Raw genomic sequence first — 141,975 nt, forward strand, 5'->3', positions numbered from 1 at the left:
GAGAATAAACTCCATTAGGATGATACTTGCCATAGCCGCGTTGCGGAATTTAGAAGTTTATCAAATGGACGTTAAAACCGCTTTCCTAAATGGCGAATTAGATGGGGAAATCTATATAGCACAACCCGAAGGGGTTCGTGGTTCCGGGCCAAGAAAGAAAAGTGTGTAAGTTGGTTAAATCGCTATATGGTTTAAAACAAGCACCTAAGCAGTGGGATGAGAAGTTTGACCATGCGATGTTAACCAATGTATTGCAGGATGTCTTCTATCCAGAACATCTCGGGGTTGGCAGTTCGATCCCAACTCGGCATCGCAACCTGCTGAATTTCCTCTTCTGGTTGCTCGATGCTCGGCCGATGTAATTTTTCTTTTTGGCAGATCCGTAGGAGGTGATCTAGTATCCCTTCCAAAGCTATCTTCGACAAGATGTCGGCCTCCGTGTTCTCATTCCGCGGGATGTGCTCAATCTCATGTGCCGCGAATCCCTTTAGCAGCTCCTTAGTTTTTTCCTTTTACTGTATCAGCCGGGCGCTCTTAGCTTCCCAGGTTCCTGAAACTTGCCCGACCACGAGGCGCGAGTCTGTTGTGATGCGCAGACGATCGATTCCTAAGGCTTTGGCTAGCCGAAGGCCTGCTAACACGGCCTTGTATTCCGCCTCATTGCTGGATACTTGGAACTGAAAGCTTAGGGCGTAATATAGTTGAAAACCCTCCGGGGTGATTAGCATGATGCCACCGCCGCAATGCTGACTGCTCGCGGCTCCATCAGCGTGTAACTCCCACCATTCTCCCAAATCTTCTTCTGAGGCTTGGGTTTCGCTGACTTCTCCTGCCGTACATTCTACTATAAAGTCGGCCAGTGCTTGCCCCTTAATGGATGGGCGAGGTTGGTACTCGATTCCATATTGGGTTAATTCCACCGCCCATTTGACCGTTCGTCCTGAGGACGTGGGATTGCGTAAGACGCCGCCCAAGGGTAAGTCAGTCAAATGCGGACGGTGGCGCCTAGAAATAAGGTGTCAGCTTCTGTACGGTGACGATCAGGGCGTATACCACCTTCTCCAAGGGGGTATATCGCGTCTCGGCAGGTTTCTGAGACCTGCTGACATAATAGACTGGAAACTGGACCCGCTCTTCTTCTCGAACAAGTACAGAACTGACAGCTCTGCCGGACGTGGCAAGATATAGGTATAGTGGCTCGCCCACCTGCAGCGTGGAGAGTACGGGAGGCGTCGAGAGATACCTTTTTAGTTCCTCGAACGACTCCTGGCACTCGCCACCCCACACAAAACCTTCCTTCTTCTTCATGGCCTCAAAAAAAGGTATCGTCTTATCGGCCGACTTGCTGAGGAAACGGCTGAGCGCGGCTAGTCGACCGGTCAACCTCTGGAGGTCCTTGATGGTTTTTGGGGGTTGCATGTCCATGATGGCTCTGACCTTCTCCGAGTTTGGCTCGATACCCTTTTTGGTCACCATATACCCCAAAAACTTTCCCCCTTGTACGGCAAAAGCGCACTTATTGGGGTTAAGCCGTAAATTGAACTTTAGCATTACCTGGAAGCATTTGGCCAAGTCCCGAGCGTGGTCTGACTCTTCTTGATTTTTGACCAGCATATCATCGACGTAGGCCACCATAGATTTCCCCAACAGGTCTTGGAATAGTCGAGCAACCATCCTGGTGTACGTGGCTCCGGCATTCTTTAGGCCGAAGGGCATTACTTAGTAACAGTACACCCCGTCCGGAGTGAGGAATGTCGTCTTCTCCTCGTCGGCTTTGTACATGTAGATTTGATGATACCCACGAAAAGCGTCCATGAAACTCAGCAGGGCCGCCCCCACTGTCTCATCTACCAGCTGGTCGATCCCCGGCAAAGGGAAAGGATCCTTTGGGCAAGCTTTGTTGAGGTCGGTATAGTCGACACACATTCTCTAGGCGGGCGGTTTTGGCACCAACACTACATTGGCCAACCTGTGACACCCCGTAAATCCAAATTCTATTTGAGGATTAATTAAGTAATTAATCCCAGTTTAATTGACAATTTATTCCTAAAATCCTGAAAATTCAATAGTCGAAGGACTAGTAATTGACTAGTCAATGGGTTATACTCTAAGCTTAAAGAATTGTTCCCTTGTCTCCTTACACCTTTTCATTTTAGTAAGGGTAAAGAAGACTTTTCACCTTATGATTGTATTCCAAGCTAACCTAGAGTCATCTTTCATTCTTTTCCCTAACACCCTAAAAAGAAAAGCTCCTCCTTCTCTCTAGAAATTAGCTAGCTTCTTCTTCAAGCCAAGTTTGGGCATTCCAAGATTCTTCAAGTTGGTCTCCAAGATTCAACCTTTCTTAAGCTTGAGCATATAGGAGGGTAAGATCTTTGGTCCTTTAGTGTTTTTAGTACCTTTTAAGGTGTCTTTTTCTAAAGCTTCATCTTTGTTGCCTTTTGGTGTGTTTGTGAAGTAGAAGTTGAAGGAGAACCTTGTTAGAAGCTTGTAAAGGTGTGATAAGTGAAGGTTTAGGCTACAAGAGGTAACTCATGCTTTACAAAATCTATTTTCTTACCTATATGATGATTTCTTGACTTCTACATGTGATTTTTGCTATGCAATGTGAGTTTTGATACATTGTCTTGTGAGAATGCATATCTAGAGCTTGTTATTAGGGTTCTTGTATGTCATTGCTTGGCTATTCCTTTGATTCAAGTCAAATTGTTGTATGTTGTCAGATTTTGGGTGTTTTGGACTTGGTGTTGAAAATCCCCGAAGGGATTAATTGTGGTACAGGTTGTACCCGCGGGCGGAACGGCGGGTAGTGCACCACCCGCCGCCCCACCCGCGGGTACAATGTTGTGGGTTGTTGGGGATTTGTTCTCCGTGATTCTTTTGACTCGGTAATTGATGTTTTGACTTCCCGATGTTCTTTTGTTGGGCTATTTGAGTGTCTTCTTGATGTTTCGTATGTCTAGAACGATATGGTAGGAATTCATGTAGGATTTGGTGTCTTGAATCGTGCTAAGTGTTCAACCTTGTGATTCGTTGAACCATGGTGAGTCTTGTACGTTCTTCGGAACTATGTTTTGTTTACCCGTTTGACAAGCATGCTAGTTTGATGTTGAAATGCTAGCGTGTGTGGTTTGTTCTTTCCAATTGTAGGATGATAACTTGTGTTGATCATCGTTGATGTCGGATTGTAATCCTTCCTTGATTGAGTACGGTTTCATATCTTCTTTGTGATCCGTTGATTGATTCCTTTGATGATGTGTGTGTTGGCTGTACCTGGATTGCACGACTAATGGTATGAGACATTAATCAACAAGGTACAGATGTGGTCCTCGTGGTGGCCATGATGTGATTATGGAGTTGTAATTGGCTTCAGGCTCATGTGATTTGGGCTTCAGGCTCATGTGATTGGTGGTTTTGTGATTGAAATGAACGGTACCCTCGTGTACTATGAAATCAGTGGTTGATGATTTGGTGGTTGTAGGTGGGGAACGACAGTTCCCGGAGGCATAAGGTTGGACTCAGAAGTACAGGGGTTCTCGGAGGTAATGGTTGGAACTGTAATAAGGCCCAGGGTAGGCATAAGGTTGGAACTTGTGACATGAAGTGTCACTGTGACATGTAGTGCCAATGTGTGGATGTTTATCCTTATCTGTTGAGCATGTCGAGTGGTATTCTACTTTGTGATCAGTAGAATACACCTCGAGTTGTACTTGTTGTTGTTGTTGTCTTTTCCTTGATGTTTTCTGCTTTGTGATCAGTAGATTACATCTTGAGCAGTGTTGAGTTGTTCTATTGTTGTTCTTGTCTTGATGTTGTCTTGGGATGTGATTCCCTTGTTCTTTTGAGAGTGAAATAGAGTCTTTGCAGTTGACTTCTCTCTTTACGGTTTAAAACTGATATATACTGTATTCCGTTTCGAAAATGATTTTGTATTAAACTATCTATATATGCTATTGAACGCGTATTGATGGGTTACCAGCAATATTCGCTGACCGGGCGTCGTCCCCTTTCTTTATGTGCTTTACAGGTCCTGAGTAGATGGCGAGAGCGTTAGACGTGGATAGTTTAGATCCCCTGAACAGTTTAGTTTGTGTTTTGGCCTGTGTGCCACTGATGTTGAACATATTAGATTGATGGTTTTAGTTTTTGCCTGTGCGTTCACGTTGGGGTGAACGTGGCATAACACTTCTTGGGTTTTCTCCGTTTTATGATTAGACTTCCGCTGTGTTTACGTTTTTATGTTATATATTGGTTAGTCTGCCTTGCATATTGAAGCTTTAAATTGGCATGAAAATCGGGGGTGTTACACAACCAATCCGGATATTTTACTTCTCGAATGTGGTTGACCGCGAGCAGCGTCTCGACCTTTTTCTTTTTTTTTTTTTTCACGAATTCCCGTCGATCGTTCGCCAGATAGCGCTTCTTCTGAATTATGGGTTGATGGCTAGGATTTACCGCGAGTCGATGAGAAATGATAGAGCGATCCACTCTCGGCATGTCTTCTGGCCCCAGGCAAAAACTAGACGGTTCTCGCGGAACACACGCACAACCTCCATCTGTACTTCCTTATTGAGACCGACTCCAATTCTTACCCGTCTCTCGGGTCGCGCCGGGTCGATCTCAATCTCCTCTAACTCTACCGCTGGCTCGAGCCGAGGTGGTATTGCCTTTTTTGTAGTCCGCTCGGTGATTTCGTGCACCCGCATCTCCCTTCTTCCCATTTGCCGGCACGCCTGTAAGTAACATTCACGGGCCACCCTTTGGTCACAACGCACCGTGCCTACTCCTGTCGGCGTGCGGAACTTTAAGCACAGATGCTCGACGGAGATTAGCGCTCCCAAATCCTCTATACCCGGTCATCCAAGGATAGCGTTGTGGGAGCAAGCCAGGTCGACTACGATGAATTTCATGTCCAACTTCTGGACATTGGGGTAGCTGCCTATCTCTACTGGTAGAACCATGGAGCCTTCCGCATCTACCGAGTCTCCAGTAAAACCTGCCAACGGTGTCTTTACCGGGGCTAGCCGTTCCCGTGCTAGACCCAACTTGGTGAAGGTCTCAAGATACAAGATATTGACGCTGCTCTCGGTATCCACCAGAATCTGCCGAACGACTACTCCGTTAACATCCATTCCGATATCCAGGGCGTTGCGATGCGGCATCGGACCTGTCGGTAGGTCTCGGTCGGTGAAGGTTATAGATTCCCTGCACACTTTCTTTGGGCTGCCTTCACGTCCGTATACCGTACCTACATACAACTGCCGAGCCCATGTCTTTCGGGTATTAGAGGAATCGCCTCCTTCGGGGCCGCCGACTATCATGTTGATGACCGGCTTCTGTCTCCATTGTGTTTCATCTTCCGCGGAAACCGGCTGCTTGCTATGGTCTAAGTCGGCCGATCCGGATGGGTCGTCGTCTCCCTTAGTTTGGGATGTCGCTCTTCTTCGCCATTGATTAGGAGGCGAAGTACCTTGCTGAATGATCCCCTCTATGATCTTCTTTAAATAATAGTAATCTTCCGTGTTGTGGGTGTAAGTTTTATGATAGCGACAGTACTTGGATGGCTTACCGGGGTCCGCACCCGCAGTATGCTCGCTCGGCGGAGGCGGCGGGGGCAGCGCACTCACTTTTACCTCGTGCACCAGACGTGGGGGAGGCGGTCGGTAAGAGTGCGTATTGGCTCTGTCATAAACGCGTCGGGTCTCCTGACGGCTCGGCGGATCCCCCCGATGCTTTTCTCTTACCTCAGCTCTAGTTCGCTTTCCTCCAAAGGCCCCCCGACCTCGCGCTGTCGCTTATATTTCATAGCCTGCTCAGTGTTAGCCCACTTGTTGGCCATGTGTATGGCGACTGCATACGTGGCCAGTCGATTATCTCGTAAGTCTCGGTACAGCTGGCCGGATCGAAGCGACTCGATGAAGAACGTGAGCGCAGTATGGTCTTCGACTTCTTTAATAGATTGGATCTCCTTCTTCCACCAGGCCAAGTATGTTTTGAGCGATTCCCCCTCATATTGATGGATGTCGCCGAGGTGCGTAAGATCCTTTTGAGGTTTTATGTTGGCAGCATAGTGACTCATGAAACGGTCGGCCAATCCCTCAAAGCTGCGGATCGAGCCCGGCGGCAAGGCGACGAGCCACCTTTGAGCTGGTCATTTTAAGGTCGGCAGGAAAGCGCGGCACATGACATGGTCTTTGACCCCTAAGATCTGCATTTTCACCTGGTAGCTCAAGAGGTATTCACGTGGGTCGCCCGACCCGTCAAAGGTAGCTTGCTCCGAAAATTTGAAGTCGCCAGGTATCTTGTATGCCATGATCTCAGCTGAGAAGGGTAAGGCGGTGAGCAAAGTTTGACCAGGAGACTTGGTCTTGCCCTCCACTTGCTCCTTTAGATTACGTAATTCCTAGGCCAGATAAGCCATCTCGCCAGAATTCCTGGTTTGATTCCCGGTGGACTCGGTGCTTTCTCCGGCCTGGGACTCGGCTTGTCGATCCTCGTCCCTAGCAGGCCTTTCAGTCCGTCGCACCTGAGCTCTGGTTCTTCTGGTGTGAGTCCTTTCTCGGGTGTTCTCATGATTCTGCCGACCTGACCGCACTCGGCTGGGTGCTCCCTTACCCAATCATTCTTTTGCCGATCGCCGAGTCGTATTTGGGCCCAGCCTCCGAGCCGGAGGATCTTCCGCCCTCCGATCTTCTCGCTTGTCTCTGTCAGACCTTTGGGGCGGATGTTGGTTTTGCAGTTGTGGATTTGGTGATCGAGAGATCGATGGTTCCCTCAACTCCCGAGTTTGCGCAGCTACGGCGCGAGCGATGGCATTAATCTGCGTGGGGGTGAGAGGTATCATCGATGGAGGCCGACTTCGAGGTGTCGAATCACCTCCTTGACTTTGTGAATTTCGCTGGTTCAATTGATTCCGCAGGTCTACCTTCGGCACGCTGTTACGATCGGAGGCATGACTTCGATCCTCGGCCATCGTTTTAAGCTTCTGTCCCTGCCTACTCGGCTTTCTGCTTTATTTTCCGACTCCTTCCTCGATGCAAAGAGCGAACGTAACCTCTTGTTACGATCCCCACAGACGGCGCCAATGTTGGTTTTAGGGTTTTTGGGCCCATGGAGGTCCAACACAACCTTAGTTGGTGGATTCACCTTTCAAAAATAGAAGCAAGAAAAATGATAGCTGCAAGTATATGTGTATTCTTGGCTTGTTTTCGCCCCCCCCCCCCCCCCCCCCTGTGACACCCAAAAATCCAAATTCAATTAATGGGTTAATTGATTAATTAATCCTATTTCAATTGAGGAATTAATTCCTAAAATCCTGAAATTCAATACTTGAGGACTAGTATTTGACTAGTAAATTCCAAAGTCAAAGTTGTACCTTGAGCTTTGAAGGGAGTTCCCTTGTTCCTTACATTTCCTAATGTTAGTAAGGGCATTCTTGACCTTTCACCTAGTGTTAGTATTGTAACCTAACCTAGTAGACATCTTCATTCTATCCCTTACACTTTCTAAAAAAATTAAGCTCTACCTTCTCTCTAAAAAGGTGAGTAGCTTTTCTTCCAAGCCAAGTTGAGACCTTGCCAAGACTTCAAGAGTTGCTTCCAAGATTCAACCTTTCTTATATTTGGGCATCTAGGAGGGTAAGATCTAAGTCCATATTGTGTTTTTGGTTTCATCTTAGGTGTCTTTTCTTAAAGGCATGATCTTTATGATCTTTTTGGTTTGTGTTTGAAGTGGGTTTGGAAGGTGAGCCTTGAGAAGAGCTTGTTAAGAGGTAAAGTGAAGTCTTTTAGTCTACAAGAGGTAACCCATGCTCTACAAAACCTATTTTGCTTACCTATATGTGATTTCTTGGATTCTACTTGTGTTTTGCTATGAAATGTGAGTGTTGATGCATGATCTTGTGAAAATGCATATCTAGAGCTTGTGTTTAGGGTTCTTGTGTGCCATTGCTTGGCATTTCCTATGATTCAAGTCATTTTGTTGTATTGGGTGAGATTTGACATGTTTTGGACTTGAATTTGTGTTTGGAGATGAATTTCGCGAAGTGTGATGTTGTGGTACAGGTTGTACCCGCGGGCAGAACGGCGGGTAGGAGGCCCACCCGCCGCCCACCCGCGGGGTACACAAGGTGGGAGGCCTGTACCCGCGGGCGGAACCGCGGGTAGAGGCCTACCCATGGGTCCACTCGCGGGTACACAATGTTGGATGTTGGGGGATTTGTTCCCCGTGATTCTTTTTACTCGGTATTTGGTCTTTTGACTTCCCGTTGTTCTTTTGTGGAACTATTTGTGTGTCTTCTTGATGTTTCGTATGTCTAGAACTATGTGGTAGGTATCCATGTAGGTCTTTGGTGTCTTGAATCGTGCTAAGTGTTCAACATTGTGTTTCGTTGAACCGTGATGTGTCTTGTGTGTTCCTCGGAACTACCTTTGGTTTATCCGTTTGATAAGCATGCTAGTTTGGTGTCTAAATGCTAGCGTGTGAGTTGTTTGTACCTTCCGATGGGTTGATGATAACTTGTGTTATTCATCGTTGTTGTTGTTGGGCTGTGACCCATTCCTTGATTGAGTATGTTTCATACCTGCGTTGTGATCCGTTGATTGATTCCTGTTGAGGTGTGATGCGTGTGTGGCTTTACCTGGATTGCACGATTAGTGGTATGGGACACTAGTCACCAAGGTATTGCAGCGGTCCTCGTGGTGGCCGTGACGTGATTATGGAGTTGTGACCTGTGTGTCAGGTTAACGTATTTTCTTGGGAAGGCGTGTGTCGCGTGTGTGTGTACGGTACCTTGTGTACTATAAAATTGGTGGCTTTGTTGGTGGTTGGTTGGTGGGGGACGACGGTCCCAGGAGGGAAAAGGTTGGACTAAGAAGTACAGGGGTCCTGGAGGTAATGGTTGGAAAGAAGATACAAGGTTGGGGGTAGCCATAAGGTTGGAACCGGGCATAAGGCAGGCATATCAACTCGTGATGGGTGATGTCACGAGGGCTATTGTAGCCACTGTGGTGAGTTCTTCTCTTGTGACGTGTGTAGTCACAAAGGCATGTGTTGTCGGTTGTGTGAGTCTTATTCTTTTGCGTTGTACTTGTCGGGTTTTGATCTATTGAGTGATGATAGACCATGCCTTGACTCTTTTGTGAGTCGTGTTGTTCTTGTGGTCTTGGGATCTGTTCCCGTGTGTTGTTGTTGAGAGTGTTGAGTCTTACGTTGACTTTTACTCTTGATTTTACACTTTTGTATATATATATATATATATATATATATATATATATATATATATATATATATATATATATATATATATATATATATATATATATATATATATGTATTCCGTTTCGAAAATAGTTTTACAACTTATACCTTACTTATGTATGTTATTTCACATGTATTGGTGGGTTACCAGCTTTATTCGCTGACCAGGCGTCGTCCCATGTTTATTTGTGATCTTTCAGGTGATGTCTAGACGAGAGCGCAGTCTAGTACCCGATAGCTTAGCTCCTTCCGTTTGTTTTATGGCCTGTGTGCCTATCTAGTTGTAGACTTGTGAGATTTGGGATAGTTGTATACCATGCAAATTTGGCCGTAGCGTTCATCTTTGTTGATGGGCGTGGCATAACACCCCTTGACTTGGATTTATGTTTATCCAATTATCTTTTAATCTTCCGCTGTGCTAGTTGTTTAGTTGTGTTATCTGCATGTGTTAAGGTTCCCCCCCCCCCCCCCCCCCCCCCCCTTCTACACTCTTGAGGGGCCCCTTTTATAGTGGGTCATCCCTTGAATCATTTGAAAGCTTACATTTAATGTCATAAATTGGCTTATTAACTCTAGGGGCCGTTGGGCTGCCGTTATTGGGCCTCCCAACGGCTTGTTGACCGGGCCTTTTAATAGGTCTCTTAAATGCTAACGGCTACCTTTGGGCTGACCTCCTACTCGTGCCGACCTCTCGCTCGCGCCGACTTCTGAGTCGAGCCGACCCCTCAGTTTGGCCCATATCTATTTTGGGCCTCTCTTCCTCTAGGCTTGATCCCCTTTCTTCTTGGGCCCTGAGCCCACGGGGTTCACACCCTAATAATAATAATAATAATAATAATAATAATAATAATAATAACAACAAGTCAACAACAACAACAACAACAACAACAACAACAACAACAATAATAATAATAATAATAATAATAATAATAATAATAATACAACGCAGTGTGGTAGTGCCATGCCATATTGTAACTCACGTAGCTTTCAACGATGCAAATGGTTTTGACTCTTTGTGCTTCAGTAGGTTGACAAAGTTGTTATGAATATATACTACATTATATCAGAGTCAGTAGTACTCAAAAAAAAAAATCCAAATTATTATTGGACATAAGTTTCTAAATTATTATTTGGTTAACAAAATTTGAAATCAAAATTTTACTTGAGAAACTATACGTATTTAATTTGAAGCACAAATTGTTACTCTGTACTTTATATATACTCTCTCTCTGACTTATTTTATATGTCGGTTAACTATGCTTAACTGAAGTTATTTATAATTTAATTTTTATATAATATTAAGTTTATAATTAGTATGTAAAATTTATATATTTAAAAATTACATTAAAAATACTATTAAACACAAAAAAAATTAATCAAAAATTTTATGGTCAAACGACATAATTGTGACTCTTCAAAATGGGAGGTCACAAATTTGTACCTCATCAGTGTCTATGTATGGACAGCAGGACATTATAGAAATTGATTGATGAACAAGTAATTCAAAGCAGAAGAAATGAAGTGTTGAAAAAACAAAAATGTGGGCATGTGCAATTATTATTATACATATATAAAACTGATCTAATCTGCAGTGGGTAGAGCGAGCGCCAAGCAGTGATGTGAAAGTCGCAACTGCCTCCGCGCCCGATAATATAATGGTGATGTTTAATAAAGCAAACATAATATAACAACCTTTTCTTCTATAAATCATTTGATTTCTCATCGTCCACCAAAAAGATATATGGGGACAACCTACATTATATTATATGTGCTCCGTATATATGTTCGTAGCATCATTTGTATGATTAGTACTAATATATGGAGCATTAATTATATTAAGTATGGAGTAGTATTTTTTATTGCCTGATGACAATACAAATTTACAGTCACTATGTAAGGGTACTTGCACTACAAGAAAAATTGTGAATCGCAACATTATATTAAGTATTGAAAATAAGAAAAATGTGTTATAAGATCTATGCTACAATAAATTAATATGCACTTTTGGCACGGTGCATACCCGTGCCTATTTAGAACAAACAGAAAATTAAAGATTTTTAAGTATATATTGAGGACAATTCAAGCTGAAATCTTTTACATGGGAGAGAACGATGGAGTACAGTTAAAATAGTTAGAGAGTGATGGTGAGATTGAAACAGTTGGATTTCTCCAATCATATTTACTCAGTGGGAGCAGTGGATTGCTACATCAGTCGTAGTTCATCCAAATGACTCTTTGGAGAGGAATTAGAGTGGTGATTGAATTGCCGCAAACATGTACCCTTAAAATATTTGAATACAACTTCTGATATGTTATTATTGTGAAATTAATTTAAATTTGATTCGTATCTCAACCTTATAATTACATTTATGGTCTATTTATCAATTGTTTAAAACTCTTGAATCATAAAATATTTTTATGAGAAATCTTTTATAAATTCTCGTTACTTTTTTTATTTGATTTTACATGGCATAAATATATAATAGGACACAGTGCATACAGACATGCCCTGAAAATGATTGTTGATACCTCACTGGGTTAGAGAGTGATGCAAATGATTAATTAATTATTTATTATATTAAGTGTGAATTAGGGTCTAAGGATTAGGTTGAGGTTGGACCATGCTCTAAGTAAAAGCGTTACCAGCTGGATCCCAACGTGCACGCGCTTTTCAAATAATTCTACTCAATATCCATCCAACTGGCAATCCTCTATTTAACCCTTTCATTTTCATAAAATACAAGTTTTAGTCTTATGTAGTATTATTATTATTAGTATTAGTTTAACTAATAATTACCTCATAAAGACCAACATCGTTTAATTGGTTAATACATAATACAAGTGGGTAAATTAAGATTCACAGGTCAAATAAGTTGATAAACATGATGTGAATAAACTAAATGGTTGGTTATCTAAAAGTAATTGGTAAAAATGTTAATATAATAAATTAATTAATTAATTAAATTGAAAATTCTTAAAAATACATTTGGAGGAGCGGATCTTGGTTTCTCCGTCTAACTATATAGAGAAAATGGACAACTTCTTCGTGAATGGAGAACTCAATTCTATTTTATAATTTACTTTTTAAAAAAAATTATTTACCGATTATCACCTTAATTTTACTGGCTAATTAAGTTAACTGTATCAACTTAACATGTTATAAATTCAATTAAATCAAATTGAAGAATTATGTGTTCAATTACAATTTTAAAAATTTAAGTGATCTAATTTTTTTTTTTTAATAAAGTTCAAGGATCTATTTAACTTTTGTTCCTTTTACATTATTGCGTTAGACACTTCTATTATCAAGAATGAATAAATGTAATTATGAATTTTCAAAAGAAAAAATGTAATTATGATTTTTCTTTTCTTATGTCGATAATATTCGGTATAATTAAATATGGTATATTTAGTTATACCGATATTATTGACACCAATATTGTTAATATTCAGTATAATCAAATATATTATACTTAACTTATTTTCAATATATATATATATATATATATATATATATATATATATATATTATACTTAAGTTATACTTTTCCCAATACTTAAGTTATACTTGACATTATCAACATCATAACAAATCTTAATGAATTATTAGCTTACCCACTAAAAAAGCAAAAACTAAAAATATGAGAGCAAGTGACAAAGGAATGATATTATAAAATTAGGAACATTGTTATGTACATGCTGTTAAAAGAACATCCAAAATAGATAGATAAGGGAGAAAAGGAGGATCATCTCTTATTCATCATCTGTATCATGATACAAAGTGTGTACATCTATATCTAATACAAAGGATATAAATATACATAATGAGCCATCAAAACATCCGTTACAAATGATGTCCACTAAATATGTTTATAACACTCCCCTTGACATTATTTGTCCACAATCTTGCTTCGATAAAAATTGCTAGGAAAATCCCGTGGGAAAAATCTAGAAAAGAAATCAATACAATATATGATTTCACAAATATCATGTACTCTTTTCCCAGCCTGGAGCCTTCGGATCGCGGAAGAGGACAACATAACACCCCGACGGCTTGACTTGGAGTCGCAGGCGGTGGGCGGAGTCGCTTAGGAAGATATCCATGGTTCCGATCCATGTATTTCTTTGTTCATCCGAACACTGGCCGCCACGCGAACTGTGGAGGAAATTCAGAATTGCTATACAATCGAACGCAACAAATTGTTGAACTTGGATGAATCAAACTCATGCCATAACATTTAGGATGTAGAGCAAAGCGCTGATAACGTGTTAAAAGAATATCCAAAATAGAGAGATAAGGGAGAAAATGATGATCATCTCTTATTCATCATCTGCATCATATATGATATAAGGTGTGTACATCTATATCAAATACAAAGGATATAAATATACATAATGAGCAATCAAAGTATCAGTTACAAATGATGTCCACTAAATATATTTATAACATATGCATATTAATTAATACAAATATAAGATTGCAAGATCAGGAGTTCATAGTACAACTAAGATCCAGTCATATACACAACAAGGCAAATTCACAATTTCTTACACCATAATCTTATTGCATAACGCCCTCTATGCTACCACCAATAATTCAATTACACATGACATTACCAATAAAAAAGGATATGACAAGTACTAAAGATGAAGACAATGACAATGCTATCCAAAAGAGAATTACGAAGGCTTAGAGAAATTTAAATCAAAAGTAGTATTTATTTAGTCTTAATTTTTAAATTATGTTTCTTATATTTATAAATAGAGATTTCTATCACTCTATGCGTCATTATATCAAAATCTAAAGGTTAAAAATAAAAAAAAAAATCTCTCCCTTATATTCTTTTCTCTCTATTATTGTTTTCGTATTTCTCGTTTTGCTCTATTATATATTTAGATTGTAGTTTTACTCTATTATTATATTTATATTACATCTCGGGACAAAAAATAATGAAAATAAAATTTAAAACACTGTGGAAAGCTTCTAGAGTTCTAGTTGAAGTGGTTTGACCAAAAGCCACCATTAAACTTAAAACACTGTGGCTTTAAGCCCAAAATTATTTTTTCTAAGTAGTTGAGAGTCTTTTCAAATCATAATGCATGGTTTATATATATTTGTTGGTTAAATACAAATATCCAATATATGATCAATGAATATAAAAACTTTTACTTGAAGCTGTACATTAAAAAGGACAGTAAAAAAGCAAAATCACAAAGAAAAAAATATTTTGAAATTTTTATTTTGAACACCGACATTATATTATATTTCAGGATATTGGATATATGCTGTATGGAAAGTTGGCATTTGAATAGGGCTATTTCAAGTCAAAATACTTCGTTCGATCTGTTACGACCAAAATGACAAAATCAGATATCAAACGTCAAAAACCAACCAAAAAATATTAAATTTAATGTTTGTGGGAATATATAAACAACATTTGAAGATCAATACAAACAACATTTGGCATTATAAACGATGTAATCACAAAAATCATCTGTTAAAGATATGTTTAAAATAAGGTTTATTTTAGTCTAATAACTTATTTTTATTTTAATGTGATAACCATATTGTATGTATATATTGAAAAGAAAATGACAATCAATAATACTAATAAAAATAAGGGATCGGTTAGGGTCACAAGACAGTATTTACAATTTATACAGGGCATACTCTTAAATAGTGACTAAGTTTATCTCGTAACTCAATAATAATAAATAAATAAATAAATAATAAGGGACAGCCCTAACCAAGTTAGTGAGGTTGTTGGCTTGATAATTATAAAGTTCTAAATTTAATTTTTAGTGGGAACGATTTATTAACTTTCTTGATTTGAGCCGGTAATTAAATTAGTTTGAAGATGCATGCTCTAACTCATTCCATTTGAAAAAAATTGAATAAATAATAAGCATAGACTTTCAAAAATAAATGTGAATTTCCTTAGTGCATTAATTAGATGAATGTATATTTCCTTGATGTATTAATTAAGTTGCAGGCTGAAAAAGGCTGGAGAAAAGTAAGAGGAATCACATTGGTGTTTAGTTTGACTGGCTTCTATATAATTCCTTATTATATAATAAAGTTGCAGGCTAAATGGACTGGGGAAAAGTATGAGCAAATAATTATGACAATGTACAACTTGGTGGGGGCTGTATGTATATTAGCTTGGATAGTGCTGTAACAGTACGTGCAGCTGAATTGTTTCAAAACACGTGACCCATTGCTACTAACTCTTTTACAATATAACGTCTGTTCATAACTAATTTTTTCAATTTACTGAAGTTTTCTATTTTAAAAAATTACAGTTATATCGCTTAGTCACAAAGTCTTTGATTGTGTTAAGTAAACTTCTAATGACAAGGAAAAATTGAAATGATGCAGAGGGGAGGAAGAACTTTTCCGCAAATTATGCTGTGGAAATGTGTTCACCATATCCATGTGCATGGTGAACACAAGGGTAGATCTATAATTTCTGTGCTGTAGATTCATAATTTTGTTTTTCATTTGTTGTTAACGACGTTTCTCTCTTCGCAATCGCATTATTTCGTCTTCGCAATACCGATATTATGAATCTACAGTACAGAAATTATGAATCTACAATATAAAAATTATGAATCTAGAAATTATAAATCTACAGTATAGATGTTATGAATCTACAGTATAGAAATAATGAATCTACAGCTTAAAAATTATGCATATATCCTGTGTTCACCATGCGCATGGTGAATACGGTTCCACTGCATAGTATGCCTAGTCTCTCAAATGGGCCACCATCTCCCACAAATCCACAATAAAGGTGAGTCTTTTCCTTTTCTTTAAGCCAATAAGGGTTTTTCATCAATCTTTTATATGAATTGTCCCTACACATTAAACTTTTTACTAGATCATGTTATCTTCTTTTTATTATTGGGTCATGCGTGATGCGTTCTTCACATGTAATTCTTTCTCTTAGCACCATATCCAAACACGATCTCTACTAAGTGTTAAGGCTTTCTTATAACAGTCTGAGCCTTTGTCAATCATACCTATCCACATTGGCATGGTAAGGATCTTATTGGAATATGGTTATTTTTCTATTCTTCAATTATCCATCACATTTTATTTGTAATTGTTGTTACAAAAATAAATAACCGTAATTTATTGTTGAATATACTACTCAAATAATGCCTCCTTCACATTTAGTATTATTAATTCCACAAGTTAATTATATACTATGCAAAATTGCAAATTATACAATGAATTGACATTGAACGGTCCAAGTAGGCGAGTCGTAGACGAATAATATAATATTCACTTATATTGCATGACCTTCCTAATAACATTTCGTAATACGCTTAATCAAATAAATAGAATAACAAGAGACTCATGCTAATAAATATTATTCACCTTCTATCAACAGTTGTCGCTTTGGCCGAGTGGTTAAGGCGTGTGCCTGCTAAGTACATGGGGTTTCCCCGCGAGAGTTCGAATCTCTCAGGCGACGTTATTGATTTTTAATTTTTAATTTTTGATTTTTCTAGAATTCACGGACAAAACTCTATCCATATTAAAGGTTCAATAAATCTATTTTATTTTGGAGGATATTTACAGAATAAATTATATCATCACTTGCTTCAGTCGTCCATATGTATGCACATCAATAGGTGTATTTGAAATATATTAATTAATTGGATATATAATATTTATTTGTTTATTTTAAATTTTGTTGGGAAAGGTTATGATTTCTGGGAAAATAATTTTTGTAATGATGGTATGGAGATATGAAGAATCAGCTAGTGGTAGGTTAAAGTGTAGTGCACATTATGCATATATTTCTAAAATGGTACATAACATAATTGAATATATTGTACAGAATAATGTCTATACTAATCATCAGTGTCACTGTCATCTTCATCATACTCAGATTCCGAATCGTAGCTTCTGGGTTGCATCAGGCTGTTCATGTCAAAGGAGGAAGGACTCGATTCCATCTCTTCCATGTCGATGGAGTCATAATGCATCCGGTCCTTGAATTTCGCGTCTGAGCAGTTGAGCATCCATGCGAGAGAACACTTTAAGCCCTTTGCTGCAATCCTTCGGTGTCTGGGTTTTATGGTGGACTCGAGGCTGTATGTGAAGAACGCGGGGAAATCAACCAAGTCCTCCAATGGCCTCTCCATCGTGGTTTTGAAGTAATCAAAACTTTGTTTCATGATGTCGATATTCAAGGCGAGTAATTGGGGGCACCCGACGACCATCTTTTTCAGTTGTTCTGAGGAAAAACCGCATGCCTTCAGGAAATCGACATGCTTCCGTGTTGGGGAGTTGTTGAGGCTCACAGCCTGTGGCATCTTCTCGACAACTCTACCAAAGTCCTCGGAGCTTATATCCAGAAGTGAACTGAGAAAACTTTGTTGAGTTTGTAGCTTTTCCTCGAGATTCATTCCTAAAATTGCAGGATATTGGGCAATGACTGAAGCGAGTGATGTTTGCCTGACATTGAAGTGTAGGAGAGATTGCACATTTGGTTTCACTCTATCTTCTAGACCAAATCCAAGAATGTGTGGATCTTTCTCAATCAACCTTGCCACGGCTAATATTGGAATTCCTAAACTCTCGAGATATTCCACGAAAGGTTTGATCACCCGACCGACTCTCATCCCTAATATCTCAGGATACCTGGTCAACACTCCCCCAATTTCTCTTCTTGCCACTCCAATTCCCACAAGATAAGCAACAGAAGTACTCATCGTGCCCTCAAGCTTAAACCCCAATACTTCTGGATATTTCTCCAGAACTCGAGGAATATCGTTTGGTTTAATGTCCATACCTTGGAGATATTTAACAACTGGTGCAAGGTCCACTACGACACTGGCATGGAGGACTTGTGGGTATCTGCGCAAAAATTCTGTGAATGTAGATTTCCTAACACCCAATTTGCCAAGGTAATCAAGGACAGGAATCATATTCTTCTTCACACTGCAGCCCAAAACCAGGGGGTAATTATTGATGTCTTCAATTGTAAATCCCAGTTGGTGAAGGAAATCCACACGCTCTCGCATAACTTCAGCAGAGACAGGAAGCTCTAATCCATCAAGCTCATCAGGTATAATACCAATGCCTCTCAAGAATTCATAAACACGTGCACGGTTTGCTGCCCTTTCATTCTTCATTTCTAACAAACTAGGATGAGTATACAAGGATGCAGCACTTTTCTGTCTTTGACTACCATTAACAGTTCCAGACTTGGACGATTTAAAATCTACAGCTCGGGATGAAAGTGTTCTACCCGCAGCAGAGCAGCGTAGCCTCATTATTGAGCTGTTCTTCTCATAGTGATGTAATATACATAAATTCGAAGCTGAAATAAGTTGAGGTCTGGAGAATGCAAGGGCAGATAACTCACAATGTACAAGCAAAAAGTTTGGTTTTGTAACGGCACTGTAGCATATGACATTCATATTTCCTGAGTCTGAATTGGCAAAACCCTGCACCAGAGAAAAGAATATCATGATGAACAGGCATATACCAAGATAGAAGTTGTTGACAAAATAAATTAGATTCTTATGCAATGAACTGTGATAGGCAGCAACTCAAATTCAATTAGATTGAATTTTATTTTTCTCCTCAAGTCCTAGACAGTAACCAGTTCCCATTATCCCATTACTCAGATCTCAGCTATAGCAAAACATAAAATCAAGGATCTGAGCCTTTAATTCGTAGAACATGACAACATGGATTCAATCAACGAGCACGCCCAAAAACCTACAAATTTCTCAGATCTGCATATTTAATATTCCTACAGCAATAATTCATTGATGCAACCCAAGAAAGGCTGCACCTTGTATAAGTAGCTAACTCTATAGAGCGAATGATTCATAAACTCCATAAGCAATAGAGACTTCATGAATGCAAAAACAAAGGTCCCCTAAAAATAATCCCAGCATGAATAAGATATTATAAACTCTTGAAGCATTTGGCTTCACGCATATCTGTCATATGGTCATTACTTGCAAAGTTTCAATCTTAGTTGCTCTGTTTTGGGTGAGGTGAGGAGATACTAAATAGGAGTGCCAAAGTAAATATCTACGGCATCATAAAAGCAAAAAGGTAACACTTTGGATCTTCGGCAAATAATCTCAAATTTGCCTTTGTTTTCCCTCCAAAATAATCAAGCACTAGTACACAGCAATTATTTAACTCAAGTTCAAGAACTAAGAAGTGCCGTTTAAACCCTAAATATACCAATATAAATATGTATGCATATCTTACTCTTGAGTTTTCCTAAAAAAGTTGAACTACACAGCAATTCTACAATTCTTAGCAGTTAGCCATCCACCTAAGATATGACTATCGTCGACTAGCTGCCACTAAACTCTATAATCTTCACTGTTGGCATTATGCCATTATACATGATTTTTTTTCCAGTTCTCGATTCTCATTACTACATAAAATGTTTGCTTTCAAGTTACTTCTTAACACATTGAGCATATGTTTATGTGAAAATTCAAGCTAACAAAATTAGCAAAAAGGATACAATCAGATAGAAATAGAGTTTTTAAAATACTAAAACGAAAGCTAGATGGATAAGCACAGAACATAAGGGAAATTCCATGAGAGAAAGACGATAAAATGGGAAAACTTACAGATAATAAGTAATGAACAGTCTAGGTGACTAGCAATCTCGTTTCAAATCAACTGGAGGCCATATAAGGGGCTAACCGGGTTCTCGCCGTCGAAGTTCAGCGGCGATTAGGGAAGCAGGGGAGGTTTTTCTGGAGAATGGGATTGGAAGATGAGGTTTTTCTCTTTGATTGTTTTGCCAAAGAACGACGCCGTTTTCGATAATATCTTTGTGGTCTGTTTCGTTGATTAATAAGAATACCTGATATCGCCAATTAGTCCACAAAGGTAAAAACCAGATATTCTTGTATTGAAGTTTAGGAGTTCTATTCTTTTCAATATCTTCTTAATCAAATCTTTTGTTTAAGAATTTTTTAGTGTGTGATTTATGAGGTATTATCGAGTGTACACTCTCATATAAAGAGTTGGGGACAATGGCTTTTCTTCTTCACAAAAAAAAATATTGGATATTTTTACAGACACAACTTAACTAGTTAATTAATTTAAAATAAATTGATAGTCGTTCTAACTTCTAAAAGATGTGACCAAATTGGTAAAAATGGGTTGGGCATTTCGGTCTTTGATTCGGTTTTTTTTTTTTTCGGTTTTGAAAAAGTTAAACCATTCGATTTAACATTATAGTTCGGTTTGGTTTCGGTTTCGATTCGGATTTAATTCGGTTTGGTTTAATACTTAAGATCCCCAAATTTTAACATTTTCCAAACATACTATCAAACAATACATAAAACATAATCCGCATCTAAAATCGAAAACATTATATAATAAAATAGCAATTCAAAGTTTAAACATACTACTAAGTACTAAATACTAACATCACATACTAATAGCAATCTAATTACCACAATACCAAGCATCACATACATCTGCATTATTCAATTGGAATGTAAATTGAAATGTAACAGCTAATCCACTTAAAATGTAACCTGAAATGACATTCCAGTTCAACTGGAATTAAATTCATTTAAATTCCAGTTCACTGGAAATCTGGAATGTCATTCCAGTTCAACTGGAATTTAATTCCACTCAGACATTCCAGTTCAGTGAATACCAAGCCTAAATAAGATAAACATTCCAGTTCTAGCAATACCAAAATGGCAAAATAGATAAACTGAAATTCTAGAACACCTAAGCCTAAATAAATAAATAAAAGCCCTAATTCAGACAGTCAAGACTCAAAACTATTGAAATTGAAACAAAAAATTGAGAAAATGTATAAACTATAAAGAGTAAGGCAAATATTAGTACATTACCTCTTTGGTCAGGCGACTGGAAATCTGGAATGGCGGAGGCGTGACAGCGACTCAGCGAGGGCAGAGCCGTGGCGGAGGGCGGATGCGTGGCACAGGCCGGAGGGCGGAGGGCGAGGGCAAGTGGTGAGCCGTCGATTTGTCGAGGGGGTAGGGTTCGATGAAGTCTGATGAGTGAAGGCTGTGAAGAACTGAAGACTGTCGAAATGGGAATTACGCTAGCATTATCCCGGCAAAAGTGAGCCCGATATATTAAAATAACATTATTAATTATATTAAAATATTAAAAAATAAAAGAAAAAATAATAATAATAATAAATACAGGTTTGTAAATAGGGATGGCAATGTGCCCCGTCCCCGACGGGGATCCCCGATCCCCGCCCCGACAAGGATGGAGATGGGGAAAATTTTCGGGGAACGGGGACGGGGACGGGGAATACGTGTGATTCCCCGCCGGGAACGGGGATGGGGACGGAGATACCTCTCCCCGCCCCGCCCCGCCCCGTCCCCGAATAATTATATATATATATATATATATGTACTGTACAGTGCTGTAATGAACTATATATATGTAGTATATGTACCATTAATGCTGTAATGAGCTATATATATAATTAATGTTGCCATTATAGTATATAGTATATATAAGTGACAGTAATGCTACAGTATACTATATATATATATATATATATATATATATATATATATATATATATATATATATATATTTTGTAGACTTGGTACTTTAATTTTTAAAATTAGAACTTAAATTATTATTATTATTTTTTTAAATTACAATTGTTTAACATTTTGACTAATAGTTGATGGGGAATGGGGAATCCCCGTCCCCGCCTAATTCCCCGTGGGCACGGGGATGGGGAATATTTTCAATTCCCCGCCGGGGACGGGGACGGGGACGGGGATGGGGACAGGGTCGCGGGGACGGGGACGGGGAGTATACTCCCCGCCCCCGCCCCGCCCCATTGCCATCCCTATTTGTAAAGGGATTCTATTTGTACCATCTTAATTTTGCTATTTACACCACATCACCACCTATTTAATAAGTGTGATAACTTTATAGGTGGGGTAAATAAAAAATTGTTATTTGCACTACCTTTATTAATTTTAGTCAAACATTATTTTTGTAACAAATATTTATTACAAATGACATTTTTTTCCTTTATGTATATTCTTTTAACACTTTTTCCCTCTTAGTTATTCATGTATCCACATTTACCTCCTAGTTATATTAAAAGTGACATGTTTTCTTCCTTTTATGTTTAATAGACATTTTTACTCTTAAAACTAAATATTTTATTTATTTTTTCTTTTCCAACAAATTATTGTTTATATGTACGGATGGTCACGGTTCAGTTCAAACAAATTTTTTTTTTATTACCAGTTCAAAATTTATTTATTTATTATAAATTTTATTTCTTATTTTTTTTAAAAAATAAATTTAATAATCATTTTATTTTTTCGGTTCTGAATCGTAAACAAAGTCAATGGGAGTTTGTTTTAATTTGCAATTGCACGTGTTATATATTACTCTTCCGAACTTCATTCCAGTTAAAAATGGAGGAAAAGTATTAATTGGTTTAAATAACAAAGTGGGCCATTATTTTTTTCATTCACTTGAATTTATTGATACACGTGGCCGAAAGTTTATACTCCATGACAATACATATACATTTGCACTATGTGCAAATTTGCAAACCCATTTCAAAAGAAAAATAATAAAAATGATGTGACTAAAGCCACATCATCTTGCAAACTTAGGCTGACCTTACCCCTGCAAGTGTACCCATTTGCAATCTTATTTGGCATGCCACATGGAATTATTTTTTATTTTTATTTTTTTTTGTTATATGATGTGTAATGCAAACTTGCATATTTTGCAAGTTTGCAGCCTTCTTTGTACTTTAGTATTGCAAGGCAGCCATGCTGCCTGCAAATATGTACTTTTCTTTACTTTTTTATTCTTTTTTATTTTTATATATATATATATATATATATATATATATATATATATATATATATATATATATATATATATATATATATATATATATATATAATATATAAAATAAAGGTGGGATCCATTTTTTAGAGTAAGAGAAATTTGTAGGGATGTAGTGTGAATAGGAGATGATTTGCAAATAAGATGATGTGGAAATGGGATCCATTTTTGAGAGTGGGAGATGTTTGCAGGGATAAGGACAGCCTTACCCCTTTGCAAGGTTATTTAGTTTATTAGTTTTTTTTTTTTTGAATGCAAAAACTATAAAATACAAATAAAATATTTGTACTTATTACTATTATATTTAATATATATTTATTTTTTTAAAAAAAATTATCGATTTTCGAATTAATTGATTTGTCTAAATCGAGTACCGATCAGTACTTCGGTTTAGGACCGAACCGAACCAAAATGTCCCGTCGTAGGTAAAATACATTCTCAAACCTAAAATTACAAGCAAGATGTCTTTCTAAAAAAAGTCAAATTATGCGGTATTTGAGGGAAGTCAATGTTCCAACTTTGACAACGACAGTGAGGCTCGAACTCATACCTAAAATTACAAGCAAGATGTCTTTCTAAAAAAAGTCAAATTATGCGGTATTTGAGGGAAGTCAATGTTCCAACTTTGACAACGACAGTGAGGCTCGAACTCATACCTAAAATTACAAGCAATATGTTTTTCTAAAAAAAGTCAAATTATGCGGTATTTGAGGGAAGTCAATGTTCCAACTTTGACAACGACAGTGAGGCTCGAACTCATACCTAAAATTACAAGCAAGATGTCTTTCTAAAAAAAAGTCAATTATGCGGTATTTGAGGGAAGTCAATGTTCTAACTTTGACAAAAACAGTGAGGCTCGAACTCATAATTTACCATGCTTTACATTCTAACAAATACTCTGTCATATCAGAGTGTGAGAATTTAGAACCAATAACACCTCTACTGAGGCTCAAATTCATAATATTCCAAATAGAAGTCCAACCCGGGTACCATTAAACCACATAGTCCTGGTAACATAAGAGTTACATAATACCTTAACTTTTCATTAAAAAAATTGTTATCGAAAGATAAATGGGTTTTTTTTTTTTTTTTTTTGGATTAAAATAAGATTGAAATATAAAAGAAAATCAAAATCGAAATTGAAACAATTTCACCAAATGGATTTTTTCTAAGAAATGAGGGAAAGAAACTATTGAGTCAGTATCGAAGACGAGTATGAGATCGGCGCAATCGTCGTGCAGGGATCGGACACAGGAGTTTTACAATGTAGCCGAGAAATTGAGGAAACCGGCCTCCTCATCGGCGTCGAGCGGCGGGGCCGTCGATGGTGGAGGAGGGGCCAAGGCGGAGGCAACTCGGCCGGCTGTTGCGTTTCACTCGGAGTTCAATAAGAAAGCTTCCAAAATTGGGCTGGGGATTCACCAGACATCGCAGAAGCTCTCTAAGCTCGCTAAATGTGAGTTTCCTGATTGAAATTTATTAATAGGATTGTTTATGAGAATGTAATGAATAATTTGATTGTGGATTTGGGTGCGTAGTTGTGGTATTAAAATGTTCCTGCGAGCTTAAACCTACTGAACTGAGTGAATCATTTGAATCTTAGATCGTCAATTTGGATAATTCTATTACAAAATTCGTAATTTACCAAAATCTTCAAGTATTTCTTTTTCATTTTATTTTTAAAATTTGAAACCTGAGGATTATACTATGATAATATTATACTTCCCTAGTTACATTGAATACTGTTTTGATAAGTTCTGATATTCTAAGAATTTCATTTTTGTTTTGTTTTGTTTTTGTTTTTTGTTTTTTGTTCTTTTTTGCAATAAAAGAAAATTGCTATAAAAATTCGAGGACCACATCCAGTTCGTAAAACATTTTGTCTTTGCAATTGTTTCCATTATGGAGTTTTATGTTCAGAACTGATAGCAAATAAGCTTCTTTATATGTACACAGAAATGTTTGCTTTTCTGCATTGTGTTCAAAGCAAACTTGTAATATCATCCCTGTTCTAGCTCCGGTTTATATAATGTGACAACAAAGAGTTGGCAGCATAACATTCTGTTAACAATTTGGTTATTCCATTTCCTTTGGAGCCTTTGTTAAACTTTGATGATTATGAAAAATTAAAACTATTATGCCCGTTCACATTATTGCTCCTTGATATTTAGTCTAGTTAAAAGTTTTTCTGCACTAGACTATCTTTGATTGCTTACTATACGTAACTGTATTTTCCATTTGACGTGACTAGTAGAATCATAGGGTTATTGATTCTCATAACAAGGTTGTGTAACATCTAAAATACTGTTGGAGCAACTGGATTGTTACTGTTGATTTTTAGTTCACAGTTGGCTAGGCTTAGTTCAATTAATTACGTAGACAAATCCTTTGGCTCTTTGGATCTGAAAGGAGTCATTGCAAATTCCCAATTCCATTCACACGAATTGATACATGCTGGGGATATTGATCTAGGTGAACCAAACTTTGTATAAGATTGCTTTCCTTCTAGCAAGTTGTTTCAATTAAAATGAGATTCTACTTTGAACTTAATAAGAAGGTACATCTGAGATCCTTCAGCCTGTTATGTGGCCTTGCTTTTTTCTTTTTGTTGACATGAGTTCCCACTTCCATGTATGCTCTTATCCTGATTTTGTTTATAGTTGTAATGGTGGCATCATCAAATTGAATGAATAGTACTGAATGCTTGCTTAAGTTACCGTTTCTGAAGGAACTCTCTCCTGGCAGTTATTGCAAGACTAATTATTGGACTCTTGGACATAGATAGTTGTGGAAATATAAGATTTAGTCAATCAAATTGTGAATACCAATACAGCTGTGTTTATCATTTTTTTTTCTTCAAAATCACAGAACCAACCTGGTTCTTAAAATTCGAATTATTCCTGTGTCCTTACAGTGGCAAAAAGAACATCAGTTTTTGATGATCCAACAGTAGAGATTCAAGAGTTGACAGCTGTGATCAAGCAGGACATCACTGGACTTAATGCCGCTGTAGTAGATCTGCAGCTCCTTAGCAACTCGCAAAATGAAAGTGGAAGCATGTCTACAGACACGACCACCCATACAACCACTGTTGTTGACAACCTTAAAAATCGCTTAATGAGCACCACAAAGGAGTTCAAAGAGGTCCTCACCATTCGGACCGAGGTATATTGACCTCTCTTGCACATGACTTCAATGAGCCATTGATTTACACTGTTGTTCCTATTATTTAGAGAATTATTTATTTCTCCTCATAATTGCTGAGATTGAATTTTCATTGCAGAACTTGAAGGTTCATGAGAACAGAAGGCAGCTATTTTCTTCAAATGCATCAAAAGAGTCCACTAATCCTTTCATTCGCCAGCGTCCCTTAGCTACCAGAGCAGCTGCTAGTAGCTCTGCATCAGTATCTCCCCCTCCATGGGTTAATAAGTCTGCATCCTCATCTCAGTTACCTCTTAGGTATAGTAACACCTAAACTATACATTTATTATCCAGGTTGATGTACCTTATCTATGTGGATTTTTATCTGATTGAGGAGGAGAAGACAGAAGGATGTTATCCATCACCTTTGACATATCAGGATTGAAAATGTCCTACTTGGAATGATTATTTGCACCTAGGCTTAAACACAAATATTAAAGAACGATCTGTCTTATCTGACAACCATCTATACTAGTACATTTTAATGTAGCTTTTGATGTTTGATATCAATAGATTTTACAATGACTAAAAATAACTCTCTGAACTTACATGATTATCACTCCTTTCCAACTCCTTCCTGTTTCATATATTCTTGAAATTCTATCAATAATTTGAAGTGAAGGTATCTCTGTCAAATTGCTATGTTGATAGAGTGATAGAGAAAAGTTAACCAAGACTCAAAGAGGAAAATGAAAAAGATTCAGGTACAACTGTACAAGCAACTATACTGGCCGGTGTAGCAAAACTAGAAGAAAAATATCAACAAGACTAGATCGATAGTAATTTAGCTGACTTAAATAGAAGACAACAACTCTATACTCTAGTTGGTTTTATATGTCATTTTTTATTATTTCAATCTTGGCACATCTACAACCTCATTGTTCATTTCTTCCTCAGAAACAAGGCAGATGGAGAATCCCAGCCATTGCTACAACAGCAGCAAGGTCAACAGCAGCAACAGTTGGCTCCTTTACAAGACAGTTACACGCAAAGCAGGAATCAGGCCCTTCATAGTGTTGAATCAACTATTCATGAGTTGAGTAGCATTTTCACACAATTGGCAACCATGGTTTCTCAGCAAGGGGAACTGGCAATCAGGTTAGTTTCCTTATGTTTTCATATGAAAATATGTTCTTGGCTACTTACATATCTGTTCTCGATCCTTTATAAAGCTCAAGTGGTCAGACTTTAACTAGAGAGGTTAGGAAATCAAGACCCACCTCACATATCGCATAAAAAGTGTGGTTGTTTGAACTCCAATAGGGAGGTTAATGAGTTGTTTGACTTATTCCATAGCTTGTGGTTGTTGTCCCCACCTTGCCACTCTTGGTCCCCTATTTGCGGGTGTAAATAGATTGTAAGTGATGGTTTATGAATAAGTTACTCCAATCTCCTATTAATATACAAAATAAACGCCTGTTTGCATACTGGGAATATGTTTAACAAAAACCAAAAAAAAAAAAAAATTGTAATTAACTTGGGAAGTTTGTGGCTGTTGACAGGATCGACGAAAACATGGAAGACACGCTGGCAAATGTGGAAGGGGCACAAGGGCAACTGATGAGGTACTTCAACAGCATATCATCCAACAGGTGGCTAATGATCAAGATATTCCTGGTATTGATTGTATTCCTCATGATCTTCCTATTCTTTGTAGCCTAAATCTTTCTGTAAATTGGGATGAAAAGAAATATTTTTCCCTTTTTTTCTTTATTATCTGTAATTAAAATGTACACACCACGAAAGATGATTTGTTAAAGAAACAGTGACACCAGCTCTGATGATGCACATGGATTCTTTCCCTTCTGATGATTTGTTAAATGAAACCTCATTTCAAGTACTTACTGCACTGTCAAAAGAAAAAGACAAACGATGTAAAGCTGTAAACCTCCCATTTAAATATTGATTCTCTAATGTAATTTTTAAATAAAATTTTCCAAAATATTGCGTGTGCATTGTGTCCTAATATAAATTATGCCAATTATTAGGCATTTTTAAAATATGAGTTGCAAATATGTAGAGATATGTGATCTTCAAAGGGGATTTTTTGTTCACTTTGTAATTGTTTTTTAAATTGTTTTTATAGTGGGAAAGTGTCATTTTATTACAAAGAGTTTCAAAAAGAGAATAAAAAACTTGAAGGAGATATAAGGCATTAGTTTAGTGAATGAAATGTTTCACTTAAGGCTTGCTTTCAATGACATGGTGAGGAGTTTGATCTTTGTCCGTGTTTGAGTTTTAGATGAACTTTTTGTGCACAGAGGTGTACAATTTGGTATTGAGTTTTGAAGTTAAATTGACTTAATGTATCTTCTTATAGGTTTGAGGTGAGTTTATAAGGTCTCGGATATAGTCTGGAAAAAAAAAAAGTATGGGTTATCAAAAAAAAAAAAAAAAAAAAAAAAAAAACTTGAAGGGGGACAAACCCCTTCCTAACAAGAACATGGTGGTCAATGCCATTGGCTAACGCCCAAGTAAATGAAGCAAATATAAAATCCAAAGAGGCCTAAAGCCATTGAGGAGGAAACAACCCTATGATACCAACAATACATCAAGTTAAAATAAACATCTAAAAATATAGTCAGCATAATTTGCACAACAACTCAATAATAGTGCAATAAAAGCAGAAACATGCATCACATGAACCACATCCCTTCCCAAGCTATGTAATAAACTAAATTCTCTCAATATTCGAAATAAAACTCTAAATAAATAACAAGTTCACACAAAATTTATGAGTGAACATTAATTATTAATTAATATACAAAATACCATATATTAGCATATAAGAGCATCCTTATCACTGGTTCTTGGTGTAGTTTTTGAGGAGTCCATGCTGAAGTGAAGGAGAGAGAAGAATCCTGATCTTTGCTGAAGGATCAAGGTTTTTGTCAGCTTTGTGGGTTCCACCAAAAAAAAGACAAGGAAGTTTGCCTCGCGTGAGGCACAACTCCCGCGCCTAATCCGGCGTAATTTTTTATTTTATTTTATTTTATTTTTTTAAGATTTTAATTTTCTTTTTTCTTTTTTAGATTTTGATTTTATTTTTTTAGATTTTGATTTTTTTATGATAAATATTTAACAAACGTTGGATGTAATCCAGTCTCCTACTTTGCCGTAGCCGTTACTATGCCCTGGCGTCCCCCACCTGAACACAAATTTTCAAATATTCAAAAAATTTATTAACAAATAATAATAAAAGTAGGGGCGGGCTCCCCATTTTTGAAATCCACTAACGGCCATTTTTCACTCTCGTCGTCTTCATTTATCTCTCTCACTCCCTCCTTCACACTCATAGTACTCAGTAGTCAGTCCCCACCCCACCCCACCCCCTGACCTTACACTGTAGCAAAAATGGCTACTCTTACTCCAGGTATCCTCCTGAAGCTTCTCCAGTCGATGAACACCAACGTTAGAGTGACCGGCGACCACCGTTCGCCGCTTCTCCAGGTGGTGGGAATCGTGCCGGCGCTTTCCACTTCCGATTCGTTATGGGCCCACAACGGGTTCTATGTTCAGCTATCTGACTCGCTGAATTCCACCTACGTTTCCCTCTCCGACCGCGACACCGATTTGATTCTCACCAACCGTCTCCAACTCGGCCAGTTTCTCCACGTCGACCGCTTCGTCTTCGACTCGCCTCCCGTCCCACGCGCCGTCAACGTCCGCCCCATCGCCGGTCGCCACTCGTTTATTGGATCCCCCGAGGCCTTGATCGCCCGCGTTTCTTCGAAGAACGGGGGGTTTGTTATTCAGCCCGTGTCGGATTCGGATCCGATTGCGGCGTATTTGTCGAGGAACGGGAGGAGCGAGAACGAGCCGAAGGGGAATGGGAAGAGTGAGGAGAAAGTTGGGGCTAGGAAAGTGTTTGCAGCGAAGGAGAATGTGGATTTGGAGGAAGTTTCGAATAGGGTTTCATCGGAGAAGGCTCCTCCTCCTCCTGCTCCTCAGAGGTTTTCGTCTCCCGGATCCGTGAAACAGAGGTCAATATCTGCGGGGAAGAAAAATGTGGCGGTGGTGGAGAGAGATCCATCGCCGGCCGGGAAAGTGAAGAGGTCATCTTCACCGGCGCCATCCAAGTGTGTTGTGCCCAGTCTCGTGGCAGCCAAGGAGGAGAATCGCCGGAATTCTAAAGAGCCGGCCATTATTGTCCCGTCAAGATACCGGCAACCCTCACCGACATCCGGGAGACGGCAGGCGAGTCCGGTGGTCTCTAGGAGGATGTCGCTTTCGCCTGGCCGGAGGTTGTCCGGTGCTCTTAAAGATTCCTCCGGGAAGAAGAAGATAACAGCCATTGCCGCCGGAATTTCCAAGGTTTCTGAAGCCATTGTAGGGTCCAGTAAATCCAGTAGAAAGAGTTGGGATGAAGGGCCAGCAGTCTCCGGTGGATCATCGTCGGAGCACAAAGAGAAGCTCCCAACCAAGAACAAACCTGATTTGCAAGCAATTCTAAGAACCCAGGTAAAAGTTTTGCTTTTTAACCTTTTTATTACTCCAAAGACAAAATTTTCAAACTTTTCCATTGAAATTTGTTTCAAACTTTTCTCTTCTTTTTATTCACTTTCCAAATTTAAATTCACTGCAAGAAGCCAAGAACTAAGAACAACAACAGTAACAAATTGAATTTCAGATTTCAGATTAGTAACAAGATAATTGTGATTCTTTTTTAATGCTTTCCTTAATGGTCTTATTATGTTGCTTTTCAGGCTGCCATCTCCAGGCGTTTAAGCGATGTAAGTATTTGTCAAGATGACGGCACAAATGATGAAAAAGTGAAATCTACTGAAAGTTGTCTGGCGCCGGAGAAGCCTAACGTGGCTCCGGTCATCCCTGTTCATGAGAAGAAATGGACTGATGGCAGTGTTCCGCTGGATTCACTCACTTCTGACCTTGCAAGACTGGGAAAGGTATGGACAAGCCCTAATACATTTTGCCGTGATTTACCCCTACAAAATCTTGTAAGTCTCGAGGTCGATGACCCTTGGGCAAGGGATTTCACATTTTGTGAGAAAGAACTAATACATTTTTGTGTATAGAATTTAGTATATTGAGCTAGTAAATTGACTATAATTACACGAATTTAACACAATTTGGTTTAAGCAAGAAACTGGATCAGCTAACCACAAGATTTAAAGTTTGACTCCTAGTGAAAGCGGCCTATTGGCGGTTGATCCTTTGCTAGCTAGGATTGTGGTCCTTTACCCAGATAATAGCTGCGGGTTTCTTAGTCACCAAAAAAAAAAAAAAAAAAAAAAAAAAAGACTGCATCATGTTAGAGCTGCAAATTTCCTGTTTGAATGATGCATGTCATGGTATTGGTGTTGCAGGAGGCTATGCAAAGGAGAGTTGCAGCTTCCATGGCTGCTGCTGAAGCTTTAGAGGAGGCTCTTGCCACAGAGTCCATTGTAAGGGGTTTGAGGTAACCAACCACTTTATCCATGGCTTTCTGATGCATATAGCAGCGCCATGTTTGAGCTTTTCATTAACAATGGAACTTCAATTTTGCAGCAAGTTTTCTGATCTCTCTTCAAGTTCAAAGCCTGAAAACCCTTTGCCTACAATTGACCGCTTCTTGTCAGTTTATGAAGATGTCATGAAATCAACCTCACTTGTTGAATCAATCACCACTTCAAAACCTCAAGAAAACATCTCCATTGATCATTCCAAGCCGTCTTCGCTCTGGGTTGAAGCCGCCCTGGCCACTGATCTCGAAGTCGTCTCCCTCCTAACAAACCAGAACTTCGAACCTCCATCCACACTCGACAAGAATAATCCATCCAAGAAACCTTCCAAACCATCTGTCAAGAACCACCACAGTATGGTTGTTCCCTCTGTCTGGAGAAGGGGCCAGGGAATGAATGAGACTCTGGAGCTTGCAAAGAAGCTGCTCTCAGAGATGGAGCTATGGTTCCTCAAGTTCGTCGAAGAGTCACTTAATGTCGGCTTTCAGGTGTTCCAGAAATGCTCCCAAGCCGGTGGCCCAATCGCAGCCATTCTTTCACAGCTGAAGCGCGTAAACGGCTGGTTGGATCTCATATCCAAGAAAGATCAAGTGTTGGTGGAGAAGATTGAGAACTTGAAGATGAAGATATATGGATTTGTGATTCAGAATGTAGGAACAACAGTAGAAAATGCAGCATCATGTTAATCCCTGTCTTTTGAGGTACCGGAGACCATATTCTTAATCCCTGTCTTTTTTTTCTTAAATTATATAATGCTACATAGTAATGTGTTCTCCATTACTCTGTTGTTCATCATCATCATTTCATCCAAATTCTAAAAGTTTGTTCCTCTTTAAAAGAATTTGTATAAATCTTCACTGTTCTTCCTGATCATTAAGTGGCAGTACTATTAACAGAAATGAATAAAATTATAAAATTACCTTCCTTCAATAACAGTAATAGTGGTACTATTAACAGACAAATTGCTTTGCTTAGAAGAGTCTGTATCAGGGCGGCTCTGCCTTCCAGTAAATGCAGGTTGGTTAGGCCCTGGAAGCTCTGCAATTTCACTGCTAAGCATTGATAGAACAGTCGAAACATTAGGCCTGTCTTCTGGATATTCTTGAACACACAACAACCCGACATGTACACATCGTTTCATGTTCGTTTTGAAGTGCCGATCATATATTCTAGGATCTACCACTTCTTCCGTCCTCTCTTTGTTCCACATTTTCCATGCCTGAATCAAGAAAAAACGCGTTAAATCTGGGTAGTTGTTGGCTTTTGATAGGAACAGGAAGTTCCGGCTTTACAACCCTATGGATTAGAAAGAACTTTTTTGTCAGACCATGAGGTGTCCTGAGCAGGTCCTAACTGTGGCACCTTTAAGCCCGTACCATATTCAGACTAATCCTCATTTGCACTGGGCTGGCTCAATTAAGGGGCAAAGTGCTGGCCAGATTGGTTTTTCCAGATGGATTAGAAAGAACTTACATGTGCTGGAAGGCTTATTGCAAACTCATCATGGTAAAATCCAGAATTCTTCCTTCCACTAACAATTTCTAGTAATAGAACTCCGAAACTGTAGACATCTGACTTTTCTGAAAATCTTCCGTCCATTGCATATTCCGGTGCCATATAGCCGCTGCATTAAACAGTTCAGTAAAAAACGCGTTCAGATAAATGGAGCTCTCAAGCTCTGTGAGCAGGCGAAGAAAAATAAACAATTTATGCTTACTATGTGCCAACAACCCTTTCTGTATTAGCTTGATGCTGGTTACCTCCAAAAATCCTCGCCAAGCCAAAATCTGAAATTTTGGGATTCAATTGTTCGTCTAGTAGAATGTTGCTTGCCTTGAGATCTCTGTGAACGATTTTCAATCTTGAATCTCTATGCAGATAAAGGAGGCCTCGACCAATTCCTTCAATAATCATAAAGCGCTTGCTCCAATCAAGAAACTCTTCGTTCTGAGGATCTGAAAGGAATGAACACTTCTAATTGAGACTTCGAAAAAGAAAAAAGAAAAAAAAAAAAAGTCGATTATCACTATCAGTTTATTAGCCAACCAAAGAGAAGAGAATCCAAGCTTCCATTTGGCATGAATTCATAGACCAACATCTTCTCCCCTCCCTCTATGCAGCAACCATGAAGTCTAACGAGATTTCTGTGTTGGAGTTTAGAAATCACCACGACCTCGTTCATAAATTCTTCTTGCCCTTGACCAGAGTATATCGAAAGTCTTTTCACCGCAATTTCCTGTCCATCTTCCAACTTCCCCTGCATAAAACATGTCCCATCTAATTTCATTCTGCACAGACAATCTTCCATCATAGTCACTAGACAAAAGCCGTGTTTACCTTGTAGACTGGACCAAAACCACCCTGTCCAAGTTTGTTGCGCGGATCAAAATTTCCAGTTGCATTTGCTATGATCTCGAAGTCAAATACTGGTAGCTCCTCGAGCTTAGCTCGGGTTGTGTCTTCTCCACACATGTTTGGTGAAGATGTTTTACCTAAATATATAACACGCTTCTGCTTCTGCTTCTTTCCTGATTCAAAAGAACAGAAGCCTTTGAATGAATGTTCGTTCATATGATCATCAAATCGAATCAGTAGATTACCTCTGTGCTTAGCCAAACAACCCCAACAAAAGTATGCAGAAATAGCAATGGCAAGTAAGCCTATAGTCACTGTAGTTGCGATAATGGCTTTCTTGTTGTGTTTGCTTTCTTTCTTCAAGTCTGAAAATCGAAGATTCTTACCCATCAGAACATAAAAGTATCAGCAAATCGACTGGTATTTGTAAAGAGAAACTATACCGAGTTCTGAATATGCCAGACGAATATATACATCTGCTCCGCCCATAGAAAACTGCTGCAGGTCGATTAAACTTCGTGTCCAGTGCATACACCCAATCCCGGGATAGAATGAATAAGCGAGGCAGGAACAATTTCTCGAGCAGTCACTTTCGCAAGTGTCTTGACTCGAAGGCACCCAAGTGGCAAAATCTGGCACTTTCACCATCTGCAACTTGAAAAACCTGTCTTGCTTGCTCTTATTCACATCCGAGTTGTTTCTGTCACACTGAAGATCTTCGTTTCTAATGCAGCCACTGCTCCAGTTCCCGTTACCCCATTCAACTTCCCGTTTTGGTTTATATCCTCGCAAACAAGAACAGACCTGTAACCCACCGGGATTGCAGATTCCAAAAGACCCGCACTTTCCATACTCATCACACTCGCTTGCGTGACTTTCCCATGTCACCTCCCACTGTTCCTTCCCTTGATCCCAAAATGTCTGCAAGAGAGAACCATTTGAACTAATATGGATGTATAAACTTTCAGACTGATGATCTAAGTAGTCAAATGATAGGCTTGCGTTGCCATCACTATCAGTGGTGAAATCAAATCCATTGTTATAGTAGGAATCCATTTCAGATACTCCAATGAATATCTGCTTATTCCATGGACCAGATCTCCAGTAAAGCTCGGTGTTGTTCCATATGACAACCTGTGGAATGTTCAGAAGTTGAATACCAAATGAAAAACTCCCCGGGAATGGTTCTAAGGGACTTCTCCATGATCTCAACGCTTTAGTGCCAAGTTTCATTGTTCGAAGAAGAGAATCCGAAGGATTGCTAAAACTTTCCCATAATTTTCTTCCAGTTGACCCGTCTTTCAACACCAAATTCCCAGTATCCATGAGTTGAGCAGTAGTAGTATTCGACAGAGAAGAGTCGGAAACATCTGAAGACCATATTGTATTCTGTCCATCCAACACCACAAGATTTCCATCTTCTGAGATTGCGATCGTTCCTCTGGAGTCATTCATAGGCTTGTCTCTGTTAGCAACCCATACAACAGCATTTGATGGGTTGTTATACATGATTCCTACATAATACTTGGAAGTATTTCCAGGGCTGAAAAATCCCATCTTGAACCTGTTGCCCTCTGAGAGTATAGTTTCTGATCCTTGCAAGGTTTGATTGATTGTAATGGTATCTCTTGAACTGCAAAAACCAAAGCAATAACAAAACAGTATGAGAAAAACATTTTTCCAGGAACACATATTTCTCTTGCTGAACATCATGGTACATCAGCTGTTTCTTTATCTGGTGCCTCAAAATTCAAATCTAGAAGGAACCAAAATGAAATGTCTGCAGCCTGCAGGTTCATATTTCATTATTTAAACTTTCCATTTTTCAGAATAGTCTTCTGGGCTGAAAGTCATAGTACATATTTTACATCCAGTGGTTGAACTATACAAAATTTCTGTTGATAACTATTGCTGTAGCTTTCTGTTGACTCATTCTTAACAATTCCTTTTTTTTTTTTTCATAAATATTTTGACATTCTTAGAAAAGTCAGAATCTGGGGCAGCTGTAACAATATCTTGCCATCGACCTGCATTCAACACGTGGCACTAACAGCTACATAATAATGATAAGCATTTGACGCCAACAACTACACAGTAGTGTCTAGTGATAAATGTTTGATTCTACAGATAAGAATTTTTCATGACCTAATATGTTTTTGCAAAGGTGTCTACCATTGAATACATAGCTAACAAGAAACAAAATGAGTTCCTTTAATTGCTGAGAAATTACAATGAACTAGATTCTTAAATTTTCTATTTCCAACAAAAACAAAACAAGAAAAAAAAAAAACAAACAGACCATAGTATTGTCTTTCCTACAAGTTTCTGGTTTCTGTCATCATCACTGTTCTTGAAACTATCAAACCAATGGCACCTCTCCAGCAATCAGTGACTAGAGTTTTTCTGCATCTTCATTTTGGTTTCACAAAAATCTTTTGCTCAGCTCAAAACAATTGAAAACTAAAATTTCTTGAATAATTCATTGATAATCTCAGAATGCAGAAGAGGGTATGCAGTGGATCCATGAAAGTAAGCCATCAAAACAGAGAACATTGATCTCAATTATAACCAAAAACAAAAAACAAAGAAAAAAAAAAACAAAAAAAACAAAAGTATGTACAGGGTTATCGAACTTATGGATGATGGTGAACTCAGATCGCGTGCAAACATTTTGTTTCTTTCAAGCCTGATATCTGGTTTTAACATCTCTAACTGAATAATACTTTGCTCATAAGCCTCTCTACCTTGGTTTCAGCTTAAAACTGTACATGTTGGGTTTCGCTGCCAAGAACTGGAGCAGCAGTAATCAAATAGGAAGCGTGTCGTTGTTGGCTTATCACTCACCGCAAGCCAGCTTCACTTTCCCACTTGTTGGGGCGTCAGTTTTGTCATACCGTTAGGCCCTTCACACTTGTTGACTGGCTTGAGTGGCTTCAGGGGCCAATGGAGAATGTTCGTTTTCAGCTCCGATCTCGAGTTTGCAAAGGGGGCAGGACGCATTTAGTTTCAACCACTTATCTACGCACGCTGTGTGGAAGAAATGCGAGCAGGGCAACTCCCTCACCTCGTCATCGTCCTCGTAGTTGGATAGACATATGCAACAAACCTGTAACAGTTCAGTATGCATCAGTTGAATATGACGTCTTATCAGCAAATGATGAAAATACTGGATAAACATCTGACTGGAAGTCGAGAATTCAGTAAAACGCTCTTTCCCAAGAACATTTGTAGAGACGAAAACCGTTAGGGGAAAGGGAAAAAGGGACACCCTAGGATGCAAGTCCCTTGAGCTAAGCTGATAACATTTTCATATAGGAAAATCCCAGTAAAAATGGCGGCTGTACAAGGCAAGACGGGTATGTCAATGAAAATTTAGTCATTCTACTCCTATATTTCCTCTAGGACTAGTGATCAAATGAGTCCATCTTGTTATCTGAGTCCGTGTGGACAGATCTGGGCCATTGAATGCTTGAGATCAATGGCTTAGATTTCGCCAACTGTGCGACGCGAACTGTGCAAGTGAAGTGCACAGTTGCACAGTTGGCTAAATCTAAGCCATTGATCTCAAGTATTCAATGGCTCAGATCTGTCCACACGGACTCATATAACAGGGTGGACCAACGGGAACACTGGCCTTTCCTCTAGACTGTAATTCTGTTGATTTCTTAAGAAATCATTACTTAGAAAAATGAAGTGAGTTACAAGTTGCAAACTTACAGCATCTTCTCCCGATATGGCCCGTTCCTTATCCGTTCCTGCTGCTAAAACACCACCTTCTACTTCTGACCCACTCTCCCCACTTATCTCGCTTAAAGTTCTCATTAGCTTGAACTTATGTGTAGGAAGAGCGTTAATAGATTCTTCAGTTGCTCCTCTCATTCCATTCATATCTTCACGAACGCCAAGGAACGATATGATACATGGAAGACAGCAGCATATCATTGCACATAAGATGAAAGGCATAGCATACCCGATACAACTAAAGCTAAGGAAAACTATACATAACCTGAAAAAATCGAGTAAAAGCGGGTTAGCATTGCGAGCATGGCAGAGGACCGGGATAACAAAAAGAAAGAATTCGTAGGAGCATAACAGTACCTATACAAATTGGGAGCATCCGAAGAGGAAGAATGCCCTCCAAATACCCAAACATTGCCCACAACAAACCAAACTGCAAAGAAGCAATCCAAGGCCATTTTGAAATGGTCCACACACACAAGAATCCTGGTAAGAAAAAATTCTGGGAGGTCAATACAAATTTGAAAAATATCGTGAAGGTGCATGTATTGAATTCAGAGTTCAGACGATAGTTACCTTGCATTTCGAGCTTCGTTGTTTTGCACATTCCAATTATCTGCGGATGTATTATGGCGACCTTCTTCCTCTGAGGACCGGGTTAAGGAGAAGGTTATGTAAGAATTAGGATCCGAGGATGAATTAACTCGACGTGAACCTTGTCGAAATTGAGCTGACCTCCTCTCAGCGACCTGATTGCGATGAAGATAGCGCCAAAATAGGAGAGGAAGACTTGCAGCACATCCAAGTGCATAACCCAAAATCCAAGCAAATAATGGAGTTTGCGGGTTTTCATTTCTTGATACAGATAAAACAACGACAGCTGCAATAATTTGCCCTAAAGTGAATACTAGCTCAATGGAAATCCAGAGCACGGTATTGAATGGGCTCCAATGACGACCTAATCCTTCCCCTCTCCTTGTGACTGAAGGACTTTGAGAATTTGATCCGTTTGATGAAGTAGATGGCGAATTTCTTGTAGATGGTCTATCATCGTGCCGAGATGAACTCAAGCCATGAGGAGATTCAGAATCAGACGAGTCTGAAGATGAAGGATCACCACCTTGTTCTATATTAATAACGTGCTCATTGCTTTGACAATTTTCTGTTTGCTCCATGAGCAAAGGGGATGTATCAGTCGGGCTTTCTCCAGTTGGTTCTTCAGAGGTAACAGCCATTCAAATCCAACAAACCTCAAAGCAATTGTGGCAATCTATATAGATGCCAAGTATATAATCACAATCGCTTTTACCCAATGATTTAGAGGGCCGTCTGACACAATACTAGCAACCAATACTAACAAAGTATGCAAATAATCTCCAGCTTGAAAGAACACTTACCTGGAATAAACACACGAGCAGCTGTTATTCTCCTCTACATGCAGATCATCGATGCATAAGAAAGATTGTTATTGAAGATTCAAAAAGCCAACTGACGTGCAAAAAGAAATAATTTTTTAAAATTACAGAATTTAAAGCTTCTATTGAAAATGCACATTGCAAAACCAGAACATGAAAAGGGCATTTTTTTAACTACACCCATAAATTCTTTATCCTATCAAACAATCAATTTTACTCAGCATGCCACTATTTCTCTACTTAAAGAAAAGAATATTTCATCTATAGATGAGAATAACATAATCTCCACTTAAAAGCAATCCCTTTGTTTAATCTACATATCAAGTTTAGAACATCAACCCAGTTCAAAACAGGAATCAAATTAGGCTTCTGGTTCCATCAAGGATGCACCCCTCACCTCTCTCCCTGCCCCACCCCCGCGAAAAGGAAAACAAAACCATGATTGCAGGGGTAGCTCAGTTGGTTCCTGGGCGGTAGATTGTGGTCAACAAATGAACAAAACATGGGAAAACTAGCTGAGATTAAAACCATATCCCCATTAACAATTACAAATCTTAATTAAGACAAAAAACACAATATCCTAGCTCAAATTAGTTGAAGTAAATGAATTATTAATTACTCCGTGTTATTTATAGCAAAGCAATGTCAAGAATAAACATGGGGACAAGAAGCCATGGAAATCAAAATTCCCGAATCTTCCAAGCTTCGAGCACAAGGCTATATGGAAATCCAATTAAAATGAAAATAAAACACAAACACAAATTCTTCATAAAAATCAAACCTTTTCGGCGGATAATTAATCCCCATAATTAACCACACATACAAAACACCAAAATTGAAGCTCTTCCCAAAAATCTAAACTTTTCAGCCGATTATTAATCCCCACAAAATGGAAGATGACTCGAATTTAAACAAAATGAAGAAATTCAACATGAAAATTAAACCACTTAAATTGAATGTCAAGAATTTCAGAATTTACCTGTGAATTGCGATGATTGATCAGCTCCAAAGGATTTTTTTTTAAAGCTAATAATTATTTCCGTTTTTCCCTTTTCCCACCGATACTGGTTTTGTGTTTGCGGCCTTGTGTTCTTCGTGTCCAGAATGACCAAGAAGAAAATATCAGCTTTGAAGGAGCCTCCCTACCGACTCCCAACAAATACACGTTATTTAATTATTAAATGTGTATATACGTATATGTATAGATACATATACAACACAAAAATCTTGTGTGGGTATTTAATGTATTTAATTGGAGAGCAGAAAATGATGTGTTGATGGAAAGAATGGACTTGTTCTGGACTTCTGGGGTCGTCTCGTTAATGTTATGGCCATTCCTACTCAATGCTTTCACCTCTTACATTTTCTTATCTTCACTTTTTTTGGTTTTTTTTTTTTTTGTTTTGTTTTGTTTTTTAAAAAAAAACTTAATTTTATATATCATAAAATCAATATTTGTGTATTTTGTATGATATAGAATTTTTTATTTTAATAAAACATATACTTTTAAATATTGGTCAACAGTGATAATACCAGATGTCATTGTGCATTAACTATTTGGTCAAATGTTCATAATTTGTGAACATTATGAAAAAAAAAAAAAAGTTTTTAAAGGTATTATTAAACATATTTTTTAAATTGAGAAACCTAAAATAAAGAAGAAAATATAAAGAAACATTTCAAACGATTAATCAAAGCAAAATAAATTCACTGTTTTATTAGCAGTCGCAAGGTGTAGAGTTTGAAAGATTTGATTTATTTATTTTTTTTTGTATAAATTACAAGATGTTCCAGGTCTTTCTCTGTCTGTCTTACAATTCGGGTCCACCCGACTAATTTTTGCTCGCTCCGAGAGACACGGGAGATGGTCAAGGGGAAATCGTCACTTGTGAAAATCGAACCGGAATTATCCCGAAATTCTTCCCCACAAAAAGAGCTCATTTGCTACTTGAATTACCATGTTGTGTTAACTTGTGGACATTAGTGTACAAATATTTGAAAGTATATAGGTCAATTGATATACAACTCACAATTTACTTCATCCATCGTGTGGCTTGGGGTTCAAACTTAATATGGTAAGTGGCTTATGAGTTGGGATGGTGATGTTGTAACTCGAAACCCTAACTTGAACTTGTTAGAGTTGTCGCAACTTCATGGTCCAACAATAGGATGTCACTTTGGTGCATGTTTTTTGTGAGTATAACTGAACAACGAATCTCTTGCCACTTTCTTTCATTTCGTGTAAGTGTGATTTAAGAGTGTTTGAAACTTGAAAGATCATCACCTTTTTTTATAGGGTCCTTCACAAAGACTACACGAATATCCAACTTCAACGAGAATCTCGTGTGCATTTCAATTTTGTATTTTATTGATATTTTCTCTCTCTTTGATTTTTTAAAACATAAAATTGAATATTTGACTTCCTTTATCACCATTGAATTACTAGGAAATTAAACATTGTCAAATATGATCCCACCCTTATAAGTCACAACACATTGAATATGGACTTTCATGGCAACTTGTTAGACATCTCAAAAATATCATCCTCATAATAAATAAATATATTACGACTTTTTTACCATGTTAGTGCCTCCACCACTAACGTTGTTTACCATGAAGTATTTAATAATATATTTAATATTTTGTTATTTAAATAATGTAATATAGAATGCCAAGTAATTTTTTTTTTTAATGTAAAAGCACGGGTAAAACATTTTTTTAATATATGAATAAACTTCATATAAAGTATATTTTTATAACATATTTTCCGTGCATCGCACGGGACAAATACTAGTTTTAACTAAAAGTTTAAACTAATAATTGAATAATATATTTATTACTTATATATTATATGCTTAATAGAGTTAGGGTAAATCTAGGTTTTAACATGAGATGAGTGGGTGAGTATGCAATTTCATTGATTGAATTAATTGTTTTTTTTTTGCCAGTAGTTGTGGTGGAAACCTAGCTTACTTTGTTGGGGTGAGCATGTTATTCATTAGCTCATGCCTCTAGTTATCAAATGGATGATTTTCCATGATTCATATTTGAGGAAAAAAAAAAAAAGAGAGGTTGGCCTGGAGTCCAATGAATTCAATGGTGACATATGAAATTACATTTTTATCATGCACATCATGGACATTGGACAAAATAACTAAAGAAGAAATATATTTGGAATTGTCTCTACAGTCATGGATGGAAAAATATCAAATATGTCCTTAAATTTTATGTAAAAATGTAATTAAATTCTTAAATTTTAAAAAGTTACAATTAAACACATTAACTTGTTGATTTGATGCAATTAAACCAAAAAGCTCCTCAATGCTTGCCCATGAACACATAAACAAGCAACTAAAGCAATTAAATTAATTTGGAGCATATTTATAAACTAAAGAATTGAGAAAAAAAATATAAGGGATAATTTGGTCAAAATTATTATTAAAAAAAAAACAAATATTTTGACCACTAAATAGGTTTTTAAATTTTTTGTAATAAACTTTATTCACCACTATTATTGGTATAAGGGGTAATTTGGTAATTTTTTTTAAAAAAAACAAGAGATGCGCACTAGCAACACTTAACAGGCACGTGCACCTTACATTATATCGATACATTTGTAGATGCAAGCTAATTTGAATCTCAAATATACACCATTGTGGAATGTGGATGTTTTTGGGTTTTGGAATTGATTTTGCTTGCTTAAATATCTGGTATATATTTGTAGGTTTTAAGATTATAAGTCAGTAACGGACTATAATTCAACTTTGCATAAAATAGTCTCGCAATTAAAACTCAGCAAATAAGAAGTTTTAGAGAAATACTTATTTGAAAATATTATGTCTACTTTTCATGCTAGTAACCTTGTACTCCAGCAACAATACATGGCAAAAAATTATGAGAAACATTCTAAGATAATTTTAGCACTCCTTAGGACTAAGAAGCACAACCAACGTGGCTCTCCTTATGTTTTTTTTTTTTTTTTAATTTCTTTTAACTTTGCTAAGGACACTCATTGTAACTTAATAATATTATATTTACATAAATAAAAATATTACATGTAAGTTATATTAGTGTTAAATATAAATTAAATAAAATTATAATTACATATTACAAAATACAAATTAAAATCTAATTTTACACACACACACACATATTTGAAGGCACATTCTATCTAAGACGAATCCAGAAAATCATCTGAGTGTGGGTGAAGTTTAAATAATGTTAGAAATGTTAATGAAAAAAAATATCAAACAGTCATAATAATGTTAAAATACAAAATACATTATAAATTACCATACGGAATATAATGTTTTTGATAGATTACATGATAGTTAGGGTTGGAGCCAAAAATATGTTTGAGTGGGGTAAAAATGTGAAAATATTTAAGACAAAATAAGAAACATAATCAATTAGATAAAATAATTTAAATAACACTATATTCATAAATTCTTTTTAATTGTAATTTCTTTTAATTAGATCAACTTTAAGTTTTTTTCTAAATTAATTCGAATTATACTACATTAATTAAATGAATCAAAAAATAGACTAAAAAGATCATTTAATTTTAAAAAAATATTTAATTTATCTTGTGAAGGAATGAAAGAGATAAAATAAGGATAAGTGTTGTTAATGATATTTGAACATGTGGCATAAGCTTTTTACACATCAAATTTAGTGTTTAACCAACTAAGTTACTCAAACTATTAGCAATTTAAACATAAATATAGGTTTTATATAAAATTTAATGTTATATATATATATATATATATATAAAGGGGTGGGGTGGGGTGGGGGAGGGGAGCAGCTGCTCACACTGCCCCCACGGTGGCTACGTCCCTGCATCTATAGATATATAAGCACATGAAATTTGTTCAAAGGATTTGATGTGTTTGATTAGAAATAATATTAATTGTTAACTTAGAGGTTAAATGTTTGAATTTTGGGCTATAAAATTTTAATATTTTAACATATCCCGTATAAATTATAAAAAAAAAAAAAACAATTAATAATAAGTGGGTTGGCGAGCTAGCCTGTTTAGCCCATTGGCCCACCATTTGATGCGCTGAGTTGCAAAAATCACAATCCCGCTGAAAACGACTCGGCCATGCCCATTTTCGGGTAAGGGCATGACGGGCTGGCCCGTTTTGACACTAATATATTACTCCATCCACGGGCTCCATCTAATTTTATGTGTCTGATTTGGTTAACGAGACTTGACTGAAACTATTATTAATTCAAGTTTTTATAGTGTTAAGTTTAGTATTTGTATATAAAGTTTATATATTTAGGAAATACATTAAAAATACTATTAAACACAAAAAAATATTAAAAAAGTAAGAAAAGAAGAAAAAAAAATAGTTTGACCAATAAATAATAGACATTTTTCTCAAAAATACTAAATAGCAAACATGACAGGTAAAATGGGAACATAGCATGTAAAATGGGACGGATGAAGTACTATACATAGGTTACAAAAGAAAAAAGAAAAAAAAAAAAAAGAACTTATTGAGTCATGCATGTTATGACTTATAAGTAATGCTACAATTTATTTATTTATTTTGCATACCACATTCAACATCTCCACCAATGTGAGACTAATCCAAACTTAACTTAGGTCACACATGTAGAGCTTGATTATTACTTAAGAAAAAAAAAATGGCCTAGAGCTATATAACATGGTGCACCATTTACAAGGATCATAATTCTAACCTTACAATTGTATTAACGATTCACTTATCAACTGCTCTAAATTACTAAGTTAACTATGCAATAATTAAATCGTAAGAGAATATTAAATATTTAAAAATACAATCTCTATATATATACTCAATTTCTACTCCATTATTTAGTGAATTAACGAATTATAATATTATAATTATAATATAACAATAATGACAACATTTCTTTTCCCATATAGTGTGTTGGCAATAAATGTAGTTGAAGAGTAGGTCGACATTGATAAATGTTGACCTTTACCACTTGGTGTGTTGGTTTCCAATGTCAACACGTAGGCTCCAACAATGAAGGTTACCTAATTTGGTTGAAACCCAATCTTGCATTGTCTCCTACCTTAATTAGCTTCCACAAAAATTCTTAAACACGAGTGTTTCGCGTGTTAGAACAAATTTTAACATCCTACATATTTACATAATAACTTTTTTTATACTTGCAGTTTTTCGCTTCCTTGTTCTATATTTTTAAAATTTATTATTTCCTCATTTTTTTTTTATCTCCTTCAGGGGACTATGAGACTCTTTTAGTTTAAGAGTGTAACTAAATATTTTTAAATAATTTAAAAGTTTATTTACCGTTTTGCCTATTTTTAAATTCTTAGATGTATAATTTTTTTTTTTTTTGCATTTTATTCATTATATAGTTTACTAATTAGAAAATTTTCTATATTTATGAAAAAAAAATTAAATCAACAAACCAGAAAAATAAAAGATTGACAAAAAAATTAAAGTAAATGGCTAAATGGGCCATGCATTCGTAATAGGCAATGGCCGACCTTCACAGTTCACACACACTACTGCAGAAAACAATCAAAGCCCACAGAGGGAAATGTAATTAAATTTAGTGGCAAATTATTGTATGGACTATGGTCCACATAATTGTGTGGATCATAAATATCAGGTACATTTTTAATATATTAAAAATACATTATTTTTGTACTACATTATATAAAATAATATGCTCTTAGTTTATTAAAAATATATTTTCAAAAAATATAGCTTAGGTATATAAATAATGTATTCTTAGTATATTAAAAATATACATTTTATTTATGGTCCGCATAATTGTCATGTAATAATGATTGAAGTTTCTTTAATACTATTTAGAAAAAAAAAAACAAATTATTTAGAAAAGAAAAAAACAAAAAAAGTGAATTACAATAACGGGCCACAGACCAACAGTCCATTGTCCATTCTCGGATTCAGAAGGAAAAATTACAATTTATGTTCCTCTATAGTATGCCAACTATTAATGTCATTTCTGAATTGTTAGTGATGTAAATGTTGCCCTCGATTTTTAAAGCGATACATATATTGCATCTCTATAATGTAAATGTTGCCCCTCAATTTTCAAAACAGTACACCCTCCCGTACGGTAAGGGAGGGGCAATATATGTACCGTTTTGAAAATTGAGGGACAACATTTACACCACTAATAATTCAGGAGTGACATTGATAATTGACATATTATGAAGGGGTATAAATTACAATTTTCCCGATTTAGAATTAAAACATAATAGTTTTTTTTTTTTTTTTTTTTTTTTTGAACAAGGCATAATAGTTTACTTATCTCAATGTTTTTTTTTTTTTTTTTTGATAAAAACTTATTCCATTATCCGAGAGTGTATATTAAGTAAATCTCATACTAGGAAGATCCAGTGTGATGGCTCGACGGAAAGGCTGTTGGCAAAAATCAAATTTGTGATCTTCAAGTACGTACGAAAATCACACTCCTCTATGCGCATTGTGGACCATGTTCATGTATGTATCTGCAGACTACAGTTAATAAACTATGTATATGTTGCAGTGAACATATTATGTACATACAATTAACATATTATATACATTTAATTTATTTATAGATACATAATCCATTAACTGAAAGTACATAATATATTAACTGTAAATATATAATTTGAACTAGAACCCACAATATAATTTGCGCTCAACCCATTCAACCACCCTATTTGAAACAAAATTAATTGTCTCAATTCTGATAAACGTACATGAATAATTTTTTTTTTTTTTTTGACAATCACAATTAATATTTGTTAGAACATTTCTAACCTTTATTTATTAATTGTGAGTCGATTGAAATTTTAGGCTAAACAATATAATAAGTTATATAAAAATAATTAGGGATGATAGTCGAATAGACCCTCTAACTATTAATGAAATCAAACCAAAAAAAAAAAAAAACAATAATTACATTATACATATTCAAACTTGTTAGATATATTAAAATATAATAATGGTCCTGTTTGGTAAATGGTTTTTAGCTGTTAGTTAATTGGGTTAATTAGAGGGTATAACTAGTTGATAACATTAGCTAATTGTAGAAAAATGTTTGATAAATTAGCTGTTTGCTGATAGTTGTTTGGTATAATTTCTTTCTAAAAAAGCTAATTAAAAAAGTTATTTTGAGTAGTTTTTTAAAATTTTAGTATTTTTGAGTTAAAAAAACCTAATTAACCAAATACTTATATTGATTTTTAACCAAGTCAAACAATTAATAGTGGTCAAATAAGCTAAAATTGACTAATAGACTAACTATTTTACCAAACGAGGTCAATATATCTATATAATTGAAGGAAAAATGAATACAAAAGAGGAACAAAAACTCTTTGATTGAATAAACTTTGATGATGAATTACAATACAAATTAACATGCTATTTATAGCAATATTTCTAACTAAGATAACTAATTAACCACTAAAGCACTAAATTAACCTACTGCCAAAATTAACAACCCACTTTCTCATAATATTATCCTTTATATAATAAAGCTATATGGTTTGGGAAATATTTAATGTTACAATTAATGCAACAACAGCCTTTATTATAAAAAAAAAAAAAAAAAGCACAACATTTAAAAAATAAAATAGCTATATATTATATAATCATATAAAAAATATACTTTTGAAAAATAAAATAGCTATATATTATATAATCATATAAAAAATGTGTTCAATTATAGTTTAAATTTACACCTACAAAATTTGAAATTTGCTTTCCAAATGTAATTATCTTAGTTATTATTCGTATTGTGAAAATTATAATATAGATGAAATACGATTAAAAATAAATCGATGTAATTATGTAAATTCTCTCTATAAATTTATTTGAATATGCACATAATTAGAGATTATATTAACCATAAAAAATTATAATTTTAATTTTAATTATAATTTTGTATTCTATAAAAATAATAAATACTTGACCAATGGAAGCTCAAAAATATTATTATATTAAATAATTTAAAATATTTTAGTTTTTTTATTTTTTATTTATATTTATAATAACATAAATTTTTCCTGTGCATCGCGCGGGTGAATTACTAGTTATAACATAAACTTAATAAAATCGTGCAATTAAGCAACTTTCTTTTTAAACTATTTTAAAACCAAATTATCAAGAGATATCTTTTCCATCCTTCTTCTGCATCATAAAAGATGATTGCGACCCGCATGAGCAGTTCAACTGGTCACAAAAAATCAAGGATCGAGCCTCATCAACAACAGTGTGGGAGCAACCTCTCAAAATGAGAGGGGCTTCTTATGCGCAATAAATAAAAGTCTAGCCTCAATTAATCATTTAATCAATTGAGTCACTATGATTAACCCCTTCACAAACTGTTGAGCCGAAGTGTAGACTACATGAAATGAGCGATTTCACCTTTTGTCACAAGAAAAGATACGGATTGCGAATTTGCTATGCATTCTATTGGTTTGCCGGCGTACTCTAAGACATCATAAATTCACGAAATTCTAGTAATGATGCCATTTGTTAACAAGTTTTTAATATAGGTTTAAAGCCTTATAACTAATTGAAATATAAGTTCGAAGTGCATAATAAGTGAAAACATATATAATATTCTTACTCAAATTTTCTCCTATTCATAGTTAAAAACTTTACAAGGTCAACTAGTTTAAGGTTATTTAATATGTTGTGGAGAACACGTTCATTAAGGTTGGGCAAAATCTTTTACTAAGATGTACAAGAAAATGAGCTGCCCCATTGTAAGTTGTAACATATAATTTAGTCAATTTCTTGTGCCGATCTTATAAACTAGCGTAAAGCCACAATCAAGACTTTCTTGCTTTTGGCTTCTTGCAAACTTTATTGCATGTGTTCATATTTTAATCAGTTGGACATGTCATTTTGAAACTAGTAAAATTTAATGGAGTTTGGAAGTGAGTACAGAATTAATTGTATAGCAACGAAATTGGAGTCAGTACAAAAAATATTGATGCGATTCATGTTATTATGTAAGAACATATGAGTCTTTATATTAATTATTATTTATAATAAACATATGTGTTAATTTAGTCACTAAATTACACACAAAAATTTAATTAAATCATTCAACTTTTAAAAAATGAAATTAACTCACTGGATAAGTTAAATTTGTGCAATCAAATAAAAAATTACCAATAGTCGAGGTAAACATGTGATATGGTGGTGAAAATTTAACCCTCATAGTTAGTCTTCAAGTAAGATGATCCTCTTGATCAAACTTACGTATGTAATGTCAAGAAGATTATACCCTGAAGGTTTATGATCGGTTTATGATTGTGCTATTTTTAGCTAAGTTTTTTCCATTGGGGTTTCTTAGCGTAAGGGTTTAATGAGGCAACCATATGATTATACATACATCATGTACTCTTTTTTATTTTCAAAAAAAAATCATGTACTCTTTTTTCTTAACTAGATTTTTCCCACTGGATTTTCCTAACAAGGTTTTTAACGAGACATATCCCGAGACGATAATGTGCAAAGGGAAGTGTTACAAATTATTAATTATGTGGCCATTATTTAGTAGTGGTTTGTTATTCTCCTGGTTTGTAGGAGAGAAATAAGAAAATATATATTTGTATTATGATGTACAATTGAGAAATGAATGCAGAGTTTTTCCCGTAATTTTCCTAATTATTCTGTATTACAGTTTGCAATTCTCTCTCTCTCTCTCTATTCTTAATTCTACCTCTCTAGCGTAACGTAGATTTTACCAATATCACCGAAGATTAACAGACATTGTTTAACAAAACTAAAAATGCATAAGTGTCAAATAGGTTCATCTACTATTTAGAAGTGTTCAATTTACCCCTTCATTTAGATACATTAACTTCTTAAAATTCTTCAATTAGCATTTTTCTCAGATTTTCTGCTTATTGTGATGACTTCGCAACCGGTTAAGATGATGTGGCATGAAGAATTAATTAAATATGTTATTATTTCATAATATGTGAAAAAAAAAAAAAAACTAAAATTTTGCTTAATAAAAAAACCATATTACGAAATCCCCAAAATTTCCCAAAACCCCAAACTCACTCACTCTCTCTTAATCAATCACTAAGATCGAAGATGAAGAACGCCGGGAAGGGTGGTACTAAGAGCTCCAGATCTGTGCCGGACACCAGGAAAAACCTATGATCGGCGACCGGGATGAGTGGGTCGTCGAAGAAAGGAGGTCATGGCTGGAAGTTCACGTGGTCCGGTGATGGTTACTCTCAGGCTGAAATGGGTTTGGCTGAGAAGAAAGCAGTTGATGCTCATATGACCCCAACTTTGAAGATCCAGAGGAGATCGATATGGTCGCCGATTCCTAAAAGAATATTCCGATAAGCTTTTGTTTCGGGGGATGGTACGGTCTTTGATCTCTATATTGGGAGTTTCTAGATGTAAATACTATGTTGACAAACGGTGATGCGTGCAAACGGAGAGCTCCAACCTTCCACACTCATCACTGCCATGAATGGTGGGAAGCATGTCTACAGTACCTACTGATTTCATTTAAGGGAAAGAAGAGCCAGACAATGAAAGAGGAAAAGTGGAACAAACTCACTGGAAAAGACCCAATTCGTCTGAGAAGAGAAACAGAACTCTGTATTTTGAGAAGTCCGAAGAACGAACGGATGAACATACTTTTTTTTTTGTTGCTTTGTTTTAAAAGTCAACCATAATAATTTCCATGTAACTATTTTGAAAAAAAAATAAAAAAATTCCATGTCATCTATGTTGACAAGCAACCGGAGGGAAACCTGAAAAAAATGTTAATTGTTCAATTTTAGGAAGTTAATGTGTCTAATTACATTTTATTTTAGATAAAAGGTAAATTGAACATTTACAAATAATAGATAGACATATTTGACACTTGTGCCAACTAAAAATGAAACTTGGTAATGTGTTAACTAAGAAAAATACAAAATTAGGAAGTGATAACCTGAATTATTAATGCATGGGCGTAAAGTACACACTCTGACCACCTAAGCGAACTTTTCAAACGGAGTTTGCGAATCGCAACCACGTTGCAACACGCAAGCCACCAGGCTGCTTCTGAAGCTTCTGGATAAATTTTGATTTTTGACCACTACAGTTGACTTTACATATCTACGGAGTATATAAGTTTATAATATTTTATTCCATACATATTTAGAATAAAATCTGGTTTATGTACATTATCATTAAAATAATACTCCACAATAATGAGTATTACTAAATAAATAAATAGTAATTCTAATTACTATGGAGTAATACTATATTAACTCGTGATGAATAAATATAATTAAATTACAAATAAATATTAATTAGGATTAAAATATTGAATAAATGATATTCTTAGCCTCTAAAGTTGTACTTTAGTATAGAGTCAATCTCTTAATTACTATATAGAGTGCATACTTGTTTTTTTTTTTTTTTTTTTTTTTTTTTTTTTTTTAATGTTATTCATAATGGGATAATTTTGATATTTTCTTTAATATTTCATATGATTTGGAAGAAAAATTAATTTTAAAAAATTATATTGCAAGGTTAGATATGAAAATATAATTTCTTTCTTACCATCTTTATTTTAGACAAACATTCCCCTTACAGGGCGTTTGGTTGGAGGGATTTTAAATTCCCTTCCCACTTAATTCCCACCTAATTCCAAAGGCCATTAAATTCCATAGTTTGGTTGGAGGGAATTGCAATTCCTCCATTTTCATGGAATTAAAATCCCATGCCCCCCTCTGCCCGCCCCCCCCGGGATTTTAATTCTTGGGAAAAAAGGATAGTGATGAGTCAAAATTACCCCTTCCTTTTTTAACCTAAAATTAATGTCTAACAACAATAATGGACATTTTTTACTTTATACTACTTATTCCCTTTCAATTCCCATGTATACCAAACATTCGAATTGAAATTCCCAGTAATTCTATTCCTGTCAACCAAACACTGGAATTTAAATTTCCACTTTATTTCCAGTAATTCAACTCCCATAGAATTCAAGTCTATTCCAATCTAACCAAATATTAACAATAAGGATCAAAATCATCGCTTCAAAAATGATTGAAGAACATAAAATAAATACGTCAATAATTGAGTAATTTTGTATATATCTGAAGTATAACTTATATTTTTTTTGTTTGACAATATATTTTTTCAGCCAAGATACACTTGTAGTAAGATTCCACACAGAGAGGCAAGATTGTTTGTTATTTTTTCATCAATTAAATTTGTGAAAAATAATTGTAGGAAATATATTCGCTAGGAATAATTTCATTGGAAGAATTAATTAATATTTTTTTGTGTTATCTTAAATCATAAAAATTAAATTACCATTGAGTTATTTCAAACATTTGATTGCTTAAACTTTTTTTTTTATACCGTAGTAATTTTTTTAAAAAAATCTCCAATATACATTAACCAAAAGTAAATATGAAATACTAACTCAAAACATTAACACAAATGATGAAACACATAATTAAACTCTTAGAAGAATATGTTTTCTCTGTGCAATATGTATATATAATATATAATATATATTATATATGCATATTGCAATCAATAAAATACATTTGACAACAGCATACATATTAAAAAAAAAAAATTGCAGAAAAAGTAAAAAAGACAAATTCACTTTTCGATAAGTTGCAACCTTGATAGTGAGTTGAGATTTTCTTTTCGCTAATGAAGTGTTATATTTCTTCAAATAAGTAACAGAAGATACAAATTAAATACAATATATTTATAATCAAATACTCTTTTAACTTGATACAAGAAAAAGATAATATGTAATTAAATAAGTTTTATACTGTTTAACCAAGACTATGTGGTCTAATAGTATCTGGATTGGACTTTCATTTGGAAGGTTGTGAGTTTGAGCCTTAGTGGAGGCGTTATTAGCTCTTTGTGTTTCAGTAGGTTGAGAAAGTATGTGAACAGATACTACAATATAATAGTCAGCAGCATTAAAAAGATATCATAACTCATAGGCCAAATTTATATTGGCCTATAGGCCAATTTTGGCTTATTTGACCACTATTAATTGTTTGATTTAGTTAAAATATCAATAGAAATGTTTGGTTAATTAGCTTTTTGCAACTCCAAAAGGCTAAAATTCAAAAAGCTACTCCAAGCAACTTTTTTAATTAGCTTTTTGAGAAAAGAAATTATACCCAACAGCTAACAGCTAATTTACCAAACACTTTTCTACAATTATCTAATGTTATCAACTATTTATTCCCTTTAATTAACACAATCAGCTAACATCAAACAGCTATCAGCTAACAGCCATTTTACCAAATAGGGCCTTTATTTGATTTGACCTAAACTTTCAAAAGTCAAAATTTTAAGAAGTACTTTTTTCATATTTTAAAATCTCAAAAAAATTAAATGTATCTGGTTACCAAATGTCTTTCAAGATTAATCATGTTTGACTCGCATGGGCTTAGCTCAATACTTTAGTGGACAGTATTTGGAGTAAGAGATCAAAGTTCGAACCTTGGCGACCGCAGTGTGGGAATTATGTCTAAAGTGGGCAGATTCCTTATGCGCACCGGCATTTGGCCCTGTCTACTAATCCACGGGAATTATGTCTAAAGTGGGCAGATTCCTTATGCGCACCGACATTTGGCCCTGTCTACTAATCCATTGAGTCACCGTGATTCGGGTCGGAGTATGAGGGGCCCTTAGGGTGATTAATCATGTTTGAGTGTGAGGGGCCCTTAGGGTGATTAATCATGTTTGAGTGTGAGGGGCCCTTAGGGTGATTAATCATGTTTGTGCTGAATCTCACCCACATCTATGATAGTAAGATCTGCCCCATAATCAATCCAGTTTTTGCTACTATTCTCTTCTTGGTTTCTTCTTCCCCCTCAAAAACCAGAGTTCGGAGAAGTAATAAATGAGAGGTCTTGATAGAGAAAGCGCTCAAAACCCATAATAAAGTCCAGCCACAAGAACTGAATTTATTATTTTGTAATAAACCGAACGAAAAGGAAATTGATTCCTCATAGTGAGATACTCCTATATTTCAATAGTGTTGTGAAAAATATCGTGAAATTCAATATTTGTTCATATAAGTCACATATAAGTAATTAGATTTCTAAGATTTCTAAAAATTGAACTTTGAATAGTGAAATTCTATATTTGTTCATATAAGTAATTAGATTTCTATGATTTCTAAAAATTGAACTTTGAATAGTGAAATTTGGTAAAGGTAAATTTGATTCTATGATTTCTATTATTATATGATCTATTTATGATATTTTTTTCTATTGTCAATAGAAATCAATCTCAGTTCATCTAATTCAATAGAATTCTAATGAAATATCGAATCTACTGTTGTTCCTCAGTAGCTCAGTGGTAGAGCGGTCGGCTGTTAACCGATTGGTCGTAGGTTTGAATCCTACTTGGGGAGATTTGATTCATTCTGAATGAAGAAAATAAGGGGGCTCGCTTGGGGAGATTTGATTCATTCTGAATGAAGAAAATAAGGGGGCTCGCTTGGGGAGATTTGATTCATTCTGAATGAAAGAAATAAGGGGGCTCGCTTTGACCATTAAGAGTAGTCGTTCTCTGTCTTTGTCGTATCCCATTCTGTTCTGCGAGATTTGAAAATAACCATAAATACATATACACTACCTCGGTCTAGTTCCGGGATAATCCTTTGTTCCATAGTCCTCGATTCGAATCTCGGCGGCCGCAGTATGGGAATTATGTCTAAAGTGAGCATATTCCTTATGCGCACTGGCATTTGGCCCTGTCTACTAATCCATTGAGTCACCGTGATTCGGGTCAGAGTGTGAGGGGCCCGGAAATTGTGGGAATTATGTCTAAAGTGGGCATATTCCTTATGCGCACCGGCATTTGGCCCTGTCTACTAATCCATTGAGTCACCGTGATTCGGGTCGGAGTGTGAAGGGCCCGGGAATTATGTATAAAGTGAACAGATTCCTTATGCGCACCGGCATTTGGCCCTGTCTACTAATCCATTGAGTCACCGTGATTCGGATCGGAGTGTGAGAGACCCTTAGGGTGATTAATCATGTTTAAGTGTGAGGGGTCCTTAGGGTGATTAATCATCTTTGTGTTGAATCTCACCCACACCTATGATCGGGCAAGTATAACTTAAATATGCAACCTTCCCTAAAAATTTATAAATAAAATTATTATATCAAAAATAAATACTTAATAATTTAATACCAAAATAGTCTGAAAGCGAAAATAACATTTTTTCCCCCTGAGTTATATACTTATAGCACTTTTTCCCCCTCAATTATTTAGGTAAGCACATTAGCCCCCTCAATTATTCTAAAAGTGGTAGTTTCCCCCCCTAATATATTAAATTGACATTTCTACCCTTAAAGTAAACATTTTATTTATTTTACTTCTCCAACGAATTATTGCGTATATGTAGGGATCACCACGGTTTGGTTCAAACTGAACCAGACACTATAGCAATCGAATTAAAAGTTTCTAGTTATGATTCAGATCTAGAACCCAATATTTGGATTTCAATTTATTAAAATTATGAATCAAAAATATTAGATCCTAAACCGTAAATCGGCGGTTCCGGATCCGGTTCGCGATTTTGAACCGTCTTTATTTTAAAATTTTATTTTTTTTTATTTTAAAATAGTCTAACTTCAACAATAAATGTATTTTATTTTTTTCAGTTCGGAACATGAACTGTCCGTTCCAGTTCGCGATTTTGATAAACTCTAAATATCGAGTTTCGATTCTAAATTGTAATTGAAATATTTCGGTTTGGTTGCTATAGTGTTTGTTTGGTTTGAACCAAATTATGATCATAATTTGTTGGAGATGAAAAATAAATGAAATGTTCATTTTAAAGGTAAATATGTCCATTTGATATTTCAGGGGAAAAAACAGCCACTTGAATAATTAAAGAGAGAAAAGTGCTATAAGTATATAACTCAGGGGGAAAAAGTGCAATTCTCCCTAGTCTGAAATATATAATTTATAGAGTTAAACGACGGTTGGATTCATTGAATATTCGGGTATCTATTCCGGAAAGACGTAGGAGGCCACACCTGGCAGGTTGGCACAAGAAGTTTAATTAGTAATGACTAATGACAATACAAGCAGCAACGTGGAACACCTCTCTCTCTCTCACCACTCTTCATTAATAATAGAAAGAGTTATATTACATGTTGTTCCTAATTTTACTCTTTAAATTTTATTACTTGATCAATTTTGATAAGTTATTTTTTTATGTGGGTCTCAATACAAATGTCTATATTAAAGTTTAGTGTGTGGGAGTACAATATAGGAATACGTGTAACATTTTCCTAATAGAAATATAGAATGGAGGTTTTCTGTGAGTAGGCAGTATTTAAAAGAAGAGATAAATATTTGAACCTCGGCAGTAACCGAGTGAAAATTATGTTTAAAATAGATAAATTTTTTTATACGTATTGATATTTGGTCTTGTTTATTGAGTGAAAATGATGTACTTACACGACGATAATCAGGTAATCATAAGATTTTAAATTCGACTTTTGGTGAAAGTTGTCTAATGATCTTCTAAGTTTAAACTAGTAAGCAGTAATTTATCAGCAATTTAAGTTAATTAATTGCTTTGTGACCATTTGCTGACTAGAGTCTCAAGGTATACTTTGCTTATAGTGAACTTTTGAGTAACACTTCTTGTAAGTTAAATAGTGACCTACTCTGATCCTAGCAAATTGCTTATACCAAGTGTTATCAAAAAATTATACTATGGATTATGATTTACATTGCAAGGTGAATCATTAATAAATGTTTATTTTTAGTAAAATAATCAAATGTTAGGTAGTATATTAAAAAAGAGAAATTGAATCCTTAGTTCCTAAGTTATAATCAAGTTCCGACTCAGTCCCTAAGTTATGACCGTATTCGAGTTTAGTCTCTCAGTTATGAGCGAAGTGGCGAGTTTGGTCTCTAGTGCTAGTGGTGTGTTGACAAAGTTAATTCCAGGGATAAAGAAGTAAATTCCTTAATAAAACTTGTAAACTTAGTCAAAATATTTTCCCCCAAATCGACAAAAATCTTAAGTTGCTTATGTAATCAGCGAAGAAACCCTACCTACTCCCGTTTTTCTAAAAAATCAAATTTCAATATTTCAATTATATATATATATATATATATATATATATATATATATATATATATATAACAACTTAAATTAAAATTTTTTGACAAATACAAAAATTTGCTCCATAACATGAACAAGCTTGGTATCTTTTCCCTCAATTAGCATAACTCCATGACATTTTGATGGGTAATAAATCATCACATCTACATCGAAAATTATCTCTAAATTGGGAGAAAGATGAAGTACCACAACTAAGAGATGACATTCTATAATTAATGGCTAAATTAGTTCATTAATACGGAGAATATTGATTATTTATTTAAACATATAAAATAAAGAAACAACTTACCTGTAAATTTCGCAGCTTGGAAGTGGACGAATTTGAGATTTCAAGTTTGGGGAAGAAAAAGACCTTCGATTGTATGTATAAGAAGAAAAGAAGACTGTTGCGCAATGGGTTTCAACATAAGAAGAGGATTATAATTTGAAATTCATATTCTACCTCTCTATTATTAAATTATTTTTAAGTTTTCCGTTAGTTGCAGACAGAGTATTAACACTAGGGATCAAACTCGCCACTTCACTCATAACTGAGGGACTAAACTCGGATACGGCCATAACTTAAAGACTAATTCAGAACTTGGTTATAACTCAAGGATTAAAAATGCAATTTTTCTTATTAAAAATGAACATGTATGTTTGTGATTTATATTATAATATAAATCATGGTCCAGTGATCTATCCATAATATAATGATTGAGTTTTGTTATTTTTTGTTTTGTTTTGTTTGTTTGTTTTTTTTTTGTTTTTTTTTTGACAACGAAAACATGCATCTACTACCTAATGTGTATTAGGTAAACTCAACCTTATGACCTTAGTCGACAAATGAGCACATTCAAGAAAGTAAACCAATTCAACATAGGTGCTCGGACTTATCGTTTCCACTTCCTTATGATCTTAGGAAATGTTAACACGGGTTCCTTTGATCAACCTAACTTCCAAATTTGATAAAATCAGACCCTTCATTGCACTATATAAAGTATAAACCACACCAAGATAGAGCCGTCAAAAATTAACCCGCCAAGCTCTCTTGGTCCGTTGGCGGGGCATGCTTTGAATATTATGGCCCACATAGTGCATGTACATTTTAAAATTAGTGTGTGTATATTGGTTCCTGTGAGAACAGGTCTTCCCGTGCGGCATACACCATTAGGTATGCATAAATATATCATACAGTGTTCGAGAATATATCTGAATGAAATGCCAAAAAATATACCACACAAAACAAAAAATACACCACACATAATGGTATATTATTATTATTATTATTATTATTATTATTATTATTATTAATATTAATATTATTATTATTATTATTATTATTATTATTAATATTAATATTATTATTATTATTATTATTATTATTATTAATATTAATATTAATATTAATATTATTAATATTATTATTATTATTATTATTATTATTATTATTATTATTATTATTATTATTATTATTATTATTATTATTATTATTATTATTATTATTATTATTATTATTATTATTATTATTATTATTATTATTATTATTATTATTATTATTATTATTATTATTATTATTATTATTATTATTATTATTATTATTATTATTATTATTATTATTATTACTGATACGGATAGTTCCCGCGTAGTAGGATGTATGTACCGTAGTTTATAGGTATGAACAATAATGTATGTAGACCTGAGGAAAATAGCTCAAAGGCATCTCTTTATTCATAATTTGCTCTTGCGTAGAGAGAGGGGAGAGTGTTTAGCTAGAGAGAGAGTGTCTAGTGGAAAGAGAAAAAGGACCCCTAACTTGAAGGCTAGAAGCCCTTTTATAGGCACAAGGTTTGGGCGGGTTTGACCCGCCAACCTTGACTTTGACCCGTAAGTCGGGACCCGAGCCGCTTGACCTCAACCCGACTATAAAACTGGAACACAAGCGCACCGGGGGTCGGTACCTGGGTATATATCCTATCTATTATTATTATTATTATTATTATTATTATTATTATTATTATTATTATTATTATTAAATGACCAAATTCAAATTGTACTTTTGAAAATTTATGTAACACATTATAAATAAACTATAGAATTACATTACGAAAGTAATAAAATAGATAAAAGAGTTTTGAAAAAACATAATTGATGTAAAAAATAATTATTACCATCGTTACATTTTATATTAAATAACTTTATAATAGATTTATGTTCATATTTTATAAAATAAAAGAATGAATCAAATTTAAAAAATACAATTTTTTGACTTTACGCCAAACATGAAAAAATTATTTTATAATTTTTAGCTAAACATCTAAGAATAAAAATAGTTTTTTTTTTTTAAATGATTCACTTTATAAAATTCATTTTTTTAAACATTTTTTTTTGAAATTTCAAACGAAATCTAATATACTCATAATTTTAACATTACATTTTTTCATATTGCACTTTTTACATTAGACATTTATTTCACACGTCGCATATAAAGAGTAATTATTATATATATTTGTATGAAAACAATTTATAGTACCAATTCGATATGTTACTGAATTCTAAAAATTAATAGAGTAGTTAATTAATAAGCAATGATGTCTAATATATTAATGTAACTCTAGTTCTTTCAAAAGGCTGAACCCCAACCAACTCTAGTTAAAGAGAGTACTTAATTATCCAAAGAAATATATTAATTGGTTGGGAAGATTTTAAGTTTATTTTAATTTTTAATTTTACTAAATTAATTAATATTTTTTCCTAAATTCATCTTTTTAAATTTATGTACAAATAAAATAAACTTATAATTTTTATAAAATGAATCCGCCACAACACCGTCACGAGGACGCCGGCCGACCATCCTGCCGCCCCGCCCGATGCACCGCCAGTACTGCAGGGCAGTCCGTCACCATGGCAGCCGCGGTAGCCGCCCCTCAGTCGAGGATTTGCCGTTTCGATGCTGGTTACCTCCACGAGACAGGCAAGGCAACGGCAGGTGCAGTCCTCCTCGATGCAAACGGGGGGATATGTTGCAGCATTCAGTGCGCCCCTTCAGGATTGTTTCTCACCGCTCATGGACGAGGCGATTGCATGCAAGGAAGTTTTGTTATGGCTAAATGATCGGGGAGAGGAGTCTGTAAAGCTTTATACGGATTGCCTCACACTACGGCATTATCTCAATTCGCCACCATTTATGTTCCGTTCGTACGTTGGCTATGCTATCAATAGCTGCCGGGCAGCTGCAACTTCGTTTGGTTTTTGTTCGTTTAATTTTATTCCTAGATCAGACAATTATTTAGCACATACTTTAGCATCTACAGCTTTCCAGCATCATACTACTATGTATTAGAATTTAATCCCTCCATACATTATTGCGGCTTATTTCTAATGAAATTACCACTTATCTTTCAAAAAAAATTTATAATTTTTTTAAAACAATAAACTTATAAAAATATATATCATTAGAATGTTATAATTAAAATCTTTTAAATAATAATTATTTTTTAGAAGAAAAATACTATATATACTTATTTTTTCTACTCTTAAAATTTTTATTTTCACATTCAAAATTTTGATATAGATACTTTTATACTCACATAAATAAAATAATTTATCAATAATCGCCATATCATGATATCATGAGTAAATTTAGAGTAAATGTAGTAGCTTTTTCTAGAATCCAACACCTGTCGGAAACCCGTGTATATATACAAGTGAAATTAGCTGGACTCTAATCTCTCCAACACCGAAAAAGCCGCTGGTTTTCCGTCTCCAATTTTCTCTCTCATATTCTTTTCTGGAAAGAAATTTCTTGAATGTTCAAAGATTGTACGGAGTAAAAGTTTCTCCAATTCGACGATAAGGGGACGAGGGAAAGGAGAAAACTCACGATTGCAAACCCTAGAATCCCTACTTCGCACGGGTTTGCTGATCGTAGAAAAGCTGTCTCCTGTTACCTACACACTTTGCATCAATTTGTACGCAAACGTGTAATAGTTGTACCTGTACGCGTTCCAGTGTATTCTAGAGGATTTTATGCTGAAAAAGGTGTGCTTTTGTTTCAATTTCAATGAATTTTGAGGTTTGTGTATGAGTGAGCTGTTTGATAGGAAGCTTCGGATGGTATACGCTTGAATGGGGGAAGTTGCTGGTTTTTAATTTTTAATTTTTATTTTTTTGGTATTGTTGAGTGGGATGTGGAGTTAATGCTTTTGTTTGGAAGCTGGTTTGCTCAGATCTGCTTACTGTATTTCTTTGTTTGAATACTGTTTTTGGTCATAAACATGTTTGAATCCCCTTTTCCTGTTAAATTTGTATATGGGATGTTTGCATTTGATTTTCTTTATTATTAATTTAAATTCATGTTTTTTCCTCTTTTTTTGGGTCATTTCAGAATCCTACCAAATTGCCGAGGGAATGGGATTTTTTTTTTTTTTTTTTTTTCAAATTTGCAAAATTATTTAGTAATTAGTGAAGAACTGAACTGTCGGCTTAAGGGAGATTTTGGTGTTCTAAAATTATTATTTAGAGAATTTTGTAGTTCAAAATTATTATTATGCAGATAGAAAATTTTGAAGTTCGTACCACCGCAAAGTTTGACCTTTCTCTCCGGTAATTAGGCTAAAATTTCTGGGCATTAATGTTTTAGACTAGGCTACGATAGGGGCACCAATGTTTAGTTTCCTCCAAAAATTTTATCACAATTTTAGGTTTTATTTTTAGTGTGACCAGAATATATAAATAGGGTATTTATGGTTTTGAAACCAAAACTAAACATTATGGCTTTAAAAATCTGAACTTTTATGTGTATTGTTACAGTTATTGTAAGAGGTGTTAAATCCCTCTTCTCCTTGTGTACCCAAAATTGTGTTAACCATTTGCCATGTACAAGTTTGCTAGTGAGCTAGTGTTGTTTGAAGATTTAAAGAAAGTGTTTTGACTTTTGAAGAATTATATCCTTTTTAATTGTCCAGTTCCTAATACTTATTTTCAAGCTTTTAGTTTTACACTTGGAATTAATGTTTTATTGCAAATATATGACCTTGATCATGGAATTTGGTGATATCCTAAATTTCCTAGTAAGCTCATTTAAATATCATGCAGAGAGGATGCTGCTATTGGTTGCATTTTTTTTTTTTTATTTATTTTTTGATTTGTCTTGCACCCATTTGTCAATAACTCTAAAAGATTCATCTTGACCATCTTTGCGGTTATTTTTGCAGCTGCACTGACTGTTGAGGTGTCATAATTAATCATGGTTGCAACTGCTGCTAGTGCTGCATTTTCCCCTATCGACAAGCCACGCCCCAAATCTGATGCAAAAACATCTGGAAAGCAGCTTGGAGGAACTGTGCCTGCAAGTATAGATGCACGGGGCTTGAAGTCAAAACCCTCTCCTTCTGCAAACATGCAAGTGAAGGTCAACACACAAGCACCTCCCAAAGTACACCGATCCAAGATGGGTTTCATGGATGATGAGGTGATTTCATCATCTTCACCAAGGACCTTTATCAATCAGTTGCCTGACTGGAGCATGCTTCTTGCTGCCATAACAACTATTTTCTTGGCTGCTGAAAAGCAGTGGATGATGCTTGATTGGAAGCCAAAGCGTTCTGATTCATTTATTGATTCATTTGGATTGGGAGGTTTTGTGCAAGATGGTTCTGTTTTTCGCCAAAATTTCAGTATCAGGTCCTATGAAATAGGAGCTGATAGAACTGCATCTATAGAAACAATGATGAATCATTTGCAGGTATATTCCTGCATTTGTTTAAGAGTTTTATGCTAATGTTTTAGTTTTTTTTTTTTTTTTGAGTATTACTGACTGTTACAATGTAGTATCTGTTCTGTTCATAGCTACGCTTCAAAGAGTCAATACCGCCCCCACTGGGGCTCAAACCCATGACCTCCCATTTGGAAGAGCCACTTCATGCCACTAGACCACAAAGTCATTGGCAATGTTTTAGTTAATTAGTTGTGTAATCAGGAAAAAAATGAGATGCGTAGGCTCATAAGTTTACATTTTTACTGCATCTTTTGTTTTCCTTCACGAGGTCTATCTACATTTGCAGGAAACTGCACTAAATCACGTGAAGAGTGCAGGTCTCCTGAGTGATGGGTTTGGTTCAACACCGGAAATGTACAAGAAAAATTTAATTTGGGTTGTCAGTAAAATGCAGGTTTTGGTGGATCGCTATCCCACTTGGTAGGTTGTGGTCTTGCTTGTTATCTCCAAGATTGATGTATTGGATGGTCTTCTTTAATTTGTGAATACTTTCTGATATATTTTGAATTGAATGAACTATAGCATGCCATCTTTCAATGTTTACTTTTAAGTTAATGTGCTCTCAAATATTTGCAGTTATTCGATGTTTTCAGTCTTTCTAAATGTTCCCTTTATTCTTTTGACACTTATTGATATGCAAGCTACCATTTTTTTCAGTCTTGATAATGTCTACTACCCCCTCTTTGGCCTTTGAAATTTACTTATTTAGTTCCCTTATAAAACACCTATGAGTGACCTAATCAACTGTTTTTTTTTTTTTTTTTTTTTTTTTTTTTTTTTTTCTTTCTTACTTTCAAGTGCTTGTATAATGCTATCACCTCATAGTTGTTTGCAAATGATGGAACGTTTTTGAGCTTTTATAATTCTATTGCTTGATTCTTGAAATTATAGTCACCTTTTGTTATTGTGCTAGTTTCAATTAGTCTTCTTGTGTATCAAGTGCTGACTATTTATTTGTGATATGTAGAATAACGAATAACTTATCAAGAAGTGATTGAATTAATATTCAATGAATGATGGTCTTTGCTTTGATTCTCTCTCTCTCTCTCTCTCTCTCTCTCTCTCTCTCTCTCTCAGGGGTGATGTTGTTCAAGTAGACACATGGGTAGCTGCATCAGGAAAGAACGGTATGCGGCGTGATTGGGTTATACGCGATAGTAATACTGGGGACATGTTAATGAGAGCTTCCAGGTAGGAGACTGTTTTGCGGTTGGATTATTTGATTAAATTTGGAAAGGCATGAATATCTTCCTGAAGATTGTTAATGAATTGTCGCTATCCATCTACTATGCCTAGATTTTAGCAGTTTTTTATGCTAAGATGAACCTTGTCCTGAGGTGTATGTGTATGGAGTACTTGTTTGGTAGTATTTTGCAATGATTCTAAAGAGGCATCTTATCGTCTGCTAAATTTCATGTTGTTTAAAAGTAAGTCATTTTTTTTATACACACGGGGAGAAGTATGAGAAAAAGTGAAAAACTGTTCATTTCATGTTGGTCTTTTGAAACTGGGATGACGACCTTTATTATTGCATTGCTTTCAGCCTTTGGGTAATGATGAATAAAGAGACGAGGAAATTAGCAAAAATGGATGATGAGGTTCGAGCTGAAATCGGAAGCTATTTTGTGGATGTGCCTCCTGTTATTGATGAAGACGGTAAGAGGCTTCCAAAGCTCGATGATGAGAGAGCAGACTATGTTCGCACTGGGTTAACTGTAAGTCTGTTGATGTCTTTCTTGAATGTGTTCGCCTCATATGTCGTCTAGTCTAGTGATGATGTTATGCGTTTCACATTGCAGCCAAAGTGGAGTGATTTAGATGTGAACCAGCATGTTAATAATGTGAAATATATTGCCTGGATTCTTGAGGTACATCTCCGATTAATTTTTTCTTTTCTTAATATGAAACCAAGCTATTATATATATGATTTGTGGTTTATGTCTTCTCACTTGATGCTCAAATGTTTACGGGGGGATGTACACACATTATAACCATTTCAGTCTTGCAGAAATGACGAACAAACTATACTAAACTGATGGTTCTTTGGCATTCTTGAAGATGCTTCAGACTTTACACATCTTTTATATATTTCAGAGTTCTTGTTTTCTATACTTTGATTCTGTTACAAGATTTATCCGTTTTCTCGATGTCTTTGCCGACTTCTAAAGCCTAAAGGTGTTGTTTACTGCAGAGTGCTCCTTTGCCAATCTTGGAGAGTCACGAGCTAGCTTCCATGACGTTGGAGTACAGGCGGGAATGCAGGAAGGACAGCACGGTGCAATCCCTCACGTCTATTTTGGGCAACGACATTGGCAATCTGGCCGATTCTGGGTCCATCGAGTGCCAGCATTTGCTTCGCCTCGAGGGCGGTACTGAAATCGTGAAGGGAAGAACCGAGTGGAGGCCAAAATTAGCCAGCGGGTTTGGGAGCGTGGCCGAGCTCTCCACAGAAAGTGGCTAAGCTCGACGTTCTTCACAGCCGGACTCCATGCAACAAGACGACACAAGTCCCCTGTACATAGAATCAATCTACTTGTGTTCATTAATATTCTCCGGCCTTATCTTCGTATTTTTGCTTGTATTTTTGTTGTTGTGTTTTTTGTCATTTGGATACATAGAGAGCAGTTGTATGTAGAGCTTGCCGTTTGTTCTTTCCTCTTCATGGATTACCTTGTCTTGTTTTGTGACTATAATTCATTTATTTATTCATTACTCCATATTTATAATGTCTAGTATATAGTTTAATAGGGAGTAATTACAATGTCAGGTTTTGGATAATCCCTGCATTATTTATCATCTTATTTTTGCACAATGCACTACGTTGAACATGTGAAAAATGGAATATTTAACTATACATCCAGTGTAATCAATTAAGCTTTCATCTATATCTCTAAATAAATGGGTTTGGGAGCTTATATCTTTATAAGAAAAATGTTAGTCCGCGTTACACAGATCAGAGCATAGTTTGTCTAGTGTATACTTGGATGCAAAGTGGATCGGATGCTTTTTTTAGTATATACTTTTTAGACGGTCACTTATGAGTAGAGTGGACCGGATGCTTTTGACCCTTTAGATAATATTCATCAGTTTTTAAGTGTGATTATGATTTTTTGTGTTCTTTTAAACAATGGAATAGTAAACATTGTATGGCACACATTATTAAAAAAATAAAATTCAAAGCCTAAGTATGGCTGGTTTGAAATTTGATATTTGTGGATTGTTTTATGTGTTGTATCCATTGATTTTGTCTGGTAGCAAGAAGAAAGAAAGAAGATGGAGAGAAAGAAATGAAGGGCTAAGGCATGTTCCATAATCCCCAAAAAATGAAAACTATAAATAAGATGGGGAATAATGTGGTGTCAGCCCATGAGACCTCCACATGATTAGGGGAACAATCACCAAGTCTCTTAATTGTCACAATAATGCAACATCCCATTTTGTTCTCCCACATGCCCATTTCCCCCTTTTGCTACATCTCTCACATGCTTGTGCAACTTCCACTATACATACATATATGTGTATCAATAATTCTACCATGTCCAAAAGTGACCATGTCTATTAGAGTTAATTCCAGCAATGGTCCTCCGACTATAGTGATTTTCCAAAATTAGTCCCCGACTTTTAATTTGGACACTTTAGGTCCCTTGACTTTCAATTTCTTTCCAATTGAGGTCCTTTCGTTAGAATACGGTTCATTAGACTTTAAATGAAGGGGTAAACTCGTCCTTTCACATGTCTATGTATTATTCTTCGTATTTCTCCCTTCGTATTTCGCTGTTATACCTTGTAAACATCTCAATAATAGAGGAACGCACCCACGAGTAGTCAGCAAATGGGGAACGACGAGGAACATTTTAGGGTTTCGACTAACATTATCTTCATATATATCACGTATAAAATGAAGAAATACTAAGAATAATACATAGGCAGGTGAAATGATGAGTTTACCCCTACATTTAAAATTCAATTAACTGTATTCTGACGAAAGGACCTCAATTGGAAAGAAATTGAAAGTCAAAGGACCTAAAGTGTCCAAATTAAAAGTCAAGGACTAATTTTGGAAAATCAATATAGTCGGAGGACCATTGCTGGAATTAACTCTGTCTATTATTGTGAACGAAAGAAAGGAGGTGATATTTTTGCAACTATCATTATATCTATGCAAATGTTACTTTCTCTTTTTATTTATGATAACATGTAACAATATCATTCTATTTATTGAATGCATGCCTTGTTCTAGTAGTTGATTTAGTACAATACGATTAAATGTTAGGATATTATTTATAATAACCAAATTAAACAACAAACAACCAAGCGAGTTGCTCGGGAACTAATTAATCTTCCTGGTGTGCCTTTTACTGTTGGAGTGAATTGTCTCATTAGTTTGAGTAATCTTGTTGAACTTGGATTGACCTCTCTTAGCATACTAGCTTAATAGCTTTGCGTAGGCCAAGCACCATCACTTCGGGTTGCTAGCCTGCTAATTGTCACTAAAATATTATGCCATTATATTGATAGGTATGGTATCTTTTTGACATCACGAAATGTTTCACACACACACACAGTTTCAATAAGGTTATTAGGTCGGTTACAATTTAACAATATTGATAATTAAATTTTAATATGCCTTTAGCTTGTACACAAAAGAAAGAAAGAAAATATATATATATATATATATATATATATATATATATATATATATATATATATGTATGTATACATATGGTCAACAATTCCCTTGATACATATATTATCATATATGTTTAATTTTACATACATATGCATATGGATATGCTATTTGTGTGGAGTTAAGGTGAGATTGTAGCAAAATTATTTAGTGGCATGCATGATTGTTCCAAGGTAGAACATGCATGCATGCAACCCTATAGTTATTGGTTTGTTAAGGAATAAGGACACATATTATGAGAATAAATTGGCTTTTTAGTAAAAGATAAAAAGTGTTTTGTCTCCTAAAATGGTGAAACCACTCACTAATACACATTCATTATACTCTGCACGCTTTTATGATTGCTAATCATACTGCATATATGTTTAATTTAATAACAAATTCAATCCAATAATGCTTTACAATATTGATCATTTAGATATATATACACATTATTTTTATAATATTTCAAATTATAATACACACAAGTATAAAATGAAACGAACAGGTAGCTAGCTAAATTACTGCAAAGAATGAGGACAAATCACCCATACATTATTAGGCAATTAGATCAATGTGATTTGGAGAAGTTCAAATAAACAAAATCTATGTGAACATGTTGAATCTTGCACCTCTACTCATGATTCATCAATTTTTTTAGCATTAATCAAATTGCTATATGAGTCTTTGTTGAGCATAATACAAGGGTGTTTGAAAAGGCTTATCAATATAATCAAAGCCTAGCTTGTTTGACCAACTTTAGCTTCTTCTTTTTTTTTTTTTTTTTTTTTTTTTTTTTTTTGAAAATCAACTAATTAGGGGTGTTTGGTAACAGTTTTTTGACTTAACTTACTGATGTTAATAAGTTGAAAATAAAAAATAACTTAGTGATACCAATAAGCTGAAAATGAAAAAGTTACTTTGAGTAGCTTATTGATATCAACTTATTACATTTTTATTTTAAAAATCTAATTTACTCTTAACAATTGTTGGTTATTGTTTTTTTTTTTTTTTGAAAGTTACTAGCTCTATTACATTGTAGTATCTGTTCATATACTTTCTCAACCTACTGAAACACAAAGAACCAATAACGCCTCCACTGAGGCTTGAACTCATAATCTTCCAAATGGAAGTCCAACCCGGATACCATTAGACCACATAGTCCTGGTCAATTGTTGGTTATTATAGTGTTTATATTTATTCAAATTTACATTTTTAATAACAATGGAACAACGAACCTATAGAATCATAATCAGGTGAGAATCAACCTAACCTGTGAACATGCAAACTTCTGAAGGACTCCACCGCAACTACTACATGGTTGCACCGCTACGGCTCCCAGACATGCTTGTAGGACCTTGTAGTGCAATCCTTCAGAAGTTCGCACGTTAAGTTCTGTTCACACACACACAGGTCGCGTTCAGGTACGAATAAGTGCCCAGGAGAGAAATGCGAACCAATCAGCGCGCGCCACGTGTCAGCATTCATTGATCGGGTGCACCTACTTTCACCTACAAGTGTACCTACTTTCGCCTGCAAGTGCATGTAATTTTGCCTTGTTAACATTCATTGATCTGAGTTCAGTGGGTAGTAATACCCCTAAAAACCACCCGCAAACATTCATGCACCTAGGTGCAACTACTTATAACTATAGGTGGGTGCAACTACTTATAACTATAGGTGCACTTAGAATTGATTATCAGTGTAAATTTTTACTTAGCTTGCACCTATAATACATTTTACATGCACTTGTAATACATTTTACTTGCACTTCGATGTTTAATTATTTACGAAAATGCCACCGCGTTTTTTTAAAAAAATCAGTGTTTCTCATCCATTAGATCTGGACACGTGGACGGATATCATGCATTTAGATATTCGCACCAGGGCGCTCCATTCGCACCAGAGTGCAATTATATATATATATATATATATATATATATATATATATATATATATATATATATATATATATATAGAGAGAGAGAGAGAGAGAGAGAATATGGATCAAATAAAAAAGCTTCATCAGTAAAAAATACGAACAAATTACAGCCATAAATGCAATCAAATCAACAGTCCAAATTGAATTTTAATTAAAAAACGCACGGTGGCATATTTGTAATTTTGAGTTAATAAGTCAACTTGTCTTTTGTATCCGAGTGCACATTTGTCCATCATTGAGTGCACATTTGCCTTCTTCAAGTGCACATTTTTCCTTCTTCGAGTGCATCACTTTTATTTCAGTACTTAGTTTCTCCTTTGAGTGCACATCTTTGTGCCTTTGAGTGCAAATCTTTTGGCCTTCAAGTGCACGTTTTGTAGCCTTCAAGTGCATGTTTTCCTTTCTAAGAGTGCATAATTAACTTCCTTCAAATTTTTCCTTTTAGTGTCCTTTTTTTTTTCCTCTCCCTTGCCTTCTAGTGATCTTCTTTATGCTTTCAAGTGCTCAATTTAATGTCTACAAGTGTATGCGTGTCTTACTATTGTGTAAAAATTAAAAGAAAAAACCTAGCCTTTTTTTTTCCTTTGATACAGATTTTTTGCCTTCAAGTGCACAGTTTTATGCCTTCAAGTGCATCTTCTTTTGCCTTCAAGTGCACAACTTCTGAGCAGTATTTGTTATATCTTGTGCATTCTTTTCAATAACATATCACTAAATTTCTAATGAAATTTGTGAGATTTACAAACGATTTATATGTGTAATTTGTTTAATAACACTTAAGTTGAATAAACTCCCTTTTTGGTACCATAAATTGCATCAGTTGCACATCTATTTGCCTTCAAGTGCACCAACTGTCTTTTCGCACGGGAAATGGCATGTGCACCTGATCATATATATATATATATATATATATATATATATATATATATATATATATATATATATATATATATATATATATATATATATATATATTTGTTGTAATTGTTATATTTAATTACTTTTAACTATGGAGTATTTCTTTATAATTATAATATTATTAATAATAAAAATAATAGTTAAAAAAACTTAATAATAACATAACGACAACAATAAATTGTAAAAATATTTTAAAAGTTAAGTAAATAGCACAGTATACTTATGTTCTTATATGTTATTTTATATATAATCAGCTAAAAATAAATAGTTAATTTACCAAACACATTTCGCTAATCAGTTAATACTATCAGCGGGTCAAACCAGTTAACACAATTAAATATCAACTATCAACTAAACCAATAAGCTATCAGCTATTAGCTAATTGCCTGACAAAAACATCCAATAATATAAAATATAAATATACAATTTAATTATTAATTACTTTTAGTTAAAACATTACACATTTTTCAATTTGATAGTCAAATTATGTCAACGTGTTTTACTAATACATGAAAAATTATAACTTAAATTTTTAATTAAGATGAAATACCTCCTTAAATGATATCTATTACTTTGACATTTCTTAATTTTATCCATCAATGTTGGAAAATCGATCACTCTTTTAACTTCATGTGTGATGTGTCTAAATAACCTCTTTTCCTAACATGATAAATCACCCATAATGCCATAATTGAACCCTAGGCATCTAGCAATCCCAACCATAGAAAAATAGAATCCTATATATCATCCTAATAGAATTTCAAAGTTATTGCATTATATATATATATATATATATATATATATATATATATATATATATATACACACACACACACACACCGTAATTTGTCTAAAAATAAATTATTTTCTTGTGTAGATTATTGCACTTTTAGTTGATCAAATATTCTCCATTTTAAAATTAAATACGGTTTCTCAATTTATGAGTAAATAAATGTTGTCTCATAAGTCAAGCATATTGTGCTCAGATGCCATATAATGACTCTCCCATATGGGAAGTCATGAGATTTAGCCTCAGTGAATGCGGTACTGACTCTTTGTATTTCAACAGTTTGAGAAAGTATAAATGACCATATATTACAATGTAATAGAGTCAGTAATACTCAAAAAATATTGCCTCATAATTGTTGATTTAATCTCTCAAACGTTCATCAGTTTCATTTCGTGTATGGACCAAACAAACAATTACATTTTAAAATATAAAATAATTTTTTTTGTATGCCTCATATCTTATTGGAAGATGGCATGCATATACTTAGAGCATAGTGCGTAGCGCAATGAAGCTAAAGCACTTGTCTCCATGGTTCGAACCCAAACTAGGTTCAGTGAGTGGGTTGGGGATGCAGGGGAACCGCCCCCGTTATAGGTGCACAAGTAATTTTGTAAATGTGCGGTCAGAATTGTCTATAAATATAATGTAAGTAATCCTGAATGTTTTGTCATTATAATTAATAAAAGATTTCCTTGTTCTTATAGACGTACGCTCTTAGCAAGATTATGTAAATTTTTCTTCTTAGTTTTTAATAATACTGTTTCACCTGTATGACACACGGAAAATTATATCACGTTCTTCTTAATCTTTTGATCTTGTTTTTCTCAACATAATTGAAAAACCAAATTAAAATTAGGTTTCATTGGAATTTAGGTAAGATTTAGAAATGTAGTCTCATCATCAAGAATGACATATGCAACTTCCCTTCCTCTACTTGGCATATAGCCTTTCCATTTTGGTGGTGACAAACCCACCCACCCACTGAAGCCCCAAAGAAGAAGAGGAATTGAAGAAGAAAAAGAGAAAAGAGAAGAAAATGCACATTCAGTGAATGAGACATAGGTGCTGAAAATGTCATGTCTTTGTTCATTAGAAAAGTAATTTTGTCGGGAAATCAAAATTAAAAGCAGGGCGGTAATCGTAATTTCTCACTTTTAGTCCCTTTTATTACCCCTACTTTATTAGGTGGATGTCATATTAGGTATACAGTGCTGCTTTTCATACTGCAATTATTGAAACAAAATCGTTTAGATTTTTTTTTTTTAAACCAAGAAAATAATTACATTAAATTAAATGTTCGATACAACTCGGAATAAAAGAAATTCAAATAATGAGATCAGATTGAGAACGAACTGTCCTAGTTAAGTTTTTTTTTTGAATGCTACTGGTTCGATTACAATGTAGTATCTGTTCATATACTTTCTCAACCTACTGAAACACAAAGAACCAATAACGCCTCCACTGAGACTTGAACTCACAACCTTTCCAAATGAAAGTCCAACCTAGGTACCATTAGACCACATAGTCTTGGTACTGTCCTAGTTAAGTTAAATTAAAATAAATTGAAATACCTTATATTGAGCAGTATAACTATGGCTCTCTCGAATGGGAGGTCACAAGTTTGAACCCCAGTGAGAAACATTGACTTCTTGAGCTTGAAATACAATTATATTGATTTTTTTTTTTTGCCAATAACCTTGTGGTCTAGTGTCATAAAGTGACTTTTTCAAATTGAAGGTATGGGTTTGAGCCCCAATGGGGGCGGTATAGAAAGTAGCTATGAACAGAGATATTACATTGTAACAAAGTCAATAGTACAAAAAAATATTGATTTTTTTTTTGTTTGAATTAAATATGTAATTAGACAAGTTTATTTATTGTGAACGACTAAGTTATCCGTGTGTCCGTCTCCCTATAAAACTAGTAATACTTTTTAGTTAATATGTGTGGAATAATTAATACTTTTTGGGACTATATAGCAAAGAGTTAATGTCATCTAAGGTCCTCCGAGTTTGGTGGTTTGCCACGTTTAGTCCTAAATTTTCAAATTGATCACCCATGGTCCTTCGAGTTTCAAATTTCGACCTACTATAGTACTTCTATTAACATATATCATCTACGTTGTGAAAAGTAAGGGCAAAATAGTATTTTTATTTCAAGCCCAGTCAAAACAACTCATTTCCCTCAACAATTAGCCCTAATCTCCGAATCGTTCACAATGCTAAGGGATTAGTCAATGTCAATTGGATCATCACTCCTGATACTGCTAATTCTGCGCAAGCAATATAAAATAAACCCGAGACCAATTAAAGCAAGTAAGAGACTTTATTGATCACGGTAAAGGCCCTAAGTACAATCTACTTGGTTGCTCTGAGTGCCGACTGACTGCGGTCGGGATTCTCTAGTAACAACCTATCGATCGTCCAAAAGTCCCTCACACTGTAGCTACTGTGAGTATTTATAGCCGCTGCGCCGGGGACAAGAATCCGGTCGTTCGGCATGTTCTCCACGTAGCCACCACGTGTCATCCTCCCGGGTGCCCTGTCTGTCGTCGTAAAGAGTTGCCACGTGTCCTTTGTCAGCTCTCTCGCCAAAGGGCTACGGTTCAGTAGTCGACACTAATGCTCGGGCAATTTCCGGTCGCTTCCCGACCGGGTTCTTCATAAAAAGCCCGACCTGTTACCTGCAAAGACAAGAAGACAAAGACAAAGGCAAGTCGGTCGTGGTAGAGCTTATGTCGGTCGGGTTATTCCCTACCAAAAGCCCCCTAGCCCGGGTCTTTTTGACCATCCGGGAAAAAACGGGACGGGATGAAGAAGCCCAAACGTCGGCCAACAAACCGACCGACCAGCTGTCATTCCTTCCCTCGCCACGTGTCGGCCACTGCCGGCCTCGGAATCAGTGCGGGTCGTGTCACGCAAGTGGATTGGTTTCCCGCCTAAATGCTCTCCTATAAATAGGCCCTTGAGGCCTTCATTTGAACTTTCCTCAATCCACTGAAGCAATTGGTACCCTCAGAGAGTCCCGAGCAGCAGTTCAGCGAACCAGTCGAGCAAAGCCAAGCTTCAAGTTTTCTTCAAAGTATCATCAATCGATAAGCTCTTGATCCCTTAGCTTTTACTTTGCTTTTAGCCTTGCGTAGGAGTAGGATAGGACTAACCTTGAACTAACCTCCCGACCCTGTACTAACCCCGACCGACCTTTAGGTAGAAAACATGTCGGATTCGGATAGCCAGAACGCCTCGATCGCAGACTACGACAACACGATCGAGCACAGCAGCGAGGAGGTGGACATCATGTCCTACTCCCCAGAGGTCGAGCAACGACCACAGCCCACACCCGACCGAGCCCCCGAGCCAGCAGGGTCATCAAGCTCTTCAGGGACCTCGGGGTCGAGCTCCAGCGGGTCGGGGAGCGAGGCAACGTCTACGAGCGGACGAAGGCTTTCGGGAAACGCCCACAAGGGTAATAGGGGATTACCCTCAAGCCGAGCCCGAGGAAGGAGACCGGGCCAACGAAGCCGAAGCGGATGAGGAAGACCCGGCCGGGCCGGCGCCGCCGAACGGGAATGGGTTTGAATTCCTCAACAGCGAGAGCGTCGAAGGCCAGAGGAGCTTGCTGACAAAAGGAGAAGCAAGCAGAATCGCGGCAACTCTTGCTGGTCAGGTCGAGTTCGACACCAGCAGGCAGCTCGGAAATATCATCGAGCGGCATCAGGGGAAATGGATCGGGATGCATTACGATTCGCTAATGGCCCCGATCACGTTCCCCTTTTCCAGCCTCCTCACCGCATTCCTGGGCTACTACCAGGTTATGCCCGGGCAGATTTGCCCGAACGCGCATCGGATAATCGCGTGCTTCCCCCAGATCTGCAGTCGGCACAACGTGGCCTGCACGATGGAGCTCTTCAACTTCGTCTACCAAGTGAAGGTGCTGGCGGCTGCGTATGGGGGTGGATTTCTGATGATACAATCCCGAGCGGACAAATGCTCGATCGAAGGGCTGCCCGGGAAAAACCGGGGGTGGAAAAACCGGATCTTCTCAGTGAAGTACGATCCGTGGATCCTCCCGGTCGAGAGGGTCTGGAGTCAGCATTTCCGAAAACAAGTCATCCCAACCGAGACTCAGGTCCTTATAGATGCCGTCGCCAAAATCTCGGGCGAGATCTACGAATACCAAATCTTCAAAACGCCCGAGTCCCTCGAAGCGGCTAACTTGCCCGAGCCCGTATATAATATACCCGATAAGTACAAGCCCGAGCCCCGGGGCGTTACGATCGCAAGGATGCCCGCCCGGGGTAAGCGAAAGGGCAAAGGTGCAACATTAGCCCTTTTCTCCGACCTTAATAGCCCGACTGGGCCGTTAGCTCGATCTAACCCACTTTGTTTTGTTTACAGAGATGGCCGGCTTCGGAGACAAGGACGCCCCGTTACGCCCGGTGGCCAAGATTTTCCTTGGCAAGAAGAAGGCTCAGGCCAAACCGGCCGGGGAGAAGGAGATTCCTGTTGCCCGACCCATAAGGGCATCGACCGTCACCACGAGTGAAGGCTACGTGGTGGACGCCTCGGAGGTTCTGGTCGCCCGAGTGGCGATCGGGAAGGGAAAAGAAAAGATGAAGGAGAAGACCGCCTCGGAGACCGGGGCCCTAAAACGGCGCCGCGAGCAGCACAGCTCGACACCCTCAGGCGGCGGCAGCAAAGGTGGTTCTTCGATCCTCACCCGGATCGGGAATGCCGGGTCGGCTAAGGAGGACATCTCTAAGCTGACCCCGAGCCAGGTAGCCGAGATGATCGGCCACGACCTGGCTGAGGTAAACACGTTTCCATCTTTTAAATTTTCTTTTAAGTCTCCACCCGGCTAACATTCGATCGTGCTATGCACTGCAGATCTCCCGAGCGGCCCAATTCCTTCAACAGCGGCCTTACAGGCCAATGAAGCCGAGGCCCTGAAGAAGGTCGCCAACCGGCGATTACAAGAGATCCGGGACCTCGAGGCCGAGCTCAAGAAGGTGAAAGCCGAGCGGGATCTCTCGGAGCAGGTCGCCCAGCAGGCGATCGGGGAAGCGGCCGAGTTAAGGGCTCGCCAGAATGACCCGGACAAGCTCGCCCAACATCTCTTCCAAGACACCAAATCGGGCGCTCTCTTTCTCCAGTCCGTTCGGGGCACAGAGGTCGGGGAGAAGCTGGTGTGGACGTTTGGCCGGTGGGCGTACAAAGCCGGTCAGCGAAAAATGCGCGACCAGACCAAGAAGATCATGGAGCAAGCCCTTGAAGGGGATGATCTCCAGTTGGTCTTGACCACACTCCCCGACGACGTAGCCGACCCGGGGCCAGCACCTTTTGATCCGAAGGATCGGGCCACGGTGAGCGGAGCTGAGGCTGCCCCGAGCGGGGAGGGAGCGCCGGGGAAGGGTGATGCCGAGGCGAAGAAGTAGAGTAGGTTTGAGCTTTACTTTTTTTGTAAATGACGCTGGTCGGGAGCCCGGTCCCGATTTTGTACCGGGCACATTTGGATTTAATAAATAACCCCTTTTGTGTCTAAGTTGTGCCTTTCGTTTTTTGTTTTACGTTTTTATCTTTCAACGCGCGTATGCCGATCGTAAGTGCTCGACCTCACAGCTATTTAGCCCGGTCGTGCACCACTCACTCGATATCCGACCTTGTGGCCTTATGGCCCGGTCGCACATCCGATATTTCGACGTCTCATTGGCCTACCCAACCGAATGTATCCGATCCTACGGCCTTGTCGAAATTTCGAGAAGAGCCAAGCCTCCGCGTTCGGGATATCTCCGAACAACAGACTTATATCAACGTCATATTGGCCAACCCGATCAGGTTTACCCCGATCTCCAGGCCTTGACGAAATTTTGAAAACAGGTAAGCCTCCACGGTCGGGATATATCCGAGCGACGGGCCTATAGATACTTCCTTCATCCCAGCCCCCACACTATTGTGTGCTCGAGGCACGAGTGGGTGCGATAGTGGAAAGAAGTTGGACGTATCGGGGAATTGTGCTGAGAGCTCCTGGCTTCCCCGATCAGTGGCGCGACTCGAATGTCCGCCGATGTGGAGCGCATTTGGCCGGTCGATAGATTCGCCCGATCGATGTAACTTGAGGATGATCTGATATGCGTGCACTGAAGGTAAAGAAAATAACCGACCGGGCCACCGCATGCATGCGGTCGAGTAATCACCGGTCGTATATACATTAAACCTTCCAGCTCGCAGGCGGTTAAATAAATATTTACAATCATAAATCTGATTACATATGACGATCGGGACTAACTCGCAGGTCGAGCCCCCACTTCGTCCAAAGATTACAAGAAATAGGCTAATGCCTAAACATAACGAGGTACTCGGAATTCCAAGTCCCCTCAATTACTCGACCAGTTGTTGTCTCCAGTCGGTATGTACCCGGCCGTATGATGGCACTGATGATGTACGGCCCTTCCCAATTTTGAGCTAGCTTTCCGCCCTCCAAAGGTTGACTGGCCTCCCTTCGTCGTAGAACGTAATCTCCCACCTGAAAGTAACGAGGGTTGACCTGAACATCTTTCGAACTCTTGACCCGCTTCTGGTACTCGGCCATACGCCGAGCGGCTAGCTCTCTTTTTTCCTCGACCCCATCGAGATCCACGACCATCGCATGTTCGTTCTCCTCCGCGTTGTAAGTTCTTTCTCGATCGGTCGGGATCCAAGCCTCGATCGGGAGTCGGGCTTCTGCTCCATAAACCAGGGCGAAAGGGGTCTCCAAAGTAGCTTCCCTCGGGGTCGTCCGATAAGTCCACAACACATATGGCAACTCATCGGCCCAACTACGACCAGCCGAGTGTAGCTTCTTTTTTAGACCTTCCAAAATCGTCCGGTTAACGTTTTCCACTTGCCCGTTTCCCTGCGGGTAAGCCACCGACGACCGGACGTGGGTCGCCCCATCGTGGCCAAGAAATTTTGAAAATATTGGCTCACAAATTGGCGGCCGTTGTCGCTGATGAGATGCACGGGCACGCCAAAGCGGGAAATCACATTGCGCCAGAGGAACCGAGCGCACTGCTGAGAAGTGATCGTGGCTAAAGGCTCGGCTTCGATCCACTTGGAAAAGTAATCAATGGCGACAATCACAAACTTTCTCCGACCGGAGAGCTGAGGGAAGGGGCCCAAGATGTCTACCCCCCACCTAGCGAAGGGAATTGCAGTCGTTACCGGCTGATAGAAAGTTGCCGGTCGTCCAGGCATCCGGGCAAACAGTTGGCACGTCTCACATTCCCGAGCTAACTTTTCACAGTCTAGCTGGAGGGACGGCCAATAGTACCCGATCAGCATGATACGACGGGCTAACGATCGGCCTCCTTGATGTGAAGAACAAATTCCCGAATGCAATTCCTTCATGACCAGTTCGGCCTCAAATGCGGTCAAGCAACGCATAAGAGGTCCTCCGTATGATCGTCTGTAGAGACGACCGTCCAAGACTTGGAACCTAGGGGCTCTAAGCTTGGCCTTCCGAGCACGCTGTGGGTCGTCTGGGAGTCAACCGTGCTCGAGGTACTCCTTTAGATCGGTGATGCAGTTATCTTCTACCGGTTGAATCGGATTGACCGGTAGACGATGGATGCTATGTCTCGGGATCACCAAAATTCGTGCTATCTTCGACATATGTTCCGGGGCGTCTTGAGCCAATTTAGACAAGACGTCCGCGTCGGCATTATCCAATCGGGGGATGTGCCGGACGGTATACCCCCGGAACTGAGTAAGCTTCTCCATGGCTAGGTCTCGGTATAATTGCAGACGCTCTCCATTGACTTCATAGTCTCCGAGAACCTGGCCGACCACGAGCGCAGAATCTGTTTGAGCTCGGATGTATTCAACCCCCAAGTCTCGAGCGCACTGTAAGCCGTTAACAAAGGCTTCGTACTCGGCTTCGTTATTGGTCGGATGGAACTGATACATGAGAGCAAAGTAAACTTTGAATCCCTCCGGGCTCGTGACCACCACTCCTCCTCCTGCTCCTTTCTTGCTACTCGACCCATCGGTAGCCAACGACCACCACTCAGCCTCGGGATCCGCAACTTCGGGGGGTCGGGTATCCCGGGCGGTGCACTCGACCAAGAAATCAGCTAAAGCTTGACCCTTAATGGCTGGTCTTGGTCGGTATTCGATCGCATATTGGGTCAACATCAACGCCCACTTGACTAGGCGGCCAGAAGACGAAGCAGTTCGAAGGATTGGCCCGATCGGCTGATCGGTCAATATGCGAATTGCTCGACCCTGGAAGTAGGGAGCCAACTTCTTCGCGGCAATGTATAAGGCGTAGACGACCTTCTCTAACCGGGAGTACCGGAGCTCGGGACCATGTAGCGCGTGGCTTACATAGTACACCGGTCGCTGGACCCCTTCCGGATCGGTTCGGCACAATACTGCGCTTACTGCACGATCGGAGACGGCGAGGTATACGTCTAGCTCTTCTCTGAGCTCGGGCTTTGAGAGCACAATAGGTGACATGAGATACTCCTTCAACTCATCAAAAGCCGCTCGGCATTCTTCGTCCCAGACGAATCCATTAACCGTTCGCAATACCTTGAAGAAAGGTAAAGCGCGCTCGGCTAACTTGGAAAGGAATCGGCTGAGGGCTGCCAACCGGCCGGTCAATTGCTGGACTTCCCGAACAGTAGAAGGTGGTTGCATGTCCAGAATCGCTTTCACTTTGGCTGGGTTTGGCTCGATTCCTCTCTTAGTCATCATATAGCCGAGGAACTTGCCGGTTTGAACCGCAAATGTACACTTGGTTGGGTTCAACCGCAACTGGTACTTCCTCATAATCTGGAAGCATTCACGGAGGTCCCGAGTGTGGTCGGATCGGTCCCGACTCTTGACCAACATATCATCAATGTAATCTTCCATCATTCGGCCTAGCAAATCGGCAAAGAGCATATTGACCATTCTCTGGTAGGTGGCTCCTGCGTTGCGGAGACCGAACGGCATCACTCGGTAGCAATACAGCCCGTCCGGGGTCACGAAGGCTGTCTTGCTCTCATCTTCATGGTGCATCATGATTTGATGATAACCCTTGAATGCATCCATAAAGCTCATCAATTCGGCCCCGGCCGTCTCGTCGACCATCTGGTTGATACTCGGTAGAGGATACGGGTCGAGCGGATAGGCCTTATTGAGGTCGGTAAAATCAATGCACATCCTCCACGCTGGGGGCTTCGGAACAAGAACTATATTAGCCACCCACTCGGGATAGATCACGGGTCGGATGTGCTCGATCGCCGCCATCTTCTTGACTTCCTCTCTAACAAACTCGCGGCGATCGGAAGAAAGGTGCCGGGTTTTTTGCACCACCGGCTTTGCTGCGGGATCGACGGCTAACTTGTGGCAAATAACCGACCGGTCGATCCCGGGCATGTCCTCGGGCCCCAAAGCGAAGATATCGGCATACTCCCGGAGTATGGCCAAAATTTTTGCTCGGAGATCTGGGGTGAGGGCCCGACCAATTTTGATCTTCCTATCCGGTCGGTCCTCGGATAGGGGAACTTCTTCTATCTCCTCGGAAGGCTCTGGTTGTTCCTTCCGATCTTTAGCCTCTTCTTTGGCTATGGTGTTCACCCGGGAAGACGAACCAGAGTCGCGTCTGTTAACCGCTCGGGTGTAACACTTCCTGGCGGATTGGACATCGCCACGGACTACACCGACCCCATTGGGGGTGGGGAATTTCATGCATAGGTGAGGCATTGAAATTATCCCACCGATCTTCATAATGGCGGGTCGGCCCAAGATAATGTTGTGGACACAGTGGAGGTTGACCACAACGAATTCTAACTCCGTCTTGATCGACTTCGGGGCCGTGCCGATCTCGACCGGGAGTGTTATCTTTCCCTCGGGGTAAATAAGAGCCCCGGTGAAGCCAGACAGTGGTACACCGATCGGAGTCAGCTCCTTCCTGTCTAGTCCAAGCTTTTCAAACACGTCCAAATAAAGGACGTTCACACTGCTGCCAATGTCGACCATAACCCTCTGGACATCGGTCCCTTTCACATCAATTGTGACCACGAGCGCCTCCATGCCGTGGTCACCGCTGCTGGGTTGATCTTCCAGGGTGAAGGTTATGGGCTCCATCTTTTGCCTCTTTCCAGTCTCCCAGGAGTCCACTATGGCGACCGGGCAATTACTCCGCGGTCGGGAAGCGTCTTCCAATCCACCGAAAATAACGTGGATGGTCGGCTTTCCTGCTGGTCGGCTGCTAGACGGAGGGTCAGGGTCCCGTCGGTCATCGCGACGATCATCTCTTCGATCGTCTCTTCGGTCCTGACCTGACCGATCGGAGCGGTGATGAGAGCGCCGCTGTTCTCTCCGATCGGTATTCCTCTTGGGGTTCTCTCTCCTCCCCACACATTTGTCCAACTTCCCTAGATTGAGCAAATCTTCCAACAGTTGGAGCAAGTGGGTACACTCTTCAGTGTCATGCCCAGCACATCGGTGGTAAGCGCAATGCTTACTCTTGTCAGGACCATCTCGATCGGGATGGGGAAGCTTGATGAGGTTGCAAGACTGGGCATACTGCATGGCCTCCGCTGCCGATCGGTTCATGGCCGTGAACTCACCAGTCCTGGTGCGGGATCGGGGATGGTCATCACCCGATCGGTGTTCCGCCCGGCCGGCCGGTTTACGGGATGAAGACCCGACCTCCTGCGAGCGCTTTACGGCGTTCGCCTCGCCAGCATTGGCATAATCTGTGACCCTTCGAAGGGCCTCCTCATACGTGGCCGGGGAGAGATGTGTAACATGTGAGTGGCGGTGGCATCATCCATGGGCTCGACTTCCCCGACCGCCGCCTTCCATTTGGTAAGGAAGTCAGTCAAGCTCTCGCCTTCAAGTTGCTTGGCCTTCTCCAGATACATATAAGGCTTCCTCACCACTTTGGAAGTGATAAACTTCCTCACAAACTTAACCGCCAGGGTGTCAAACCTGTCGATCGATCCCGGCTGCAAAGTTCGGAACCACTCCGCCGCTCGACCGGTAAGCGTGAAGTAGAAAGCCCTGCACATTACGGCGTCTGACACACCCTTCAGCGTCATATTGCTGTAGAAATCGTTGACGTGAGCCTCAGGGTCTGTCCGGCCATCATAACTCTTCTCTCCAGAGACCTTTAAATCGAGCGGGTAAGGCTGAGCCATTACCGCCGCTGTGAAAGGCGTCTGGTGTAGGGTCGGTTGTCCAACCGGGGTTGCTGCAGGGTGCACGTTTCTGAATTGCGCAAATTCCGCCTGGAGGTTATAGAGTAATCCTCGGGTCTCGTTGAGCTCGGCGGCTTAAGCGGCTTGGGCTGTATCCCGAGCGCGTCGCCGTCAGTGAGATCTCGACCCGCTATACCCAGATGAGGCCTCCTGGCTAACCTCCTGCATCTGTACGTCTTCTTGCCCGCGGTTCGGGTCTTGGGGTCCCAAACGCTGGCGTATCTCCGGTCGAAGACGACCAAAAGCTGCCGCTCGGGCAGTTTCTTCGGGGTCCTCCGCTTGGACGGGAACCTCCACCGCTCGCTGGGCCTGCCCTGGTGCCTCCATCGCATCAGCACCCCCCGACCCCAACCGCGAATGAGCCGAGCGTCGAGCCCGGGAAGCGGACTGACGCTGCGGCTCTACCTGTGCGGTTGGTTGTACTGGAGGAGCGGCGGCTGGAGCCGTGTAAGCAGGCGTATATGGTGGATAACCAACCGGGGGAGTGTAGTACATCGGTTGGCTAGGCCAATACCCGTACGGCGGAGGTGGGACCGGGTATGGATATTGGCCGGGATACATCACCGGCTGCTGCTGATATTGTTGACCGGGTGTTGGGTATCCCGGTTGTATGTAGTTCACCGGTTGTTGGGCGACCGTGTGGTCATGGGTTCGATCCCCACAGATGGCGCCAAAATGATACTGCTAATTCTGCGCAAGCAATATAAAATAAACCCGAGACCAATTAAAGCAAGTAAGAGACTTTATTGATCACGGTAAAGGCCCTAAGTACAATCTACTTTGTTGCTCTGAGTGCCGACTGACTGCGGTCGGGATTCTCTAGTAACAACCTATCGATCGTCCAAAAGTCCCTCACACTGTAGCTATTGTGAGTATTTATAGCCGCTGCGCCGGGGACAAGAATCCGGCCGTTCGGCATGTTCTCCACGTAGCCACCACGTGTCATCCTCCCGGGTGCCCTGTCTGTCGTCGTAAAGAGCTGCCACGTGTCCTTTGTCAGCTCTCTCGCCAAAGGGCTACGGTTCGGTAGTCGACACCAATGCTCGGGCAATTTCCGGTCGCTTCCCGACCGGGTTCTTCATAAAAAGCCCGACCTGTTACCTGCAAAGACAAGAAGACAAAGACAAAGGCAAGTCGGTCGTGGTAGAGCTTATGTCGGTCGGGTTATTCCCTACCAACTCCTATTTTGGAACTTTGATTTAACTGTGTTACAATATCTTATGGATGAGTTTGATAAGAGATTAGGGCTAATTGTTGAGGGAAATGAGTTGTTTTGGTTGGACATGATATAAAAATACTATTTTGCCCTTACTTTTCACAGTGCAGATGACATATGTTAACGGAAGGACTATGGCAGATCAAAATTCGAAATTCGGAGGACCACTGGTGGTTAATTTGAAAGTTTATGATTAAACGTGTCAAAATTACCAAATTCGGATGACCTTAGATGACATAAACTTATATAGCAAATATTACATTTTAATTGAAAAATATTATACATTTAAAGTGAAATAATCTCATACAATATTTACTTATTTTGAATTATGATAAAACTTGTTATTAGATTGTAGTTCTTTTAAGAAAAATAATTATCTATGAATAGATACTACAATGTAATAGAGCCAATAGCATTCAAAAAAAAAAAAAAGGAAAATGATTATCTTTCCGAGTTTTTCGCTCCTAGCATTCATCCTTATTGTTATTGATATTGAATTTAAAAAAAAAAAAAAAAAAAAAAAAGTTAAGAAATATCTAGCATGTTTTTGTTTTTATTAATAAATTATAACTTTTCTAATTAGAATTAAGTCAAAAAGTTTGTCGTCTTTTTAGATCCCAATAAAAAGGCTACCCAACCTTAACCATGTATTATTGTAATGATTAATGTTAATATTATTGTTGTTGTGCCCTTTCCCAATATCATATTTTCATATTTGTCTTGACAAATATATATATATATATATATATATATATATATATATATATATATATATATATATATATATATATATATCACTCTACATAAAAAAATTAAAAAAAAAAAAACATGTTGAAGATGAGCAAATCCAGGCGATTTTTTTTTTTATTTTTAATATCACTTTATATTAATAAATTTTTACATGTTATTAGTAGCAAGACATTACCTGATGAAAGATTCAATTTGATAAAATCATAAAAGTTAAAGCAAAAATATGATGAAATTATTATTGAACATTTTATTTTTAAAAAATTACAAAATTTTGATGGCTATGTTTTTTTTTTTTTTTTTTTTTTTTAAATTTCTAAGAAAGGGATACTTAAAAAAATAAAACAAAACTATATAGGGCAAGTCTCTCGATAGTCGACACAAGGCGACTAGTACATAAACACCTGCAAATCGGAGAGAGGGGGTGGGATTTTATAATCACCATCATACCACAATCATGACAATTTGTAATTTCGAAAGATAATCAACCAGTCAACCATTTTATTATGCTCTCTAGAGATAACACCAACTTAACATTTCATCTCTATTTTGTATAGCATAAGTCAATTGACAATCAAACCCTTTATAATATTATTATTCTTTATTTCTCTCTCTTCAGCAAATTAACGATAAATATAGAGTCACATCTAACTCATTCAATGAAATCCTCACGTTTTATGAATAAATTTGATATTAATTCTAAGTTTTAGTTATTGTGCCAAAGTGCCAAACTAAGAGAGGTTAGAGAGCACGTCCAAAAACAAAAAGCAAAGAGAAAAGACAAGAAAAAAGGAAATTCTTTTTTTTTTTTTTTAAATTAAAAAAACCTAATAGATTCCAATCAATGAGGTGTTGGTATTCTATGAACCTAATGTACCTAATTAAAATTAACTAAATTAAAAAAGAGTTAATCACCATTTTGATTCTTCAATTGTTTCTTAACTGTCAATGTAGTCCATAATTTTTAATTTTAACTAATTTGATTATCAAATTATTTAAAAGTTCGTCAATTAAACTCTTTCAGTCATCAAAATAGTGATTTTCATTTCTTTTTTTAAATTTCATCAATTTGATCCCTGAAAGAATTTTTAATTGACGAAATTTTAAACAGTTTAAGGATCAAATTGATTGGAATTAAAAACTAAAGACTACATTAACAAAATTGGTAAAACTTACATTACATTCTTTACTATTCACAATTTTCTCAATTTGTTGTGAATTATTTTTAATAAATTTGCCTGCTGAATTTTCGTTGACATAAGTCAAACTTATTGTTTTTATCTTATTTTTTATTTGTTATATTTTGATAATATAAATTAACTTGGTCAACCTCTTAAAACACCACAATGACTATATACACTTTTTACAAAAACAACTGTTTTTTTTAGTGATAAGGAACGCACGGCCACTATTCGAATATGTATATTGAGTAAATTACACGGCCAATTTTGTAATATCTATCTCACAAATTACATAGGAGATGTAAATTACACTAGATAAGGTAATTGCATTATATTATTTAATTTAAATTAATTAATATCTTTTTAAAATATAAATAATTTATATAAAAAATAAAATTATTTTAATCATCTTAATTTGTCACTGTCACATCATCTTTTAATATTTATAAAAATTAAATAAATTTAAAGATAAAAAAACAAGAAAAGGAAAGCTCACGTCGGCTGATCATATTATCATAGTTTCTCCGGTCAAAAATCATATCCAACACCAACAATGCAGTCTTCTTTATTAAAAAAAAAAATTTTTTTAATTTAAATTTCTAACCAAGATAATCGGATAGTTGACTTCACATGAGAGATTGTCTATTGTCTTTAATTTCTTGATTTGAGTTGGTCAGCTACGAACTAAGTTAATTTACTTCATTATGGTCATTTGTGAGCTTTCGAGTAGTCAGTAAAAGCTTTTCCGTAAATCAAATTATTTATATGTGTTATGCCAAAAAAAATATATTAATATCTAACAGGGCGTTTGGTTGGAGGGATTTTAAATTCTCTTCCCACTTAATTCCCACCTAATTCCAAAGGCCATTAAATTCCGTAGTTTGGTTGGAGGGAATTGCAATTTCCCCATTTTCATGGAATTAAAATCCCATGTCCCCCCTGAGATTTTAATTCCTAGGAAAAAAAGATAGTGATGAGTCAAAATTATCTCTTTCTTTTTTAACTTAAAATTAATGTCTAACAATAATAATGGACATTTTTGACTTTATACTACTTACTCCCTTTCAATTCCCATGTATACCAAACATTGGAATTGAAATTCCCAGTAATTCTATTCCTGTCAACCAAACACTGAAATTTAAATTCCCACTTTATTCCCAGTAATTCAACTCTCACAGCACGTTTGGTTCACGAAATGAATTTTGAGGTAATAGGAATGCTATTTCATAAGGAATGGAATAGGCAAAGAATAGAATAGGAATTGTATTCTATTGTTTGGTTCGCGGAAGGAACAGACTTAGGAATTATATTACAGTGTTTGGTTGATTTAAGGAATAGAAATGAAATATATTTTAAAAGACGTAAATACCCTTATAAAAATATGTGATGGTGGCGATGGTGGTGGTGGTGGTGGCGGTGGTGGTGGTGATGGTGGTGGTGCTGGGGTGGTAGTGGTGGTGGTGGCGGTGGCAGTGGTGGGGGCGACAGTAGTGGTGGTGACGATGACGGTTGTGGCAGTGGTGGTGGGAGCGGCGACGGTTGTAGCGGTGGTGGTGGCGGTGGTGCTGCTGGGTGGTGGTTCTGGTGGTTTTGGTGGCGGCGGTGGTGGTGGCGGCGGCGGCGGCGGTGGTGGTGACGGTGGCGGTGGTGGTGGCGGCGGCGGCGGTGGTGGTGATGGTGGTGGTGGCGGTGGTGGTGCTGGGGTGGTTGTGGTGGTGGTGGCGGTGGTAGTGGTGGGGGCGGCGACGGTTGTGGCGTTGGTGGCGGCGGCGATGGCGGTGATGGTGGTGGTGGCGACGACGGTGGTGAAATAGGATAAATTTATATATAGGATTAAAAAAATTAGGTTAAAGAAAGGGGTAAAAAAGAAAATAGATTCGAAAATCTATTTCTGAGCGTTCAGTAATAGGCTAATACCAGGGGGACCCTAATAATAGCTATTACCTTATTTGAGGTAATAGGCTATTACCAGGAATATTATTACTGGTAATAGAAATGGTTACCAAATAAAGGAATAGGCCTATTCTGGGAATTCTATGTCATTCCCGGCCTATTCCGTGAACGTGAACCAAACGGGCCATCATAGAATTACAATTCCTTTCCCACATAATTTCTCCCTCCAACTAAACGACCTGTAATATACTATTCATTTCATTTTAAATGTCTGGTTTATTAATGAGACACCAACACTTGATTGGAGTTATTTTTTATTTAAATTTTCATAATGTTAAGTTAAATATTAATATATAAAATTTATATATTTAAAAATTATATTACAAATACTATTAAATATAAAAAATTAATTTAAAAATACTTAAGAAAATAAGCAAAGAAAATTGATTGATTTGATTCATAAATAATAAATATGACGGATAAAACGAAAAATATATTAAAATTAAAGTTATAAATTTTATTTCCCAAATGTTACCAATTCGAATCCAACAAAAATTGAAATTTTTCGATGCATACCCTTGGATAATTCAAACAAAATTTAAAGTGTAGAAATTAAAAAAAAAAAAAAAATAGTAGGATTGAAGTGATCGGAACAATGGTGGGGGAGGGTGGCAGTAGTAATAATACAAGTAGAATTGTGACCACCGTCCGATGGCTGCAAATTCTGTGAAAGTGGCGCTCTCTCTCAACTGAGGGAGCAGAGAGTGGCGCCCATGTATCAGTGATGCTGTGTAAAACAGACAAAAGAAGATCAATCAAAAACCATTTCTTTCTTTCACTGCTGCTGCTATGCATTTTCTGTGTTTTTCTTGGTACCAAGAAAAGAGAAAAAGAGCAGAGAGAGAGAAAGAAAGGAAATTAAAGTGTGTTCAGAGAGAAAAAATAGTAGGCTCCCTTCAAAACCCCATCATTGTGTCTTCAATTCAAAGCTAAAAGAAGGCCATTGATGTGATTGCCCACTTCTCACACACCCTTTCTCCCTCTTATAGCGTTCCCATTCTCTTCTTCTCTACCTCTGCTATTCTCCCAGGAATCTGCTATATGCCCTTTTCTACTTTCCTCTTAATTCAGGTCTCTCTCTCTCCCTCTCTCTCTCTCTATATATATACATACATGTGGATACAAAATTGTATCTTTTAAGGATTTCCTGAATCCCTTTGATTTCTTTCTTCTGGTGTGCTGCTGTGTTAATGATATGATTCTTATCTCAGATCTGTGGTTTCTGTATGCCCTGTTTAATTATGGATGTACAGATTTGTATTAGCAGTCTTGTTTTTGGTTCCTGATCTAAAATTTCAGCTATATATACTGGACTGCATATTTGTCAGCTTAGAAATTAGTGCATACTTTATGATGAAGTTAGGTTTTTGATTATGATGAAATTTGAAGTTTTTACAGAAAGGGCTACTAGCAATGTGTATATGTTCATCACTAAACTGAAGTGGGAAATGAAATTTGGGGATTTATGGTCTTCTTGTTTTTGGTCCTTGTTATGTCATCTCACCATTTTCTGTGTTTATCTTCTTTGTTCTTATTGTGTATATGTTGTTTGTGTTGGCTTAGATTTGATCTTTACATTCATTGGAGCTTTGCTACTATGCTCAAGCAAATTCTTGCGAAAATTCCTAGAAAATCATTGAAATCTGATTCTCTGGACTCATCTGGGGCTCAACCAAATTCTTGCAATGATCCTACGAACTCGGGCAATGGGATGCAGTTCACTAACAGCTGCAATGTCATAGCGAACCGGCTAAATGTAGTGAAACGCGTGTCATCAGCAATTTTCCCCGCCAGCATTGTGGCGGGAGGGGAATCCATTTCGCCACATTTGTGCTTTAAGGATGTTTCGAATGGCGAGAAACAAGGCCTGCTTGTGAGTAAACTGAACCTTTGCTGCTCGGTTTATGATTTCGGTGATCCAGACAAGAACGCAGCTGAGAAAGATCTGAAGCGTCAGGTATTACTCGAGCTCAACGATTTTGTTGCCTCGGGGTCGGTGAAATGCACCGAATCAGCAATTGCTGCAGTTTGTAGAATGTGTGCGGTTAACCTGTTTAGAGATTTCCCACCAAAGTGTGCCTCCCATGCTCGGGGCGAGAGCGAGGATGAAGAACTGTTCTTCGATCCCGCCTGGTACCATTTACAGCTCGTGTATGACCTGCTCCTTCGATTCGTAAGCTTATGCTCGCTTGACCCGAAGGTGGCCAAGAAATTTATAGATCATTCTTTCATATTAAAAGTACTAAACCTATTCGATTCTGAAGACCCAAGGGAAAGAGAGTGCTTGAAATCAATTCTTCACCGGCTTTATGGAAAATTCATGATGCACAGGCCTTTTATCAGAAAGGCTGTCAGTAATTTGTTTTATCGCTTTGTTTTCGAGACACAACGGCATAATGGGATTGCAGAGCTGTTGGAAGTGTTCGGGAGTGTGATTACCGGTTTTGCGTTGCCATTGAAGGAGGAGCACAAAGTGTTCTTTTCCCGAGCTTTGATACCTTTACACAAGCCAAAGTCGTTGGGCGTCTATCATCAACAGCTAGCGTACTGCGTTGTACAATTTGTAGAAAAGGAGCAAAATCTTGCTAGCACTGCGATAACGAGGCTCTTGAGATATTGGCCCGTGACAAATAGCCAAAAGGAGTTGATGTTCATCAGTGAGATAGAAGAGGTTTTGGAAATGATAAGCGTCTCCGAGTTTGAGAAGATCATGGTGCCTCTATTTCGACGTATTGGATGTTGCCTCAATAGTTCCCATTTCCAGGTAATATTTTCTCTCGATTCTCTCTCTCGTGGCAAAAGAATTAAGATGAAAAACGAATACTGAGAACCTAGGCATAGAGTGATATCCATTTAGGATGTCATCCATGTTGAGCATATAATATATAAACATAAATATGCAGTCCAACTATCAGCTTAGCCTTTTAGTTGAAATGGAACACACATTTGGTATCAGAGCAAACCCCGTGCCAAAGGTCATGGTCCAACTATCAGCTTAGACTTTTAGTTAAAATGGAACACAAGACATCTATTTCCCCTTTGCGCGTTGTAGCCAGGGACTTGCAAACTATGTGTTTTCGTGTCTCAATCATATCCCGCTAAATCAGAGTTTATTACCACTTTCAGGTGGCGGAACGAGCACATCTCTTATGGAGCAACGACAGCATCCTTAACCTTGTTATGCGTAACAAGCAAGTGATCATGCCCATTCTTGTGTCGGCTTTAGAGAGGAACAGCCAGAGCCACTGGAGCAAACCGATCCTAAACCTGACACTAAACGTGAGAAAAGTGTTCTCCGAGATGGACGAGGAGCTCGTGCTCGCCTGCCAAACTAAATATGAGGAAGAAAATTCGGTGTCGAATGGTGCTGCTGAGAGGCGAAGGCTAACATGGGAACGCCTCGAGATGGCTGCTAGTTATCAACCCGTGCCTAGCGATCTTTCAGGTCTAGCGAAACCGCACACATGCCTTGTTAGCTGCTGATTGATCAATAGAAGGCATCTCTTAGCTCATCCCTCTTGGTTTTTGTTTATTTATTATTTTCTTTTTGGTTTTTTGGGTGTGGAAAGTTAGACAAGCATTGTCTGATCAGATATGGGTGTACATAGGAGTCCTCCACAAGGTTGGTTTTTGCTTAAAACAGTGTCAAGTAACTTTTCTGACTCTTAAACTGAGTTGCAGTTTGGCTCAATCCACACCTCCTCTAACTGAGACAACCATACCAATCTCTCTCTCTCTCTCTCTATAACTCAATATGGATTCTGTGTGTAGCTCTCCAGGATGACCATTTCTTTTACCTTTTAGAAGTATATAATAGATTGTGGGACCAACCTCGCTGAGTTGGTCAGGTAGTTAGTTTGGTAACAATCCGCTTTTAAGTTTAGCTCTCTGTAAGAGGTGCTTATTGGGCGGTTCGCTATGGACACCCTAAGCTGATTTATCCTCTCATGGCCCTGTGTTAGTTAAGATCACAAAACGAATTTCATTTACGGCCTGTTTGGTTGGACGTAATTGAATTGCAATTACAACATAATGCGTTGAACACTTCAATTGCGCTGTTTCGTTGAAGAGAATTGCAATTCCCTTCATTTGAGGAATTGGAATTCATAGAGCTCCCTCTATAAATTCCAATTCGGTGCAACATCGAAAAGGAAAACAATATGAAATTACAACATCACCTTTGATTATTATTATTATTACTACTATTATCAAGGGCATTTTAATCTTTTTTTTTTCAATTCCCATAACTTCTACTCATGCGTACCAAACAATGTAATTTGAATTCCTATTTTATTTTCGCCGAATTACAATTCATTTCCTTCCTAATTCCTTCATCCTAACCAAATACTTTGTTAAAGCGTACCTTAATTCCTTCATTCCAACCAAACGTCATGTTAAAGCGTGCATTTGGATAAGGGTGTAGACTTTCTCGAAAGTAAAATGTAGTCCATATAATGGATAGCGATCCAACAAGTTGTAAAAGATGATGCGAAATCCACGAAAATCTGATGTGTATACACATCAATTGTAGTAAAAAAGTATGAAATCTAACCACCCACGAAGAAATTTTCTCCACTTTACAAATTTCATCTACCTGTTGAAGTAATTTGGTATGATGGAAAGTAAAAAAAAAAAAAAAGTAATTAGGTAAAAAGTTTAATCATGGATTAAGTACGAAATCACTCTCTTATTTTGATTAGTTATTGAAGGGCAATCCCAACCTACTTGAAAAAGTTATAACTTTTTAAAAAAAAAATTACGAAAACACCCGTGCAGCCCTGATACATACAGGAGCGTTTTGTAAAAATATCAAAGCGGCTCGGAAACTTAAAAATATTTTTCATAAAATGACTCATTTTCTAAAACATATTTTAATTGTTTAGTGTTTGGCTGAACATCAAAAAACTATCTTTTTATGTTTGTATAAAAGGTAAGAAATTACATTTTTCTGTTTGGTTCATTTTCCTGAAATGAACATATTATTTGTTATATAATAATAATAATAATAATAATAATAATATGTGGTGATGGTGGTGGTATAGTGTTAGTGGTGGTGGTGGTGCTTGTGATGGTAGTGGTGGTGGTGGCTGTGGTGTGATGGTAATAATAATAACTCAGAAACTAACTTTTAAAAAAAAGTGTAAAGAGAGATAGGAAATTAAAGAATCTAAAAAATATCTTTCGACTAAAAAATTAGAAAGACATTTTTCACCAAATTGATTTTTTTTATTAGAATGAATATTTTCTCCATATAGGAAAATAGAATTGGAAAAAAAGATTAAATAAGTCTCTAAACCAGATAGGAAAATATAATTGGACTACTGAACTAAGGGTGTGTTTGGAAACCAGGGAAATTACTTCTGAAAAATGTTTTTTAGAAAATGAGTCATTCTCCAAAAAAACATTTTCATTTCCCATGTTTAGTTGCATTCCAGAAAACTGTCTTTGTGTGTTTGGGTCATTTTCCAAAAAATTAGCAAAATTGCACAATTAAACATTTTAGTTGTTTTGTTTAGAATATAACAACATTTATAATAATAATAATAATAATAATAATAATAATAATAATAATAATAAGTGGTGGTGTGGTGACGGCGACGACAGTGGTGGTGTAGTGTTTGTGTAGAAATTGAAAAATGACTTCTCAAAAAAAAAAAAAAAAGTCATTTTCTAAGAAAATAAAAATATTTTCCTTTGACCAAATAGTCATTTTCTTTTGACTCACATTTTTCACCCTCTATCAAACACTAGAAATTTAGAAAACACACTCTGAGAAAAAGTGTAATTACACCCCATCTATCAACTTAATCCTGAAATCGTGCAATTACACCAAATAACTGGTTGCCTTGCTTAATCACCCGTTACCTTGGTTACATGGTGCTAATCTACATTATTTTATATTATAAAAAATTTTAAACAATTAAAAATAAAAAAGGAAGGCAACGTTCAACCAATCTTTGTTCGGAGACTAATGGTCTCATCTAAAAGTGAAGGCTCCATCTCTAAATCCACCAACTTTATCTTCATATACTTTCTCCATCATATCCATGGAGAGAAGAGCTCCAATGATTTGTGATGGAGACCATCGATCTCCCATTGAGACCCCAAGACTAATCGAAACCAGTGCTATTTTTAATATTTTAACAAAAGTTTACAATAAAATTAATTTATATCAACAGGTAACCAATTATTTTGTGTAATTGCACAACTTTAAGTTGTTCGATGCGTTAATTACACTTTTCTAGTTCAGTAATCTAATTGGTTCAGTGACCTATTTAACCATTATTCCTTAACAAATATCTAAATCAAAATAAATAATTAATTATAATTATAATTAATTATAAATTATAAATTATAAATAAAATATAATACATATATAATGTGTGTAAGGGGACAAATTATATCGTGCACCAGGGCGCACAATGCACTGTGCGCCCTGGCCAAAACAACGTCGTTTTGTATCTATTTTTTTTATTAAAAAAAAAAAATCGATTCTCATTTCTACTGTTAACTTCTAAAAAAATTCCATGTTTCGAATGTACACAATTATATAGTAGAATACACATAAACTCTTAACATAATACACATAAACTCTAAACATAAAAAACGACATTGTTTTGAATAAGACACACAATGCATTGTGTGTCCTAGTGCACGATATAACAACTCGTGTAAGGCCGTAAGGGAGGGGAAGATAAAAAAAAATCATTATATCATGGACCATTTACGTAAGACATATTTTTAATATACTAAATGTTCATTTCTTTTTAGGAAAAATAGCGAGTTTGGTCCCTAAGTTATAATGGTAGTGACGACTGAGTTCCTGAATTATAACCGTATCCATTTTTAGTCCCTCAGTTATGAGCGAAGTGGCGCATTTGGTCCCCGACTGTTAAAATTGACGGAAAAATTAAAAAATATTTAAAATTTTAAGGGTAAAGTAGGAAATTCACATTTTATTAACTTCTTATTTGAAACAACTTTTGCAACACTATTTTCAACTTCCTAGCATTCTATTTCAAGGTTCTTCAGTTCCAAAGCAATTCAATAATCTTCGTATGACTTTAGTAACCTGAGTCTCGTATGAGGAACCTGTGACTCAGTACAAACAAGAGAACACTTAGATCATTGTCTTCAAGCATGTAAAACACACCATCCTAAAAGTTTCTTATTTCCTTTACTAAACATAATGGCAATCAAACCATAACTTTTGAAATACAAGAAGATATCAAATTTCTCAAGTTATTTTTATGACAAATTCACTAAGGGAGTAACTTGAGATTTTTCGTACGTAAAATTTTACATACTAAAAAATCTCAAAGTTATTCCGTTAGTAATTTCTCATAAAAGCAACCTTAGAAATTTGACATCATTTTGTATCTCAAAAGTTATGGTTTGATTACCTTTGTTGCTTAGTAAAGAAATTTGAAAATTGATAGGATAGTGCGTTTCACACGTCTAAATACAATGATTAAGTGTTTCTTTATTTGTGCTAAGTCTTAAGTTTGTTATACGAGAGTCACGTTCCTAACAAGTCATACTAAAGTTATTGAAATGCTTTTAGAATTGAACAATCTTGAAATAAGAGGCTAAAAAGTGAACTATAATGTTGTAAAAGTGGTTTTGAGAAGGAGAATAAAATGTGAATTTCATACTTTACCCCTCAAATTTTAAATAATTTTTAATTTTTCCATCAATTTTAACGATCAGGGACCAAATGCGCCACTTCGTTCAAATTGAGGGGCTAAAAATGGATACAGTCATAACTCAAAGACTGAGTCAAAACTTAGGTATAACTCAGGGAACAAAGATGCAATTTTCCCTTTTTTTTGAAGGTATATTATTTGAGTTCTGACCAAATAATGAACTTTCAGTACACAAATAATGTACAAAAATGGTCAACTAGACTCCTAAACTCCTAAATTTAACTTAAAAAGTCAATTAAGCCATAAACTTTCAAAAGTTGCAATTAAACACATCTCATTAAAGCCCAAAAACTTATTAGTGACTTGTAATAGTTACTAGGGTTCCGACAACCCTCCGATCAACTCCGACCACCATTTTGGTCACCTTCTTAGGTAGTGTCATCGAAATTTGATCGGAAGGTCGTCGGAGGTGGTTGAAGAGTCACTGGAGCCCTAGTGACCTATTATTACATGTCACTATCCAATTTTTGGACTTCAATGCACCAAAATGATGTGTTGAAGGGTTTAATTGCAGCTTTTAAAAATTTAGGGACCTAATTGACTTTTTGAGTAAAGTTTAAGAACTTAATTAATCATTTTTCCTATTAAAAATAAACTTGTATTCATGGTCCACAATGTAATTTGGCAAAGATAAATGACTTTTATGAATACTAAAGAAATTGAGTCTGATAGTAGGTTAGCAAACATAGTACTTGAAAGCAAATTGAATAGTAAGGCTTATAAAAGTGTCTAACCAAATGCCAGTTAAGCAGCCATAATTTCTTTGATAAATGCCTTGTTCAATGATTTAAAAAATAATAATAATAATAATAATAATAATAATAATAGTGACAGAATGTATTAAACACCCAAAAAAAAAAAAGAAAAAAAAAACTATTCTCTTAGGATTTCAATTAACACTTTTAAATATTCTAGATTTAAATTCCTTAATATCATAATTCCTGGAAATTGGAATCACATTCCCATAAACAGAAATTTATTAGACTCACTTTTCAGAAAAATGTAATTTTAAAGAAAAAATTCTAAGAAAAAAGAGCATACGGCAGACACTGATTTAGTTGAATCCGTGAAGTAAATAATGATGATAGTTGTCACATTATTCATGGAGGCTCCAAATTTTGTTAATATAAATGTTGTTCATCTGTCTGTCACATGAACTAAATGTCTAGCTCTTAGCCACAGCCAATAGAGGAAAGCCACGTTTACCCATATGTTTGTAAAAGACTTTTTTTTTGTAGTAATGAGAAAAACCCACAAATATATAAACGTGTGCACCAGATAAACTCCACCTTATGATCCTAGTCGGTAAAGAATCACAAACAGGTAAATCAATTAACCAGCTCAAACTAAGAAAGTCAATCGGCCACTTTAGTTTGGAATCAAACTTGTGACTTTGTGATTACCAAGTCAACCGTTTAACCAACTTAACTAAGATTTTCCCTTTCTTTCTAGTTATTTTTTTAAAGTAAATTTGTTGACAACCATATTATATTCATTCCTATCTATCGAGTATCATATGTGAGAGGTATTATTTTACCAAGTCAATATTCAAAAACCAATAATAATAATACTCTCTCCGTCCCATTTGATATGTCTAATTCGATTAACGATGTTTGACTAAAATTATTTTTAATTTAATTTTTCATAATATTAAGTTTAAAATTAGTATACAAAATTTATATATTTAGAAACTACACTAAAATACTATTAAACACCCAAAAATCAAATTTAAAAATAAGTAAAAAAAATTACTAAAGAAAATAAACAAAGAAAAAAAAGTTGGTTTGACCAATAAATAGTAAGTAGGACAGATAAAATTGGAATAGTATAATACCTCAATGCTAAGTGGTAACAAATAATGAATTTGGTGGTCCATTAAAATTCAAAAATGTTGCATTATAAATTCATATATGAAATTCGAGAAACCTATATCTTCTTATAGCATAGTTGAATGTACCTGAAAATTTTCCATGGTGCCTAACTGCCTAAGAAGGTAGTATGTGGAAATTCCAGAAGGATCAAAGTCAATTATGGGGAACTACCATCCAACTTTCAATGGTGTCACATCTTGCTTTCCATCATTTACTTATACTTACTGCTTTATATCCATACTTTCTGTCTCCATTTCCTGTCAGCTTCTCTAGTTAGAAACCCTCAGTATCATCGCTTCAAGCTTTAGGAAGAAGGTGAAAAGTGAGAACAGAAACAAAAAATACAAATGAATGCACCACCAGCATGTCAAGAAATGTCATACTATGAGCACATTCAGCGCCGACGTGAAGAGAAAGGATGCATTTATGCCTGGTTTGTGTGATCCCTCCCAGTTTATTTGGTTTTTTTAATGGTAAAATCTATGTTTTGGTCTTGAGTTGAATCTTAATGGTAAATTTGCAGTTTGTTCACCTTGTGTTGCTGTTTCTGCTGTATTGAGACCTGTGAATGCTGCTTAGACTGTCTATGCTGCTGTTGCCCTTGAAAGCTAAAGCACTACCAGTACAAACTATTTGAGATCCATGGAGGACAATCAGGAATTATCACTCTCTTTTTTTTCTTTAACTAATAAAGGGGAAAATGGAAACATTTCATATTTCATTTCTATATCATGATATGAGGAAATAATGTAAAGGCCATGGTGTCTTCTAGTCTAGTTTTATAATTTCATTATATAAACAAGGTTTAGTTGATTTAATAATCCCACTCAATTCCTTGTTTTGTTAGTTTTTTGGACTCTTTTAAACATGATCAGAGGAGGTGGGATTAATCTCCCTCTGAACCAAACAGACCCTATGGTTATTTGCCAGGCAAACTAAGACAATAAATATAAACTTCATTGCTAATCTGAAAATAAAGCTAGCTACATGGAGTTTCGAGTTTCGTTCAAAGAAAGAAGAAAATGAATGCCTCTTTATGAATTTTGTTCTGAGTTAAGACTAACTAGTTTCCACTTGAGTGAGCGAAATGCCTGATTGACAGCAGACATCATCTGAGATGCATTCCTTTTGTCAATTGTTTGAGCATCTCCTCTGCTGCACTGTCTTTTCAATATAGGAAAACACAAAGAGCCAATTCTTCCAACTAGAGGATATCCAGGAATCTAAACATGACCTTCAGGGGCTGCTCAAGATTCTCCAGAGGAATGAAGAGTGCTATGGTCAACTTCGTGATCTTTACAAGTTTCCTTGGGTAATCTAAAGCTTAAACAAAACATCGCCTGCATAGTAGTTATGTTACTGTTATACTAGTTTGCTACTTTGCTGTCAAGAAACTCAGTACTGGTGTGAGTTTGTACCTTGTTTGGAGCAACATCTCTAACCCTGTGAAATATTGGGTCCGATATTTTAGCATTCAAGGCAGTCTCTGCTTCCTGCATCATATAAAAAGGACAACGTATAGTAAATTAAAAATAATGCATATTAGCATCCAAGGTAGACAATCTACTTCCTTGTGTCAGAATTCAAGGCAATATAGAGCATCTTCTTAAGAACGCAAAAATTACAAAATAAAACTCTGTATAAGATACTCACGGAAATTACATATTCCTTTGTCTCAGTTGAGCGCATGAAACAATAGCAGTGAATCCAAGGCAAAGAGCCCTTCCAATATCTCCTTTCAATAAGGCCTCTAAATGCATCTGTTGAAGAAATTTGAAAAATCAACTACTTTCCCAATTCCCACTATTCCTTCGCAAAGTAAAATAAAGTAAAGAGACAATTAAGTAGACATATTTTATTTATATTTATAAATAGACAAGTTTCAAGTTTCCATATCTTTTTGGTTGGCAACAAGTTATCAAGCAGAAGAACACGCTAGCCTCCCCACAACCATTGTGTACCCCAAATCAGAAGAAAAAGAAAAGAAAACGAAAATTACTCCGCATCCATATTAGTAGATGATTCACTAGGGTTTTAGCACAATGAGGAGGCTAGTTACATAGTAAATGCCGTAAGATGATAAGAGAGCACAAACTTTGGCTTTAATCAAAGACATGCATGTAGAGAAGGAAAAACGAGCTACAGCACATTACCAAGAAATTGCAGGGCAGAGGCTGGTAGGTTCATTATAACATGATCTACATGCTCCCAGGGATTTGCATCCGATGGCTCAGAAATTCTCATCCTCTTGTTCAACCTTCTCTTTCTTGCACCATTCAGAGAAGCACTGCTACCATCAACAGTATCATTTCCTTCATATGCAGAAATTCAGCCATTTATTTTTATCAACAATCCAAAGGGAAAAGGATTTGATAAACACACCTAATGCTAACTGTACAGAAAATAACTCCAACTGACCATAACACTACCTTCTAGAGAAGTCTCAGAACATCTTTTAGCAGCTGTTACATTCACATCTACCGTAACAGATGAGCCTTCATGACCATCAACACTCTCAGTATTCCTTGAAATTTTTTCTGGCATCTCTTTCATCTCATCTGCAAGGAGACAGTATTATGCCAAACCATACTTCACATCAAGGTAACATAAGTTGGTACACAAAATACCTGATACAGTTGTCTCTCCAGACATTAGTCCTCCATTTGCTTGGTTATCAAATGGCGTTACATTCACATCTACCGTAACAGATGAGCCTTCATGACCATCAACACTCTCAGTATTCCTTGAAATTTTATCTGGCATTTCTTTCATCTCATCTGCAAGGAGACAGTATTATGCCAAACCATACTTCACATCAAGGTAACATAAGTTGGTACACAAAATACCTGATACAGTTGTCTCTCCAGACATTAGTCCTCCATTTGCTTGGTTATCAAATGGCGTTACATTCACATCTACCGTAACAGATGAGCCTTCATGACCATCAACACTCTCAGTATTCCTTGAAATTTTATCTGGCATTTCTTTCATCTCATCTGCAAGGAGACAGTATTATGCCAAACCATACTTCACATCAAGGTAACATAAGTTGGTACACAAAATACCTGACACAGTTGTCTCTCCAGACATTAGTCCTCCATTTGCTTGGTTATCAAATGGCCTAGATGAATTCAGTTGAACATCAGATTCAAAATTTCCTTCATTAGAAGGTATAGCCATCAGTAGAGATACAAATTTCCTTGCATCCATATTATATGCAAAGACTAGATCATTGACCTTGTTGATTTCAGCATTGATTTTCAGATACTGGACGCTATCTGGGTTTAAATCATTTGCATACACTCTACAACCTTTCTGTGCTGCTGGAATAGCAAATGGACCAATACCAGCAAACATGTCACATATTGTCTCTCCTGACTTGAACTGTGAGACCAGTCTTAGGTGTTCATGTTCCAGTCTTGAATTCCAATAAACCAAGCGATAATCAAGCTTGAAATTTGATCCATATTGCTTTACCTCTGTTACCATATCATCTTTCCCAGCTAATACTTCAAATTTTGGAACTCGAAATTCATTTGTGATGCTTCCAACTTTATTCACAATTGTCTGAATTCTGGGGTAATTTTTCTGAAAAAGAGTTAAGAAAAGTGAATATAAAGGGCATCAACTCCAAATTTTAAATATATATTTTGCCATCTTTGGCATAGAACATTAAAAGCCAAGAATTAGTAAAACAGAATAATCAAAGTGAAGGAGTTAAATTTCGGTTAACACATGCAATGATACAGTTATCTGCAAGACTGCTTCAGTGCAGTAAATAGTAGCATTATACACACGCTCAACGAGGGAGACAAATATAGAAAGCATAACATCCACAATTTTAGTTAATTAATCATATCAAACTCATTTAAAATGTTCACTTGAAGTGGAATCACAAAGTTCACTATGCTCTCTGCCTCTAATACAACTATCATCATAATCATTATTACTATTACTACTACTACTACAATAACTTATTATCTGGGAAATTAACCAAAACACTAACTTGTACATGAGAACTTCATGTTTACCAAAAAAAAAGACAAATAAGTAAATAACTTTATGTTGATAAACAAAGGCATAACTAAATGAACGTACATCGTAGATGACTTTTGCAATGACATCCTTGTACGGAAGAAGCTCATCGGTTATGTTCAAATGAGCAATATGACCTGCATACAAATATCATGCCATCAATATCATCAAGAACCCAACAGAGATAGCTCCAATATTCCAAACTTCCAGTCCAAATAGTAAGAAGGTAACATGAACCCACAAAAGACCCCAGTGCTCATAAGAAGGCAGTGAAAAATAGGTTTGCATTATGAAGTACTTAACTATTGTCTCAAAGGATGATGGAACTTCAAGTCCAGGAGGCAGAATCTGTTTTAGTATATGGTCTGCAGTGAACTAGTCAAGTCATTGAATAGCAAAAACAAAACTAAGGCAATATGTTACTGCTGGAAACATCTTAACTCGAAACTCGAAACAAACTATATATGGTAATAATTAACCAAAGACAAATTTATCAAACATGGACAAGAAAACAAAAACTATATTTTGAGTTTATTAGAAGCTTAGTATGTAACCTGCACTCCAATAGGAATACCCCAATGTCAGTGAATAAGGAACTACTTCAACCTCGCAAAGACCTTTCAGTTCAGCAAGCTTTTGAGCTGGAACTTCTGATAAATCTTTTTCACATAAGACAAGAAGTAGAGAATGTTAGAAAATGCCGAATTTTCACAGCAATATCCAATTCAACTGATCAACACATTTTGGTACATGTTATACAGGGCCAATCACAGCACCTGTACAAACTGGTTTAGCATGATTTACCTGGATTCTGGATGTTTTCAGATAAAATTACGTAGCGGTTCTTTTCACTTGTAGGATCTTCTGCGATAGGCTTTATGCGTGGCCTGTTAATCATATATCTATAACAGAAGACATTGTCTATGTCATCAACTGATCAATCCAGAAACTAGAAACAAAAAAGAAAACTTGAAATGAACTGAAGTGCAGCAATACTCAAGTTCCAGCATTCCCAAGCATGATTTTTTACTCTGAAAAAAAAAAAAAAAAATTATGGCGTACCCGTTGAATATTCGAGTGGCGATTTTGCAATGTTGGCGCGGAATTCGAAGCGCCAACAGCTTCAGGTGCATATCAAACTTGCTCTCATCCAATTCCACCATTTTTTCAGGCTGAGAATAAACAGAAATCCTCAAATTCTACAATACCAAAACTGAAATAGAGTAAAAGTAATGAAAACTTTGCGAATAAAAGTAATGCAGTATAGCTCATCAGTAAATATAAATCCAGGAAAGAGAAGGGGATTTTGGGATCAAGGGTTTTGGTCATTACTCAGAAGTTAATGGGTCAATTTGGAGAGTCCATAGTTCACATTTGGGCTTGGCCCAAAAGTTTCTAGAGGTGACCTTGACCCAATTATTACAATCGTTTTTTCGTTATGCTGTCAGCGCGTGCGGCAAATTATACCGTGCACGGAGCGCACAGTGCATTGTGCGCCCTGACCCAAAATAACGTTGTTTTGATTTTTTCACGTGTTTGCTATTAAAAAATCATGTTTCGAATGTACAGAATTGTATAATAGAAAACATAGAATTTTATACCTGAAAACACATAATTTGATACCTGAAAACACATAATTTTTATAACTGAAAATCCTCATGTTTCGAATGTACAGAATTATATAATAGAAAACACATAATTTTATACCGGAAAACACATAATTTTATACCTGAAAAAACATAATCTTTTTTAAAAAGACAAAAACCCTCTTGTTTCGAATGTACAGAATTTTATACCTGAAAACACATAATTTTATAACAGAATACAAAACGACGTCGTTTTGGGGGGCGCGGGGCGCACATTGCTATGTGCGCCCTGGTGCACGGTATAATGATTGAGCACGTGCTCACCTTGCATGGTGCGCACAAATCTATATCCATAATTTCTATACTGTAGATCCAAAATTTCTAGACTTTCGGTGAGCTAAAATTTATACTTTAGATTCATAATTTCTAACCACAAATCTATATCTATAATTTATATACTGTAGATCCATAATTTCTATATTGTATATCCATAATTTCGAGAGTCTCGGTGAGCAAAAATTTATACTTTAGATTCATAATTTTAGCTCACCGAGAGTCTAGAAATTTATGGATATATAGTATAGAAATTATGAATATAGATTCGTGTGCACCATGTGCATGGTGAGCACGTGCTCATAGCATAATTTGCCCAATTATTATTGTGTGGAACATACTATCAAATAATGTACTTTTAATATATTAAAAATGTACATTATATTAAAGAAAAATACATTATTTGAGTATTGAAAATACATTATTTTATATAATGTGTATTTAGTACACAAATAATGTACTTTTAACATATTAAAAATTTATTTTTTATTGTGGTCCACACAATAATTTGCCACATTAACCTTTAGACCTTTGTTCTTTTTTTTTTTTTGATATTTTATACAACAAACATATCACCTAAACCGTAGTTATGTCACACTTATACAAACAACAACTAATATGGGCGTATATTGTTTAAGAAATCCTCAAACACCTGCAAACCCAGTGGTAAGTGGTAATTATTAAAACTATATTATTAGTATTAGACTGAGACTACCTTATTCGTTCTTTGTACTTTCAAATTGATTATTCAATACAACACAATTATATTCTCATCTTAACTATCTGACTTGACTTCCCTATTTAGTTGTGGAACATAACTTTGCACTATCTATTTTGGTTTGAGGTTGCGCTATGATAATGGGCTGAGGTGGGTGGTTATTGAGAGTGACACAATTGTGGTTGTTCAAGAGATCCATTAATTTTTTTATTTTTTTTTTCGATTAAAGAGACATCACACATATGATATGTGTGAACCCATCTGATCTCCACCTATTATTCAAGTGTTGTGCAGTTGTTATAGAGTGGATCGTGGTCCATAGTGCTATGTGGACTATGATTGTAAAATGATACTTTAGTGTTATTAAAATGAAATTAGTGTGTGTGAAAAATTAAACTATAAAACAGAACTCATTCAACAACGTATATTGTCAAATGACATTGTAGTATAATTAAAATGATACTTTAGTGTTGTTATAATGAAACTAGTGTGGAAAATGAAACTAAAATTCAGAGCTATACAATAACATATATTGTCAAATGAACGTGAAGTATAATTAAAATAATATTTTAGCATTATTATAATTAAACTAGTGTGGGTGAAAAATGAAACTACAAAATAAAGCTCATAAAATAATGTATATTATCAAATGAAATTGTAGTAGAATTAAAATAATACTTTGATATTGCTATAATGAAACTAATACGTAAGAAATGAAACCAAAAATAAAATAATATTGTTAAATAAAACTGAAATATAATTAGAATGATACTTATTTCATGGACCATGCAAATTTGCCAGTGTTGTGGCATGACGAGTGACTGTTAGCATATATTGTTTGTTTATGCGCACAAGACGGCCGGGATTAGATGTGCCCAAACAAATTTAATAATGTGGAGTTAATAAAAAATTAAATAAATTTGTTTATTTTCAATGAGTTTTAAGTCAAGATGTTATATTCAAAAAGTAAAATTGGAGTAATGGTGGTTAAGACTTGAATAAAAATTTTTATCTTTTTTCATTCAAAATATAAGCACATATATAGAACATGTTTTTCATGCTCAATATGAAAATCACTGATAGGGATATGGGTTATGGGCTAGATTCATTGGGCTTGCTACTTGGTTTGGTTTGGTTTGGCAATACAAGTCATAAAGGGTAGAGGGTCTACGAAAGAGTGGTGGGCCGACTCCAGAGGGGTACCGTCGGCCAGGGGTGGTTGCCTGGAGGAGGTCGCCAGCTGGGGGGCTAGCCCTTGCCAGCGAGTGTATCCCGTGCCCCCATTTCCAGGGGTGCTGCGGTGCGACAGTGCAGACAGGTGTTGTCAGCACCTGGCGAGGGTCGATGGGCTCGTCGGTCGAGCCGTGCCTCGCGCACCCAGCGTATGACACCAAGCACCCCCCTCGTGCCCCCTTTTCCGAAGGTGGCGCGATGCAGCAGGGGGTGCGGTGTGGTGTGGTGGTTGGAGTAGTGCAACAGGTGTGGTGCGATTCGACATGGCACAGTTCGTGGGTCTGTGGGCATGGGACACGTGCAGGATAGTGAGGAAAGTGGATTAGGAGCCGTACACGTAGATAGTGTAGTGGCAGGGGGTTCTTCTATAAATAGGATTGTCTTGTCTTTCCCTGGGGCATCATTATCAAAGCACTACAAGCATCCTGACTTTGTGGTCTCTAGTTTACATTCTCAACCCATTCACCAGGGTTCGACTCTTGTCAGTAGCATAATTAGTTCAAGCTCATTCTTCGGGCCATAGTCTTGGTATTTGGGCCTAGCGCTTTATGCAATAATATACTTTTTCTAATCTCGTTCTATATCTTTATACCCGATTTATTATCTTTATACCCGATTTATTGTGGACCCGAGCCCGACAGTACAAAATCATCAGTCATCATTAATTTTTATTACATAATTGTTTTCAATGATATTTTTATATGAATTTCTTAAATTCTGAATTCATATATATATACACTGACAATATTTACAAAGTTCAAATCCAATGCTTTTCTTAAGGAACAAATTAAAGTCTCCTCGGCGCAAATTGTGGGTAATAGTTAATTAATTGTTTTACATATGAAATCAATGAAATAAACATGGCAAAAGATCAGATTGAGATCCATAATGTTATGGCAAATCTTGTTTACATGTCTATCTATATATCAGTCAAATATGAAGGCTTTTTTCCATTGGAAACATCATGCAGATGGAATGAAAGATACATATGATGTAATCAAAGTCGTTGGTATAGTCCCAAAAAAATAATCAACTCCAAAACAAATTTGTCTACATAATAAGGCAACTACTTGTGCTTAATTGATGTGCTATCGATCACTATCATTATTGTCATTACAATATTATATTGGATAAATTTTTAAAAATGAAATCTTAATAATAGTATTATTGAATATGTTAATTAAAAAATACAATAATTTGGAATCTAAGATTTTGGAGGTCGGATTATATTCATGTCCTATATTTTTGTATCAATTCACAACAGAATAAACATTATAGTGTCATTTTAATTAAAAGATAAAAAATAAATTTTTCTTTCTAAAATGATAGAATAAGGGACTTAATAGAATCCCCAGTTAATATAACCATGGTTCTTTCAATTCCATGTTAAAAATTTATAATACTAAGTGAAGTCGGGTAATAAAGGTAAATTCTTATCTTTTTTAAGCATAACTTATGGAATTATATATTTTGATTGGTTGGTTGACCAATTGAATTGCGTCCCAAAACATATATAATTCAACTTAATATAATTATAAAGAAATGTTAGTGTCAATTAGTACTACTGCTACCTGCACTCAATACAAATTCTGAAAAAAATTTCATTCACTTTTAATTGTACCCGTTACCCGGCGTTTGTTTGGTTGAAGGGAATTTAAATTCCTTTCTCACTTAATTCTCACCTAATTCTAAAGGCTAAAAAATTTCCTTGTTTGGTTGAAAAGAATTGCAATTCTTCCATTTTTATAGAATTAAAAATTCCATGTGCCCCTGAGATTTCAATTCCTGGGATGTTTTGAAAGAAAAAATGATAGTGATGAGTCAAAAGTACTCCTTCCTTTTTTAACTTAAAATTAATGTCTACAATAACAATGGACATTTTAGACTTTATACTACTTATTCCCTTTCAATTCCCATGTATACCAAATATATTGGAATTGAAATTCCTAGTAATTCTATTACTGTAAATCAAACACTACAATTTAAATTCTCACTTTATTCCCAGTAATTCATCCCCAGGAAATTGCAATTCTTTTCCCACGTAATTCCCTCTCTCCAACCAAACGCCCTGTTAGTGTTATTGACACTAGAAAATTTTTTGCATACTATAAGATATTGTAAAAACATGGTACTAATTTCCCTAAAAAAAAAAAGTTGAAAACTGGGAAAAGAAAAATCGAAGAATTTGACAAATTTTGGCATTGAAAATTGTTGCCCGCTGATTCTCCTCCATAATCATCACAAAACAAAGAGAAATTTGGACAAGTTAACCAAATTCAAAGAAGAAGAAGAAGAAAACCCTTTTTTAGTTTTGCACAATGGTGTATATATATATATATACAAATACCATACAAATTATATAAGTTAATTCCTCTTGATCTTCTTGAATTCACATCTTGATGGCTCCAAATGATCGATCACAACCTGAAAACCCCATCCCATATTATTATATCTTCAATTCTCACGTACCCTTAAACAAACATCACATGTATGCATCCTCGTTCTCTCCTCGTACTCCAAATATATGTATATATACAACATCGATCGAACTCTAAACTCTGGAATATAATCATGCAGCTTATCCGACCTCTTTCTGCAACCAGCATGGCTTATGATGTTAGTAAGATTTGTTAGGCTTATGATCTCATCAGTCGGCTACGGAGTGATTCTGCCAACACAAAAGCATGATGATGCAGCGTCTGAGGATGTAGAACCTCGTCTTGTACTGCTTGTTCATCGTCAGGCACCGTTTACGGAAGCTGGTTTTCCGGCGGGTGGTTCGCCGGTGGGAATCCGATGCCGGGAAGAAGTAGGAGAACATGGTTAGTTGAATTGGTTGAGGCCGGGCGGTAGTTGAATTGAAGAAGAAGCTAAGGCTTAGTCGTGATCGAGATATATTGGGTGTTATTATATATAAATAGGCCTAAGATTTTGGCACCCTGGAGGGTCCATTCTAGAGGGTAGGCAGGCGTACATTAATTATACATAAATTATTATTAAACACTGACCTTTCGCATCTGGAAATCACACAACTGCCCATGTATCAAAGAATTCACCACAATTGCCCGCATGAGTAGCTCAACTTGTCATAGAGGTGAAGTTTAGAAAGAATGACGAATAATCGAATCTCACCGGCGACAGTCCGTGTGGGAGCAACCTCTCAAAGTGAGGGAGCTCTTTATACGCAGTAAGCAAAGATCTAGCCTCTATGATTCATGTTCTGTCGGGCCGAGGTGTGGGAGACCTTTAGCGTTGGGGTTCAACCTTTTGGAAAGAAGAATTCACCCCAATCAACTTTAGTCACCCTACTAACTTAACTAGTAACTATACGGTTAGAAGTTTAATTTCTAGTAACAACGCTCACAGCCTATTATTGATCTTCTTAATTTATAATTTAAGGCCTTTAATTTGTCGTTTAAGACTACATAAGACATACTTTTGGGTAGTAGCAATATTATGGTGAATAGTAATGTGTTTTTTTTTTTAATGCTACTGACTCTATTACAATATAGTATCTGTAGGCTGGAACCCACACCCTCTTATATGGGGGTGCAACCCTTGGTATCATTAAACCACAAGGTCTTGACAATAAAGTGTTTTATAATTACTAAAGAATTTGAATGCAATAATAAAAAAATAAAAATAAGCCTTAAATATGATAGTCAGGTACAAAAGTCTCCAATCAAGTGCCACCTATCATAATTTTCTCAGAGAATGCTAAGTTTTCCTAAATCTATCACTTATAACAAAGTCACTCTGTTTTTTTTTTTTTTTAATTTCAAATATCAATCTATTAAAGTTTATCACATTAGACCGTGAGTTTGTCAGTGGTAAATGTAGGAGCATATAATATTGTCTTTTTTCTTGAAAAGTAATTTCAAGTTATATATTTGTTGAGAATAATTTTGTTTATTAGGAGCAATTTCAATAGTTTGATAATTGATTTGATAATTAATGTGAAAAGAATCTGAGCCACATGTTTTAATGGTGAATTGGTTCAAGGGTCAGAAAGGTCATTGCATTGCAGGATGTATTTAGTGTACGATAATTTTGACTTACGTGTACCCACCATAAAAGCCAAATAGTGAAATAACCAACCGCCAAGGGCAATGAGAGGGCGGGTGTAGGGCTCCACGTAACTGAAGATGTGTGAACGGGTCCCACAACGCATTAACTACTATGAGTGCCACGTCGGCATTTTCTTGTTTGCTGGCCCCACACAACTTTCTCTTTTATTAATACCCAAGTTAAAAAAAGAAGATTCATCAGTTGGGCCGGCAAAGCCGAAGTTATTTTATCGCCTCTCTTGCACGTGGGATTTTGACCATTTAACATTTTTTCTTTCCTTTAATTTTATATTAGAGGGAGTATAAATTAAATTTGTGACATTTTATGACTATTTGGTTCGTTGAAAATATTTGAGAACAAATACAATTAAAATTTTATGAAAAAAATTATCAAGAAAATTCATTCCATTATTTAATTAGTGAAAAAAATTATTACAAATATTAATTCTATTAATTGGTTGGGTTTAAAATTATAAAAAAATAATAAGTATAAAAATTGATATGTCCCTTATTGCCCCTACACAATAACATGATAATAAAAGTAATAGTGATTTTTAAATTAAAATATTATAATTATAAAATAGAATATTATAATTATATATTTTACTCTGTATTATAATAATATAATAAAAAATATTATACATATTTGGTCTAAAGGTAATTAAGAAAGTTTTATGAGGACAAACTTGCCCTATTAAGCGATAAATTGTTCCTAATGTCAGTGTAAATAAAATATCAATGTTGAGCATTGGAAAATATTTTTCTCATTTTAAGGAAATTATTTTTTGGTGAAAAAAAGTTATTTGCGAACCAAACCGATGAAAATTCATTTTTAATCAAATTTAAGTAAAACATTTTATTTGAAAAAAAAAATTCATACAACCAAATACTGTATTTTTTACTATGGGCTAAAAGACCTATATTACCTATTGAACTTGAGTCAAAATAGTTAATGAAATATTAAAAAATTAAAATATTATAATGGCCAATAGTAAAAAATATTGATTATTATTGTTAGCGCTAAACGGATTTATAACACTATAAACATATAGTAGACTTAAATGGTTGTCTTCAACTGTTCAATATAAATTTAGAGTTTGTCCTCTAATTGTTACAACAGCTTAGTATATATACTAATAGGCTAATAACAAATGCAACAACGTGCTAATGTTAATATTGATTTTTTAATTCGTAATTTTGAGTTTGGTCCTCATTCTTTAAATTTTTGTAATTACTAAAATGAAAATCAATTAATTATGTAAAAAAAAATGCTGTCAACAAAATAATTGAAAATTTTTATTTGATAAAAGAGTGACAAGCTAAGTAAGATTGTTATTATATTGTATATATTTTGTGTTATGGAAATTATAAAGTATCCCCAATATCAATCATTACATAAAGTATCATAAATTATTATTGATAATATATAGTATAATTATACATAGTATATATAATGATATCATGTACGACCGGTACTTTTATTAATTAGTATTGTAAATTTTTTCTATACTATGATCTTGGCCCCTCTTACATGAATTTTCTGGCTCCGCCCCTGCTCGGATTAATTTTGATTGCAATGGATACAACAACTTCCACATTAAGTGCAACGGGTCTTGTACTATGTGTTTGTATTAACTCCTAGTTTTGACCATTACTGTTACAACACGTTTGGTTCACGGAATGAATTTTGAGGTAATAGGAACGCTATTCTATAAGGAATGGAATATGCAAGGAATAAAATAGGAATTGTATTCTATTGTTTGGTTCGCGGAAGGAATAGACTTTAGGAATTATATTACAGTGTTTGGTTGATTTAAGGAATAGAAATGAAATATGTTTTAAAAGACATAAATACCCTTATAAAAATATGTGATGGTGGTGGCGGTGGTGGTGATGGTGGTGGCAGTGGTGGTGGTGGCGGTGCTAGGGTGGTGGTGGTGGCGGTGGCGGTGGCGGTGGTACGGTGAAATAGGAAATAAATTTAATTGGTGGGTAAAATAGGAAATAGAAACTTTAGGCTATTTATGAAAACTTAGGAATAGCCTAATACCAGGGGTTCCCCTGGAATCTCTATTCCCCTTGCAAGGGGAATAGGTCATTCCCATACAAGTGGTTACCAAACAAAGGAATAGGTCTATTACTGGGAATACTATGTCATTTCAGACCTATATTCCGTGAACCAAACAGCTCATTAATGTTTCATTTCTTTGACTCTTTAATCATTGTAGTCTTACAAGACTATTTATACATAATGTGTATACCTAACACGTACAAGTGAACTATGCATGAATTGAAGATAGTGGAGTTGATGGTGAAGTAACCCTAGAAAATACTCCGTAATAATCCTTTATATAATAAAGCTATATGATTTGGGAAATAATTAATGTTACAATAAATGCCACAACATCCTTTATTATAAAAAAAAAAAAAAAAAAGCACAACATTTAAAAAATAAAATAGCTATATATTATATAATCATATAAAAATATATACTTTTGAAAAATAAAATAGCTATATATATTATATAATCATATAAAAAATGTGTTCAATTAGAGTTTAAATTTACACATACAAAATTTGAAATTTGCTTTCTAAATGTAATTATCTTAATTATTATTCGTATTGTGAAAATTATAATATAGATGAAATATAATTAAGAATAAATCAATGTAATTATGTAAATTCTCTCTATAAGTTTATTTAAATATGCACATAATTAGAGATTATATTAACCATACAAAATTATAATTTTAATTTTAATTTTAATTGTAATTTTGTATTTTATAAAAATAATAAATACTTGACCAATGGAAGCTCAAAAATATTATTATATTAAAAATTTAAAATATTTTAATTTTTATATTTTTTATTTATATTTATAATAACATATTTTTCCCGTGCATCGCGCGGGTGAATTACTAGTTTTACTTTATTTCGTTATTTACATTTTAAAAAAGACAAATGTCATTTCTTAATGTTGAATACTCACTCTCTTCCATTTTTTCTGTTATATTTATTATTTATTAGTTAAACAAGCTCTTTTTTCATTGTTTATTTTAGTAATTTTTAATTATTTTTAATTATTTTTTTTAGTGTGTGTGTTTAATAGTACTTTTAATGTAGTTTCTAAATATATAAAATTTATATACTAATACTAAACTTAATATTATTAAAAAATTGAATTAAAAATAAATTCAGTCAAACTTCGTTAACCAAACCAGACAAACAAAATGGGGCGAAGGGAGTATGATAGAATTTTCTTAAAATCTTATGAAGATATATAGTTGATCTTAAATTTTGTAATAATTTTACCTCAACCAAGTTGGTTAGGGCAATTGACATATTGACATTTTCGATTTGAACTAATTTATTGTAGACAACTTAGACTGATTTGTCTCCATATGATCCAATTGTTATTAGGTAACAAAGTGAACTTCACATATAACGTTTCTTCACTCAAAGTGCACCTTCAAGTAGCGATTTTTGGAATTCCAAGTTAAATGAGTTTTTTTTTTTTTTTTTTTTTTTTTTTTTTTTTTAGTTACATTCGGAGTATATTTTAGGGGAATTTATATTTTTTTTTTTCAGTATTTATGAATAATATGAAAATAAGAAACCCATGATTTGTTTGCAAGGCCCATAACACTGAAACAGACAATATCAAACAGATATCACCGAAGTAGGGCCCATCTTATCATCGCTGATGTGGCAAAGCATCTCGGCTGCCCGCCGTATATTCCCTTTTATCATAATATATATATATATATATATATATATATATATATATATATATATATATATATATATATATATATATATAGTTTTTAATTGTTATTTATTTTATATTCCTTTGGTAAGAGAATTTTAAGTTGTCTTGTATTCTTGTACCACTTCTTGCTTGTAAATTGATGGATTCATCATAAATTAATCATGTAAAAATTTTATGTGGTCTAATGGTACCCGGGTTGAACTTCTATTTAGAAGGCTATGAGTTTAATCCTCAGTAGAGGCGTTGTTCTTTGTGTTTCAGTAGGTTGAAAAAGTATATGAACAGATACTACAATGTAATAGAGCCAGTAACATTAAAAAAAAAATCATGTAAAAATTTTATATGGCAATAATTTTTTATTTTTTATTTATTATTTATTTGCTAATTGATATTACCACAACTTATTATACATGTAATTTGTTGTTGTTGATGATATAAAATTTGTCTTTTTAATTAATTCAGATTCATTGGATGTCCAAACGTTAAAAGTTTATCAAAAAAAAAAAGGAATAAGGGTCAAATAGGCCATCGAACTGCACACGATAATGCAATTAGGCCACTGAATCTAAAAAACCAACAATTAGGTCTCTAAACTAACCAATTTCAAACAATTCTTCCAATTTATAGGTTTCCAACAAGTTAACAGGTCATCATCCCAAATTAATTATTTTTTAAAAAATAAAATTTAAAAATTAATTATTTAAATAATTTTTAAAAAAAAAAACAGAATTCAGCCGATCTGTTTTTTATTTTTAATTTTAATAATTAATTTTTAAATTTTATTTTTTAAAAAATAATTAATTTGGAGGATGACCTGTTGACTTGTTGGAAACCTTCAAATTTGATGAATTGTTAGAAATTGATTTAGGGACTCAATTGTTGGTTTTTTGAGTTCAGTGGCCTAATTGTATTATCATGTGCAGTTCGATGACCTATTTGACCCTTATTCCAAAAAAAAAAAAATGATATTATTAGATTAATCCTGTTGTTAATTTTATATTGAACTTCACATTTTACCATATTTCTTTTTTATTTTCTATATGGTTAAAGGTATTTGTACTTGAATGTTTGTTAGATATTTTCTAAACCAAATCACCCACAAATGTTTTAGAAATGTGGTATAATTTATGATGTGATGCTTTGCTACTTATTTTTACATGGAGTATCTATTCTATACTTTCTCAAACATTTTCAGTCCAAAATATTTAAGTTCCTACCACCAACCGGGATGTCACACGGTATATGTTACTCCCTTTGTCTCATTTTATCTGTCATACTTACTATTCATTGGTCAAACCAACTCTTTATTCTTTATTTATTTTCTTTAGTATTTGATACTTATTTTTAAATTTGATTTGTGGGAGGAGGTTTAATAGTACTTTTAGTGTAGTTTATAAATATATAAATTTTTTATACTAATACTAAACTTAATATTATTAAAAATTGAATAAAAAATAACTTCAGTCGAGCCTCGCTAACCGAACCAAACACATAAATGAGAAGGAAGGAGTATTATTACTACAACCCTAATTTAATCTCTATATAGGCAATGAGGGATGTTAAACAGCAAATAATTTATTTGTCAGTGCACTATTATTAAGTACGGTAAGTCAAATAGTACCGAGTGCTAACCAAATGAACTTGTATAAAAAGACAATAACATGACATCCATTCATACAATATTAGAATGTATAAGATGGGATTTGAACTATAATAAATAATTTTGGAAAACTAACTCAATTATATTAAGATATTTTAACTTTCAAAAAAAAAAATATTAAGATATTTTAAGATTATAATTTTATTATTCAATTAGCTTATGTGTCACAATCACATTATAAATATATAAGACTAATGCGTTTTAAGGCCCACAAGGTTTCAAAGGGATTTGGTGGAAGAGATGACTAAATATAATTGTAATTTTGGATTTACATGCGTAATTCATTGTACTATGACACATATTATATTATTGAATAAAGAAGAAAAATAGATGTCACGCCATAATCCTCTACCTTCCATTGAATTAGTCTTCTTAGGGTTGCTGTTGCATTTCTAGTTTCTATACCTGTTTGCCGCTTCTAGATGACGCCTCGTGCAAAAAACACCATTATTTATTTTGCCCAAAAACAATGTTTATCCAAACCACTCAAATTACAAAATTACTCTTTAACATTTTTTTATTTTTTTTTGGATATGTACTCTTTAACATTTAAAACATTTATATTTAGAGCAAATTCTATTTTAACTCATCAATTATTTGTGACATTGTCATATTTATATTTACTCTTTTAATTTTATCATATCACATCCTTAACTTTTATTTATTTATCACAATTAATCCTCATATTAAATTTGTCATTCCACCATTTAATAAATATAACTAACATATAATTTTATTATTCAATTAAAAGTGTTTGAACGAGGGAGAGAAAATTACATATTGAAGCAGAGAAACTTGAATGATGAAATTATATGTTAGTTATTTTTATTAAATGGTGAAATGACAAAAATTTAAACATGAACTAATTTTAGCAAACAAATGAAAGTCAATAATATAATTAGATAAAATTAAAAGAAAACGATTAAATCTGTCGATACCACAATAGTTAAAGACTAAAAACAAAATTTACTCCTTATATTTATTGATTATTTGTGAATTAGCAACCATAATATAAAATCAAATATTTTTGAATGGATAAGCGATAGTGATTAAATCCCTATACACAATATATCTACATGGCTACATGTCACTAAAGCTATCATAACAATATCTATATTTTATATTTGTTGTTAATTAGGGGTTGACAATGCTACTTGAAAAGATTCTGTAATAATTCGAGCAATGGCCCAACAAAATCATCAAAGCAGTTTCTTGCACATCATCATCAGTCCACACAAGCTATGTAAACCATATTTTGTATACTATAAAATAATATACATTTAGTATAAAAATAATGTGATACATTATATTCAGGGGATATACATTATTTGTATACTGAGTGTACATTATATTCTATAATATACATTCAGTATAAAAATAATATACATTTAGTATATTAAAAATGTACTTTATGTTATGTTCCATACAGCACTGTGTGGACAATAATTTGCCCATCATCACTGCTTCATAACGACAATAATAATAATCACAGTTTTCTATGCTTTATCCAAGATATTTGTCCATTGATGCTGTTTGTTGAGTTCACTTCTCTGATTTTTTAGGGCAATACAATACTATAAAAAGAAAACATGTTTCACATCCTTTGTAATTGGAAACCAAACCTCCAGGTTGTATACTTGTATTCTGTGTCTCCATCGGAGCTGTTTGAGCTTTTTATTGTTTTAGGTGATAATACTTGTCTAGCAGCTTCTCAGTGTACTCTCCAAAAGTTAGAGAGCCATCGGAGGAGGCGATCAACTGCAAATAAAATACAATGAATCATAATAATTCAAGAAAGTGTAATACAAGTAAAATAAATAAATACAAAACTATAAGAGGAGACTATGTAGGAATATTTGTTCAGGGATGAGTATGTGATTCTAGTTAAAAGATTATAAGTTCAATCTCTAAATCCGTTATATATAAAATTAAAGAGGAAGGGAATCAATGGAAATAATGAAAGATATTGAAATCTCTCACTAGGAATTTAGAAGGTCAAAGTACCTATGAGATCCCTATACTATAGTGTTTTGTTCAATTTAGTCCTTTTACCTTAATTTTGTTCAATTTAGTCCTTGTACTTTTAAAAGTAAAACAATTAAGGACAATAACTTATATTTGTGTATTTATTTTGGATATATTGATGTAATATATTGGTGATAAAAATAATTAATTTTAAATATTTATAAAATAATATATTTGTTGGCGTGTAAGTATGATGACGTGACAGATATAATATCAGCGCCACATTAGCTATTGTCCTTAATTGTTTCACTTTTAAAAATACAAGGACTAAATTGAACAAAATTAAGATAGAAGGACTAAATTGAACAAAACACTATAGTACAAGGACCTCATAGATGCTTTGACGAATTTAGAATGCCCTTTATTTATGGTTCCCATTTTTAAAAGGCATGGTGTTTTGGAAATGGATTTATAATGCCAAATACATACCTCCTTGTGAATGTGTACCACATCTGGGAAGTTTAGCTTTTCGTCCCTGAAATTGTAGGGATTAGACATTAATCCAAATTATTATTTTTTTGATTGCCTAGGGTATCCCTCCAGCCGATAGCCAGAAGACTAATCCCCCGTCCCTATAGGGAGGGCACTGAGCGGTAGGGGACTGGCCAAATGGTTTGTTCCATTCACATGGGTGGGGATCGAATCCCCAATCTCATACTTAAGGGACGAGGTGATGAACCACCACACCAACCATGTTGGTTAGACATTAATAAAATTAATGAAGGCTCTTGAATGCTTAACAAAGATACATGGCACACAAGCATAGCAGAGAGTTAAACTGGTATATATACACACTAGTATGAATTCATGAACGGGGTTCACTTGTTGTGAATAGACATACCAGTCAGGCTGCATGAACAAGGCAAATGTTGAACGATCAACACCAGATGCTTCCTCCCCTTTTGGTGCCTGTGAAGTTACGCACATCCATTTTATAAGTAGAATAAGTCAGCACAAAGAGGATTCAGTTCAAGATGGTTGTATGACTTGTAGCAGTGCTGCTACAAAATAAAGTTACCCAGTGGGGGCTCAAGGTTTAGCCTAGTGGTAGGCTTAAGACCCTTTCTAGGCACATGGTCTGGGACCAAATCCTATTTTCCCATCCTTCAGAAGAGAGAGGGAGACCAAGCAAGAAAGGAAATATGTTACAGCAATATGCATGAAAAGCAGAACAAACCGTTTGCTTTCCCCTGTAATTTTGGCACAATACCTTCCCCCCCAAAACCTTTACAACTATTGGGTTGCTTTTGTACCAAAAACACTGCAAGTTAGTGAAGGGAAATGGTGAAAAATACCCGGACACAATGTGGTGTTGCACAGAGCTGACCTCTTGACAGTATCTCAGTTGTCTCACCAATTTGGTATGCTATTTCATCTTCACCATATTCCACCTAAAAAAGTTCAAAACAGACAAGTAGAAGCATTCCTATAAGCATGATGTATCAAAGATCAGTATAAGGCTTCCATGTAACCAACTTCAACTAGATTGGAATTAAGGATTTGTTGAGTTGAGAATTAGAGTGCATATGCTTTTGTTCAGATTAACCATGATTACTAGTTGCCTCTAAAGTGCATATGGTTATCTTTTTCACTTCCCTCTTGAATGCTAAGAGAGACATTCTAACCTTCTGACCTGCACTCAGTCTAGACTTATTCATTTTGTCAAATTTCATTGACAATGTCATTTCTCTAGCATCCAAGGTTGATATACTTTCAATAACTAGTGTCCACTTGCCTCTTTTCCTTCTCTTTTCTGCCTTTTGAGCGTCTTTATCATATAAAGAACAAGAGAGGACAATATCCTTCAATATGATTCATATTCCAACACACTTTTTTGGGAAGGTGTTAGTTTAATGGACTCTACATACTTAAATGACTATATATCAGGCCTATGAAATGTTCTGGATTTTATACACATCAGCAATTTCAACAAAAAAGTGATTAATTTAAGCAATGAAGAATCACTAGTGCAGGGATACACACACACACAAAACCATCATTTCTCTATATCACAAGCACAAGAAAATATACTTTGACTATTTGACCAGTACGCGTTTTTATATAAAGGCCAGCAGCAATATCAGGGCAAGATATTTCTACACCATCTCTCATAAATATGCCACATGTAAGACCTACATGTTGAATTCAAACTGTAATCAGAGAGACAGACTGATGAAAAAGAAAAAGAAAGAGTAGCATATAGAGATATTCTTTTAAAATGAGAGAAAACAATGTCTTATTACAGTCATAGTGGTGACTTAGGCTTCAATAATTTTGCAAAGGTGGATATTCAAAATCAACCTAGATTTCAAATAGTTTTGCACAATGTGTTCACAAGGAAACTCTGATATTGAAATTCATTCTTTGTATTAACATACAGGGTTTACAAGGTTCAGTTGCATGCATTTCTCTATTGTCAACTTGTGGACAATATATGTATTTTATATGCATTAAAAAGTAGCCAATTCTACATTTTACTCCAGATCTGGCTTTCATCAATGTGAGCTAAATAGCTAATAGTGATACTAAATTACTAATTCATAAAAATCCTTTGAAGTGGCAGTCCAGTTTAAGATTTAAATAACAGACAGAATATGGATAGTAAAATCAATAAGATAAGTGGTATGTGGATTTTGGAATGTACAGCAAAAATTGGCAAATATTTATAAGTTCAAAGAATGGAGCTGAGGAATTCTAGAAGTTAGATTACCTGTCAGTGAACCATGATCAGTATGCCAACCACACCAAGATGACATGGATTCATCAGCTTGGTAGCTGCTACTGCAAAATATAAATAAAATAATAATAATAATAATAATAATAATAATAATGATAATAATAATAATAATAATAATAATAATAATAATAATAATAATAATTAAAATAAATAAATAATTAATGAAATTATAAATATAGAGATCTCATATCCATGTTCTTCCTTCTAAAACAGTGAATACAAAACTATAATTATATTTTGAAGAGATTTAGAGGACCAACAAAAAAGGAAATCCAATAGAATTCATAAAGGTTAACAATATACAATCACAAATCAATCATAAAGTCACATATTTTCAAAGGCCATTATCTCAACATCCAAAAAATTCTAGTGAATGACTAAATTCCATATTGAGATATGACATTTTATAATACTCTGCTGGCTACAAACGGTGACGATACGATAAAGAAAAAAGATGATGCCTTTAAAAATTTTGGACAAAGAGTTTGTCCTATATGTGTATTTTATAGTAGTTGATAACTAGCACTGAGTTGTGACTACAAATTAATCGAAACAAAGGAAACTGGTGGAAAAAAAGTGTTTTTAATAAAAGCTTCAAGCCAACAGTCAACTCAATTAACCATTTTGGGAAAATAGAAAAGCCCAAGTTGTCAAATAGCTTTGGTCATTGTTCTTACTCTGTCTTTAGTCTTCTGCCAAGTGCCATTTACTTTGAGAACCCACAACATAAACTGAAAACATAACAGCATAACTGGTACAGAAGAGATAACAAAATTTAATATACGATTACCTTTGCTGGGCAGGGAAATAGTAAAGCAATCGGCCTTTATGACATCTAGAACGATGAAGTATCTGTTCAAGGCCATCAGTTTCATTTGTTTTGATCCTGCTGGATACTGCACCAATTAAGTAAATGGAACTCAAAAATCGGTGTTAGAAGAAATAAAATTTAACTCAATGCCCTCCTGCATCATGCAGACATGCAGGTAAGGGAAAGGAGTAATATGTCACCATACCTCAGTTAATTTACTTATCATTGTACAGAAAGTGAAACATACTGGCAAATTGAAAACTCAAATTACGTAGCAACAGGAACACAGACTATGGAAGACCTTTTCTGTGTTGTGTACTGGGGTGGAGGGGTACATTCAAGGACAGTCTATTTGGGTATAACTCAAATCCTCTTAGCCAGGTATGGATATTTCACATAATTGACAATTTCTTCACTTTGAGTCCTTGGAAATTTTAATTAAAAAAATTAGCTTATTCAAAATGACACCTAAGCAATGAAACCATTAAATATTTTGTTAATAAATCACAAATCCATTTTAGACTCCAAACAGACACAAAGGATTAAAGATGCCATTACTCAAACACACACCATGCTGGTTGCTATCAATGCCTCATATAAGATACAGTAAGCTGGCTCACAATGTATTATGAGCTCTGCCTTATGTAGCCAGCCCTAATAAAAATTAAATATGGACCTATCATCCATATCATATTTATTAACTAGGAGCGAAGGGGTCACCCAGCAATGTGAGTCTTGAAAATTCTTATAGTCTAAAAGGGAGTCCAAAGACTACAAACAACAGCCAATGGCCTTCAGTTCATTACCCGGCAAGACAAAAGAGCAAAAAAGAAACTCATTCATCTAAAAAAACAGAGCAACTCAAGCATTAAGAACTTACCATATCGGTCACAGTGATGAGCCAACAGCAACCCAACATCCAGAATCATCTTTCCAAGGGCTTTAAAAGCTGCATAGTGAAAATAAATATTCAGAAATCATAAATCAACCAAGCATGTTAACTGGGTATGATGGTGTGGCACTGGTACCAAGCCACAAACTGTACATCAAAACTAACAAATACTTCATGTCTTCATATGTGTCAACTAATCACGAGCTTTAGCCAAATAACTTTCCAAATAAAAGAATGAAGAAAGAATAAATTTTCCTTAAATTTAGATATTTAGTATAATAGTATTATCAAAACTGTTTTAAGATTCATGGACAAAAAAAACTAATTGCAGAACCAACAATTGGCTAAACATTGATGTCAAATTAACCTCTACAGTACAAGGATTGATTAAAACAGGATCATATGATGCCTATGAAAATATAGACTATTTAGGTGTTGCTATTCTATCAACAACATTGAATGAAGTAGAGATACCATCTGTAATCAAGTATCAAGCAAATTTGTATTTGAAATACACCAAAAAAGTGCAATGCAGATAAAAAGTAAATGTTGAATTTATAGATAGATGAATAGATCAAATATACCCATCTCAAGTTCTGGCAGAGCGCTATGGGGCCATATATTTCGTCCGCAATATGATGAATATCTAGAAGGACAGAGAAGACATAATCTTTACAAGGATAGAAAAGAACATAATCTTTAAGCAATATGAATTATATAACTGCAGAAACTCAAAGGTGACTTGCAAAAATTTTACAGATTTGATACATGGAAATTAATCAGAGGTATGACTATAGCATGGATATTAAAGAAGAGATCTTAACCGTTCAATAAGGGATTTCTCAGTTGTAGGCACATCAAATACTGGATTTGCATAGAAGGATCCTTTCAGTGTATCTGTGTAATAAACATCAAGTAGCAGTGAGAAAGTCCAAGGAAACATGAAATATATGTAAAGTTTCGGAAAACAGCACCTATAAAGACACCATGCGTGATGTGGGAGCATGTGCAAATCAGGCAACAGAGAGCAGGTTAAAGTGTTAAACATAACATGAGATGCGTATAAATTTATAGAAAACATCCATAGATAATTAGATGGTGCATATGCATGCCATGTGTGTATCACACACTAATGAAGATTATGGGTAAAAGTAAAATAATTACTGCTTCAAAGTCCCTTTTTTATTTATTAAAAAAAGTAGCAATATGTCCACAGGCCGAAAAAATTATCACAATCCATTTAACTTAAATATTTCATTATAAGATAAAGGGATGAAATGCCCTCTATTGGAGGTTCTTTTATTTCATTTGTTAGTCACCAACGTCTTGTAAATTGTAATGATCACATAATAACTTTGACATGTAAAACTTCTCAAGTGAATTCTATGATTTTCTCTTTCTCAACCATTACAAGAACAGTCAATTCTACCTGGCTTTCCAGATTCAAGCTTCTCTTTTCCATGGCTCCATCCAAAGTTATACCTGGCATAAGTCCCAAGGCCATAGCAAATCTAAGATTAAATGGTGAATAAAGGAAAATAAAATCCCCAAGCACAAACTTGCATATGGAGTTCAATACAGACAGCATGAGGATGGCAGCCATTAGAGATGGAACAAACAACCAAATACTAGAGAATAGCAATGCATTCATTCATAGAAAAAAAAAAAAAAAAAACTACGATTTAAGGGTTGATCATGGGATAAGTTTAGTTACCTACTATGGGGATCTTCCAGCTCCTGTTTCACACTTTCTGGCAGGTTGGCTAATCTGATAAGAAAAAATTTCTTTACAACTCTATCTTTATATTGTTATATCCAAATAATACATCACATATATCTATGGTGCAGAACTGCAGTCAAGAATATATTCTTACCTAGGTGAAAGATGAAGTAGGTTTCGACGCAACAAAGTATACTCAGGAACCTACAAAAACAAAAAGGATGAGAAAGCAAAACACATATAACAAGCTGACATCATACTGATAATGCAGCTTCAATAATCTGACAGCCAAATTACAATTACAACTTTCTATCTAAATGTGTAAATATCATTTCCTTACATCTGAAATTGACAGAATTCCAAGGCTGTTCGGCCCAAAGCCCTCTTCAATTTTCGCCGATAAGTCAGCATTCTTATCCTGATTCAATCAAATTCATCAGAAACGAAACCATCAGTAAACCTGCACAAGTTGGCACCAGAATAACGTAATGCATATCCGCACGTATACGCTCTACCGAATTTAAACACCGAAACGTGAACGCAACAGGATTTCAAAAAACGCACGCTTCTTTTCGAGAGAGGAAACAAAAAAAAAAAAAAAACTCGATACTGAGAGCCGTGCAGCTCTTCAATAATCTGACTTCTCGGTGAGAAAACTCACCTTGAGCTCGGTATAGGATACCGTAACCGTACGAACCGTGTGCGACGGTGCTTGGGAGGAACACGCCGCCATTGCTGCAAAAGCTCGGCGAGAAATTCTGCGGTACGGCGGCAAATACTGAGAAAATTGCGCGGGAAAACTGGTATGCGGGTATTTGGATAGAGAAGGTGGCGTTGAAGGACAGAGAAGAGAATACTTCATTTATTCTGTGATATACTGTCCTCGTTTCAAATGATTCTTCGAATCAATTTGTGTAAACGCAGAGAGAGAAAAGAAGAAAATTAGAGAAATGAGAATTTCGAACTTATGCTCTTGTTTTTTGGCGTCCTTGTCCGAATTTATTTATGCTTTGATTGACTGTGACTTGCGAAAGTCACTGTCGTGGATGCGCAAAAATTTAAATATAAAGTCGCTGCCGTGGATGCTCAAAAAATTAAAGGGAATTGTATAAGTTACTATATATACTACTCACAAATTTAACACTTTTTGACGTTATAAATTTCAATTAGGTTAATGTTAGGGTATGCTGAGTTGGCCGAGGACAACCTATGCTCAATTCGAGACATTGTAATTTACTATGAAGATATAATGTTAAATGATTAATGTGACTTATCATAGATGGATGTGACAACTAGTGCTTGACTTACCACCGCACTTACAGAATAAGATCCATTAGTTAAGATTTAAACGTTGACACTGAATATTTTTTAAAATTAAATATTGACTCAAAAAGAAATGAACGAGTAACGAGTGAAACTTAATTCACGTATCAAAAACTCACGAGTTAATTATTATGAACACATTTTCAATTGAGATTATATAATTTACAAATTATTATACATGAACAAAGTTAACAATCTAGATGTACCCTTGGATAAATGGCACCGGTGGCCTACAAAAGATTACTTAGGAAACTCATCCAACTTTATGATGAAGAAGTAAAAATTAAATACGAATATTATATATCTTTTTTTTAAAATATGGTTTAAAAATATATATCTTGCAATTTATGGGAAAAATGGAAAATATGTCCCAAAATATCGTATCTTTAGAAAAATGTAGTCTATTTTATTTGGGAAGCTTTAATTAGATTGATTTTTTCCCTTTTTATTTAATATCTTAACAGTTAAAACCACGGAGTTACAAGTTTATAAATGGCAAATGTAAGGATACTAAACATTTTTGTCAATGCTAATTGTATGGCTTGGTTTTCCATGCCTCCTACTTTTCTTTATGATGTACTTATTTCGAATTCTAGTTAATGAAAATTTTCTTTGTTTTATTTTCAAAAAGAAAAAAACATTTTTATCAAAGATTAAAAAAAAAATTCATATTTTAGTCCGACCATGCAAAATATCACAAAAAAAAAAAAAAAAAAAAAAAAAACACTCAATATTGATGCACATTATCAAAAGTGTCGTCAATATTGTTCTTTGCTGACAAGGGACTTTCTTCTTTTAAATAAGATTATATCGTTCAAGAGGTAGTATTTGAGAGAAGACACAAAGGTTCGAACTTCAAATCCCTGGTGGACACCGATATTTGACCCTATTTGCTGAGTCATTGTATCCTCTCAAATGCTCTGTCGAACCGAAGTTTGGGGAGCTTTTTAGGGTTGGAGATTCAACTACTCCGTATTTCCTAACATTCTTCCTTAAATATGATAATGAATTCACGATAACCATTCAATTTGAATGAAGATTGTAGTGCGTCAATTTGGATGCCAGAAGCAACCATGGTTGCCGTTCCCTTGTCGAATTGTTGATGGGAGAGGCAACCACTTCGTTAATTTGTATGAAAGAGTATGATTGTTTGCTCTTTCATTAATTTGAACTTTATTCATAAATCAAAAGACTGTCTAAATTTGAAATAGTACATAGGATAGGTCTTCGTCTTACATTGGTTATTCATGTTCGGCATACCGCATACGAGGGATACTTCCCAAGTTCCATCCCTATTGACTATTGCTGGCAACAAAAAGGAACCTTATACATTCAGGTCTCCTATTTCTGGGCTTAGGGGTTCAAATACAGCCTCCACCTCACTGGGATTAACCTCCTCCAAGCTTGATGGATTCCATTTTGGATTCTGTGAAAAGGAGGAACAAAATTAAGCGGGTGGTGAAGTGAACAAATAGAACAAGGTTTCGTTAAATTATTTCCAAATTAAACACAATCCAATTTCATCCATCGAATCTGAAATGCCTCGAATTATTGCAAAGTACAGCTGCTGTTGAAAGTTTTATATAGGCTTAAAATTACAAGAAACAAACCTGATCCTTGTCCACCAAAACAGCACGAACACCTTCAGCAAAATCATTTCGGACAGAAGATCTCAAAGCAATGCGATACTCAGTTTTCATCACCCCAGTTAGCTGAGCACAGCAAATTAGTATTGAAGATCAGATATTGCTGTGAGTTATGATTGTGGAGCTCACATGAAAAAAGCAATACAAGATATGATAGAAATGGTGCAGCGGGGAACTCTCACCTTTGATAAGATATTGTTATTGCATCCGCGAGCAGCTGCAACTTTGGAGAAATACTTTTGAGTGAGATGAAGAGAAAAGGGGGCACCCTTTCTAAGCCCTTGCAAAGCATCCTTGGCCCACTCAGCCACTGTTTAGTAAAGAATGGGATGTTTGAGGTGATTAATGCCAATAACACATCAAATGTAGAATTAATTAATAGGAACCAGTGGATGAGTCCTTCGTACAAAAAACTTACCTAATGTATCAGCACTCTCCTGATGATTTTCTAGCTCCTTCATTATCTCGTTGATAGTCTTGTTGCCACCAAATGTTGAAATTATCCTAGGTAAAAGTAACTTCAAGCGTGGCTCTGAATCAGGGCTGCTGCTGTATTTTTCCAGTAGTTTCTGAATATCGTTGTGTGGATCCTCAGAACTAGTAACAAGTGAGATAGTAAGGAATAAAGTTGATAGATGCTGCAATCGCCTATCTCTATCAGACTAACAGACTTCTTACTATAAAAGTAACTCAAAACACATTAAGAAATGTGTTAATGAGCCAATCTCTACAGAAACTGAGCATGTTGGAATACCAATATGCAAAGGCAGAATCTTTTCTTTCAACCACCAAATAAAATGTTAAATAAAAAACGGCCAAAGTTCATAATCAATTTGAGCAACAAGAATATAACATATTTAGGCACTCCATCTCAAATAGAGCAGAAATAAATATGCAAGACAAATATAGCATGGATAACTTCAGCTAAGTTAATAAGAGAAGAAAACATACAGTGTGGCAGCCAAGAGATCCCCCTTCAGTGCACTCAAATTTGAAGATGGGACATAGTGTGTTCCTAGACCAACATACAATGCATCAGCAGGTGTCGATATTCTATTTCCCGTCAATCCAAGATAAGCACCTGAAACAGGTAAGAAGGTTGAATAAAGAATAAACTATAAAGAAGATACCAACCATAGTTAAAGATTGAAAAATAAAAGAACAACAAATCCATATCACAAAGAATCCAACCAAAATAAGAAGAAATCTCACCAACTGCTCCTTCTCCTGGGCTATGTGCAGCTATATAAGAAAAGCCAACATCTGGAAACAAGCCAATTCCATTTTCTGGCATGGCAAGAACAGTCCTCTGAAACAAATCCATTTGAATGAAAAGTGAATATTAGTAAATAAAATATAGAAACCGTAAATTTTCATTAATAAAGAAGATGTACCTCAGTTATTAGCCTGTAGCGACCATGGCCAGATAATCCAATGCCAAATCCCATGGTTATGCCATCCATGAAGCTAATATAAGGCTTCTTGTACTCAAAGATCTTACATATTAAAGAATACTCAGCCGTAAAGACCTGTTACATTGTATTGGGTTTGGAAGTCATTAAATATCCAGTAAGACCTGCTTGACTAAATATCATCATCTAACTTAGATTTTTTACTTTATTGACCATCTCCATTGACAATGCAGACATGAAGAAAAGCGGTAGAGTACACGAAATCTAAAGAATCTTAAAGAATTTAGAGTCACAGTTCCATCCCAAGTATGCAGTCACTTCCACTTTCAACATATAATAGTTTCCATAAACAAAACCAACTTGAGTAAAAGCATCAGCTATAAACCACATTTACATTAAGAGCTACTTGAGTTATCCAACTTCATTTAATTGATTTCATTTTGGTGTTATGTTATTGCTAGATGGTAATCACACGGTGAAAAACACACTACAAGACCTCAATAATATCTGAGAGTTGGTTTTTGGTTGTAATCTGCTTGATATCACCACCTGCAGGTAAAATGACACACAACGACTTCTGTGATCCATTGGGCTATAAAAATGATGTTGATAAAACTATACAAGTATATGACATCAATATCTGCAGCTAAGCTACAGTTTAAGTATGCAGCATGACCACAACACATTGAGAATTCGGCCAAAAGATAAGCATAGCTATTGGCTATTGGTTAATGGAAGGCTGTAGGAAAATTCTCATGATGCCAGAAAAACCTTTGGAACAAGAGCAGTGGTTTTGTCCTTTTGAATTTCGGCAACAACGCCCTTAATGTCCATTCCTGCATTGGCAATGAATGATTACCCTCTAAACCTTATAGCACTCAGAAAATACTAGCCTACAAGTGCAGACACAACACTTGCACATATACAAACACATTCGTATGCCCTCAAAAGACTGTAATTTGAGACAATAAGACTACTTTGAGATTAAAAAATAAATAAAAACCTCAGACCTCAGTATCTATTCCAAAATAATGACTAAAAGATTTTCCACTAGTCATTTTACCTGCACAAAAGGCACGTGGAGTGCTTCCCTCAATTAAGACACATTTCACCTTTGGGTCTGCTTCCCATTCATCCAAAAAGCTTTTATATCTGATATCCATATCTGCATCATATTCAATCTCACGTTATTGCAATAATACAACCGCAAGTAACGCTTTAACATCTCAACCCCGCAGAAACTTTCATACGGTTTTTTTTTTTTTTATTTTTAAATAAATTAAGGTTGTACCAAACCGCTGCTCCAAACACATAATCAGATATTAACATTCTCGCGATAAGCTCAATAGACTTGCATCGCTATCACTCCAAATATTTAAGATCAATGCAGTGACTACTTACTCAAATGGACCAGAGAATCTCAAATCGATAACGAAAACAGTTAACCATATCAAATTATCAATCACAGAATCACCAATTTTTAAACTGAAATTCACATACTATACCTAAAGATACTTCACACAGGTGAACATAAACGTACCTATGTTCATGGCGTTCAGAGCTTTTGGGCGGTCGAGGGTGATGACGGCGACGCCATTCGGGTGAACATTTCCTTTGACGAACTCATCGGAGCTGCTCGAAGCCATGATCGCGAAGGTCCGGAAAGAGGGAAACTGCGGCGTATTTGAGTATCTAGCTCCGGCACGAAATAACGAAGAGACGGAGCCGGCGACGAGAGCGGCGGCGGTCGATCGGCTTAGATTTAGCAAATGCTGCGAAGCTCCAAACAACTGTCTTTGCATCGTTTTTGGTGAGAAAGTTACAAGTCGGAGAGTGAGAGAGTCAGTGATGGGGGTGCGATATTTTTTTTATCTATTTTACGGATTTGCCCTTTAATTAGTATTAAATTACTGCTGGATATATAGGAATTAGGATGGTGGTTGTTACATTCCGGGATTATAGCCCCTATAACTAGAGTTGCTTTTAAAAAACAAAAAATCAAAATATCTTATTTATTCAAATAAAAATAGCATTTTTCTTTTTAAAAAGTTATGTCTAAATTAATTTTACAATAACCCAAAGGGGTAACAAAGAGTTTTCTTGTATGCCGCTAATTAGTCTACCATCCTGTTTCATCCCTCCTTTTGATAAAAAAAATAATAATAATGATAATAATAATTTGAAAAGACAATTTTAAATATAACTCAAGTTTAATTCCCAAACTAGAATAATGGAAAATTTGTCATAGTAAGTGCTTGGGTGACTTGCATTATTTTTATTTTTTTTTTGTTTTTGTTTCTTCTTCTTTTTAATTGCTTTGATGGGTTGTATGTGTTATAGATAAAATGTTATGTGTCCTTAGAATATTATGTATGATTGTTCTTCAAAAATAATATTCTGTATGATTGAACATTTGTATTTTATGAGAATAATACTTGCCAAAAGTTTAAAATTCTTTTTAAAAACTATATATATAGTTAGATATTTATCTAATAGCCAATGAGCACCTAATAATTTTTACAGCAATATTTAAATATTATTATGTGTAGAATTGAATCCTTTTTTTTGGTATACATTTAACATTTCTTTTTCTTTTAACTTAAAAAAATTCATAATTAATTCTATTACAATTTAAAAAAAAAAAAAAAACTTTTTATGATATAGTAGGAGGGTAAGATTTTGATTTATTATTAAAATGGTATGAATTCAGACCTTAGTTTTAACATACAACATGACAATGACGAAACAAGGGACAAGATATTTGACACGATGATAATAATGTAACGAATATATGATGTAGCGCTGATTTAATTTGGATGTAACTATCACTTTCAAATAACCAAGAAAAATATACCATCTTTTATTTTTTTAGGTCACTATGGAAACTCACATACATTACCCTGAGAATGTGCACCAATAAATGATGGGTTCAATTAAGAGGGTGTTGGCAAGAATCGAACGCGTGACTTTTAGATACGAGAATCATGCTACATCCGCATATACCACCCTTTATTTAATTTTGAACTTTTCTTGTTGAGATTAACTAGAACAAGAAACAATAACAATACCAGAAAGTAAAGAAAACAAAATTTACGTGATTCTACAATGTGTCTGTGTCTACATGAGTGGAGCTAAAGCTGACACAGGTTCTAGTCCAACAAAAGTAAAAATTGTGCATTTAAAGCTGACAGGTGCATGGAAGTGGAATTGTTGGGCGGGGCATCCAATACCCTGCATCTCGAAAATGTGGCGGTATAAGGAAATAAAGTTACACATTAACTACGAACAATAGCTTTTGTCATAGTGATAAACATTTGATACTAACATTTTTAGGAATTCATTATAAACTTGCAAGTCATCAAGAATGTTAAATGCACACTTCAAGGATACACTTTTGAGTTGTAATGACAAATACATGCTGCCAATTTACAGACTGCAAATCTATAGAAAGTATGCACAGAGGTCCTTTTAGCTCCACCTATATGCATCTTCTTTTAACTTTGGTAGGTTGTGTAAACAAATCTTCAATTCTATCTGCACCATCTTTCTTCTTGCAATCATGGCTACTGGGCATAAAAGGAGAGCAAATGCAAAACAACAGAAGTTTGAGTACTAAGGTTTTAAGGTTCAAGAAGAATCAGAATGGTTGCGCGTTTTACCTGTGCAGGAGTCAGTTCAGGAACCTCGACCAAGCGTTCTATTGTTTGGAGCTGATCGTAAGGAGCAATCTGCACGAAAGAACCACGCCAGAACACAGAGCTTATAGCTACACGGGAAAAATATCTACACGGGAAAAATAAATTATAATCACCTGGCTAAATCCATCTGGCCAGGTTATTGATACAGCATAGTTCCCCATGGGGCGAATTTCTTCAGGCTCGATGTCCTCTGGTACATCAGAGTACTGCAGTTTCTGCTCACCGCTCCATTCAACCTGCTCCAGTTACAATAACTAACGTAAATCAGTAAGGCTACAAGGGAACAAAACCGCTAACCATGAAATTTTGTTTACGTACCACACTTTCAGCAGAGCGGTCGTTTCTTCTTACAGTTGCAGGGTGCAAATAGAATTCTTCGTCTGAATTGGGCACTTTCACCTTGATTGCCTTGATAGATCTATCATAACTTACTGCAGTCGAGACTGAAGCAAGGCGGAAACAAGAAGAATTTTCCAGTCGTTAGCAAGTTTCTAAACTGGAGTTCGAGAGTGGGGAAGAAGAAAAGAAGAAAGAGTACCTTGTTGGCGGATTCTGGCGCACTGTTGCACTACACAGACACCCAACTCTTGGAACGTACTGGCAACTTCTCCTCGAGGATCAGCCACAACTTCAGGCGTTCCACTATCTCCAGAAGCTGAGAGCTGTTTAAGATTCAGGGAAACAATTCTTTAAAAAAAAAAGTTAATCCTAATTAAGAAAATATGAAGTTGATTGCATGATCTGATGGGTAATACAACTAGGACATACGGTTGGTCTGATAGGAAGATCAAACAGATGCGGGATCCCAAACTGCTGCACAACCTGAGCACCTGAGCCTTTACCAAATGGGTAATAGCGTTTCCCATCAGCATCGAAGTGGCACATATTCTCGACTACAGCAACACAAGGTACCTAAGCAGCGGAATGAGATAAATATGATATGGTAACCCGTGATTAAGTCACATGAAAAGTCAAAACAAAACGGGAAAATAGATGACTGGTGTCAAACAGACCTTGAGCTTAGAAAACATGCGAACTCCCTTTGCAACGTCTATGAACGCTAACTTTTGAGGCGTGGTAACAATAACTGCAGCAGTCAATGGAACAACCTAATCACCACATCCAACCAAACGTTTTTGTTTCAAGTGTTTGACAAGAGGAACGTTGAACAACTAAAGAACTATCGTAAACATAAACATTAGTCACCAGGGTACGAGCAAACCTGGCACAGGGTGAGTTGAATATCACCAGTTCCGGGAGGCATGTCAATAACAAGGTAGTCTAATTCTCCCCTGCATAATGAAATCCATTATTCACAATGAGAAAACCACTTTTACTCAAGAGAGTTATCAGAGACAAGAACGGGCTTAGCTCACTGATCCAATTTATACAGAAAGTACATCATACCATTCGGTAGTAGTAAGTAGTTGGTTGATGACCCCAGACACCATTGGTCCCCTCATTATTGCACGCCCTTGCCCAGCAAATCCAAAAGACACCAACTTGACACCCAAGTATTCTGTTGGAATAATGGTTTTCTTCTCTGGGTTCTAAAGGTTCGTTAATGGTTATATTTCTGCAAGCTGTATGCATTTGAGTATAAGGAACGGAAGTTACCATTTCAAGCAGCCGGTTTTCTGGGGAAACCATTGTGGGCAAACTAGGGCCATATACATCAGCATCAAAGATACCAACTCGAGCACCCATATCAGCCAAAGTATAAGCGAGGTTGACCGCTACAGTTGATTTACCCACTCCTCCCTGTGATTTTTACATTAGCATAATGCAGGAACAACGATATTAAAAAAAAAAAAAAAAAAAACTTTCTTTTAATAGGCAAAACAGGACACAAACTTGCAAAAAAAATTCTTTCTTTTAATAGTAGCATTATATTAGCATAAGAATATCTATTTTGCAGTAGAATACTAGAATTTTCTCCTTGTGTCCTTCTGTTTCTTGCAAAGTTGTTGAAAAGAGAAGAATCATTATAGCAAAGTTTTAAATCGGCAGATTTTCACTGCTCATAAAGTATAACAGCAGAAATTAAAAACGTGTGGAGTTTACCTTGCAACTCGAGACAGCCACTATATTGGATATTGTTTGCAGCCCTGGTGGAAGTTGTCCAGCAAAAACGGGTTTTGCTGGTTGGGCTGACATTGTCACCTTCACCGTTTTAACCCAGGGAAGTGCCGCAACCACCTCATTAGCCTTTTGCTCAAACTGCAGAAAGATGAACATCGATAAATTTCTCATGCCAGGCAAAGTTGACATAACACTGATTCTTGGTAAATAACGGCCATAAAAACATGATTTGTTACGGGAAGAAGAAAACAAGAGTTATAGCATTAATTTAAGGTTCATTGTGACTGAATAATGAACCAATAGTAACAAAATAGAAAACTAAGTTATGTACCACTTGATACACACATCAATTCTTGATCAAACAATGGTGTTTGTGTTTCATTTACCATGTCCTTGATCGGACATGCTGGAGTCGTAAGCTCTAGCCGAAATGAAACCTGCAGCAACTCAATAACATTAGAAGAGAATATAAAATTTTACAAATAAGTTATGGAATCGATAAACTTGTGCACTTAATTAGTAGACCTCTCCCAAAGCCTCATTGACAAGGAGGTCCTTCACAAACCCGCATGAGACTATATCAGTTCCAAAATCTGGATCAATTATCTGTGCAAGGGCTTTAAGTACTTCAGCCTCAGCGGTTTGATTTGATACCACAGAAGCACTAGCTGCAATTTGCCATGTTTAGTTAGATATGTTGACAGGAACTCAAGAATCAGCATGTATTTGCATCCATAACATATATAGGAGCAAGAGTAAATTTAAACACCCCCTCAATTATGGGCAACCTAAACTGATTTACCACGACTTTGTGGTTCTTTGCGATTAGGTGGGGTTTATCCGTGCACACCCTTGAATAGTGGCTGCGATTTTCCTCGTCACTCAAAAAGAACAAAACTTTACAGTACACATACATGTCACACTACCTACTGAGGGCACAAATCTAAATAATATAACCGAATCTCACAAAAATTCAAGAAATGGGGTTTGCTTAAAATAACAACAAAACTTCCGGGTAGAAAGAAATAAGAAATTCACCTTTCACAGAAGCAGCTTTAGGCGTTAAAATTGAACGGGTGGATGCCACACTCAATGGCCTCAAGTGTCTTTGAGAAGGGAAAGGGGAATTGCAGAGAAGGCAACAGTTCTCAGCTACATATAATCCTAAGAAGTGGAAACAAGAGAAACATGGCATTAAGTCATTACATACAAATGCATATTTATGTATATGTGAGTGTGTGGCAGCATGGAAAGTTACCTGCTTTGGATTGTGAAGATAAGGGAAGAAAGGAAAGAGTAACTGAAGATGGAGCTTGAAGAAGCGGCATTTCCTTTACAATCTGTCACTGCATAGAATTGAGGTTGCTTGAGAGTGGAGCAGTAGCACTGCGCAGCAGCAAGAAAGTGAAGACGTTATGGAGCGATGTTTTCAGCCTCTCGTTATTGGAGAATCTTAGCCACGACTCTGTTAAGTCTGTTTCTGTATTTTAATAATTTTTATTTTAATATTAGCAAATAAATTTACATATTTAAAATTTTATAATAAAAAAAATAAGTCAATTTTAAGAATTAATTTTTTTTGTTAATTTTATTATTTTTTTTTTTTTTGAAAGTTACTGGCTCTATTACATGGTAGTATCTGTTCATATACTTTCTCAACCTACTGAAACACAAAGAACCAATAACACCTCCACTGAGGCTCGAACTCATAATCTTCCAAATGGAAGTCCAACCTGGGTATCTGTTGATTTTAATTTTATTTATTTATTTATTATTATTTTTTTTTTTGCTGATTACCCCACTCATACATGATAAAATATCATGTATGATAGACTTGATCAAAATGATATTTTTTTTTTTTTTTTGGATATACTTAAAGTTTTCACCGTCAGACACAGTGACTAATACCTTCGTTGAATTGTAGACACTTTTTTTTTAGTGGGACAGCTGGCCTAGAGATTTAAGGCGGCTCCATTCTCAAAGCCAATGATCGAACCTTTGACCTTTGGTTAAGGATGAATGAGTATGACCAAAATGATGTTGGTAAAAAGTAAAAAACTAATCTTCTAGTGCAAAAAATCATGTTTTGCCTATTATTAGTGACAAGATATTCAATGAGTATATATCATTACTCCCTAGCTAACTCTGATTTGCTCTCAACTTGGGAGTAGGGGGCTGTTGACGAGATAATTAGATTAGTCATTGGATTCGACCTTAAGCACATTTGGACTAACCCGAAGCAGTCAAAGCAATCAACACGGTCAGTTGGTAACGATCATGAGTGAAGCAGGAGAAGATGGAACGGTTCTTAGAGCAACCACATCTGCAGTTTTTTTGGGATTTTTTTCAAATCTAAAAATCAAAGCTTGAGTTTGAAAACTAATAGGAGATGGGTTTTTTGATGTTTTTTTTCTCCTGCAAGAGTGCAAGTGATAGACTTTTGTAGGGTCCACATCTTGAGAAAATGATACAAAGCTCTATAGGTGTCTTTGCGTGCTGGAAACGCAGGCGCGCAACCGGGCACGAGCAGTGCGTGCGCCTGCTGGCGCGTTACCTGCCTAGTTTTTTTTTTTTTCTTGTTTCCGTGTGAGATTCCCTTTTTTTTTCTTTTTTCTTTTTTCTTTTCTTCCTTTTTTTCCTCCCTCCTCTCTTTCCTAATTAGATCATCAAAAACCGTGAAAAAATTAAGCTGGTGGTGATGCTCTTAGAGTTTTAATACACTTAGTAGGACACCACCTCATCAAATAGCAGTTATGGAAGAGAGCACACAACAATTACTGAAGAGCCTAACACTTATGGAGGGAAGTCGTTGCACTTATTAGGAGACCGTTAGTACCCATTATTGTAGCCATTACTATTATACAGCTAATTGTCAGACACAAGACACAAAAACTCACAACACAAGACACATACACATGCTTAAAAAAAAAAGTGTAACGTGAATTGAACGCCCAAACGATCGCCGTCAAAATTAAATACATCACCGTTCAAAAACGACGTCAAGACCAGGGTCCACGATATCACAGTATAAGCGTCCAACGAGATTAGGTATGCTCTATCAAACATATCCACAAAGAAATTAATAGTGTGTTCATACAAACTCTACTTCAATGAGATTGGTATGCTCTATCAAACATATTTGCAAAGACACTAATATGTGTGCAAATGAGCTCTACTTTAACAAGACTGTGTATGTACTATCAAGCATATTCACCCAAAAAAAAAAAAAAAAAAAAAAAGGCAATGACAAAGCAAAGGCCAAGAATGAAAAGAATTTGCAGAGAAATAGAAATGAATCAGTATATATCTCACTTCAGTCTTCACCCACAGAATTCAGAACTGAAAATCAAATGACTAAACAACAAAATCTCCAAATCATTAAATAAATATATAGTTTTGCCTGCTCCATAACCAATCATCAATCTTCTGAAACAAGAAAATATCGACTCTAACCCTTCTTGGATCTCCTCCCCCATGGAGAAAACTCACAGATATACCTAAAATGAAGAACCCTGAATTGTTTAGCTGAACTGGGTTCTTGAAGAACCCTAAAAAGAACCCTCTTGTGTATGAATGAATCACTTGTGACTTGACAAAATTTGTTGTAACTACCAATACAATCTGCAATGTGGACTATATCAACAGAATTTGAAGAAGAAGAAGAAGAAGAAGAAATTTCAACCTGCATGAATGGATGGCTTTGCCGATTTAATGCCACAGCCTGCCACAGAAGCCAGTTTGAGGCCTTTTGGTGGATACGATTTCTGAAAAAGAATGGACCAACTGTCCAGCTAAGCTGCTCGGGTCGTCGATTAGAGTCTGGATGTAGGTATTCACGACCCTGCGTTCCCGCTCTGTGGATCTCAGGCTAAACCAGGAAAGGAACTTTAACCGGAAGTCGTTCTTAATGTGGCCCTCGCATTCCAGCCACCGGATGGTTTTCACGCAGTGCTCAAAGTTCTCGTCCAGGAGCCCCGAACCGTTGCGTGCTCGGTTTGGCGAGCCACTTAGCAGGGCGCTGTCGGAGTCCTGCGTCTCACCGTTGGTGCTAGCTGCCCGCTTCCTACTCCCCGCCAACTCAGAGTCGACGGCCGTCACGTCCCGGGTCTGGAGATGGTTCCAGTTTTCGGAGTCGCCGCTCCCGTGGGACCCAGCGATGCAATTCCTCCCCTCGTTGTCGTTCGAGACAGCGTCTTCCACATCAACAATCTGCACGCACCCGTTGTGTTCGTCTCTAGACGACTCGGGGGTTAGCTCTTCATTCAAATCGGGAATCAAAGCAACATTTAAGTCGAGCTGGCAAGAAGCAGACCCCGGGTTATGATCTTCTTGCACGGCGTTGAGCTTGGAAAATTCAAGGCACTTTTCCGTATCTACACTGCCTTCTTGTTGTTCCCAATTAGTCCTCGTGATTTTTCCAAGGTCACGAACCTTGAAACCCGAACTAGACTCAACTATCGTAGCTCCGTCATCCGTTTTTGTGCCCGAGCTTCCTCCCGAATCTAGATTCTCCTTCGAGTGATTTCCCGTAACAGAGCTCAAATCGCTCTTCGTGAAACACTTAGCCTCGGAGTGTCCCAAGTCACCGGACTCCGTATAGGACACAACCCTAAAGCAGTACTCCATGCAAGACTGCAAATCAGATATCAAAACCCTTCTTTGACTTTTTGGAAGGACACAATTAGGCTCTTTAGGGTAAGTGTCGACTTCAGCCCTACGGTACCAAAGCTTATACCCTTTGACATCTACCGACGATGCACTCAATATATCTACCAATACAATTACAACCGAAGAAGACGTTGCTTCCTCAAAATGGATTTTGCAGGCTGCTGGCAGTGAACCCTCTGACAAAAAAAAAAAAACACGTTAATATAGACTCATCTTATATCATAAAGAAAATGTAATTAACCTTTCTCTTTTCAGTGAGGTTGGTTTTAGCCTTTTAGGGCTTGAACCCATGGCCGAGTGGTAAAGAAAGAACACGGTATATCATAAGATAAAATTATCTATAGTGCCAATTCTTTTCCAAGAATTTGAGAAGTACCTTTATAATTAGGGGCAGAACTATACTTTTTGGCTAGCCATTCATCGGCTTTTTTAATGGCGAGAGAGCAGAGAGACTGCACGTCACCTGCAACAGAAAGTCTACTAACAATGCCACGAGCCATCACGGTGGAAGAGCCATTCACAGGGCCCACCTCTGTTTCTAATTTAGCCTTGGCTTCTTTAATAATATTGTGTAGTTCTTTAAATCTGGCAGTCCCGTCCAGGAGCCTGTAACTCATGTATATTCTAAAACAAAGGATATCAACCCGACGGGCGTCTTTTGCTATACAAAGTTGCTTCTTCCAATAACTGCAAAATTCGGTAGTAACAGAACAAAGGCTCAAAACACGTCATAAGAAATAGCTAATTGGTTGGATTCAATCTTTTAGTGTGGTTTGGCCCATGTGCATGTGCATTATAGCTCAGTTGAGTGTCAATCTTCTTAGATTATAACATGGTATCAGAGCCTATTCGGTCCACTTTGGGTTCACCCATATAAGGGTGAGGGGAAAAAGAACATTTAATTTTGCAAAGAAATTGTGGATAAAAGGCATACCCTAGTATTTCCGAGACTTTACCACAAGAAACACAACAGTAGCTCCCGTCTAGCTGCATTAATTGTCCAAGATCAACAACCCCCACCTTCCCTTGTTTGAAGGCACACTCGATATGGCATGTTAAGCCACAGGATTCCCCCTCACCGAACTCTGATATGCATTCCAACCAAAGACTCGGATCCTTATTATCGTCAAACGAGTGGCAAATGCAGCAAGAGCACCTCTTACAGAATTTGTCGTCCATTGAAATACTTGCTTGGCATGCAGAGTTTTTGCAGATCCATGACTTTGGGCGTTTAAAATTGACACACTCCTCGGTAGGCGGTGGTATTCGGACAGGGTTTTCCGCCTTTCTTTGCTGCTTTCTTGGAGGATGATCCCGAGGGCTAGTGGTCATTTTCTTTGGCTCCTGATTCTTCACTATTTTCTTGCTCAACTTTTGAGGTTGTTCAGACATTTCACACTTGGAAAACCAAAACTCAGAAATTTTTAGGTGATGCTCGACTTCTTACTGAATCATTTCAATTCCCGTGTTTTCTCCGGGGCATGTTTTTGAGCACCGGAAACTGGAACATAACATGTTATAGTCAAGAAGAATACCAACAAAGCATAAACCCGGTAATCTAACTGAGATTAGCAAAACCTATTTAAAAGCAATTTAGCACTTTCATTTTACAATAATATGCATATGCAACAGGGATTTTACATTAACAAAGATATGATCTAAACAACATCAGAGGTTATAAGCAGAAGACTGAAACATGTGAATTGCAAATTATTTATACACCGTATTACGTGTGTCCATTCACAAACATAAAACTAAAATGTTCACAAACTCGTTTGACACGAGATGGTAAAATTGTTGTTAGCAAACACTCAAGTTAAGCGTTGTGGACATTTTAGATCATATTAATGAATGCGTAAACAGCAATACAACCACTTATGCCAAAGAAGAAACCATAATCCATTGCAGTCATTTACAAAGTGAATTCTTTCAAAGTGGAAAGTAAATAGAATTACCTGATGCAGGTGGATTAATTCACGAAGATTTCAAAAGGTTCTTTAAAATTAAGATCTCTTAAGACAGTGGAGCAAACCCTGATACCAACATCACAATTTAAACAGGAGATCAGTAGATATAAAATAAAGCTTTCGTAAACAAGAAAACATCGAGTGAAACATCAGGAGAGGTCAGTTCTACTTACAGTCAATATAGAGGATTCATTATCGTGACTCGTGAGATCAAGAAAAGTGTGTTCATGCCTGAATTGTGAGAAGTCAATGGTGGATTGGCCGAGGAGAAGAAACCATGGATGTCTGTCTGTTCATGCCTCGATCTGGATGAAAAGAAGCAGATCTAAAATGATCGGCCAGCCTAGGGTATCACAGAACACCACTCTGTGAACTCCTTATCTGATATGAGTAGGCCTATTGAGTAGTGGCATTTCGGCTTTTTATTCGATGAGCAAATTGACACTCATCCATACATCCAAGTTCAGATCATACTGGGCCAGATTCCTTGAAAAGTGATCCGCTAAAACAACCCTAAGGTTAATATCGAAATAAGCTCAATTATGTAGAAAATATCAATTGCCTAACTTTACTACATATAAGAAAAAGGAATGCTAATTCAAACAATTTCTCAATTTACAGAAGCACATTGTTATATCAACTAAATTTACAAGTCTAGAAGTTGGAATAGGTTAGCCATGATCCTCAATATTTAACTTAAACCATTAACTTGGGATGATTCATGTAGAACATAAACTAGCAGTCCTAACAGTATTTGGCAAGAAGAGTAATTGAACTACATACCATATATATCTTTTTTCCTTTGCTAAGAATTAATGAGAGAATAAAATTCTGATATGCTGGCAATAATGATATATATTACTTTCTAAACCAGAATAAAGCCTATTAAATTGCATAATATTCTGGTATCCCAGATTCAGCTCATTATGGACTTAATCGTTTGAGATTTGAGCATCTTTTCATTTCTACATTTTGAAGAACTATGGTAAAAGTTTCCCATTTTGAAGAGAAAACTTAAGGAAATTATGATCCCATATTTTGTTTCCAAAAGGAAATTATGATCCCATATTTTGTTTCCAGAAGGTTGGATTTGGTATAATGGAAAAGTGTTCAATCATTTACCATTACACCCTGGATCCAAACCTTGGAAATGACCACCATAAGACATAGTTAAGGTTCCATGATCTGAATGCCTTTTGCGCAGTTCATTAGATTATTCTACTTTTTAATGCAACCTTCAACTTTACATAGGTTTTTAATTTATTGAGGAAAGGCATGGCATACATACAACCTTTCCACATGATAACTATGTAAAGAAATGAAAAGAAAAAGGCGAAAAAAGAAAGATAACCCAAATTACTAGGGGAACAAAAAACAGACTGGTGGGCTGTCAAAAAAGAAATTCATCAAATTTAACATCTAAACCTTCTCTAAACAACAAATACACCGCAAAATTTATTATGATACCATATGGAAAGACTGCAGAATAGGCACTGAAAGAAGACTTTGCATGACTTATTCCATGGCTTTATAACACATAGATATTCTTAAGCCTCTTTCCTGCACAAAGCAAAAAAAAAAGTGGTTGATTTTATTATCCCATTTTCTGTAACCCTCAAGTTTTGCAAGTATAACTTTGAAACTGGAAATTTGGGAAGAAGTTTGGTGTTAGGAAAGAAAAAAACACACATTGTCTTCGTTTCAAATAATTTAACACAAAATTCGACTCTCATGGTGATAAATTGGGCAAATAAAACCGAAATAATTCTCTTCCAACTTAATAAGTCAAAAGAGAAGGGTAAAGCAATAGGAGCAAGAATCTTGATTCTCACCATTTCAGGGCACATAGAATGCATGTGGGGCTATGACAGGTTACCCTGCCACGAGAAAGAATGGAAAAAGCAGCAAGAAGAACCAACATGATGTCTTTGCACCAAAAATCAGCTAGATATCTTACTTAAAAGCCACAAGGCTCCTCAGAGGACTTGAAGGAGTAATCTGGAAGACCCAGTACACATTAAATCATTGATTGAAATGTCAAACACATACATAAAATTTGGCTAGAGAAAATATGCTTACAGACCAATACAGCTTTATTCCATGTTTTAAGTAAAATCAAGAAGCAAGAGCACTTTGGTGGCT

The 141,975-nt window shown here is 36.1% G+C and overlaps 12 protein-coding genes, 1 long non-coding RNA gene and 2 other non-coding genes across 34 annotated transcripts in view; 7 read left to right on the plus strand and 8 right to left on the minus strand.

Moving 5' to 3' along the window:
* The first annotated feature begins 16,657 nt into the window (after window positions 1–16,657).
* Window positions 16,658–16,739, plus strand: TRNAS-GCU. Its single transcript has one exon. It is a non-coding gene; the product is annotated as a tRNA-Ser (tRNA).
* Window positions 16,740–17,035: 296 nt separating this feature from the next.
* On the minus strand, window positions 17,036–21,351 carry LOC109148018 (transcription termination factor MTERF4, chloroplastic). Of its 2 annotated transcripts, XM_019295734.1 has the most exons (3): window positions 21,130–21,328; window positions 19,882–20,095; window positions 17,036–18,723 (listed from the first exon to the last, which is right to left on the minus strand). In XM_019295734.1, the coding sequence occupies exon 3, from the start codon at window positions 18,694–18,696 to the stop codon at window positions 17,122–17,124; it is 1,575 nt and encodes a 524-aa protein (XP_019151279.1). In that variant the 5' UTR covers window positions 18,697–18,723; window positions 19,882–20,095; window positions 21,130–21,328; the 3' UTR covers window positions 17,036–17,121. The 2 variants fall into 2 exon arrangements, with proteins under 2 accessions (XP_019151279.1, XP_019151278.1); XM_019295733.1 differs by lacking the exon at window positions 19,882–20,095 and having other exon boundaries at window positions 21,130–21,351.
* A 2,932-nt stretch (window positions 21,352–24,283) lies between these two features.
* LOC109148021 (syntaxin-32-like) lies at window positions 24,284–28,190 on the plus strand. The gene is made up of 5 exons (XM_019295739.1): window positions 24,284–24,602; window positions 26,061–26,311; window positions 26,430–26,608; window positions 27,248–27,448; window positions 27,853–28,190. The coding sequence occupies exons 1-5, from the start codon at window positions 24,362–24,364 to the stop codon at window positions 28,010–28,012; spliced, it is 1,032 nt and encodes a 343-aa protein (XP_019151284.1). The 5' UTR covers window positions 24,284–24,361; the 3' UTR covers window positions 28,013–28,190.
* Window positions 28,191–29,552: 1,362 nt separating this feature from the next.
* LOC109148017 lies at window positions 29,553–32,663 on the plus strand. 2 transcript variants are annotated; one of them, XM_019295732.1, is made up of 5 exons: window positions 29,669–30,005; window positions 30,126–30,811; window positions 31,057–31,257; window positions 31,678–31,769; window positions 31,859–32,663. In XM_019295732.1, exons 1-5 carry the CDS (start codon window positions 29,705–29,707, stop codon window positions 32,496–32,498), a joined length of 1,920 nt encoding a protein of 639 aa, XP_019151277.1. In that variant the 5' UTR covers window positions 29,669–29,704; the 3' UTR covers window positions 32,499–32,663. The 2 variants fall into 2 exon arrangements, with proteins under 2 accessions (XP_019151276.1, XP_019151277.1); XM_019295731.1 differs by having other exon boundaries at window positions 29,553–30,811.
* Window positions 32,614–36,457, minus strand: LOC109148016 (G-type lectin S-receptor-like serine/threonine-protein kinase At1g11300). Of its 2 annotated transcripts, XM_019295729.1 has the most exons (8): window positions 35,953–36,457; window positions 34,611–35,916; window positions 34,413–34,532; window positions 34,150–34,340; window positions 33,859–34,069; window positions 33,530–33,767; window positions 33,286–33,436; window positions 32,614–33,031 (listed from the first exon to the last, which is right to left on the minus strand). In XM_019295729.1, exons 2-8 carry the CDS (start codon window positions 35,878–35,880, stop codon window positions 32,729–32,731), a joined length of 2,484 nt encoding a protein of 827 aa, XP_019151274.1. In that variant the 5' UTR covers window positions 35,881–35,916; window positions 35,953–36,457; the 3' UTR covers window positions 32,614–32,728. The 2 variants fall into 2 exon arrangements, with proteins under 2 accessions (XP_019151274.1, XP_019151275.1); XM_019295730.1 differs by lacking the exon at window positions 32,614–33,031 and having other exon boundaries at window positions 33,266–33,436; window positions 34,611–35,917; window positions 35,954–36,457.
* A 161-nt stretch (window positions 36,458–36,618) lies between these two features.
* Window positions 36,619–40,633, minus strand: LOC109148020 (E3 ubiquitin-protein ligase At1g63170-like). 3 transcript variants are annotated; one of them, XM_019295737.1, is made up of 6 exons: window positions 40,300–40,578; window positions 39,303–39,336; window positions 38,482–39,175; window positions 38,266–38,391; window positions 37,885–38,173; window positions 36,619–37,273 (listed from the first exon to the last, which is right to left on the minus strand). In XM_019295737.1, the coding sequence occupies exons 3-6, from the start codon at window positions 39,138–39,140 to the stop codon at window positions 37,073–37,075; spliced, it is 1,275 nt and encodes a 424-aa protein (XP_019151282.1). In that variant the 5' UTR covers window positions 39,141–39,175; window positions 39,303–39,336; window positions 40,300–40,578; the 3' UTR covers window positions 36,619–37,072. The 3 variants fall into 3 exon arrangements, with proteins under 3 accessions (XP_019151282.1, XP_019151281.1, XP_019151280.1); XM_019295736.1 differs by lacking the exon at window positions 39,303–39,336 and having other exon boundaries at window positions 38,482–39,302; window positions 40,300–40,633; XM_019295735.1 differs by lacking the exon at window positions 40,300–40,578 and having other exon boundaries at window positions 38,482–39,393.
* A 14,029-nt stretch (window positions 40,634–54,662) lies between these two features.
* On the plus strand, window positions 54,663–54,734 carry TRNAN-GUU. Its single transcript has one exon. It is a non-coding gene; the product is annotated as a tRNA-Asn (tRNA).
* A 6,373-nt stretch (window positions 54,735–61,107) lies between these two features.
* Window positions 61,108–65,961, plus strand: LOC109148196 (palmitoyl-acyl carrier protein thioesterase, chloroplastic-like). Of its 2 annotated transcripts, XM_019296049.1 has the most exons (7): window positions 61,108–61,493; window positions 62,669–63,198; window positions 63,518–63,651; window positions 64,309–64,422; window positions 64,775–64,946; window positions 65,031–65,099; window positions 65,423–65,961. In XM_019296049.1, exons 2-7 carry the CDS (start codon window positions 62,701–62,703, stop codon window positions 65,690–65,692), a joined length of 1,257 nt encoding a protein of 418 aa, XP_019151594.1. In that variant the 5' UTR covers window positions 61,108–61,493; window positions 62,669–62,700; the 3' UTR covers window positions 65,693–65,961. The 2 variants fall into 2 exon arrangements, with proteins under 2 accessions (XP_019151594.1, XP_019151595.1); XM_019296050.1 differs by lacking the exon at window positions 65,031–65,099.
* A 22,560-nt stretch (window positions 65,962–88,521) lies between these two features.
* Window positions 88,522–91,590, plus strand: LOC109148203 (serine/threonine protein phosphatase 2A 57 kDa regulatory subunit B' iota isoform-like). The gene is made up of 3 exons (XM_019296058.1): window positions 88,522–88,945; window positions 89,438–90,638; window positions 91,001–91,590. The coding sequence occupies exons 2-3, from the start codon at window positions 89,472–89,474 to the stop codon at window positions 91,355–91,357; spliced, it is 1,524 nt and encodes a 507-aa protein (XP_019151603.1). The 5' UTR covers window positions 88,522–88,945; window positions 89,438–89,471; the 3' UTR covers window positions 91,358–91,590.
* Window positions 91,591–97,451: 5,861 nt separating this feature from the next.
* Window positions 97,452–98,269, plus strand: LOC109148278. The gene is made up of 2 exons (XR_002048780.1): window positions 97,452–97,884; window positions 97,975–98,269. It is a non-coding gene; the product is annotated as an uncharacterized LOC109148278 (long non-coding RNA).
* Window positions 98,270–98,387: 118 nt separating this feature from the next.
* LOC109148277 (tRNA (guanine(37)-N1)-methyltransferase 2-like) lies at window positions 98,388–102,794 on the minus strand. Its single transcript, XM_019296164.1, has 13 exons — window positions 102,549–102,794; window positions 102,291–102,388; window positions 102,041–102,145; window positions 101,789–101,851; window positions 101,550–101,623; window positions 100,517–101,039; window positions 100,298–100,447; window positions 100,079–100,228; window positions 99,881–100,009; window positions 99,605–99,763; window positions 99,105–99,211; window positions 98,870–98,944; window positions 98,388–98,791 (listed from the first exon to the last, which is right to left on the minus strand). Exons 1-13 carry the CDS (start codon window positions 102,647–102,649, stop codon window positions 98,699–98,701), a joined length of 1,827 nt encoding a protein of 608 aa, XP_019151709.1. The 5' UTR covers window positions 102,650–102,794; the 3' UTR covers window positions 98,388–98,698.
* A 13,541-nt stretch (window positions 102,795–116,335) lies between these two features.
* Window positions 116,336–124,008, minus strand: LOC109147995. Its single transcript, XM_019295700.1, has 15 exons — window positions 123,699–124,008; window positions 123,378–123,455; window positions 123,192–123,241; window positions 123,032–123,085; window positions 122,747–122,799; window positions 122,142–122,214; window positions 121,902–121,963; window positions 121,306–121,374; window positions 120,405–120,510; window positions 119,588–119,658; window positions 118,909–119,009; window positions 118,173–118,268; window positions 117,719–117,786; window positions 117,307–117,352; window positions 116,336–116,610 (listed from the first exon to the last, which is right to left on the minus strand). Exons 1-15 carry the CDS (start codon window positions 123,897–123,899, stop codon window positions 116,527–116,529), a joined length of 1,212 nt encoding a protein of 403 aa, XP_019151245.1. The 5' UTR covers window positions 123,900–124,008; the 3' UTR covers window positions 116,336–116,526.
* A 1,501-nt stretch (window positions 124,009–125,509) lies between these two features.
* On the minus strand, window positions 125,510–129,277 carry LOC109147994 (3-hydroxyisobutyryl-CoA hydrolase-like protein 3, mitochondrial). 2 transcript variants are annotated; one of them, XM_019295699.1, is made up of 10 exons: window positions 128,959–129,277; window positions 128,482–128,583; window positions 127,915–127,967; window positions 127,401–127,535; window positions 127,219–127,315; window positions 126,958–127,087; window positions 126,425–126,603; window positions 126,189–126,316; window positions 125,971–126,072; window positions 125,510–125,786 (listed from the first exon to the last, which is right to left on the minus strand). In XM_019295699.1, exons 1-10 carry the CDS (start codon window positions 129,218–129,220, stop codon window positions 125,685–125,687), a joined length of 1,290 nt encoding a protein of 429 aa, XP_019151244.1. In that variant the 5' UTR covers window positions 129,221–129,277; the 3' UTR covers window positions 125,510–125,684. The 2 variants fall into 2 exon arrangements, with proteins under 2 accessions (XP_019151244.1, XP_019151243.1); XM_019295698.1 differs by lacking the exon at window positions 127,915–127,967 and adding an exon at window positions 128,190–128,254 and having other exon boundaries at window positions 128,959–129,276.
* A 1,442-nt stretch (window positions 129,278–130,719) lies between these two features.
* Window positions 130,720–134,666, minus strand: LOC109147993 (fe-S cluster assembly factor HCF101, chloroplastic). Of its 2 annotated transcripts, none has more exons than XM_019295697.1 (15): window positions 134,457–134,666; window positions 134,237–134,362; window positions 133,724–133,866; window positions 133,585–133,635; window positions 133,181–133,336; window positions 132,734–132,877; window positions 132,524–132,666; window positions 132,339–132,408; window positions 132,130–132,225; window positions 131,885–132,028; window positions 131,655–131,778; window positions 131,435–131,559; window positions 131,230–131,352; window positions 131,078–131,146; window positions 130,720–130,984 (listed from the first exon to the last, which is right to left on the minus strand). In XM_019295697.1, exons 1-15 carry the CDS (start codon window positions 134,524–134,526, stop codon window positions 130,982–130,984), a joined length of 1,587 nt encoding a protein of 528 aa, XP_019151242.1. In that variant the 5' UTR covers window positions 134,527–134,666; the 3' UTR covers window positions 130,720–130,981. The 2 variants fall into 2 exon arrangements, with proteins under 2 accessions (XP_019151242.1, XP_019151241.1); XM_019295696.1 differs by having other exon boundaries at window positions 130,720–130,981; window positions 134,457–134,665.
* Window positions 134,667–136,454: 1,788 nt separating this feature from the next.
* LOC109147990 (VIN3-like protein 1) overlaps window positions 136,455–141,975 on the minus strand; it is a 6,772-nt gene continuing 1,251 nt past the window's right edge. For 2 of the 12 annotated variants that reach the window (XM_019295694.1, XM_019295691.1), the window contains 5 exons: window positions 140,007–140,346; window positions 139,822–139,899; window positions 138,801–139,367; window positions 138,243–138,553; window positions 136,455–138,042 (listed from right to left, as the gene is read on the minus strand). In XM_019295694.1, coding sequence (XP_019151239.1) covers window positions 136,907–138,042; window positions 138,243–138,553; window positions 138,801–139,258 — 1,905 coding nt within the window. In that variant the 5' untranslated portion in view covers window positions 139,259–139,367; window positions 139,822–139,899; window positions 140,007–140,346 and the 3' untranslated portion in view covers window positions 136,455–136,906. Of the gene's footprint in view, window positions 138,043–138,242; window positions 138,554–138,800; window positions 139,368–139,821; window positions 139,900–140,006; window positions 141,394–141,665 lie in introns of all 12 variants that reach the window. The other 10 variants (XM_019295692.1, XM_019295685.1, XM_019295687.1 and 7 more) reach the window with 10 other exon arrangements.

The sequence above is a fragment of the Ipomoea nil genome, unplaced genomic scaffold (genome assembly GCF_001879475.1).
Source record: "Ipomoea nil cultivar Tokyo-kokei standard unplaced genomic scaffold, Asagao_1.1 scaffold2036, whole genome shotgun sequence".
In the NCBI taxonomy this organism is placed as follows: domain Eukaryota; kingdom Viridiplantae; phylum Streptophyta; class Magnoliopsida; order Solanales; family Convolvulaceae; genus Ipomoea; species Ipomoea nil.

Excerpts from the sequence above, each read along its gene's own strand:
- LOC109148018 (XM_019295733.1), bottom strand. The coding sequence starts at position 18,696 with ATGAATGTCATATGCTACAGTGCCGTTACAAAACCAAACTTTTTGCTT.
- LOC109148021 (XM_019295739.1), top strand. The coding sequence starts at position 24,362 with ATGAGATCGGCGCAATCGTCGTGCAGGGATCGGACACAGGAGTTTTAC. Across the intron at positions 24,603-26,060 it reads GCTCTCTAAGCTCGCTAAAT|TGGCAAAAAGAACATCAGTT; the intron begins GTGAGTTTCCTG and ends GTGTCCTTACAG. Across the intron at positions 27,449-27,852 it reads CAAGGGGAACTGGCAATCAG|GATCGACGAAAACATGGAAG; the intron begins GTTAGTTTCCTT and ends GGCTGTTGACAG.
- LOC109148017 (XM_019295731.1), top strand. The coding sequence starts at position 29,705 with ATGGCTACTCTTACTCCAGGTATCCTCCTGAAGCTTCTCCAGTCGATG. Across the intron at positions 30,812-31,056 it reads AAGCAATTCTAAGAACCCAG|GCTGCCATCTCCAGGCGTTT; the intron begins GTAAAAGTTTTG and ends GTTGCTTTTCAG. Across the intron at positions 31,770-31,858 it reads TCCATTGTAAGGGGTTTGAG|CAAGTTTTCTGATCTCTCTT; the intron begins GTAACCAACCAC and ends TCAATTTTGCAG.
- LOC109148016 (XM_019295729.1), bottom strand. The coding sequence starts at position 35,880 with ATGATGTTCAGCAAGAGAAATATGTGTTCCTGGAAAAATGTTTTTCTC. Across the intron at positions 33,437-33,529 it reads GAAAGGGTTGTTGGCACATA|CGGCTATATGGCACCGGAAT; the intron begins GTAAGCATAAAT and ends TGTTTAATGCAG. Across the intron at positions 33,032-33,285 it reads CAATAAGCCTTCCAGCACAT|GCATGGAAAATGTGGAACAA; the intron begins GTAAGTTCTTTC and ends TTCTTGATTCAG.
- LOC109148020 (XM_019295736.1), bottom strand. The coding sequence starts at position 39,140 with ATGGCTGTTACCTCTGAAGAACCAACTGGAGAAAGCCCGACTGATACA. Across the intron at positions 38,174-38,265 it reads GATGCTCCCAATTTGTATAG|GTTATGTATAGTTTTCCTTA; the intron begins GTACTGTTATGC and ends CGATTTTTTCAG. Across the intron at positions 37,274-37,884 it reads CCATATCGGGAGAAGATGCT|GTTTGTTGCATATGTCTATC; the intron begins GTAAGTTTGCAA and ends GAACTGTTACAG.
- LOC109148196 (XM_019296049.1), top strand. The coding sequence starts at position 62,701 with ATGGTTGCAACTGCTGCTAGTGCTGCATTTTCCCCTATCGACAAGCCA. Across the intron at positions 63,199-63,517 it reads CAATGATGAATCATTTGCAG|GAAACTGCACTAAATCACGT; the intron begins GTATATTCCTGC and ends CTACATTTGCAG. Across the intron at positions 64,947-65,030 it reads ATGTTCGCACTGGGTTAACT|CCAAAGTGGAGTGATTTAGA; the intron begins GTAAGTCTGTTG and ends TTCACATTGCAG.
- LOC109148203 (XM_019296058.1), top strand. The coding sequence starts at position 89,472 with ATGCTCAAGCAAATTCTTGCGAAAATTCCTAGAAAATCATTGAAATCT. Across the intron at positions 90,639-91,000 it reads TCAATAGTTCCCATTTCCAG|GTGGCGGAACGAGCACATCT; the intron begins GTAATATTTTCT and ends TACCACTTTCAG.
- LOC109148277 (XM_019296164.1), bottom strand. The coding sequence starts at position 102,649 with ATGGTGGAATTGGATGAGAGCAAGTTTGATATGCACCTGAAGCTGTTG. Across the intron at positions 101,040-101,549 it reads TTGCAAAAGTCATCTACGAT|AAAAATTACCCCAGAATTCA; the intron begins GTACGTTCATTT and ends ACTCTTTTTCAG. Across the intron at positions 100,010-100,078 it reads TGGAGAGACAACTGTATCAG|ATGAGATGAAAGAGATGCCA; the intron begins GTATTTTGTGTA and ends GTCTCCTTGCAG.
- LOC109147995 (XM_019295700.1), bottom strand. The coding sequence starts at position 123,899 with ATGAAGTATTCTCTTCTCTGTCCTTCAACGCCACCTTCTCTATCCAAA. Across the intron at positions 123,242-123,377 it reads GAATTCTGTCAATTTCAGAT|GTTCCTGAGTATACTTTGTT; the intron begins GTAAGGAAATGA and ends TTGTTTTTGTAG. Across the intron at positions 121,964-122,141 it reads GAGAAATCCCTTATTGAACG|ATATTCATCATATTGCGGAC; the intron begins GTTAAGATCTCT and ends CTGTCCTTCTAG.
- LOC109147994 (XM_019295698.1), bottom strand. The coding sequence starts at position 129,220 with ATGCAAAGACAGTTGTTTGGAGCTTCGCAGCATTTGCTAAATCTAAGC. Across the intron at positions 127,536-128,189 it reads CCACTGCTCTTGTTCCAAAG|GTCTTTACGGCTGAGTATTC; the intron begins GTTTTTCTGGCA and ends ACAATGTAACAG. Across the intron at positions 126,604-126,957 it reads GATCTCTTGGCTGCCACACT|TTCTGAGGATCCACACAACG; the intron begins GTATGTTTTCTT and ends ACTTGTTACTAG.
- LOC109147993 (XM_019295696.1), bottom strand. The coding sequence starts at position 134,526 with ATGCCGCTTCTTCAAGCTCCATCTTCAGTTACTCTTTCCTTTCTTCCC. Across the intron at positions 134,363-134,456 it reads ATCTTCACAATCCAAAGCAG|GATTATATGTAGCTGAGAAC; the intron begins GTAACTTTCCAT and ends TCCACTTCTTAG. Across the intron at positions 131,353-131,434 it reads ACCGCTCTGCTGAAAGTGTG|GTTGAATGGAGCGGTGAGCA; the intron begins GTACGTAAACAA and ends TAACTGGAGCAG.